The sequence below is a fragment of the Ruditapes philippinarum genome, unplaced genomic scaffold (assembly GCF_026571515.1).
Source record: "Ruditapes philippinarum isolate M1 unplaced genomic scaffold, ASM2657151v2 ctg5325_1_1_1_1, whole genome shotgun sequence".
In the NCBI taxonomy this organism is placed as follows: Eukaryota; Metazoa; Mollusca; class Bivalvia; order Venerida; family Veneridae; genus Ruditapes; species Ruditapes philippinarum.
Genome location: NW_026862198.1, coordinates 74,464 through 218,642, shown reverse-complemented (window position 1 = coordinate 218,642; position 144,179 = coordinate 74,464). Strand labels below are relative to the sequence as shown.

General features: G+C 32.6%; 6 protein-coding genes, 1 long non-coding RNA gene and 1 pseudogene across 8 annotated transcripts; 4 read left to right on the top strand and 4 right to left on the bottom strand.

The window, feature by feature from the left end:
• The first annotated feature begins 6,120 nt into the window (after positions 1 to 6,120).
• On the top strand, positions 6,121 to 11,288 carry LOC132718247 (uncharacterized). Its single transcript, XM_060701894.1, has 3 exons — positions 6,121 to 6,217; positions 7,947 to 8,168; positions 10,449 to 11,288. Exons 1-3 carry the CDS (start codon positions 6,121 to 6,123, stop codon positions 11,027 to 11,029), a joined length of 900 nt encoding a protein of 299 aa, XP_060557877.1. The 3' UTR covers positions 11,030 to 11,288.
• Positions 11,289 to 23,380: 12,092 nt separating this feature from the next.
• On the bottom strand, positions 23,381 to 41,713 carry LOC132718253 (neuronal acetylcholine receptor subunit alpha-3-like). Of its 2 annotated transcripts, none has more exons than XM_060701900.1 (9): positions 41,441 to 41,713; positions 38,721 to 38,863; positions 37,024 to 37,068; positions 34,849 to 34,958; positions 31,194 to 31,299; positions 28,777 to 28,901; positions 27,231 to 27,346; positions 26,169 to 26,369; positions 23,381 to 25,525 (listed from the first exon to the last, which is right to left on the bottom strand). In XM_060701900.1, the coding sequence occupies exons 1-9, from the start codon at positions 41,514 to 41,516 to the stop codon at positions 25,059 to 25,061; spliced, it is 1,389 nt and encodes a 462-aa protein (XP_060557883.1). In that variant the 5' UTR covers positions 41,517 to 41,713; the 3' UTR covers positions 23,381 to 25,058. The 2 variants fall into 2 exon arrangements, with proteins under 2 accessions (XP_060557883.1, XP_060557882.1); XM_060701899.1 differs by lacking the exon at positions 31,194 to 31,299 and adding an exon at positions 33,863 to 33,968 and having other exon boundaries at positions 23,382 to 25,525; positions 41,441 to 41,710.
• Positions 41,714 to 55,604: 13,891 nt separating this feature from the next.
• Positions 55,605 to 62,382, top strand: LOC132718246 (uncharacterized). Its single transcript, XM_060701893.1, has 3 exons — positions 55,605 to 55,701; positions 58,539 to 58,751; positions 61,466 to 62,382. The coding sequence occupies exons 1-3, from the start codon at positions 55,605 to 55,607 to the stop codon at positions 61,675 to 61,677; spliced, it is 522 nt and encodes a 173-aa protein (XP_060557876.1). The 3' UTR covers positions 61,678 to 62,382.
• Positions 62,383 to 67,972: 5,590 nt separating this feature from the next.
• LOC132718252 (heat shock 70 kDa protein 12A-like) lies at positions 67,973 to 81,911 on the bottom strand. Its single transcript, XM_060701898.1, has 4 exons — positions 80,989 to 81,911; positions 75,286 to 75,507; positions 72,889 to 73,021; positions 67,973 to 69,648 (listed from the first exon to the last, which is right to left on the bottom strand). The coding sequence occupies exons 1-4, from the start codon at positions 81,283 to 81,285 to the stop codon at positions 68,567 to 68,569; spliced, it is 1,734 nt and encodes a 577-aa protein (XP_060557881.1). The 5' UTR covers positions 81,286 to 81,911; the 3' UTR covers positions 67,973 to 68,566.
• Positions 81,912 to 84,400: 2,489 nt separating this feature from the next.
• Positions 84,401 to 87,919, bottom strand: LOC132718250 (complement C1q-like protein 3; annotated as a pseudogene).
• A 2,055-nt stretch (positions 87,920 to 89,974) lies between these two features.
• Positions 89,975 to 95,942, bottom strand: LOC132718249 (complement C1q-like protein 4). The gene is made up of 6 exons (XM_060701896.1): positions 95,861 to 95,942; positions 95,149 to 95,222; positions 92,594 to 92,713; positions 92,032 to 92,117; positions 91,640 to 91,757; positions 89,975 to 90,146 (listed from the first exon to the last, which is right to left on the bottom strand). The coding sequence occupies exons 2-6, from the start codon at positions 95,216 to 95,218 to the stop codon at positions 90,043 to 90,045; spliced, it is 498 nt and encodes a 165-aa protein (XP_060557879.1). The 5' UTR covers positions 95,219 to 95,222; positions 95,861 to 95,942; the 3' UTR covers positions 89,975 to 90,042.
• Positions 95,943 to 96,563: 621 nt separating this feature from the next.
• LOC132718251 (complement C1q tumor necrosis factor-related protein 4-like) lies at positions 96,564 to 105,325 on the top strand. Its single transcript, XM_060701897.1, has 10 exons — positions 96,564 to 96,647; positions 97,235 to 97,281; positions 97,658 to 97,827; positions 98,550 to 98,696; positions 99,425 to 99,531; positions 100,875 to 100,918; positions 101,461 to 101,627; positions 102,633 to 102,779; positions 104,718 to 104,818; positions 105,277 to 105,325. The coding sequence occupies exons 1-10, from the start codon at positions 96,637 to 96,639 to the stop codon at positions 105,278 to 105,280; spliced, it is 945 nt and encodes a 314-aa protein (XP_060557880.1). The 5' UTR covers positions 96,564 to 96,636; the 3' UTR covers positions 105,281 to 105,325.
• A 6,870-nt stretch (positions 105,326 to 112,195) lies between these two features.
• LOC132718248 (uncharacterized) lies at positions 112,196 to 114,575 on the top strand. Its single transcript, XR_009624062.1, has 3 exons — positions 112,196 to 112,360; positions 113,082 to 113,208; positions 114,205 to 114,575. It is a non-coding gene; the product is annotated as an uncharacterized LOC132718248 (long non-coding RNA).
• The last annotated feature ends 29,604 nt before the right edge of the window (positions 114,576 to 144,179 follow it).

Below are 144,179 nucleotides of genomic sequence, written 5' to 3'. Positions count from 1 at the left end.
CAAAATCGCGAGGAGAGTTAGAATTGTAAATAATGAACGTTGAGGAAAGTCTTAATGTAAGATGGAGATGGACTGTGTATTTAAAAAAAAGAAGAAAAAATAACGAAAAAAAAACGTCAATATTAATGTTTTACATGACCTTATCATTTCTAGATATAATTGTTTTAATAGTGTCATATTCTATAGATTATTGAAATAATTGATTTCGAAGCTCGTATTTCAAAAAAAGTGTTACTATTTGAAAATCATTTATTGTATAGAAGAGAAGAAGGACAAAACCGTTCCATAAAAGTATCAAACAAATTATCACGATATTAGTAATTGAATACTTTTTTTCCTGTGCTCACTTATTTAATTGGTTTAGTTCTTATTTAGTTTTCATTTTTTTATATTGATTATCTTTAAATGACGTCGTTTATTTCCTTTGAGCTGAGCCCAAAACAATTATTGGTAATTGAAAATAAATATCGCATGACCAGCTAGAATATCAAATAATTATTTTTAAATTATTAAAAATTAATAAATTTTTAAATTTAAAATTAAATAAAAAAAATAAAATAATAGGTTTGTGTGAGAGATTAAAAATGTAAAAAAAAATTTGCATGGTCCAATTAAAGAAATAAAAAACTAGGTTCCTTAACAGAAAAAAGTAAACAATCAAAGGAAATTTAAGTTACCAATCACATTGCCAGAACGGAATCATTTTTAAAAACAAATAAATTTTAAGAGGAAAAAAAACATTAAAAATTTTTTTTTATAGTATAAGAATGGAATCATTTATGCCAGGAGTTTAATTTAAAAAAATTGAAACAACCAAAAAAATCTGAAATACCGGAGAAATTTGAAAAAAAATTAAAATTTTCAGATTAAAAATAACAAATTTCCTTTATTCAATCTTTTTTTCAACAATAAAAACATTCGAAAGAAAAATTATTTGATGGCGTATGCTAAAGTTACATAAACTGAAATCCAATGTACAGGGCGGTTCTCGGATGAACGGAACGAGGCTGTTGGGGTTGACTGGTTTCAAGTCGACAATGTTTGATCTTTGAAAATTATGTCTTTATACGAGTTTTGTAATATTTCCGACATTCTCGGCGATATTTTGAATCGGGGTGTGTCTACTTGAATGACCCCCAGATGAACATATTGAATCATACGTTCAACAGACCTTAAGAACTCAACTATTTCCTCAAGAGAATCTAAAAGAAGAGTTCAAATTATTTAATAGTTTTATAATACATTGTGTATAAAATGCGATTAATATTTAACTTTTATGTTAGGCCATAACTTTGTACTCGTTTAATTTAAGCTGCAATCTATTTAATTATCACTTCAATGTAAACAACAATTAATTGTATGCTCCAATCATTTCGACGAATGAAAAATTTCATGTTTCAATATCGTCCAAATAACTTAAGCAAATAACGACGCATGAGCCGTTTCAGAGATTAATTCTAGTCAGCATACTATCAGAAGATAAACAGAAAACAAATGTGATGAGTTTGCTGTCGTATTTAATTTAAATTAATTCAAACTTCTGGTCCATTATTCAACAACATTTTTATCTCATTTAGATAAGACTATGAAAATTGTAGATTCTTCTTAATCTGGTTTTGTTCTATATTCAGACATTGACAGAAAACTTTGTAAAGTTAAAAGCTAAAAAACTAGATTTGTCAGCGCAATTTCATGAATGGAAAATATAAGAAACAACCGTTAATAATAATATCTTCTTTTGCAGATGACAGCAAATATATATTTTTTGTATGCAAAATTACAGAAATAATAACACTTACCGCCAATCATAATAAATATCTCAATAAATGCATGCAGATAGATATATCTGTTTACATCAAAGTGAATATTCATATTATGTTTATATATCCCAATTTCATTACAATCGATCAGAAAGCGGATTATCTGATTAATGTAAATGATATTAGTATGGCCATACTTATTGCACTTATACATGTACACTTGAATGAACGCGTATTGCATTTGTACACATTAAAGGAACTCCACTGATGTCCAAAAAGTATAAAAACATAGAATTTGATTTTCAGACAAAGATCAACTGGGGCACTTGAAACAGAATGAAATGCTTTTGATAATTAGGAAAGATACTCGAAAAATCGTATTTTTGTGCAAGGCGGTGCAACGCTTTTCAATTTTTGGCCTTTCTCTCAGTAAGAATAGATTAATTGGATGATCTAAAGTTTTGCACACGTGTTATTAGTCTAGACCTACATCAAATTGAACATTAATATCGAACAATTATTTCCAGTCCCGTGATGTCAAAAATAAATAAATAAATAAGTCAGTGAGGAACCTTTATAACGGTTATCGCACGATACCTCATTGTCAAAGTCGGTGGTCCATACTATAAGAACTACCTACATGTTACCTTTACCAGGACAATATTTAAATCCTGAAGATTTGTTTATACGACCATATCAGATCTGAACAGCCCATTTAAATCCCTTTATTTTACCCTAAAAACAAAAAATGTACGTTGGTAAATACGGACCCATTCCAAACCTAGATATAGGGCAAAAATGACCACAGATGGAAATCAGTCTAATGATCAATGACATTGTCAAATTAGTCGGAAGTTGTTGTATAATTATATAATATATATTATAGCATAAAATCGGCTATTTTTCCCTCTTTTGCCCATGTTATAACGGGGCCAAAACCATGCGTTAACATAGTCACGCGCTCTTGTTATAGCCCGGTTTTATCTATCCGCAATACATAGAGGGCCCATTAAACAAACAAAAAATAACGATTTGGCCTGTTTGCCAGAATCATGCGCTCTTATTATATTGAAATTATTAATTCGAGGGCCTCAGTCGCATAACGGCGAGCAGCATTCAAGTAATTATGCCGGCAATACGGCGTATAGACATCGCCGCTTATCTTGGTTGTCGCCCTTTCTTAGAAACGGACAGTTGTCAGTGTAAACAAACATAATCTGTCATTCAGTTTAAAATCCCCAGATTAACTTACAAAAATGGAAAGCACAAAATGAATATAAGAAAACGTTGTTTTATTGACGTTTATATTTATATATAAATGTTCTGTGTGTTTCTTTGAGAGAATAATGTTTTATGCCTGATTTTTTTTTAACTTGCGTGCTTAAAAAAAACCGATTCTGAAATTGAATCTGATGTCACTGATCTTTTTCCTACCGCCAATCTGTAATCATTCTAGGAATTTCTGAGGCGCCTGTTTTGTCTTGAGTAGAGTAAGGTTATGTTTTTCTTAAGTTATTATATCTCCAAAGTTAAACTTTGTTAAATCAATTAAAATTTGAAATTTCGTTCGGTTCTCAAGTTGTTGGCCCCGGAAAAAATAAAACGCATACGTAAAACATGTAGAGTTGGATAAATACCGTTCAAGCACACGGATTTAATGTTTGTGATTTATATATAATATACATAATGAATCTGTTTTAAAATTTTATGCTATAATAGCGTCAACGCACGTTTATTTCGTGTTATAAAGTCTGCAGAGTCCCTCGGAACTGTTGGAGCCCTCGCCCTCCCGGGCTCGGGCACCAACCGTACCTCGGGACTCTGCAGACGTTATAACACGGAAAAACGTGCGTTAACCCTATAGTGGTAATGAAACGTCACTGCAGTGTGCGTTGCCATGTGTAGTTAGGAATTGAAAGTGACTTCGTCCTAACTAAATTGTAGTCTATGCTCTTGTGGTAATGGTTTGCAAAGAAAATGAACACAAAAATAGACCTAAAAATTTAAATAATTAAATTAAAATAAATAAATAATAATAAATAATAATAAATTGACATCGTCATTAAAGCTGTTAAGGAACCAATGATATTGACATGACTTGAAATAGAACAACAACAATAACGTATTCTGTTATACGAATAGTCCAAGATCTCAAATTGTACTACGCATAAGCAGACAAGACTTTTTATAGTGTACAATTTCAACGGTTACACAACAGCTTGGAAATTTCGATTAAATGACGACTTACACTTTATACTTCGGACCTCATTAGAGATGATATAGTGCATGTGTATCTCATCCATCAGGGATTGTGAAATCGAGAATTTAGACTGAGATGTGACTTATTTATTACAAAATATAGGACGAAAACTCACTAGACCTTTCCAATGACCTTAACAAATATTTGTGTTTACCTATCATTATGTTATGTGCTAATTGGTATTACTTTCTACATAATAATTGATATAACTGATACCGCAGCTCGGATATCAAAAATGGAGAATAGAATTATACCAAAGAAAGGAAGGTCATGCCCTTTCCATAAATGTTTTAAATGAATCACGGATATAAAGGTTATAAACACGTGTTTTGTTTGCTAATTCGTTTTAATTACCTTAGTTCACATGATCAAAGGTAGGTGGATTTCTATACTTTAATTGATTCTTGGACAAATACTGATGGAATCTGATAGTAATAATGTGGAAACAACAGGGCTTTTTGTCATGTACACTAGACCAAATCCCTAGGGAATTTGTACTCTTGTTTATTTACTTTTTTTTAAAATATCCAAATTGTGTATAAATTATTTGATACTTGTATTTGTGATGCATGTAGCTTGACTCTATATAACTGTATTCATATATGTTTTTTGCCAAATTGGTCTAAGACTTTCTGGATGAATGATACATGAACTTGTAAACTTGTGTTTAACGACTTCCTTCAAGTTTTTTTCATTTTCACCAACAATGCAAACAAAATCTTTGGATTCTGAACCCGCTCATCGAAAACAATGTGTATAGAATAAATTCGTTTTCATTTAACCACATATTACTTTAAATTAATATCATCAAAACATTGTCTGGCAACCAGTGATAGTCGTAATAAATTACATTGTTAATTGGCAAAACTTTCAGTGGCATTGGTCAAAATAAAAGCTACAAAGCTAAATGATATTATGTCCATTCAAACAAAATATTAAATTCCCGTACTCTTTTAATTTACGCAATGTAATTGTACACCCAAATTGAATGTGGCAAAATTGAATGTGGCAACATAAATATTTAGTAAATTTATTACAACAGTTATTACATTTGTTACAACAGTTTTATCACTACATTCATCAACTCAAAATTACTGACTGTTTTTTAAACTATTTATTGAATACATTTATGATTTCGATAACTATCGCAAGAACTTGTTATATAACCCCGTGTTTTCTTTAGAAATATATAGCGCTGATTTTGAGATTTTTAAGTGAGTAATTTTATTCACAATCTAAAATTCAAAGACAACCAATATTCAATTTTTGTTGCAATCATTCAAAATATTGTAAACAAAAACTGTGGCAGTTATTTAAAGATTAAGATTTTAAAGCGGGCGCCGAGATTTCCTTTCCGAAATAATAATATTAATTCTTTTCCGGTAAATTATAATAAGGTATTTTTCCATTAAAAAACATCTTTTTTACTACACTTGAAGCTTATGATATATTATCCTTAACTTTCATTGTACAGCAAACCTTTGAAAATTAATTGATTAATAAAGTATCTAAAGAGTGCACTGTTTTTTACCGGATTTGAGAGTGTTTGACGGAGAAAATTGATAAGCTTTTAAGCAAATATTTTGCTACTTCTACTTATTTTTTATTTTATTTTTAAGGTATTATTAGAAATATTTAGAAGTAATCTTTCATTTGATATCAAAATTATTAAAATTGATTGTGAAAAAAGAGTGCACGTTTTTTTCCTTCAGTTTTATTGAGAAAAATGGGAGAGGCGCCGGGTTTTATACCTGTCCGCGTCTGCAACTTAGACCATACCGACAATATGGCGACTCCCATTGAATCTGAAAATGGCTCAACAACAAAAAAGGTGAAAACAAGAGACGAGAATGATGACATTTTTATATCGTTTCTTAAAAATCATTTGCAAACATTAGAACATGCATTAGCATATATTCAAAGTAGCCTGTCTGGTTATGGAGTTGGAATTTTAAAGATAAAAAATTGCGATGCTTTAAGTTCCAACATTTTTTCTAGAGCAACTTGTGACTATGAATATCAGCTGCGTAAACCCGGCGAAGAATATTCTTCTGCACCGAAGGCTTTAAGATACGTGGTATTTTTCAAAATGGATTTAAAATGTTGGAGGATTACATCAAATCTCCAGAAGGAAAACCACCATCGAGAGGCTCAAGATTGGCGTTGGCAAAGTTGCTGAAGTTTTTGTCAGATAAAGGTATGGTAAAAAGGGGCATTGTGTCGTGATGTATATCACATCTAAATTGATAATGATTCACTGCAAAATTATTCACCTGGCTAATATGAAATTAGGTGCTACCTATGGCATGGAAAGCTCTTGTGATGTATGATTCAAGCATTACATGTTTAGTGTTCAACTTCATATAAACCAGACCTTTCTTTTACTTCGTAAATAAGTAAATGCAGGCATTTTGTACCTGAGGTCTTCCTCCACCAGTAAAGCGGGAACGTCGCCATATGACGTTTAATGTGTCGGTGTGACGTTAACCCCTATTGAACAAACAAACAAACATTCACTTCATACATGTTGTCTAAGAGCGCTACTGCCCTCGCGGGGCCGGTGGCTGTAACTGTTAGTGGCTGTTCATTTGGGAAAATCTTAAGGGCACATAATGCCTCAGAAATCCATATACAGTCGAACTTCGTTCCCTCGAACTCAAGGGTTCTGTGCATATTAGTTAGAGAGATTGGTAGTTCGAGCCAACCGTGGTTGAACTATTAAGTATTATCATGTAGGACATAGGCTTAAACGTTCTCCAGCTTACACCAGCTGAATGATAAATACGTCCGTATAATTGTTTGTTAGCACATCAGTTCAACGAATACGTCATTTCTTTTAAATATTAAGAATTATTATCCCAGTGTTTTCAAATGAGTATTAACGGTACACTGTGTTTTAATCTATATTCATGCATATTGTAAATGGTTGAGTTGGATTGGGCAATTTCCAATCTTTTTGAACAATATTCAAAATATATTTATATGTGTATTATGGGATAAAATGAATTTTAAATAATGAATTAATTAGATATCAAAAAAAAACACATTTAACAGCAGCATTTATTTGTAGTCATTTAATAAAATAAACACACATACAAATATCATTCTATAGATATTCACGTAACATGCACCACGGCTGTTATTAAAGCCGTCCGGATAAACATGAACTTTTGATTGACATGCACATTTCACTGATTTCATCTAAAGACGGCAAATAAACAATATTATCATAACAAACAAATCTGTTACAACACCTCTAAATTTGTATCAAATAACCTTTATTGCCTTTTTCATGATCACAAGGTGTTTAAAACATGTGTCGCCGGCTGTCATTACCAACAATTTTTGTTGTCTTTTTGTGTTTGACCGAAAAGGTGTGATTTTATATATTTCTGCCCAAGGGACAAGCGATCAGGTTCGATAATATCAGTGTTGGAGCGATCCGAGGTAGAACAATATATACTATATAGGAATTTTGCCGGGACTGGGCGATGAGTTCTAGCAAAGGGAGGTATTCAACCAATCCAAGTTGGAGCGAACAAAGTTTAACTGTTGTTTAATTCTTTTGAAATGTTAAACATGTGTTGAATAATGTTTTATTAATGGATTGTGTTAGATGTTTATTAACTAAAATAAAAAAAGTTTTTGAGAAATAAAAATGATAACATGTCTGAGGCATAATAGACCTATTTCGGAAGTAAGAATATTTTGGTTTTTCCCGGCTTATCCGTAGGTACAAACAAGCTTTTACTGTTACAGCTTCGAAAATAAGTGCAACAGGTTGACTAATCTATTGTGACAGGTAGTGTATTGTGAAGCTATACTGGTAAAAGTTTATTTGTACCTACGGATAAGCTGGGAAAAACCCACATTTGCCAGTTCCAGACAACATTTATTAGCCTTTAATTGTTCATCTGTGTTTTCAGGCTCGTCAGAGAAGGCACTTTATCAGGGCAGAAAAGATACCAGTGGAGCTGAATGGACTACAATTGTGGCACATTATCTGCTTTCAAAGCTTGCAGTTTGTTCCAAGTATACATTAGACAGTCACAGTTTTAGCAAAGGGAGGATTAAAGAGTTATGCTGTGGTTGTGGCTGCAAGGAAAGATTATCAGGAGATTATATTATATATGGGGATACATCTATAGGTAACTGGCAATATACTAACTTTTGATTGTAGGTCATTTAGAGGTTCCCAAGGTTCTACATTTGCATGAGTGATACCTAGGGAGGACTTTCAGGACCTACTTATTGTCTGTCAGCCATCCTTTTCTCCATATTTATGACCAATGCATAACTATTAACATGCACTGATGAAGAACCTAAAGTCTATCTGGTACCATTCTTTAATTACATGTATTTCCCTTTATTTAATTTCTTGAATTTTTTCTTTTGTATTTTTTCCAGAGCATACCTCTAAAACCATGCAAGTGACTGACAAAAAGCTTTAAATTATACCCAGTATATGCAAATCGCATGTAAGAGAAGTACAGTGGCAAAGAACTATTACTCTGCCTTGTCAGTCCCTGACTGGTTTAACCAGAGGTGACTTTAGGTTTACCCCTTGTCCGTCTGTTCATCAGTCCACATTTAAATCCCGTGTTAACACAAAAAAAACTGAACATTTTTTTTACGAAACTTGAAATATGTGTAGATGGCAGTCTGGAGATTATGATTGTCTTTTTCTTTGTCTTCCTATGTTAAAAATTCTGTTGCTATGACAACAAATAGACTTAAAATATTGCAAATATAACACAAAAACTTGATCTGTTGATAACACAAAAAATACTGAAAATATTTTTATGCAACTTGAAATATGGATAGATGGTAGTCGAGAGATTATGTACATCTTTTTCTTCTTCCAATTCTGAAACATTTGGTTGCTAGCCTATGGCAACAAATAGACTTAAAATATAGCAAAAATAACAATATTTATGATAACTCAAAAAGAACTGAAAATATATATTTATAAAACTTGAAATATGGATAGATGGTACGCTGCATAAAGATTATGCGCATCGTTTTAGGCTGGACTCTAGGTAGTATATTGAGAGTTGTCCTACTCAACTTGTGTTGGCAACCGAGTCCAGTTTTCTGATAAAAGTTTTTATGCAGTAAATTTTTTTTTCTCTATAACTTCTTTATTAATTAAGGTATTTACTTCAAACCTGAAATATATGTTCCTGATCATCAACCATATCATGTGTGACAAGGTTCCTAACTCTAGCACCAAAATTATCAGAGTTACCCCCCTTGAACTTAGAATTTTCATGAAAAACATGTAATTTTGGTTTTTAAAATGTCTTTCTTCTATCTACTTCAAACTTCAAGTTTATGTTCCTTATTATCACTAAAATCATTTGTGAGAAGGTTCATTACTCTAGCTTGACTATTTTCAGAATTATGTCCCCCTTTAACTTAGATTTTTTTCTATAAATTAGTATCTTTTACCAAAACTTCAATTCTTTAAGGATTAACAACTTCAAATCTCACACTCCTGCATCATAATAATGTGATAAGATTTATAAATAGCATCCTTATTTCCAGAAATATCTTACACTTTAAATGATCCTTATTTTTTATAACTTTCTTATTTCTTCATTTCTTTATTTTTAAATTTCAAATATACATGTATTATTCATTATCAAGACCTTCATCGTTTGTGATAAAATTATTGTCTAGCACCTGGGTTTCCATGATTATTTTCATTTTGAACTTCAAATGTATTTGAAAATTGTTATTTTTCTCTTTTTCAATATTTTTTTCTTTGTTTCTATAAATGGTATCTACTTTAGACTTAATTTAATTGTACATGTACTTTGTCATCACTCACATCATGTATGACAATGTTCATAAGTCTGGCATCTTTATAGCAAGAGTTATCTCTTCTTTAGTTTAAGGATTTTGCTTTTAAAAATGTTATATTCTGGTTATAACCAGGAATATTTAAAGATTTAGCCTTTGTTAGTCTAAGATCACTTGTAAAGAACTTGGAAGTCTTCCAACAAAAAAGGAAAAGTTTAAAATATTAGTTATACATAATATTCATCCTGAGAAAACTGGGTTTTTTTTATTATCTGTTGTATAAACAGGATTTCATTATTAGGCGACAGGGAAACTTAACACATTACTATGAATGTGATACAGAAACAGACATTTACTAAGAACTCAAAATATTTAAGTTTGTTCATGTCTTCCACAGTGGTATAATTAAATGGCCATGGCGCTTCAGAATGTTGCTGGGGGACTTTTGTATTGCTTGTAATAATGTAAGGCTGGGGGGGGGGGGGGAGCGGGGCAGTCTACCCTGTCTGTATGAGTGTATGCATGCCTTAAACTTGTGAAATAAGAAAAGAGACTCCTTGGAAATATTTTTTGAGATTATTTAAAATGTTCCTTGTTTGTAAAAGTTTTATTTTATTCTTCAGGTGTTCCATCTTACTGGCATGGACGAGTTGACATTCGGATGGATGTTGCCGTGACTGTGGCCACTGAAGATCCTGACTCACAAGGTGCAGAAAATAGTTCTTTTTCTGTTGATGTGGAATCTCCATCTGAGAGGATGATGATGTGCAAGGAACAAATAAGGGCCAGAACAATAGTGTTTTCATTTTTGCAACAGAAGAACCAGCCTGATCTGAACAATTTTCTAATTCCCACCATTGCAATGTCTAAATCCAAGGTTGCAGTTTATTTATATGACTCTGAGAATGATATATTTCTTGAAACCCCTTGTCTTGATCTCTTCCTAGGAGATGAATTTTTAAAGGTAGAAACAATAATCACTCTTTGGTTGGTTTTGAACTTTAAATACTGCTGTTCGGGCGTTCCAGATGAGATCTTGGAACTTGGTTTTACGGCAGATTTCTTCAAGCACACTGGTCCTCATTTGGAAAAGTATATTGCTAATGTGAATGCGCCTTGTAATTATCAACCTGAAGACAAATGGCTTGCACTTAGTGTTCTAAAAGACGTCAAACATAAAGTGCAAGGCATTAACAACATATAAGCCTTCATAATAACAGAAAGTGGAAGATATGAATTGTAAATTTCCTTACTGATCTGGAGAAAAGTTACAAAAAGAATAATGCATTCCCATAATTATGTGAGCTAGAAAAACACGAAAAATGAATTACCGACACACTAAAAACTAAAAACTATAGAGTGACTTGATTGTATAAAAGTATTTAAATGTAAAAAGTTACATGAAATTAGCAAAATATAACAACTGATGAACAAAAGTTATAAGAAAAAGGAATGTGTATATAGTGGCGATGTTAATCTAGTCAATTTCCTCATTTGTTACTTCCCCAATATCAGGAATGCAAGTTTTTGATAGATAAACTGTTAAATTTATAGGAATTTTCTTCCACAAGCTTTTTAGCTCACCTGACCACGAAGTGATTATGGTGAGGTGTAGTGATGGGGTTATGTTCGGTGTCCGTCATCATGCTTTGTGCGTCATGTGTCATCAACATTTGGGTTGATAATACTCACCTATACTTAGCAATCACATTTTTGATTGGATCATGATCAAACTTTGTCAAGATGTTTGTCTCAATAAAAATATAGATCAAGTTCAAAAATGGGTAATTTTGAGTCAAAAACTAGGTCACAGTGGCTGCAGTTTTGATCCGAATATAATAGTTCTTCTGTGAACACCCAAAAAGTGACTGAATTTCAAGTTTACAAAAGATTCATCATGATAATTACTTCAGTAAATCATATGAGTAATGAAAATGAATTGTAAACATATTTCACTAGCTATATGTATAATAAAATAAAGTCAAATATGGCTGAAAACAAAATATGTTTTATAAAGCTTATTAATAAGCATATGAGTCAAAACCCAATTATAATAACCAGATCACAATGACTTTATTGTTACTCTATAATTTCCATCCGTTTTGAAACATTTTCCTCATGTTCTTCACATTGCTGCCTGGCATTTTCTGCAGTCATCTGATTTACAGCTGGCATAATCGTCTTTTCAGCTATATCAAACTGTGCTTTCTTCTCCTTTTTCTCAATCCTTCTCAATACAAGCTGCCTATTTCATTCCTTGCCTGCATTCCTCATGTATACCGTCATTCCCTTCCTTATCATGTTTAAATATCTTGTTTAAAATGAAGGTTGTTTAACTAATGTGATAATTTACATTTATTAGTCCCCTACCGGTTTACCGGAGGGGACTTTAGGTTTACCCTCCGTCCGTCCGTCTGTCTGTCTGTCTGTCTGTCTGTCTGTCTGTCTGTCTGTCTGTCTGTCTGTCTGTCTGTCCGTCTGTCTGTCAGTCCGTCAGTCCGTCAGTCCGTCCGTCCACAAAACTGGATCCCGCGATAACTTGAAAAGTACTGAAAATATTTTTATGAAACCTGATATATGGATAGATGGCAGTATGGAGATTATGCACGTCTTTTTCTTTTCTTCCTATGTTGAAAATTCTGGTTGCTATGGCAACAAATAGGCTTAAAATATGGCAGATTTTACACATAAACTGGATCCAGTGATAACACAAAAAGTACTGGAAATATTTTTATGAAACTTGAAATATGGGTAGATGGCAGTCTGGAGATTATGCACGTCTTTTTCTTTTCTTCCTATCTTGACAATTCTGGTTGCTATGGCAACAAATAGACTGAAAATATGGCAAATTTTATACATAAACTGGATCCTGTGTTAACGCAAAAAGTATTAGAAATATTTTTATGAAACTTGTAATATGGGTAGATGGCAGTCTGGAGATTATGCACGTCTTTTTCTTTTCTTCCTATCTTGAAAATTCTGGTTGCTATGGCAACACATAGACTGAAAATATGGCAAATTTTACACATACACTGAATCCAGTGATAACTCAAAAGTACTGGAAATATTTTTATGAAAATTGACATATGGGTAGATGGCAATCTTGAGATTATGCATGTCTTATCTGTTCTCCCTATTTTGAAAAAATATTGGTTGCCTTGGCAACAAATAGGCTTAAAACATGGCAAATATAACTTTATTTGTAATTAGTCAAAAAGAGCTGAAATTTTTTTATGAAATTGCATCTTTAATTCAAGAGTTATCTCCTCTTTAAGAATGTTGCTTTTAAAAATGTTATATTTTGGTAACAGGGATGTTTCAAATATTAACTTTAGAGTGTCCTTCAGTCCGCCTGTCTGTCTGTTCATAAAAACTGTTTCCTGTGATCACTTTTAAAGAACTTTTCCAACAAATTTACTTAAGATATAGAAAAATTGAAACATTAGTGAATGGCCAATGGCCCTTCAGAATGTTGATGGGGTTCTAACCGGTAGGGGACTTATGGATTGCTTGCAATACTATGATAATTGCTTGTTTATTATGGAATCATGCGACATTGAATAGCATGTTATTACATGCTAGTTAATTTTGTGTTTCAACATTGAAAACATGCGATTTGTAATGTTGGGGTTACTGATTCAATCACCGAGCAATACAAAATGTCACAGGCAAACCTTGAAAATTGATTGTAATGGTCATTTAGTAGCACTGATTCTTTTTGGTAAGTACACAGTTACTCAGCTGGGCCCCGTAACTCTTATCTCTAAATTCTAAAGTCAGGGCCGTTAATGAAAATCGTAATGAAAACACATGTATGCACAGGGTTTACCCTTGAAATAGCTTGTTAATATGCCAGACAGGTACAGTAATTAAATTTATTAGGATGATCGAGATTATATATTTAACAAAATGTTTTTCAAGACATGGCCAAATGTTTTAAAAGTAGCAAAAATTATATAGATAAAAAAACAAACAAATACAAAATAGTTAAAACAGTTGCTATTACACTGTCAAGTTGTATATTTCCTTGTTCCAGGACGGTAGTGTTCACATAGTAGAGAAAATAACGTTGACAAAAATACCTTAATATCATTTATGTAACATAAAGACAAGGGGCCAGAGCTGCAAATAATTGAAACTGTTTCATAGACTAAAATCTTGACATTTGTTGTGCTTTTGGAATCAACCAAATGACATTTCTATGCTAAAAGTCAATCATTTTGTGTGAAAAACAGATTCGCTTTCAAAGTTTCTGACACTAATGCATTTGTTTTGTCGCGTTTTAGAGTTTCGTTACATGTGTAATTGTAAACTTATATTCCTTATAATTAGAAAAATAAACCTATTAAGTTATGTACAGTATCGTCTTCATGTACAATGGGTGAATTCAATAATTGGACTAATAAGTTTGAATTTGAACTACATGGATTTTTTTTCGAAAAATTAATAGAAATAATAAATGTACTGTTACTCATTACTAGTAATTGCACTCAACTGTTCCCCGAGCTCGGCTTGATGGCCTTATGTTCCGATATGCCGCAACTAAGAAGATGTAGAACCTAATTCTCTCTTCTTTTTCTTTCAAAAGTCATGTTGCTGTACGTTTGTAACACCCGAGAAAAGTCAAATTATCTGTCCTGTTTTGCTGCTATATTGTGTTGGTGAGCCATACAAACCAAACAATTAACCTTTAGTTTATAAGCATCTTCCCTCTGTTTCCATGTTAAATCACTTTGAAAATACATGACATTACAAATTTCTTCATCAGAATTTTTAATATTTATACGGGCTCTTTTTAGAAATCAACTGATTTAATAGGTCATTTTCTTTGCCCATTTTTTCAGAACTAAACTGGCCAAGCCTACATGAGTTCTGGAATTTCAATATTTTGTAAATTCATAACATGGAGATACACGTATTTATTCTATTAATATCCTCGAATCTACGATCCTGTTGGATAGCGTTGCTGCTTCCTACAATCCGTACTAGGAAACATTTAATTATCTAACCTACCTTTCATTTTGCTCACTACTATACTCTGAAATAAGAGCTAAAAGTTTCACTCTCAAGGATCACTATTAATTGATTGGGACTTCTTATCGTAGAACTGAGATGTAACTTTCTGCTCATCAGGTTTTGTTCTAAGGCTGTAATTTTGTCAGTTCGTATTGATTTTTAGCTCACCTTGCACATAGTACAGGTGAGCTTTTAGGATGGCTAATCAAATGCGTCCGTCCACATTTTATTCAAACGACATCTTCTACAATACCACTTGGCCAATATTTATGAAATTTGGCAGGAATACTCTTTGTATGAAACTCTATCAAATTTGTTCAAAGAATGCCATTCCATACTAAACTCTGGTTGCTATGGCAACTAAAAGAAAAAGCCTAAAATTTCTTATACTTCAAAATGGAAAGGGCTACAGCTTAGATATTTCTCACAAGGCATTAGCTTGTTGGTTTCTACAAAGTATATTCAAATTATGGTCTAGAGTTGAAAATTGATCTCTGTTTTGGGGGTTAAAGGGTTTTTTTATTGCAAGGTTATATAGACTTTCTTTGTAGGGATAAATTGAGAAAGTGTATCTAGTATTTTTGTCTCAACATACATTGTTATGAAGATTTTTCTTTTAAAGCATTAGAAAAATGAAAAGGTTGTTGAATGTGAATGTTAATTCAAAACAGAGTCAATCAGAATAGCACAAATTTGAGAGCTACAGTGAAGTTGATTTCCCCAATTCAATAATGGATTCTTCCATTAATTTCGTAATATCATCAGAAAGGAGACTGTGTCATTTCCGAAATACAATGTAAAATATTTCGGTTGTTGACAATCAAGGGGCAGGACGTGAAGTGGTTGCACACTTGGTTCAAGCGAGCAAATTGGTTGCAAACTTGACAAAATGGGGAACACGGCGTGATTTTTTTAAACGGATGAACGAATTTTTGCCAGGCAAGTGGGTTTCTCTGTTAGTTTGAAGTTCATTAGTATGTATATTCAATTATGCAATATATATGCCACACTCGGTTAAAGGTTTCAGCATCCTAGATTCTGTTTTGACGAAGTTATTGAAGATATAAACTGATCATGTAGATATTTTGAAATTTGACATGTGACTGTTCTGGTCAGTTTTTCTACTAACTTATTCGAATTTGTAAGTTTTGAACTGCATTTAACAATAACAAAATATGTTTCTGTCAATTCTGTAGAAATGGTTTAGTTCGCAAGTACGAGGATAACGTTCAATACACAAAAATATCTTGTTCAAGCACATTTTCGTTGCAGACTTACTTCAAGCATTTTTGGTTATTCTTATTCTATTGAAATCCATAGTAAAACATTGCAAAAGGAGTGTAGAAGGTTATATTTATTAACCTATTTTCAATGGCAATTATTGACATTTGTGTTCTGTTACTTGTTTTTAAATGTTATTTATACTTTCTACTTTTACAACAATTATGTACTTTATGTTTCAAATTACATGGTTCTCAGTTCACTACTATAATCTGAACAAACAAAATAAAATACTAAGCATGCAAACAAAATAATAGCATATACAAAAATATTTATTGATACTTCAATTCTAAAATATGTCATCACATGTAAAATTCAAATGAAAAACTACATACTAAACAAACCTATGTGAGAGTACTGTTGTAAGTAAGTGAATTATTTTCATCATAAGCATAAGGACATGTGCACACATACGATGTTACTCAGCAAAATTTCTAAATTTATCAAAACCACAAGAAATGTTAATTTGTTTGTTTCGTATGTAAAGATCAGCAGTTGCTTTAGACATAAAGTATGTAAATGTACTTAAAATATTTTTACAAACCAAAGGTTAAAATGACATGCTTGTTTCCAATATTTCGGATTTGATGTACATCATATGTCAATTGGTATTCTAAAGATGATTTTGATTATTAGATCGTAATATAAATGATATACGATTGGTCATTTACATTGACTGATACGTGACAAAACTACTTAAAGTCATTGTTCGAGTTAGGGAATTTGGAAGATGTTTCGATTGGTCAATAATAAGGAACAATCTAAAGAAACATGTGAATAATGCCATTGTGTCAATGTTAATATACTTTTTATCTACTATATAATCAAATTTATTTGAAATTTCAAAAAAAGAGCAATACTGAAAGCTTATTGTTGCTATTTCCTTCTTCTTGTCCTTTACAGTTAGTCATGCCAAGATATAAAAAAAGTCCTAAGACTTTATAAAAAGGAAAGAAGTATATCGAGGAGAAAAATGATGGAGATAAACACAACTGAACTTCAATTTAACATATTGTGTTTTATATCTATTTAAAAGACCATGTGTCAGGATATATCTGCATGCATTCACAATTTGTATATATATTTCTTATTAGATTGTTGGTTTGTTTTTGTTTCATTTTACGCCCTTTCCCAACAGTATTTCAGTCATATAGGCGGGTAGTTTCCTAACCATCGTTCCTGGAGAGTTACTCCAGTACTAGACTACCTTCCTCCGCGCTAAACTAACAAAGCATCTGCCAGGGATCGAACCCACGCCAGAGAGGTAACTGGATTAGAAGTCATCGACTCTAACCAAACGACCAGGGAGAACGGGTATAATTGCCTTAATACTGCTAATTATTAAAAAAAATATTAGTTATTCCGCGCTAAAAATATGCATGCCACATTATTGACACAAAAGTTTGCAACCAAAAATGCTTGAAGTATAAGTCTACAACCAAAATGTGCTTGAACAAGATATTGAACGTTATGTTCAAAACCATTTGTACTGCATTGACAGAAACATCTTTTGTTATTGTTAAATGCAGTTCAAAATTTACAAATTTGAATAAATTAGGAGAAAAAACTTACCGGAACAGTCACATGTCAAATTTCAAAGTAACTACATGATCAGTTTATATCTTCAATAAATTCGTTCACCCGTTTCAAAAAATCACGCCGTGTTCGCCATTTTGTCAAGTTTGCAACTAATTCGCTCGCTTGAACCAAGTGTGCAACCACTTCACGTCCTGCCCATTGAGATATTGGACAAGGAAACGAAAGTGAACAAAAAATGTTGTACTTTTTCACAGAAAATAGCTGATTAAGATTAAAGTTTAATTTACATTACGGATATTACTTTTGCATTCTTCCGGTTTGCGGAAAAAATATGTACACCGGTCTTAGTGATGAACGAATTATGTCATAATATTTCATTTTGAGAACAAACATACAATTCAAATCATGAAATAATGCATATCAATCAGTACATTCAACAACTTTGCCTCAGAAAACATCTGTATCAATCTGACCTCGAGTTGAGATTATAAATAGAACTAAACCGGAAGTATAACAAAATCGACGCCATGTACAAGAAAATTGAGAAATTTTGTAACATAAACCCGTATTTCACAACAAAGAAGTGAAGATGAATACCATATCGGTGTGTTTTGTTGAAACAGGTATTTTGTTAACTATTTGTGAAGTATTAAGGCATGCTATTCAGTATTTATGTAAATATCACCTCCCGTGTTTAGCACAACAAATTTTGCGCTTTAGGGCTTTTTAGCTCACCTGTCACAAAGTGACAGGGTGAGCTTTTGTGATCGCTTTTCGTCCGGCGTCCGTCCGTCGTCCGTCCATAAACTTTTACTTTAAATGACATCTCCTCATAAACCACTAAGCCAATTTAATCCAAACTTCACAGGAATGTTCCTTTGGTGGTCGCCTTTAAAAATTGTTCAAAGAATTTAATTCCATGCAGAACTCTGGTTGCCAACCGAAAGAAAAAACTTTAGATATATTCTTAACATTTTCTAGTGAGTGTCTACCAAGTTTATTCAAATAAATGCCCTGGGGTCAAAAGTGGCCCGCCCCAGGGGGTCATTGATTTTCCCTGTATGCATATAGTAAAAACTTAAAAAAATTCTTTTAAAGAACCCAAAGAGCTAGAGCTAAGATATTTAGCATGGAATATCTTCTAATGAGTGTCTGCCAATTTGTTCAAATAAAAACCCTGGGGTCAAAATTAGCCCCGCCCTAGGGGATCATTGATTTTCCCTATATGCATATAGTAAAAACTTAAAAAAAAACATTCTTTTAAAGAAGTCAAAGAGTTAGAGCTAAGATATTTAGCATGAAACATGTTCTAATGGGTGCTTACCAAGTTTGTTCAAATAAAAACCCTGGGGTCAAAATTAGCCCCGCCTCAGGGGGTCATTGATTTTACCTTATATGTGTAAAGCAAAAACTTGAAAAATCTTTTTTGAAAAAAAAAAAAAAAAAAAAAAAAAAATAGCTAGAGGTTAGATATTAAGCATGAAACATCTTCTAGTAAGTGTCTACAAATTTTGTTCAGATAAAAGCCCTGGGGTCAAAATTTGCCCCGCCCCGAGGGTCATTGATTTTCCTGATATGTGTATAGCAAAAACTTAAAAATCTTCTTAAAAAAAACCAAAAAAGCTAGAGTTTAGATATTAAGCATGAAACATCATCTAGTAAGTGTCTACAAAGTCCGTTCAAATTGAAGCCCTGGGGTCAAAACTGGCCCCGCCCCAGGGGTGTCATTGTTTTTAACTATATGTGTACAGTAAAAACTTTAAAAACTTCTTTTTCAAAAACCTAATGAGCTAGAGCTTATATGTTTAGCATGAAACATCTTCTTATGGGTGTCTACAAAGTTTGATCAAATAAAAGCCATTGGGAAAAAATTTCGGAAGATTTCCGCGTGGCATCTCCATTTTTTGGACCAGCGACCTGTTTTCTCCGCTATCTAAAGTGCATATTAAATTTTCGTAAAAAACACCATATTCTATAGCCAATCGATTAAACACCATTTGTATCATTTCATTTAAAATTCGTTTTTGTACAAATATGGGACGTCTTCTTTGCACATAATGAAGATCAAAGCCCTTATCAGAACATTATATTCGGGAGGTTTCCGCATGGCATAGCCATTTTTTGGACCGTTGTTTCGTTGTATATAAAATCCATAAAAAACACCATATTCAAAAGACAACAATTAAGACACCCTTTATCTGATTCCGTTCCAGATTCGTTTTTTGTACAACTTTGGAGGGTCATCTTTGCACAAATTGAGAACCAAAGCTGTAACCCAACAACCTCGTCCGTTAGTTTTCCGCATGGCATGGTCATTTTTTGAACCAGAGTTTTGTTCTTTGTCTATATAAAGTGCGTAAACTTTCGTAAAAAACACCATATTCTACATCCAACCGTTTAAACATCATTTGTCTAATTCCGTTTAAAATTCGATTTTGTACAACTAGGGAACGTCTTCTTTGCACAAAATGAAGACCAAAGCCCTAACCCAAGCAATATGCCCGGGAGGTCTCCGCATACCTTGCTCGTTTTTGGACCGGATATTGGCTGTTTTCGATATTATCAACTTAAAATTTGCAAAGTCAAATCATGGAGACAAAATTTCACCTGAAATAGTGTTTAACAATATTTTTGATAGATAACAATTTGATAAAAATGAAATTCAGTGAGGAAAGACTGCATAGCTTGCCATTGTAAAATGAACGCTACGTAGTTAAAAAAAAACAAAACACAAATTTCTACCGCCTACCGCTTAAACACCATGTGTCTAAATCCGTTGAAGATTCGTTTTTGTACAACTTTGGAGGGTGTATAATGCACAAAATGAGGAGCAAAGCCGTAACCAAAGCGATATGTCCAGGAGATTTCCGCGTGGCATGTTCAATTTTGGGACCGGCGATTTGTTCTTTCCCTATATAAAATGCATAAAAAACACCATATTCTAGAGCGAACCGTTAAGACACCATTTGTTTGATTCCGTTGCAAATTCGTTTTTGTACAACTTTGGAGGGTCTTCTTTGTAACCCAAATAATATTTCCAGGAAATTTCCGCGTGGCATGTCCATTTTTTGGACTGGCGACCTGTTTTCTCAACTATGTAAAGTGCACATTAAATTTTCGTAAAAAACACCATATTCTATAGCCAATCGTTTAAACACCATTTGTCTGATTCCATTTAAAATTCGTTTTTGTACAAATATGGAACGTCTTCTTTGCACATAATTAAGATCAAAGCCCTAATCAGAACAATATGTCCGGGAGGTTTCCGCATGGCATGGCCATTTTTTGGACCGTCGTTTCGTTCTATATAAAATCCATAAAAAACACCATATTCAAAAGACAACAATTAAGGCACCATTCATCTGATTCCGTTCCAGATTCGTTTTTGTACAACTTTGGAGGGTCATCTTTGCACAAATTGAGAACTAAAGCTGTAATCCAACAACCTCGTCCGTGAGATTTCCGCATGGCATGGTCATTTTTTGAACCAGAGTTTTGTTCTTTGTCTATATAAAGTGCGTAAATTTTCGTAAAAAGCACCATATTCTACATCCAACCGTTTAAACATCATTTGTCTAATTCCGTTTGAAATTCGATTTTGTACAACTAGGGAACGTCTTCTTTGCACAAAATGTTTGTTTGTTTGTTTGTGGTAATTTTTAATGTTTTATGAACTTATGATAGATATCCTGATATTTGAACAACTTTATTGTAAAGAGTGTTAAGCATTTTCTTAAATTGTAACTTGTATCATTATAAATATAGTTTTCTGAGTTTAAGTTTACGAATTATAAGAAAACTATTTTCCCTTGTGTGTAATCGGGTCACGGATGGATGATTTCGCGCAATTTTCATAGCTCAGTATAGAAGTATTGAATGTGGTCATTCAGCTTTGCGAGGCGTAACTGAGCGGACAGTAAATTTATTCACAAATATTAGTAATATTTCTTATTGTTGAGTTTAGAATATATAAATGCTTATGTTCAATTAACTGCGCTGTTCTGTTATATATATTACTGAAAATCATTTGCACCGTTGTTTTTGATAGTTGTATTTATTCTGTATAAGCATGTATTATTGAGCGTAACAAAATTAATGTATAGGTGTTTGTCATATTCATGTATTCATGCATGTTGCCCCTCGCAAGTGCTTCCTGCTTAACGAAAATCAAATTATAATTTGAAATGTTATGTTTAGTTAGTGTTGTTTTTTAATCGATAATTTTTTCTAATAACGTCTAATAACAATATATGTACAATCTTTAATCACCATTTATCACTCTGTAGAAATCAATGAACCGACTTAGTATTTTAGTCAAAGGGTTCAGTATTACATTGTATATATTATATATCTAGAATTCAAGAATCGCTTATCGTGTGTAAGATTTTTAGACTGACTTTTGTATCACTGTTCATGTATGCCTTTTTTCATTACTGTTGAAAGTATTAAATGGATTCTACAAAAACTTATTAAAAATGTATTATTTTGAAGATGTCATGTACATGTTATTGTTTGTTTTGCATTTCAGATCGGTATATATATTTTTGTTAGTGAAGACACCGAATGATTTATTTTCACTCGTCGGTACGCCACAAGTGAAAATGTAAAAGCTTGTGTCCACGCAAGAAATTCCATTTGATCTTACAAATTATTGCTATTTATTGTATGCATTTTTAGTGATTTCAGTCATTTTTACATTTTTCTCGTAATAAAGCACATTGAACTCCAGTCAGAGTGTATTTTTCTACGATCTGTCCACTTAATTTATGATAAGGATACATTCTGTTCATCAGATTCATTCAAATAAAGTCCAACTACTTTAAAAATTATATATAATATTTTACTGTCAACTGAAAAACATGTAATTAAATCATGGTCGTTGTAACATTGCTATAGTAATATCATTGACTTTGCAAGGTTTCAGCTTTGACAGAGAAAGAAACAGTAACATTATTTGTAAATACGTTGTAGGCTTTGTTATGTAAGTTTTTAGTCAAATATAAAATGGAAACGAAATAAGTCGAAAGTTGCTTTTGTTTGGTTATATATGTTCATGAGATGCCATACAAATATGTGCATATAATTAATAAGCTACACCTCTCATATGCCCTAGCCAGGCACTGTCAAATTTTCGGGCCCTAAAACGCGAGTATTGTTCTTAAAAAGGCATTTTTAGTGCATTAGAGCATCAAAAAAATGTGAAATGTAGCAATAAGTGTTTTTTTTTCTTTCGGAGAATTGCTCCTCCTCAGAATAAAGAGGACATTGATTTTTTATGTCATTCATTTATAAAATCTAAAAAATATAATTAAATTGTTGTTAGATGGCTAAGTTTACTGATAAATAACAAAGACGTTAATCGAAATTGCGTGAATTATTTACTTTTTTGTGATTAAAAACAATTATATTGAAATATATTAAGTGATTTGGGATTTTTTTTTAGATTAATTTCTTTCATTTCATTGAACATAAGGTTTGAATAACCGCTTGATTTATTGCTTAACAGTTAAGGTATAAATAAATAAGGTTTAAATGATGGTGCATGATTAATTGTAATTGATAAAAGCGAGACAACTCGACTTGTTAAATTTAGTTTCTAAAAATGTTTATAAATATGTTAAAGGGCTATTTGCATTGTGTGTGTGTTTGTTTATCTCGTGCGCACGAGGTACTTTGCCCATAGCAAGTAGATGATCTTTATTCATGTTTGAGGTCAAAGGTCAAGGTAACCATGACACTTCATGTAAAATCTTTGTCGAGAAGGAATATGCTATGATTTATATCACCTATTATAAACATTGCACCTGATCCGTAAATGGCACCTATTTAACAAGAAGAAATAAAGAAATATTATACATTTTTATACTCCCCGAAGGGAGAGCATATAGTCCCCGCCTTGTCCGTCTGTACGTCTGTCTGTCCTTCTGTCTGACTGTCCGGCCATTGTCTTGTCCGGAGCATAACTTGAAAACCCTTTGAGATAATTTGTTTAACCTTCACACAGTGGTAAAAGGCATTGAAGCGGATTGCTGTGTCAAAGAACCATAACTCTATTTTACACCGTTTTTGAATTATCTCCCCTTTTAGAAAAATCTTTTCCGGGACATAACTCATAATTATATGTGATATCAACAAGAGACTTTGAAGGTATATAGATCTCAATGAGTAGCTGTGCAGTGCACAAGAACCGTAACTCTGCCTTGCCTTATTTTGGAGTTATTGCCCTTTGTTCATTTTAACACTTTGAACTTTGTCCAGAACATAACTCTAAAATTAAAAGAGATATCAACATGAAACTTTGCAGATAGATAGATCGGGTAGATGTGCAGTGCAAAAGAACCATAACTCTGTTCAGCCCATTTTTGAATTATCTCCCCTTTAAGAAAAATCTTGTCGGGACATAGCTCTAAAATTATAAGAGATATCAACATGAAACTTTGTAGGTAGATAGAATTTAATGAGTAAATGTGCAGTGCGTAAGAATTGTTAATCTGCTTTGCCTTTTTTGGAGTTATTGCCCTTTGTTTAATTTTACACTTTGAACGGAACATAACTTTAAGATTATAAGAGATATCAGCATGAAACTTTGTAGGTAGATAGATGTCATTAGGTAGAAGTGCAGTGCAAAAGATTCATAACCCTGTTTTGCCCAATTTTTGAATTATCTCACCTTTTAGAATAATCTTGTCCGGTACATAACTCTAAAATTATAAGAGATACCAACATGAAACTATGTACATGTAGGTAAATAGATCTCAATGGGTAGAAGTGCCGTGCATAAGAACCCTAAACTATTTTGCATAATTTTGGAGTTATTGCCCATTTTTCATTTTAACACTGAACTTTGTCAGGAACATAACTCTTAGATTATTAGAGATATCAACATGAAACTTTGTAGGTAGATAGATCTCATTGGGTAGAAGTACAAAAGAACCGTAACTCTTTTAAGCCCTTTTTTGAATTATCTACCCTTTAAGAAAAATCTTGTCCGGGACATAACTCTAAAACTATAAGAGATATCAACATGAAACTTTTTAGGTAGATAGATCTTTATATGTAAATGTGCAGTGCACAAGAAACATAACCCTGCCCTGGCTTGTTATGGAGTTATTGCCCTTTGTTAATTTTTACATTTTAAACTTTGTCTGGAACATAACTCGGAATGCATAAGAAGTATCAACAAGAATCTTTGTAGGTAGATAGATCTTATTTATTAGAAGTCCAGTCCAAAGAACAGTTGCCTAATTCTGGAACTATCGCACTTTGAACTTTGTCCTGGGACATAACTCTGAAACTACAAGAGGTGTACTTTCCTGTGTCAAAAATCTATTCGGAGGACATCACACGGTTCAGACCGGGCTCTAGTTAGAAATAGCTTTCAGAAGAATATTATCATTTTAGTGCCCGTTAGTACGTCCACCTGTAGCCAGTGTAACTACGAAAGAAAAGTTCATTATAACAGTTATAATCAAAAAGAAAAAGAAACAGAATCTGTCTAATATCTGTGCAATGATTTTCCAGGTGATTTCATTGGTTTCATCGGTACCATCGACAGAATTGTCATTGTTCTGAGCGCTTCTTTTCTTATCCGTGACGTCAAACATGACGTCATTGTTTGTATCACTTGACACCACGGTGCATACTTCCGCTGTTTTCACTGACGTTCTCATTGGTGAAACTTTGTCGTCTGATCTCGTGTTCAAAGCAGACGAGTTCCAGCAAATAATTTTTGCCGCGTTTCTTGTTAATGTGATGATGAAAGAATTTTCGTCGGGCTGACCTTCTCTATGGAACATGATAAGTATTAATATCGTTATCAATATACCAACCGCAGCCAGGATCAACACGATGCCGAGGTAAAGACCTGTCAAATACATCATTAAATATAATGTTAGATCATGTACCAATATGACAATTGTTTATTTCTTATTCCATGCATACAAAAGTGTACTTCAAAGGAACACCATCATTTGTACTCAAGTTATTGTAAACTATCAACATTTTGTTTGTAAACATGTTGGTTAATATACATGTGTCCTTCTGCTAGTGATTTTAAGTGTAACTATCTTTTATTTACCGTTTTAATGTACAGAAAACGTTCAAATCGGAACACCCTGGGTATAGTTAAATTAATACGGATTGAAAATATATATATTTCGATCACGTGGTTTCAGAAGAGAGTGTAATGTTTGATAATAGAAAACCAATGTATATTGTGTACATTAAGGTGGACATTAACTCGTTGTTTTTGGGGGAAAAACTTGTCAGCAACTCTCAGCATTAAATTACTATTTGTTTGCATGTTTAGTTTCATAGTGTATGTTAGACCGAAATACCTTATTCATACTATTGTGTTCGAGGTCCTTATCCGCAAACTGACAGAAAGGGCCGAAAAGTTGCGATTGCAAACGTTCAAGTAATTATTGGCCATCCCTAGTATATAAATGAAATTACTAAATATTGAGTAGATCTAGTTGAAAAAAGTAATGTTTTTGTAATGTAATTACCTAGCACCGACAAAGTAATCGAAGTTGGCGGCAATGAATCTGCGACAATGGTGAGAAGGACAGCCAGTGCCAGAAATACCGTGAGAACGTACGAAAGTTTCTCCCCGGAATCTACCGGAACTATAAACACCAAGGCAACCATCAGTGACGTCAGAATGATAGGCATCATCACATTTAGGTTGTAAAACTGAGTTCTCCGACCTAAATAAACATAAATATTTAAAAAAAAAATCACCCGATTTTTTTTAGGTCACACTCGGGGCACCTCGGGCGACTTCGTGGTCACAAAGTTGTCCGAGAAGGCCAAATTATGACGACCGATTTGTATCATAATGACTATACAAAGCACTCGAAACGGGAATATTGAGTAAACATTCTTTTTGCACTGGGAATAACATCTCATATCATTAATGCTTTCATAGTGAATTAAATTAATGTTTTTTATTTTTGTTTTGTTTTTTATTTAACAAGTGCTTTCTTTTTAAATACACCACCATTAGTATTTTAAAGTAATTTTCTTAATGAGATTATTTCATATAAAAAACAATGTGTACAAAACAATTCCCTTTTTGAATATTCTAAGATACACATTCGATACCAATGTTCATCAAATAGTTAAATGTTATGACTGATGCTATGTATGGATCAATCAATCAATCACTCAATCAATCAATCAATTAATCAATCAGGGATATCAAATCACATTTGAGCGATTTCTATAACTACAAGTACAATGTATTAAGTAAAGATGTTATCAGCAGACTCAATTGTTATAGTAATTTAGATAGAAGCATTTTTCAATCATCCAAAAGCCATTTTTATAATATCCATTGGGAATGCTTGCGCTTGTATATTTGTAATTTTTAAAATCATTCAAATATTTTGTTTGTCTCTTTATTACATGAAAACTAATTCTCTGGGAAGGGCTTAATCTAATGTTGCTAGAACTTGTTGCCCAGCTCATTTGCTTTTTTGTTATACACTCATCATTGGTATAATATTTGACATGCATTTGATGCTTTAAAATATGTTTAAACTATAGTACAGGAAAATTATACTTACGTAGGTAAATCCAGAAGTCTATTTGTGGGAAAACTCTGACCGTTCCGCCAGGCAGATGTTCTGTAAGGTTTTTATCTTCAATTTCTGTACGTGTTATCTCCCATTCTCCGTGAGTTCTAGAATGAATGAAAGATATAAATGATATCTCATTTTATAACAGAAATGTATTATATAGATATCACATTTTATAACAGGATTGTAACTGTATTAGACGTTGCTATCACTGTTATAAAATCATTATTTTCTAACCAGGACAAATAGAGTGTAATTATAATTTTGATAAATTAGATAAGAAAATGTTAGGGGAAAAAAACAATGCAATGATAGCTGGTCAAATGTGTGGTGAATTCAAATAGAGTGCAAATATAATTTAAAAGATCAGATTAGAATATGTTGCAAATAAGAGCGAGTCAAATGTGTTGTGATTTTTATAATCACTATTATACCAAAAGCCATAAGGTCGGTGCAATCCAGTCAATTTTTAGTATTTCAGTAATTTGTTTTTCGGGATAGAGCAACAAATACACATTTTTTGCACTTTTTCAACACTTGATGAAGCTTTTTTGTGGACATTGCGGGTATAACGCAGCAGTTTTACCAGTGGGCCAATCAGCCCGCCGCAATATTGAAGGAAACTAAAATTGGGTTTCCATACCCGACATGTGTTGTATATTTTAAGAATTGCGTCCTGCCAAATAGTGTACATGACACAAAATAAGTCACTATATCTAAATAATGGCGTAAAGTATGGCAATAATCCTGCGTGTGCAATCAAAACTTCGCCACTTTAATGAAGCGGTCTCGAGATTGGTAAAAAAAAATCTTTACAATTCTGATGAGATACATAATGTTTAAAGACTTAATAAGTTTACGTTCCCAAAGCTCAACCGTTATGTATCTTTAGGGTTTATATTAAAAATTCTGTTCAAGTCGTCCATGTTACTGTAATGCAATACAAAGTTGAAAATCATAGAGAGTTTGCTTTAAACGCAAAAAAAACAATTAAATTGTCTGCAATGGGTACATTTTCCATTAGTATTTTAAATATTGATAACAAAACAATAGAAATGTATCATTTGGATATACTTATAAATTGCTGCTACAACAACAAAATAATGTTGATGAAATTCTAAGTGGTTTAGAATGGCCATTTATCCGATGAATAATATTATTTTGTTCTAGAACATTTTATTATCTGCTTTATAAATACCATTATGTAATATCGAATAGTGCATCTAACACTTGCCAACAACTTCCATGCATAATTCATTCGTCGTTCGTTTGTTGTTATTTCTAATGCTCAATCAACATAAATATCAATTGTATTACAGACCTTCCATTATAGACCAATTCACTTTAATTTATTTTTTATGAATACATTTACTTGTGGATCTTTATTAAAATGAATCCGATGATATTTATAATAATCAACCATTTTGGATGTCTGAATTTTCTTATGGTAAGGAAGGTGACGTGGGGCGCAAGGTTTTTAGGTATTTTTTTCAGCTACTCCATTGTTAAATGTACGAGTCAAAATCACACTTACTCAAAATCTTCCAGATTTACTGTTTCAAACAAATGTTCGAGTTTCACCTCTTCTATAGTGTATGTCCAGCTGACTATTTCTATGGCACATTTTTGTTGGTCATACGGATAATATGTGATGTCAACCTGAATTTATAATGATATCATATCAAAATAATATTTCAGCATACTATTAAAACAGAGACATTCGTCCTGGATTTTGCAATAAATATTTAATGTCAACTTTGATTTAAAACATACTGGTAAATGATGTCAGGATTTAAATAAAACAGGCATATAGTGCCATCCTGGATTTAGAATATAAATTATATCAAAATTATTTAATAATCATATATTTGTATTAACAAATGACACATTTGAAAAAGTATAAATGAAATTACATTTAGGTTATATAGGTATATCAAGTTATATTTCAAATACTACCTAGTTTAAATATATAGAGGATATTGAATGAGTGTAAGTTCAATACTGAATTTATTGCACGAGTTGAATAAAATTATATTATGCGAGCCTCTGGCGAGCATAATATTATTTTATTCAACGAGTGCAATAAATTCAATAATGAACTTACACGAATTTGATATTCTATTTATCACATACCCAAAATAAAGACCGTTTAAAGTGAAATAAGAGTCATTTTTCATTGACGCGCCGATAGTATAACGCTAACATTTAGCGCGTCTTTACACTATGTTTGTATAACGCTAATGACGTCACGTCAAAATATATGCACGGCCGTGCAATACCATATTACGGAGTCGCAAAATCGGCACGGGTGTGTGATAAATGGAAAAAACTGATGAAACTATTTTATAGATACATCGTGAAGATATTAATTACATATAAACACATTACATTTTAACTAATGATGTATCAACACACGGAACGGATAAAATATAATAAAGCATTAAATGATGTAAAACAACGACTGCTCAAACAAATGAATGTAATAATAAAGCCCCCCCCCCAAAAAAAAAAAAAAAAAAAAAAAATGTTTGAAAAACATAGAAGAAAACAACAAAAGCAGTGATATAAAAGCCCAAAGGTAATGTGTGCCATGAAAAGACAACAGAAAATGAAAAAAAAAGATACCATGAGCTTTGACTGAAGATTATAAGTTTGTTGCAATTGCAAAATGCTTAGCGGGGGGAGGGGTGTGGCGGAGGATGGATATACATTAAAATGATCACATTTTCATTTAAAATTCCAATTTAGATAACTCCAGATAATTTTTTTTTTGGTTGAGCAATGAAGTTACTCGTTACGCATTATTTATGGCGATAGATTCCGAATAAAGCCGATTAAAACTGACGATTTGTACAAAATATACCCGACGGAAATTGACGATTTATACGGAATTTTTGTAATAAAAATTAATGATTTATTAAGGTTGAAATATATATAAAAAACAGGGAATATAAGATGCGATAACTACGAGAATAAACAGTGCACGATAATAGATGACAAATTACTTCAAGATATAGCGATACACTACACGAGATATCGCTGTTCTACAAGCAATAGCTGTGTAATACAAGACAAAGTGGTGAACTACAAGAAATAGCGGGTGCACTACAATTAAATAGCGGTGTTATACCAAAAATAACGGTGTAATACAAGAAATAGCAGTATATTACAAGAAACAGTGGTGTTCCAATGAGAGAAAGTGGTGTTCTACAAGTAAGTGCGGTGTCATACCAAAAATAGCTGTGCAATGAAGAAATAGCGGTGTATTACAAGAAATAGCGGTAGACACAAGAAATAGCGGTGTTATAACAAACATAGCGGTGTAATTCATGAAATAACGGTATATTACAAGAAATAATGGTGTTCTACAAGCAATAGCGGTGAACTACGAGAGAAAGCGGTGTTCTACAAGAAATTGCGGTATCATACCAAATATAGCGACGCAATCAAGAAAAAGCGGTGTATTACAAGAAATAGCGGTGCGATACAAGAAATAGCGGTGTTATACCAAAAATAATGGTAAAATACAAAAAATAGCTGTTTATTACAAGAATTAGTGGTTTTCTACAAGAAATAGCGGTAAACTACACTTGAAAGCGGTGCTCTACAAGAAATTGCTGTGTAATACCAAAAATAGCTGTGAAATCAAGAAATAGCGTTCTATTACAAGAAATAGCGGCGCGATACAATACATAGCAGTGTAATACAATAAATAGCGGTATATTAAAGAAAAAATGGTGTTCTACAAGCAAAGGCGGTGAACTACGAGAGAAATCCCGTGTTCTACTAGAAATTCCGGCGAAATACCAAAAATACCAGTGTAAAACAAAAAAAGTGATGTAATACAAAATTAGGGGTGTAATACAAAAAAAAAACAAACAGTTTTTCGTTAGAAGGTATTAACAAATGTTTTGGACAAGTTTGGAGACTAAAATCGTTAGCTGGACACACCTCACAGTGGGTAACAAACAACAGAGGCGGCTCCCAGTCCACTGTCCCATCATACTTTAGACGCAGAAGAAGATTATCATTGGCTAGTATATCAAGATCTTGAAGTCTGCAATTTGTAAAATTAATTTGAGCCGCGTCACGACAAAACCAACTTAATGGGTTTGCGACCAGCATGGATCCATTGTCTGACCAGCCTGATCAGGATCCATGTTGTTCGCTTTCAGTTTCTCCACTTGTATTAGAGTTGGTATGCGAACAGCATGGATCCTGATCAGACTGCGCGGATGCGCAGGCTGGTCTGGATCCATGCTGGTTGCAAACCTACTATGTTGGTTTTGTCATGACGCGGCTCATTTATACATTTTGTTATTTATGTTTCATTCTACCCATAACAACCTATGATAAGAAATTTGATTTGCATTTGTACTCAATTGGCTCTCGCTCGAAGGAGCCCTTCGGACGTCCAAGTTAATAAAAACATCACAGTTTAAATTCCTACATAGATTAACAGACGTACACGAACTGAAAAAAAAAATGGAGAAAAAAAGGAAAAACAGAGCGACAAATGATCTGAAATCGTGTACACAAGTTATTAGTTCTTGACAAGAAGTATTCTTAAAATAGATACTAGGTCGAAGTAAAACTGGTTAACTTGCATGTTATATACAAATAGAAATGTCGGCCATGCTTGCTTAACAATGACAATGGTTATTAATCTTGAAAAATAGAACAGTTAGTAAATGATCCTGTCGTCTGACGGTAAGGGAACTCAATTTCTTACACCAACAACGCAGTCGGATTAAAACGCACTGTAAAATGTTTTGTGGTAGGAACTTAGGTTAAACACAAATTATACATGTATATCTGACCAATTTAGCTAGAAAGTTAAAGGACTATCCTGTATATTCTATTTTAGAACTATCTTTTACATATTATTTTATTATGACAAGAACTATCCTTTACATTTTATTTTAGAATTGCCAATGAGATTACCAGATTTTAATTTGTAAATTCACAAAATGACCAATCACAATTCTTCTTATATTCAGTTATTCCCTGTTAATTTGACAGGAAGTCAAAATCAATCAGACGGTCTTCCACCAAGTCCCATCATGCGAAAAAACCTAACCAAACTAGAAATGTGTCCATAGGACACGGGTGCCCCCACCGCGGAACTGTTCTGTCAATCTTATGACTCTTGGTCAAATATTTTTTGAAAACTAAAAATCTTTTACTAAGTAAAGGGCAAGAACTTTACAAATACTGAATAAATCTACAAGCAAACCCCAAGGTGCATAAGTACACATGCTGACCATCATTCTTGTAAACTTTCAGGCTTACAAGTGAAATACTTTTTGAGCTATGCATGAACAAGTTGTAAATTGCAAATTTATACTACTGTAAGTCAAGTGCAATAACTCTAACAAAACTGAAAAAAAAATTCACATGCAAAGTCCCAGGTGCATAGCTTTACAGAGATGTGAATCATTATTTCTGAAATTTAGTGATGTTGATCATTATTCCTGTAAAGTTGGTTGATTCTAACTCAAGCACACAAGGAACAAATAACAACATCATAACATTACTAAGTCAAGGGCAATAACTCTAAAAATACTAAATAAATCCAGACGAAAATACCCAGGTGCACAACTACACATGCTGATCAACATTCCTGTAAAGTTTCATGACTCTAGGTCACATATTTTTTGAGTAACATGCGACACAAGTTGAAAATTGCAAAATTTTACTAAGTCAAGGGCAATAACTCTAAAAGTACGCAATAAATCCAAACGAATATACCCAGGTGCACAACTGCACATGCTGATCAACATTCCTGTTAAGTTTCATGACTCTAGGTCAAATACTTTTTGAGTTACCTGTGACTCAAAAGAGAATGGACGGACAAGGGTACATCTAAATGCCCGCCAGTAAAGTGGGGACACAATAAAACTGATACGCTTTCGATAAAGTTGTCGTTACATAACAGGTGGGTCAATGTCACGGCTGTGCGCTTCTGGGGAATTAGTCACGAATTAAATTTACAGTAGAAAGTATTTGGAATAGACTTAACTCATGATATCATGCTTAACAGGAAGATGGGAAAAAAGTAAAATTGGAAGAAAAAAAGACATTCTTAAGATGTATTCGAGTAAAAACGTTAGGCAACACGCAAATACGATACATGAATTCTCTTATTTACCCTGTGTTTTCATTATTTTGAAATTTTTTTCGTTAATTGTTGATAAGTTAAAACTACTAATCTATTTCTCAGACTCGTTATATTGTCATCTTTCACGCGAGGAAATGCGATGAAAAAAATGTTCCCATGGTAACATTTTACATAATGAAGATTATAACGAAATACACTGCATACACTGTCAAATATGTTCATCTTGGTGCATTTATAAGTTAAAAGCAAATAGCTGCAATTTTATTTATTTAAGCAAGTGAATTTAAAGACATATATAATTAATGTAAAAAAAACAGATATTGATATCAAATTATATATTAATAAGAGAAAAAACGTTCAATTACTTGGACAAAAGCTTTGCTTGAAATGTAAAAGGCTCGCAAAAAGTAAAATAAAGGACATAGATATGCATAAGGAATACTATAACGAAGAAGCACGTGAAAACCATGCAAGATACGTCTGTGAATGGCACGAGTACCTGGCAATGAGTGGCAAACACCAGTGGGGGTACCCATTCAACTTTGCCCGTGTACGCCATCCTAATTAAGAGATCGTCACTTTTTATAGCCCCCAGATTTGCAAGACTTGCACGGAAATGGAATGATAAGAAAAACGTCAAATGAATGATAAATATAAACTGATATTTAATCAGGAATTAATATAAACCGGTATTTTTAAAATCAGTAATAAATATAAGCCGATATTCAACTAGGAATAGATATAAATCGATATTTCATCAGGAATAAATATAAACCGATATTTACTCGGGAATAAATATAAACCGGTATTTAATCGGGAATAAATATAAAGCGGTATTTAATCTGTTCAGTAATGAATATATACCGATATTTAATCAGTAATAAATATATACAGATATTTAATCAGGAATGAATGAATGGAAGTAAATTCGGGAGTGTGTAGAATACGTTTTAAAAAAGCAGAGAGGCCTCTGTTTGCAAAGCAAATCCGTGTAAGAACAAATGTGTAGAGGATATTGAATGATTGAAGATTTAATACTAAATTTATAGAACGAGTTGAAAAATATCATATTATACATCTTTGTACCGGTGGCGTGAGCAAGTAAGGACTTTATTTAATGAGGCTTACGTATATTTTTTCTCGATCTTCCAGCATAAACATACAATTAACATGTTATACAATCAATATTTAAACAACATATATATACACAAATTAATTTCTTACAGCTATAAATTATATATTTATTAATAAAATTATCTTGGTGCCTTTTTTTTTCAAAGGGTAACTTTTTACCTGTTGATTAAATATAATTGACTTTGCCCTGATTTGAATTTATAAAGAGTTCATTCCAAATCTCGAGGGATTTTAATGTCAAAATGCAATAAAAGTTGAGCTACCAACAATATAGCGTCTTAAAAGCTGGCTGGCCGGGCTCTATACTGGTAGCAGGGCAAATGCTTAAACAATTATTGTTGGCGTACTTACGCATTGTCTACAACTAGTTCGGGCTTCCAGATATATTTTGGTTGAGTGAAGATATATTCAATATCATCTTTGGCGGCTTTATCCCAGACAGTCCTGTCATCCTCCCATTCCTACAAGAATATATAATTCATTTGTTTAAAGTGGATTGGCCTACAATGGTCAATTTTCGTTCAATCTATATTTCGTTTTAAATATGTCGATACTTTCAATCCGTAAAGAATATATAGTTCAGTTAAGTTTTGTTTAATAAATCAATAGACCAATTAATTAATTAATTTTTATTTTTGTTAATCTATATTTTGTTTATTAATTTGATAAATGTATAAATAAATAGAGAATATTCAAGTTTTTTTCTATAAATACAAGATTTATTTTCATCGAGTGGTATGAAAATAAATATTTCATGAGTGGCGATAGCCACGAGTGAAATATGATAATTTTCATGCCACAAGAAGAAAATAAATCATGGATTTATAGAAAAATCTTGAATTTTCTGTTTATTATATACATTTTTCTCTTTTTAGACATTACAATTTGACAGTATTTCCCTTTAATTTTGTGTACTGGCAGAATTTAAGAGAAAGTTGTACGGCAAGACACCAGTGAAAATACGGAAAATATGTTTCACTGCAGTGAAAAATAAATTTTTACAGTGAAAATACGGAAAATGAAAAAAAAAAACACAAGTCATTTTATTTCATCAATATTTCTCAATATTTAATTTATAATTAATTAATTACTTAATTAATGAAAATAATTAATTAATTAATTAATTAATCTATTATTTATAAATTTATTAAATTAAGAAACAAAATATATATAAACAAAAATAAATAGATAAATAATAAAAACGGCAACAAAAAACATACAGTATCGTAAACAGTACCACTATAGTGATGACAGAGAAGTGTTATTGACTAGTGAGTAATAGTGATACATGTAACCATTGAATGATTTTGAATAAAAGACAAAAATAAAAATGTTGTAGGTGTAATAGATACCAGCTTTATAAATAGTAAAGCGTGCGAAAAAACCATATAAAATGTAAATCTCATGTGTGGCATTATGAACGTGTGGGAGAAATAGCACTTTATTCATAAGCCAGAACAAGTTCACATTCAAATCCACCACCCGAGCGCAAACGCTTGATTGTACGTGTGAGAACAATAAGATATTCAACTGATCAATAACTCATTTTACATTTGAAAAGCAATCATCCTCTATTTCTATTTTTAAATACGCATGCTTTATTGCTTCTCGTAAAAATACACACTTGCTGTATCAATTTTATCGATCTTTCAATTTTACTATTTTCTGTAAAAAACTATTCGGACAAGACACAAAAATGCTATGATATGCCGATGCGCACTAAAGTCTATATATGCCGACTTATGTAGATGAATAATACATAAATAAAGTCTAATTGTGCCGACTCATGCCCACCTATGCCTAGGTATGTCAATGTATGCCTTGATGTGTCAATTTATGCCTAGATGTGTCAACTTATGCCTAGATATGTCGTCTTTCGCTTAGAATTTAGAAATGCGGACAAATGCCTTTATATGCATGCTTATGTCAGCCTATGCCTAGACTCGTCAGTTAATGCCTAAAATGTCGACTTTCGATTAGACTTGCAGACTTATATTTAGAAATGCGGAAAAAAGCCGACTTATGCTGTCTAAATATGCCGTTCCATGCTTATAAGTGCCGACTTTTGTCTAGATCATGATCAGTCAATTTATGCCTAGATGTAAAGACGAATGTATAGATATGGAATCTTATGTTTAGATATGCCGATTTTTGCCGATTTAAGTCGATTTTTTTTCATATGATATGCCTTATATGGATAAAGTATATGATTATCGGAGGCAATGGTAGGATACTACGTCATCGCGCACCTGCAAAATTTACACTTAAAATAAAACAACAACAAAAATCAAAAATTGTCTATACGGGAGAATTTTGCATGTACACAATGACGTAGTATCCTACCATTGGAAACTATTTACCTCTGTGTGTACTGCTACGCATGTACAACTTCACATATGATCGCCACGTATTATTTAAAACGGTTAAATATTGTTACAACAATGAATCAACAAATTAATATTCTAAATGAGTGGCATGCTGATATAAAAAACTATACTTGTACTATAGAAACAGACATGTACTTACAAATGTAAGCCAACCCGCCATTGTCAACTTTTGTCCTTTCAAATCCTGAAAAATTATTATGTTACATAAATTTTATTGCATATAATGATAGAAGCATTATGCCAATCCAAATGTAAAAAAGTGCATGAGCAGGTAAAGTAAAAATATAACTGTAACTGTAAAAAAACAATGAACAAATAGTCTTGAATATTTGAAAATATTGATTTTTTTATATTTGTAAACATGCTTTAATCAACGAAAACGATATTTATCACTTAGGAGTTACAAAGTAAAATTTATTTATTACATTTTAATTATCTAATTAGGAGTTACAAAGTCCTAAGTATGATTTTATTTGTCGTAATTATGCTTTTATTTATAAACTCCTAATTAGGTTTTTAAATTGTTTTTTTTATAGAACATAAGGATTTTGTACCAGGCCCCTTTAGTATGAGAATGAAAATGTGTTTTATTGTAGGTAAATTATTCATATCAAAATAAATGTTGTATTATAAGTAACCTTATTCAATTAAGTAAGGACAAAAAAAATGTTAGAATAGGGAACATTCTTATGATTGATCGTAATTAATGAGTTCAATCATCGATCATTTATATACTATGGTATTCTCCTATTCAAATAAAAAATAACCAATTAATGAAATAGAATCTGTATCAATTACATTTTAAATTGGATCCCTTCTTCGTCTTTTATTTGCCAATCTATTCATTTTCGGACTTAACAACGTACGTTTGTCCTTTATTTATGATAGAATTACAAAAACACATTTAGTAACCAATGAAATTAATTATAAGTTCCAATAAAAATCTTTATAATAGCTCGCGTATCAATACCACTAAAGAATTGAATTGTGATTTATTATTAGAATGGATTTGTCCAGTTAATGATGTTTTTCTATCGGGTGATTAACAATGTACGCAGGATTATAGGTCACGGAAAGTATAAAAGAACACAAAGATTTAGAACATTTCCTAGCAATTCAATTGTAACGGCCTTTTCAGACGGAAACGGTCAATTCTAGGATGATCTAAAAGTTCAATGGGGGCACATCCTACTTAAATCAATACCATATATCCTTGTATGAAAATGAATTAGCAAATGATTTTTTTTCGAATTTGATTGGTTTAAACTCTTTGTACACGATGCTACATAATTATACCGTGAAGAACAGATGCACACACGAATAACAAATGTTTCCATTGTATACGGTTAAATACGTGTGCGCATAAAATTTATTTATCGTTTTGTCTTTATGGCATATTTTCTTTTATTCAAATGTCATTACTTCACAAAAATTAGTTATATGATGAGTTTATTTGAATAACTTTTTATTGCACAGCTGTCGTGCAGCCGTTGAACGTCTGACGTCATCTAATTAACGTGCGCACTATCCTGCGCATCTTTGAAACAGTTTAAAGTTATAAACTTGTCGTCAATAATAATTTGCATCATTAATGTCGTTTAACAAATTGCTGACTCCAGATATACGGAGAATATAGCCTTGCTGACATTAATATATAACCCGAGGCCAGCGCCTAGGATTTATCTCATTCAGGCTATATTCTCCCAGCAACGAAATTAAAAGATTTACTCTTCCTAGACTTAAAAAAAGTATAGGAGTCAAAATCACTTTTGGAAATATTTCTCTTTTTGTATTTATGAATGCATTACGTTATCAAGATGATGCAAACAAACTTACCAACTCGTCAATTGCGAGGACATTGAGTCCGGCTTTCACGTGGGTTTGATCTTTAGGACGTGATACGGGATCATAAGAAGCTGCAAGCACTGTTTCGCTGCGAATTTCTGTCTCTTTTGCAGCACTGTAGGCTGTTTCTACAACTGAAACACAAAACTAAATAAGCTTAAAAATTGAAACACTGAAACCAACAAATAATAAGCAATGCGTGTGGAGTTTCGTGGTTAGGGAAGCAACGTCTTGTCTCTGATGGAGTTTTAACCCACGAGTCCATCATTTCATAAGTTACTTGTCTGAAGCGTTTACCATTCGGCCTTGGCGTCGCAATGAAGGAATGGGCTACATAACAAGGACTTAATTTATACAAAATGTATGTTATTGTCCTCACGAGAGCGTAAAACAAGATTGCGCTTGAATATTAAACAAAACCTGTGTCTATTATATTAAAGTATAACTTTACATGTTAGTAAGCAGCAATCTGTTTTAGGCAACAGTATAGTGTGTACAGAACAATTAAGAACAATAAAATGCGAGCTTCAATCACCGTGATTGATTGAGTTTTTTTCTGATATCATTATTATTCAAACAACTTTAGTGCTTAAATCACGACGCAAGAGTCGTTTGAGAGTGTAATTCAAGTCAGAATATAATGATAGGATAAACAGAAAACAATTATGTTGCTTTGGCAATCATGTTTACATATCATCAATCAAACTTCGGGTCCTTTTTCCATTAACATCTGATATTTCAGACTGGACAATGAAAATGTACATCATCATACTCTGGTATTCGTTTAAGGGACTGAACTGAAGTTGCAACGCTTTTCACTCAAACCGGGCTAAAATAGTGCAAAAATCAATTTTAAATTAAATTCAGGGTATATTTCTTTATTATCTTTTACAGATTTGGTTTTTCATTTTTCGCGCATCATTTGATCTATGCAAGAATTACATATTTTATTTTTTGGGCGTTCTGACCTCAGAAGAGCTTTTGTAATATTTAAAATACAGATTGAATTTGAATTTCTTACATTGATCGGCTGGGGCACTTATAACATAACGATTTGCAAAAGATTTTTTTCAGAAAAATACACAAACATATATTGAAAATCGTATTTTTGAGTTATTCTTGGTCCGATTTGAATTTCAGTTTTATGTTATTTTTCACAATGAGAATTATTATTCCGGAAAATCGGAGTGAGCTAATGATCTGATATTTTGCATACACGTTACTTATTGATCTAGATTTACGTCAAACGATACATAAATCTCGAAAAGAAAATTCCAGTCCCGTCATGTCAAAAAACCTCAGTGCAGTCCCTAAGCAACTATGTGTATTATATTACCTCGTCATGCTGTCTTGTTTTCGTTAAACATTACTACAATATTTTATTCTCTAACTATGTACAATATCTAAACATACATTTCTCATCATGCTGTGTTGTAAACGTTTCAATATTTAATTTATGTTTGTTGAACAGTTTCCGTTTCGTGATGGTAACAATGTTTTATCAATGATATCTCAACTCTCAAAACTGTCGCCCATTGTGTCAACAAATTTAACATTTAAATCATGCAAATTGTATCAGTTCAACAGATGATTTATTACAGTTATAAAATGGAAAAAGTAACTCTATTTTATGTTTTTATTTTTTTATTTTAATTTTAATTTAACATTTTATCAATGTATGATATAAGTAAATAATTACATGATTCTGAAAATGATACTGTTGGCTTTTGGCTTCAAACTTAACTATACTATTACAAAATTTTGATTTTAATGACTTTTGTTTCCTGTTTTCTTCTAAAAATTATTAGATATATAAACGTTTATTTCCTTATATTTTTTGCATAATTATGCCTCCGGGATATAATTGTAAATTATCGGTGACAAGATATATTCTCATTATACAAAGGAATCAATCTTTGACTATTTGACGAAGGTTTAAGATTAACTCTTCCTTAATTACGCAAGCCCTCTCAATAACTTTAAGTTAAAAATATACATAGAAATGTTAGGAAATGCCAGCTATGTCATTGTAATATATTGGAAATGAATTCCATTTTGTATTCATTTGTCTAGCTCATACTACATTAAGGACACAAGAGATTCTAAGATATATCTATACAAGCATATTAAAAATAATTGAGCTTAAAAATGTAAATATTTTGAATATAGTATCAAATAATTGTAAAAAGGTATACTTGATTTTCAGACAAAAATATATAATTACGTATGTCATCGATTTATAATAACACAAACAATCATCCATGTATGGTATTAATTTAGATACCTAATTTACATTATATTTACTAGATTGTAACTTAAAATTGAAACTGTAACATCTATATGATTTATTTATTTTTAATGTTATGTATTTCTTATCTAGCTTATATAGCATATAAAAGAAATGTTATAGGACAAAATATAAGTTTTGGTCACATAAATGCTCATACATAATTATACAAACACCATTACTATTCTATTTTTAAGATATATTCTATAAGAATACCCATTTATACATTTCTATTGTTTGTTGTTGTTTTATATCAATATTTGAAATACCCAACTATGAAAAATATGCTCATTTTAGACCGATTCACTTTAATGACAAAAACTTTAGTGTTCATATGTTCTATATATATTTTCCTTTTACTTTTATTTTAAACTCAAAAATGTTTCTTAAGTACTGTAATAGAAAAATAAAGGATAAAACTTACCACCAATCATAGCAAATATCTCTATAAGTAAGTAAACATATAATTGAACATATTTATTCCTGTACATTTTCATCATCAGTTATGTTTTAATATTCACAATTTTGTTACGACTGATCAGTGAGTCCATCAAATGAAGCAATGATTATCTGCTAAATCCAAAGGGAGTTCGCTAACTTAAAGCATGATTCGATATGCTTGAATAAATAATTATAATATCATCTACGTCACAGTTCCATTCACCACAGAGAACCTGTTGAAAGCTGATTTAAACCTGAAGATTAGTGTCACTGTTTTTCAATAGATATTACAAATCATTTTTTGTTGCCGTTCGGGGCATTCTTTGATCGGCGTTATGCTATGGTCATGTTATGTTTATGTAATGTTAATCTATATTTTTACGTTATATCACAGATCCGGTGCGTTACGTTACGTTATCACGTGATACATTATACTGACTGGCGTTGAATTATTTATTTATAGTTTCATATATCACACGACTTGATTGCTTTATTATAAAATTTAAATGTTTAGAGAATTAGAATTCCATTAATAAAACAGGTGATTTATTTGTGATGTAAGCCTACATAACAACATTAAAATACATTATTATGCAAGTTACGGTTGATAACCTCCGTATGAACACATTTGCGGAGGTTTCTCAATTCAAAATTCCACCATGTTGAATTCTGCTTAAGCCGGTGCTGAGGGCGTGGACGGCAGTCAATCATGCCGTGTAACACCGCACTTTGGGGTCAAACGCACTTTGGGGTCCGACCCCAAAGTGCGTTACGTACTTTGGGGTCCAACCTCAAAGTACGTTGGGGTCCAATTTCGACCCCAAAGTGCGTTAAAGAGGTACATATGCATTTTTTAACATCAGGCAAACGACCGCACTTTGGGGTCAGAGAAAATTTATGTTTATTATGTTTTAAATAATATAGTGTAGTCAAAACCAATGGTAAACAAAAATCAAGGTATTAAATAGACACAAAACATGTGCCTGAATCAAGAGGGATTTAAATGGTCTTGATTAGTAAGTGAAGAACTTTCACTAGATAAATCACCAAATAAAGAATTTCTATCAATAATTAAACTTAAAATATGTTTTTCTCAAATTTTCCATTTATTTTGAAAGAATGTACACCTTTCATTAACGTCATTGTCTTTAGCTAAATGCATCATTTTCCCGTCTGTTATTTACACGTTTTACAGAAATATGATAGTCTTAGCATAGAAAAAGGTATAAATTCTTGGTATTCTTAGTAAGACATTTCAGTAAAAAATTTGCCTGATAATATGCTAAAATAGCCATTTATTTAGCTAAATGTGACACATAAGAAACTTGACTAGGTGTAGATGCGGCTTTAAGTAGTAGTCCGTACAGGCAGTACTAAAATATCAACTATTTAAGTAGTCGCACATTAAGAGCGGAGCTTCAGAATAATGTAAAATTCTGAGGGTATAGAGGGGAGTGTGGGGTATCGATCCCCCCACGAGGGTTAAAAAATAACATTTTAAAGGCCCATTATGCTTTTTTGTTTTTCTTAAAAGCTTTTTTATTTTGATGCTCTTTTATATTATCAAAAAATACACATTGGTCAATTACCTGAACCATCCTTTTCATCTGTTGCTAGAGAATAAGTATTTTATATGGAAATACTACATTGTTTTGACTACTTTTTATGAAAAATAATTTCACAATTATCGCTACTTTATTCAGGTAACAAGCATCTTACATTTCTCTGATACCAATATTTTAACATAATAAAATTCATGTTTGCTCTTTCTAAAGAAGTATGTAAGATTCCCCATTAAAAAAAGCTTCTGGCGAACGGTTGAACATTACGTAGCTTACAAAAAACTTAAGTTTGTTGATAATCTTAATAATGTATTTGTAAAAATCACTATTTATAGTCCGATCGAAAAACTTGATGTTTCACCAGAATATTGCAATAGTGCATATTTATAGTTCTTTGGAAAAAAAATTAACTGCATTTTATTTCATTCCCAACATATTTAAAATGGGGCTCAACATGGCACCAAAAGTTATCAAGTAAATGACTGACAGAACGGGATATTTTTCGCAGCATCTTTTAACTTTAGGAATACACAATTTCTGTACTAGAGTATTTTGAACGGTGGCATAAAAGTGACATTTGCAACTTTTTTTTGTTTTTGCAACTTTTTTTTTTCGTACATATTTTTTGGGGTTTTTTTTTTGTTTGTCGTACCATGGATTTATAATATAAATTCGTGGTCGTACATATTTTTTTAAGTTTTGAATATATACTTTTTTAGTTTTGTATACATACTCTTTTTTAGTTTTGCATACATATTTTATTTGAGATCATTGTACATATTTTATTTTTGTTTTGTTTTTTACTTTTTTCGTACATATTTTTACATGACGCCATTTGCAAAGTAGAGGTTTGGATAATTACGCCATTTGTAAAACACCGTTTTCAAACACTTCACCATCTGTAAATTACAGTACCCCATTTGCAAACGTCATTTACAAATACCAACATTTTCATTTTTGGAGGTATCAAAAAGACTTTTTAGTATATATACACATGTATATACATGTATATATATATTTTTTTTTTCTAAATCAGTGGAATATAAGGACCTATTTAGATGTTTTATTGTGCATTATTGTAATACACCAGTCATTTGTAACCACCTCCCTTGTCCCAGAGGGAGTGCGAGTTAAAAAAGAATCGTGTTTTGATGTCTGCACTGTTCTGGGGCATAAGGCAGGAATGTTATTATCTGAATATCCCCCGCAGGGCGAAGATTTTACCAGTGGTCGGCTTGGTTTAAAGTCAATGCCCACCCCCGCTATTCTCATGGGGTGGGGTTGAGTGGTGCAGCATATTCATGGAATAATAACTGATCACCAATCAACAGCCCTTTCCAAATAGACACTACTATAATAGTATATAATAATAAAAAACACATGATTATATAAAATACATATGATTTAAAAAATGGGCCGAAAAAGGTCGGCCGAAACCAGACTTGCGCGGCCAAAAACGACTGGACCGATTCCAAAAATGGGCCGAAATGTGACCAAACCACTGTGCTAGTTTTATACTCAACTATGGGCTGTTATGAGATGTGAAGGCTGTTTTGTTGGCTAAAATATGTACGAAAAACAAAAATAAAATATGTACGAAAAACTACAATAAAATATGAATGCAAAACTCAAAAAAAAAAATGCAAAACTCAAAAAAAAATATGTATGCAAAACTTAAATAAAAATATGTATGCAAAACTTAAATAAAAAATGCAAATGTCACTTTTATGCCACCGTAATTGTGTTATATGAACACAATTTTTAGATATTTCAAGTGGTAAAATTAATGAAACTTTTATTACTTAAGCATCAAACAAGGTATAGACCGCCATCTTGAACTCCACCTCAAATATTTCAATGTCGCAGATCGAAAATAAGACAGTACTCAGTATTTAAGCAGAACTCAGATTACACCTTTAGACCTCTGGAACCCAAAGTGCGTTGATATGTAGCATATTAACGCACTTTGGGGTCAATTTCTCGATTTTAAACCCAAAGTGCGTTTGACCCCAAAGTGAGGTGCGAAGTTTAACGCACTTTGGGGTCGGACCCCAAAGTGCGTTTGACCCCAAAGTGCGGTGTTACAATGCCGAGCCTGCAACATTTCCAATTTTGCCGTTTTGGACTTTCTTTAGGGATTCATATTTTCTCTATTTTGCTTCTATCGTTGCTAAGAAATTAGTATAAAATGGATTAACTGTTTTTTCCTTATAATTGACAAACAAAAGATATTAAAATATTAAAATTCTTTTGCAACTAAGTTTGGAACGTTTTTCGTGTTCTCCGGTGATATGATCTAGAAATATGACAATATAATCATGTACAAGTATAATCATAATGATTTAGAAATAATATCGAATTCAGCGGTGTTTGTCGGCCATTTGTTTTGATGGGAAAGGAATGACCACGAAGGCGTTAATATTGTTGCCTTAAAAAGGTTTTCTAAACTATCTTATCGTAGGGAGAGAAAAAATAACAGCTCAATATAAATGTAGTCCCTAACCAGTGTATATTGGCAGTTTAACACCAGTTTTTTCTTCTTTGTGCATGTATAGTGACAAAATCGCGAAAATAGTTAGAATTGTAAATAATGAACGTTAAGGAAAGTCTTAATGTAAGATGGAAATGGACAGTGTATTTAAAAAGAAGAAGAAAAAATAACAACAAAAAACAATAATATAAATGTTTTACATGACCTTATCATTTCTAGATATAATTGTTTTATTTGGGTGCATTTATTAGTGTCATATTCTACAGATTATTGAAATAATTGATTTTGGAGCTCGTATATCAAAAATAATTGTTTATATTTCAAAATCATATATTGTATAAAAGAAAAGAAGGACAAAACCGTTCCATAAAAGTATCAAACAAATTATCAAGTGATCAGTAAATAAATACTTTTTTCTGTGTGCTCACGTTTTAATTACTTTAGTTCTTATTAAGTTTTCATTTTTTATATTGATTATTATTTAACGACGTCTTTTTTTTCCTTTGAGCTGAGCCCAAAACAATTATTGGTAATTGAAAATAAATATTGCCTGACCAGCTAGAATATCAGCGAACATTCGTTTATATTTTATAATTATCTTATAATTGTATCATAGTTTGGGGACCTTTCTGTTGACAATGTGTCAGAGTTAAATCGTATACATATACATGAACAGTGCGTAAACTGGAGTGCAGGTATTAGTTACCCGCACTCATGAGCATGCCCTTTAATTGTCTCATTTTTGCTGGGGTTTACTTATTGTGACGGAAGAGAAAGAGAAAGCGACAGAAATATCATATTCAGATGCTCGTTCATTGGTTACTTTTTCCCGGGGTTTCATATTGTGATAACAGGGAACGTGTTTTTATGTTTGACAATGATACAAAAGAGAAGAACATCAAAACACTCGGCAATCTGATTAATACTCGGGGACTACGCCCCCTCGTACAATTCAGATAGCCTCGTATTTCGATGCTCTTTCTATTATTACTTATTTAAGTACTGATCAACTAAAGTATTATCTAACTAGAATTTTAAGTGTCAATGCAATGCCATTGGCAATGGCAATAACAATAATAATAATAATAATGATGATGATGATGATGATGATGATATTACGAAATATTCTAGGCACTGGTGCTATTGAGAGAGTCTTAAAACAGTTACCAATGTCATGGTCAAGAAACAGTAAGTTTAACCAATCGAATGGAACATTCAAGTAACCAATCAAATTGTCCTAGAATTGAATCATTGAAACAACCAAATAAATTTTCAAGGAGAAAAAAAACATTCAAATTTCTAATCATATTGTATAGAATGGAATCATTTGATAGCCTATGAATTGTTCTTGAATTAAAACATTTGAATCAACAAAGAAATCAGAAATAAAGACTATTTGAATAACCAAATGACAATTCTCAGAAAGAAAATAAAAATATTACTTTTAGGTTATATTTTTTTTTCAAAATGAAAACATTCGAAAGACCAATCGACTTGATTTTAAAGTTACATGAACTGAAATCCAAAGTTCCTGGTGGTTCTCGGATGGACGGAACGACGCTGTTAGGGGTTGGTGGGTTTCAAATCGACAATGTTTTAACTTTGAAAATTATGTCCTTATACGAGTTTTGTAATATTTTCGATATTCTCGTCGATATGTTAAATCGGGGAGTGTCTACTTGAATGACCCCCAGATGAACATACGTTAAAAAAACCTTAAGAACTCAACTATTTCCTCAAGTGAATCTAAAAGAAGAGTTCAAATTATTTAATATAATTATTTAATACATTGTGTATAAAATGCGATTAATATTTATATTTTATGTTAGTCAATATCTGTGTTTTTAATTAAGCAATATTCTTTTTAAGCATCACTAAAGAGTAAACATTGATGTTAAGAACAATAAATTGTTCCAATTGTCATGCTATGAAAAATTAGCTATTTTCTTGTTATATTTTATATTGTGTATATTAAATAAGTGAGTGAAATATTTGTATTGAATTTCATTTTAAATTTTATTTTGTATTTTCTGATTTCAAAATTAGGCATAAATTTATAAATGATAAAACTAAATTATACCCTTTTTTCTTTGTTAAATCTCAAGTACATTTATGTGGTCAATTAGAATGTCTCAAACAGGTGACATGTTGTTACAGAGAAGCCAATGTGCTAAAAACCTTTTACACTAGACAAAGAATTGCAAAATGCTTGTTATATTAACATCTGTGATAAACTTTATTCTTTTAAAAACATAGACAATTAAATTTACAAATAGTGATTAGAAAATATGTAAGTTATTTCTCAAGTATTTTCAGACTTAAGCCAGATCTTGTAGTTCCGCCTCTCTAGAAATAATGTTTAATTATTGGTCAACTAAGTTAAACCAATGGACAGTGAGAGAACCCCTTAAAAGATCCATTTTCCAGCTGGCAGTATCATTCTGCCTGATTAAACTATATGTGTTAACAAATTAAATAAAAGCTGGAAAAGTGGATTAAACTTTCTTATATTTTTATATCTAGGTAAGTTGTATTTTATTCTATGTACATTTTGTAAATGTTTGATGTTAAACAACTAAAATTTAGTTAAGAACACTAGGCTGTTCTTATTTTGAATACTTGAAAATATAATTATGTTAAAAACTTTGTTAAAAACTTCAGGTAACAAGATGTTACTTAATATTTGAATAATATCTATTTTTTGTCTTATAAGCAATTCAAGTAAATGAATGTAAAACTTACTTTCATTGATATGTTAGAATTTATTATTATGTTTTGTATTTGATCATTCTGCCTGATTAAACTGTATGTGTTAAAAAATTAAATAAAAGCTGGAAAAGTGGATTAAACTTTCTTATATTTTTATATCTATATATTCCCCATTGTGAAAGATTCTGCCCCAATAAGCGAAGGCAGAACACGTGGTGGGTAGCGGAAAGATTCCACCTCTCACATAATCCAAGCGAGAAAAGGAATGGTACTGACTTCTAGACCGTCAAACTACAATTTACGGTCAGTGCCAGACCAAATCCAGCAGCCAAGCGAAAATCTACAGGCAATTGAAGAAAACGTAGGCCAGCTACAAACTGAACAAATTGAAGACCAACAACAACAAATTTTTCATACATCAACAATGGCTGGAGTGTTTAAGCTGGATCAATTTTATGACAATGGACACCAAGACATTGTATCATATTTGAAAAGGTTTGACCAATTTTGTTAAAGACAGGGCAGAAAGATGAAAAAGCCATGGCTACATGTGCATGGCATCGTGATGGTAATTCTAGGATATGGATGGATAATCTACAACACCACAAGCAAATCTGGACAATTTATAGGCATAATTAATAGATAGACAAATACAAAAATCAGTTCAGATAATTTCAAACATACGTTAACTGGAAAAACTAGGAAAAGACAGACAAAATATGAGAATTTTGAAAAGAAAATGATTTGTACACATATGATTTTAATGAACTATTATAACATATTACACAAATGTAGTGAAAGTAAAGTAACTAAAATATATATGCTATTAAGAAATAGCAAAATAAAAATGATTAATTTTATAGATAGACGTTTAATTATTTTAGTTTGTTGTTATAAACTCACAGATACTTTTTGTCATAATATAATATTCTATGCATTGTGCATTAATTTATTATAAGGCAGGTAGACATTGTTGCTTATAATTGATTAAATATTTTAATAAGATCACGAAGTAATATATATTGCTTTATTTTGGCATTGTCCTAACTTATTGATATATGCCAAACAGACATTTAATGTAAGAAAGTCAAATTTTAAGGTTCAGGTTTGATTATTATAAATGATGAGTGTATGATCTTGTATGTGAGTATATGAATGTTGTTCTGTCCTCTTAAACTATTCTTCTCTATCATTCCTGTTTCCTGATCAAAGTGCTAGATTGCAAAACTGAGACGTCAATTTTGTAACAATGACCGACTTGCATCCATTTTGTTTTGTTTTAGTTAAATGGGCAAACATAATGCTTAAAGTGATACTTATGGCACTCTGTACTAACTATGGTATCTGGAAATCTGTCTGAGTTGCAACAAATAAATTATAATGTAGTCGTTTTAAATTTTGTGCAAATTTTACTAAATTCTTACATTAATAACAACTCTAAATTGTATCCTTGGTGATTTTCAGGTTAATTAATATTTTTACTTTTATTTCCAACATGGTCAACTTCTTAGTATTACCTTTATCAAACCATTTGCTTGATATGAACTATAGATACAGCACCTAAATATTCTGCAAAATAGAAAAGTTTTATTGTATATTTTGTTTGAAGAGTTTTATTGTAATACTGATTTATAAAGTCTATGATACATGTACATATATATTTTTCACTAACTTTGTATTACATGATGTTGATAACAGGGAAAAAGATATTACTTATTTCCAATATGGAATTATTTTGGTTTTAATCTTTCTATCTTATATTACAACATTATTGTATACATTATTAGTACGTTTCACAATTTTGGTGTTTTTGCAGTCATGTTTATATTTGTATATTTTGTCGTTACTTACCTAGAACTCTCACTGTCCGACAAACAAACTTTTACACTTTATAGGAATAAAGTAATTTCAGGGGGGAGGTCGTGTCATGCTATGAAAAATTAGCTATTTTCTTGTTATATTTTATATTGTGTATATTAAATAAGTGAGTGAAATATTTGTATTGAATTTCATTTTAAATTTTATTTTGTATTTTCTGATTTCAAAATTAGGCATAAATTTATAAAGGATTAAACTAAATTATACCCTTTTTTCTTTGTTAAATCTCAAGTACATTTATGTGGTCAATTAGAATGTCTCAAACAGGTGACATGTTGTTACAGAGAAGCCAATGTGCTAAAAACCTTTTACACCAGACAAAGAATTGCAAAATGCTTGTTATATTAACATCTGTGATAAACTTTATTCTTTTAAAAACATAGACAATTAAATTTACTAATAGTGATTACAAAATATGTAAGTTATTTCTCAAGTATTTTCAGAATTAAGCCAGATCTTGTAGTTCCGCCTCTCTAGAAATAATGTTTAATTATTGGTCAACTAAGTTAAACCAATGGACAGTGAGAGAACCCCTTAAAAGATCCATTTTCCAGCTGGCAGTATCATTCTGCCTGATTAAAATATATGTGTTAACAAATTAAATAAAAGCTGGAAAAGTGGATTAAACTTTCTTATATTTTTATATCTAGGTAAGTTGTATTTTATTCTATGTACATTTTGTAAATGTTTGTTAAACAACTAAATTTAGTTAAGAACACTAGGCTGTTCTTATTTTGAATACTAGAAAATATAATTATGTTAAAAACTTTGTTAAAAACTTTAGGTAACAAGATGTTACTTAATATTTGAATAATATCTATTTTTTGTCTTATAAGCAATTCAAGTAAATGAATGTAAAACTTACTTTCATTGATATGTTAGAATTTATTATTATGTTTTGTATTTGATCATTCTGCCTGATTAAAATATATGTGTTAACAAATTAAATAAAAGCTGGAAAAGTGGATTAAACTTTCTTATATTTTTATATCTAGATATTCCCCATTGTGAAAGATTCTGCCCCAATAAGCGAAGGCAGAACACAATCACTGCGACAGATTCAAAATTTCTTGTATCAATATCGCCCAAATAACTTAAGCAAATAACGACGCATTAACCGTTTCAGAGATTAATTCTAGTCAGCATACTTTCAAAGATAAACATAAAACAAATGTGATGAGTTTGCTGTCGTATTTACTTAAGATTAATTCAAACTTCTGATTTATTTTCATCAACATTTTATCTCATTTAGAAAAGACTATGAAAATTGTAGATTCTTCCTAATCTGGTTTTGTTCTGTATTCAGACATTGAAAAGCTAAAAGCTAAAAACTAGATTTGTCAGCGCAATTTCATAAATGAAAAATATTGTTATGATTTAATGTATTTTGTAGTTTATAAGAAACAACCGTTAATAATAATATTTCCTTTTGCAGATGACAGCAAATATATATTTTTTTTGTATGCAAAATTACAGAAATAATAACACTTACCGGCAATCATAATAATTATCTCAATAAATACATACAGATAAATATATCTATTTTTATCAAAGTGAATATTCATATTATGTTTATATATATATCCCAATTTCATAACAATCGATCAGAAAGCGGATTATCTGATTAACGTAAATGATATTAGTATGGCTATACTTATTGCACTTATACACACGAATGAACGCGTATTGCATTTGTACACATTAAAGGAACTCCACTGATGTCCAAAATGTATTTTAAAAATCCCCATAAAATTTGATTCTCAGACATAGATCAACTGGGGTACTTGAAACATAATGTTATGCCCCATTTGAGTGAAAGGCGTTGCAACGTCAGTTTTGGGTCATTTTTCACAGTGAGAATAATTATCCTGAAAAGAAAATAATAGAACTAACGTATTCTGTTGTACGAATAGTCTAAGATCTAAAATTGTACTACGCATTAGCAGACAAGACTTTTTATAGTGTACAATTTCAACGGTTACACAACAGCTTGAAAATTTCTGATTAAATGACGACTAACATTTTATACTTCGGACCCAATTAGAGATGATGATAGTGTGTATCTCATCCATCAGGGATTGTGAAATCGAGAATTTAGGCTGAAATGTGACTAATTTATTACAAAATATAGGATGATCGAAATCTCACTAGACCGACACCTACAGCAGTTTCCAATGACCTTCACAAATTTGTATTTACCTATCATTAGGTTATGTACTAATTGGCATTACTTTCTACAGAATAATTGATATTGATGCCGCAGCTCGGATATCAAAAATGGAGAATAGAATTATAAACGCATACCAAAGAATGGAAGGTCATGCACTTTCCATAAATGTTTTAAATCGATCACGGATGTACTGCCTATAAACACGTGTTTTGTTTGCTAATTCGTTTTAATTACCCCATGATCAAAGGTAGATGGACTTGATCCTTGGACAAATACTGATGGAACCGGATAGTAAAAAAGCAGGGCTTTGTCAAGTATACTAGACCAATCCATAGGAAATTTTGTACTCTTGCTTATTTACTTAACTTAAAAGTTCCAAATTGTGTATAAATTTGATACTTGTATTTGTAGAGTGTAGGACAACCCCCTCCCCCGAACAAAAGCCCCCACTCCAATTTAAAAATGACAAGGTGGACAAAATCCTCCCATGAAATTTACACATTGGACGAAAGCCCCCCCCCCCTCAAAAATAAAGGTAGGACAAAAAAACCTCCAGTCCTTCAAACAAAAGCCCCCCCCCCCCTAAGGTTTATAGACCAGACTGATTACTTCAAATAAATCTAATCGAGTAAATTTAAATTTAAATCTAAATGTAAATTATCTTTTAAAACAATTGCATTTAATTGTTAAAATAAACATACCGATTTTGATTTGTCTCCATACATCAAGTTCCGAATTTAAACTGGCGAGATTCTCAATAACAATTGTTTGATGGACGGGGAGGGGGGCTTTTGTCCTACCTGTATTTTTGATGGGGGGCTTTTGTCCTACGTGTAAATTTCATGGGGAGGGGCTTTTCCACGGTGTCATTTTTAGATGGGGGGCTTTTGTCCCGGTGTGGGGGGGGGGGCTTTTGTCCTTAATGGGTGTAAGCCCTTCTAGATCAATAAGAAATAAACTTGTATTGACCTTACATTTCCATCAACAAATATCCATCAACAATACAAAACAATAGTTTTGAATTTTGAGTCGGTTTATCGAAAAAGAAAAGAAAAGAAAATGAATTAAAATCAAATTAAATTGAATAAAAATAGAATAAAAATAAAATGGTTTTCATTTAACCCTTGTACTTTGAATTATATATTCATTCAAAAATTGTCTAACCAATTATTGCCGTACTAAATTACACGGTTAATTGGCAAGATTTCAGTGGCATTGGTCAAAATAAAAGTTAAAAAGCTGTATAATATTAATTATGTCCATTCAAACAAAAAATATTTAAACACGCGTACTCTTTTAATTTACGCAATGTACATGTACACACAAATTAAATGAGGCAACATATATTACTTATTGCATTTGTTACAACACTTTTATCACTAGATACATCAACTGAAAATTACTAACTTTTTTTAACCATTTATTTGATCAATACAAAATGATTATGATAACTATTGCAAGAACTTGTTATTCAACCCCCTGTTTTCTTTAGAAATATATAGCGCTGAATTTGAGATTTTCTGGTAAGTAATTTTATTCACAACCTAAAATTCAAAGACAACCAATTTACAATTTTTGTTGCAATCACTGAAAAAATAATTTTCAAAAAAGATCATTGTAAACAAAAATAAATGTGTCAGTTACACATTATTTATAAGATTATAAGATCGAGATTTCCTGTCCGAAATCAATACTTTTCAGGTAAATTATAATTAGGTATTTTTCCATTTTAAATAAAAATCTTTTTTTACTACACTTGAAGCTTATATTCTTAACTTTGATTGTACAGGAAACCTTTGAAAATTAATTGATTAATTAATAAAGTATCTAAAGAGTGCGCTGGGTTTTTTTACCGGATTTGAGAGTGTTTGACGGAGAAAATTGATAAGCTTTAAAACAAATATTTTGCTACGTTTACCTATTTTTTTATTTTTAAAGCATTATTAGAAATCTTTTTAAGTAATCTTTCATTTGATATCAAAATTATTAAAATTGATTGAGAACAAAAATGTAACAAGAGTGCACGTTTTTTTTCCTTCAGTTTTATTGACAAAAATGGGAGAGGCGCCGCGGTTTTATACCTGTCCGCGTCTGCAACTTAGACCATACCGACAATATGGCGACTCCCATTGAATCTGAAAATGGTTCAACAACAAATAAAGTTTCCTTTTAAAATTGTTCTTTTTTGGGGGGTTTCAATTTATTATCACGGTATTTGTATATCATAAAGGGTTTATTTAGTTGGTTTTTTTTTGGAAAACCGAATATTTTTTTGTCAAAACGATTTAGATCTATTCTCTATTGTATAAAACTAATAAAGAAAATGATCAATCGTAAAAATATTAACGTGATACTGAAGGAAAACAAGTGTGCACATCTCATTTCCCCTTTTTCGCAGCGAAATCATTCCTTTGCTTTATAGACAAGTATATGCACTAAAATACTTCGTTACGTGGTACCAATTAATAAGCATGTATCAACTATGATACATAGATCAGCACGTGGCAAGGTTAATGATATGCATGGGCTATTTTTAGATTACCTCACCAAGAGGTTGAATTGCGTTCAGTAGATCTAAATATAACTCGATCATGCGTGATTTGGTAAGCAGGACCACCCTTTGAAGACGGAATAATACTACAGTCACCATTCTCTATTGTATAAAACTAATACAGACAAAAAAAAACAATTATAAAAGAAACTAACTTTGCGTCTTGAAAAACCAATGAAACGGAACAATTTCGTTTATACCGATAAAACAAGTAAAAATAGAAATCCTATTTATATACACAAACTGGGATTACCGAAGTAACTAAAATAGCTTAGATTTCCGTAATATTACTCCGCAGTATGACGGAATCGCCCGAATTGTCACGATTGCAATCGGAACTACTTCGGCTATTATCATTAATCCGAAGACTGACGGAAAAGGCCGAAAAGTTGCGATTGGCGCGATTGAAGCTGGTTTCCCGTTCAATCATGCACCAACAGATGTAAGCAGGAAACCACCTAACCGGAACAAGTTTTCCAGATGAAATGGCTTGCAGCCGTGGCTGCAAGCCAAAAAGGTGAAAACAAGAGACGAGCATGATGACATTTTATGTCGTTTCATAAAAATCATTTGCAAACATTAGAACATGCATAAGCATATCTTCAAAGTAGTCTGTCGGGTTATGGAGTTGGAATTTTAAAAGATAAAAATTTGCGATGCTCTAAGTTCCAAAAGTTTTCTAGAGCAACTTGTGACTGTGAATATCAGCTTCGTAAACCCGGTGAAGAATATTCTTCTGCACCGGAAGGATTTAAGATACGTGGTATATTTCAATATGGATTTAAAATGTTGGAGGATTACATCAAATCTCCAGAAAGAATACCTCGATCAAGAGGCGCAAGACTGGCGTTGGCAAAGTTGCTAAAGTTTTTGTCAGACAAAGGTATGGAAAAAAGGGGCCTTGTGTCATGATGTATATCACATCCAAATTGATAATGATTCACTGCAAAATTATTCACCTGGCTAATATGAAATTAGGTGCTACCTATGGCGCGGAAAGCTCTTGTGATTTATGATTCAAGCATTACATGTTTAGTGTTCAACTTGATGTAAACCAGACCAATCGACTTGATTTTAAAGTTACATGAACTGAAATCCAAAGTTCCTGGTGGTTCTCGGATGGACGGAACGACGCTGTTAGGGGTTGGTGGGTTTCAAATCGACAATGTTTTAACTTTGAAAATTATGTCCTTATACGAGTTTTGTAATATTTTCGATATTCTCGTCGATATGTTAAATCGGGGAGTGTCTACTTGAATGACCCCCAGATGAACATACGTTAAAAAAACCTTAAGAACTCAACTATTTCCTCAAGTGAATCTAAAAGAAGAGTTCAAATTATTTAATATAATTATTTAATACATTGTGTATAAAATGCGATTAATATTTATATTTTATGTTAGTCAATATCTGTGTTTCTTTGTAAATAAGTAAATGCACATATTTTCTAGTGTAAACAGAAACGAATAAATTGGCGGTGTTCAACCTATCATCGGAGTGCTCCAAATATTAATGAAAATCTCTGAACACCTCTCAGTCATTTGATTAGCTACGCTCTGGGTAGCGAGGCAAAGGGGAACCACTGCGTTGGCATTAGGAAAACCTGTCTGCCATTTCAGTTAATCTCAAATCACAGTTGTTGTTTTACTTGTTTATAACGTTATATTTTTAAAGTGTTGATTTATCAAAAAGGATATGTAAATGTAACCTTTTATATTTATCATCTTTATTTAATAGTTCTTATCAATGAAATATATACATGTATGTTTATTTTCTGATTTTGTACATCATTCTTTCACCGGAAATGTTTTTTGGCAGGCGCCTTCTAGCAAAAGTCACATTTATTCACTTACAGGGGCGTCCTTGGCCAAGTGGTTAAGGTCTTTGACTTCAAACTGCATGCCCCTAACCGCTTGGGTTAGAATCACAGCAGGAACTTTGGATTCTTTCATGTGAGGAAGCTATCCTGCTACTTTACGGAACATCAGTGGTTCTACTCAGGTGCCCATTCTTGCCTGAAATAATGTACGGAAAGGCGTCTGAGGTCTTCCTCCACTAGTAAAGCGGGAACGTCGCTATATGACCTATAATGTGTCGGTGTGACATTAACCCCAATTACACAAACAAACATTCACGTCATACATGTATCTAAGAGAGCTACTGCCCTCGCGGGGCCTGTGGCTGTAAGTGTAAGTGGCTGTTCATTTGGGGGAAATCTTAAAGGCACATTATGCCTCAGAAATCAATATACAGTCTAACTTTGTTCGCTCGAACTCAAAGGTTCTGTGCAAATTAGTTCAAGAGATCGGTAGTTCGAGCCAACCGAGGTTGCACTATTATCACGTAGGACATAGCCCTAAACGTTCTCCAGCTTACACCGGCTGAATGATAAATACGTCAGTATGATTGTTTGTTAGTACATCAGTTCATGGAATACATCATTTCTTTTAAATATTAAGAATTATTATCCCAGTGTTTTCAAATAAGTATTAACAATACACTGTGTTAATCTATATTCATGCATAATCATTGTAAATGGTGAGTTAGATTGGGCAATTTCCAATCTTGTTGAACAATATTCAAAATATATTTATAATATGTGTATTATGGGATAAAATGAATTTTAAACAATGAATTAATTAAATATTAAAAAAACACAACATTTAACAGCAGCATTTATTTGTAGTCATTTACTAAAATAAACACACAAACAAGTATGATGTATCATTCTATAGATATTCACGTAACACCACGGCTGTAATTAAAGCCTTCCGGATAAACGTGAACTATTTATTGACTTGCACATTTCACTTCCTTTATGAGTTATTTTCATTTTATAGTTACTAAAGACAGCAAATAAACAACATTATCATAACAAACAAATCGGTTACAACACCTCTAATTTTGTATCAATTAACCTTAATTGCCTTTATCTCCATCACAAGATGTCGAAGGCTGTCATTTAGAACATGTCGACCCGCAATTTTTGTTTTCTTTTTATGTTTGCCCGAAAAGGTGTGATTTTAACTATATTTCTGCCCAAGGGACAAGCGATCAGGTTTCGAGAGTTCGAGGGATCAGTGTTTGAGTGATCCGAGGTAGAACAATATATATTTAATAGGAATTTTGCCGGTACTTTGCGATGAATTCGAATGAAGGGAGGTATTCGAGTGATCCGAGTTTGAGCGAACAAAGTTTAACTGTAGTTTAATACTTTTGACATGCCAAACATATGTTGAATAATGTTTTAATAATAGATTGTGTTAGATGTTTTATTAACTGAAGAAAGAATGGCTGAACTTGCAGAAATGTGTCCTAAAGGTAGCAAAATGTAAACAAAAAAGTATACAAAATACTTAAATGTACCTGAAGGATCAAGAGACAATTCATGTATATGGCAAATGAGTGTTTTTTTGGAACCAAAAATAAAAAAAAATGTTTTTGAGAAATGAAAATGATAACATGTCTGAGGCATAATAGACCTATTTCGGAAGTAAGAATATTTTGGTTTTCCTGGCTTATCCATGGGTATAAACAAGCTTTTACTGTTACAGCTTCGAAAATAAGTGCAACAGGTTGACTTTATTGTTGTGACAGGTTGTACATTGTGAAGCTATAATGGTAGAAGTTTATTTGTAACTACGGATAAGCTGGGAAAACCCACATTTGCCAGTTACGGACAACATCTATTAGCCTTTAATTGTTCATCTGTGTTTTCAGGCTCGTCAGAGAAAGCACTTTCTAAAGGCAGAAAAGAAACCAGTGGAGCTGAATGGACTACAATTGTGGCACATCATCTACTTTCAAAGCTTGCTGTTTGTTCCAAGTATACATTAGACAGTCACAGTTTTAGCAAAGGGAGGATTAAAGAATTATGCTGTGGTTGTGGCTGCAAGGAAAGATTATCATGGGATTTTGGTGACACATCTATAGGTAACTGGCAAGATACTAACTTTTGATTGTGGCGTCATTAAGAGGTTCCCAAGGTTCTACAATAGCATAAGTGATACCCAGGGAGAACTTTCAGGACCTAATTATTGTCTGTCAGCCATCCTTTGCTTCATATTTATGTCCAATGCATAACTTTAAAACTATCAACATGTACTGATTAAGAACCTAAAGTCTATCTGGTACCATTCTTTAATTACATGTATTTCCCTTAAGTTAATTTCTTGAAAAGTTTCCCTCGTATTTTTTTCCAGAGCATACCTCTAAAACCATACAAGTGACTGACAAAAAGCTTAAAATTATACCCTGTATATGCAAATTGCATGTAAGAGAAGTACAGTGGCAAAGAACACTATTACTCTGCCTTGTCAGTCACTGACTGGTTTAATCAGAGGTGACTTTAGGTTTACCCCCTGTCCGTCTGTTCATCAGTCCACAAATTTACATCCCGTGTTAACACAAAAAGAACTGAATTTTTTTTATACTAAACTGAAATATGAGTAGATGGCAGTCTCACGGTGATAGGGCGTTTACCGCAACTTTTCCACGCAATGTCAAAATACCATACTTCTGCCCGAGACACCGTATCTATCTGGACAAAATAGTTATGGTGGGCTAATCAAATTGAAGGAAATAGCTTATAAAACATCTTACTGTTAGACATTGCAAACTTTTTTCAACGTTTTAATTATTTCATCAAGTTTTTGAATTATTTCATCGTTAATCTAGCACAACACAATTCACAGAACATCACATATTTTGAAGAAATAGTGTTTACAAAAGGTCATGTCGACCTCAACATGGCTTGTACTTATCACAAAAACCTGGGCTTTAAGGACGATGTGTTTTTGCTATGACAGGACCAGCCGTATATATGTAATGGTTAAGCATAAAATAAAGTTCCACACAAAAGGGTGTGTTTCTATTGTAAATTTTTGGCAATATGTGATGCAAAAAGTCTAACTGAGATGCATATTGGAGCACCGCACAACACTGAATTCTAACACGGCATTTTTATTCCGTTTGACTGATAATAACTAGCATTGTTTTCTGTTGCACCATACTTTTAAAGAAACTTACAATATGTTTTATTTGAAGGAAGACTGTTCACGTTCTCTTTTATTAATAAAATTTTATTTTATGGAAGACTTGAAGGTCGAAATCCAAATTACCAATAAGATAAGTGCAATGGTCTCAATAGATTAGAAAGTTGATATTTTATAAAAAAAAAATTCGAATTTCTTCAAATGTATAAACCCCATATGTAAATATCTCTCGTCTATAGACGTTACAGGAAAAAAAAGAAAAGAAAAGAAATGCAATGATTTAAGGACGATTAATGCAGTGTCCACAATTTACTATTGTTCAAGTTGTACGGTGCCTAGAGTATGCAAGTGGAAACATGAAATCATACCATTTATACAAAAAACAGGATATCAAAATGGTGTAACTTGTTCAAACGATAATTATGTACATATCTATATTGCATTTCGATGAGTCATATGAACTAAACGTACTAGAAAGTTTTAAATTTCGCAATCAAAGCAATATTTTTCACAGTATGCCCCAACTGTTTTCACTATCTTGACTTAGATAGTGAAGCATTTTGCATGTAGTAAAGAGCAATAAGCTTCAAATTAAGTGACACATTCGATGGAATGAAAAATTCGATGATTTTACATTGTTTTGGATAAATTATCATCTGTTTTCTTGTCGTATGCAGTCTTGACATCCATTTTGTATGACAGAAAGATACAGTGTCTCGGTCAGAAGTGTGGTATTTTGACGTTGCGCGGAAAAATTGTGGTAAACGCCTTATCACCCTGAGTCTGGAGATTATGATTGTCTTTTTCTTTGTATTTCTATGTTAAAAATTCTGTTGCTATGACAACAAATAGACTTAAAATATTGCAAAAATAAAACAAAAACTTGATCCGTTGATAACAGAAAAATACTGAAAATAGTTGAAATAGGGATAGATGGTAGTCCAGAGATTATGCACATCTTTTTCTTTTCTTCCAATTTTGAAATATTTGGTTGCTAGCCTATGGCAACAAATATACTTAAAATATAGCAAAAATAACAATATTTATGATTACTCGAAAAGAACTGAAAATATATATTTATAAAACTTGAAATAATGGATAGATGGTACGCTGCATCTTTAAAGATTATGCACATCATTTTAGGCTGGACTCTAGGTAGTTTATTGAGAGTTGTCCTACTCAACTTGTGTTGGCAACCGAGTCCAGTTTTCTGATTAAAGTTTGTTCGCAGTAAATTTCTTTTTTCACTATAACTTCTTTATTAATTAAGGTTTTAACTTCAAACTTGAAATATATGTTCCTGATCATCAACCATCATGTGTGATAAGGTTCCTAACTCTAGCACCAAAATTATCAGAATTACCCCCCTTGAAATTTTCATGAAATAATGTAAACAAAGTGATCCCTTGTAAGCATTAATCACAAAATTACATAAAAATTGCAGACTCGGTTTTAGTCTGTATATGAGGGATAATGAATACGTGCATCACGCCCCTAATATTGTACTTTACATAATGATTACATTTAATTAGATACTTTTACAGTAAAATACTTCTTATCTATACTTAATCATTTAGAATTATAAAAGACAGGTAGGGCAATATAGGGCTGTCATGTCTGCCTTGTTTGTAAAAGTTTTATTTTATTCTTCAGGTGGTCCATCTTACTGGCATGGACGAGTTGACATTCTGATGGATGTTGCCGTGACTGTGGCCACTGAAGATCCCAACTTACCAGATGCAGAAAATTGTTCTTCTTCTGTTGATGTGAAATCTCCATCTGAGAGGATGATGATGTGCAAGGAACAAATAAGGGCCAGAACAATAGTGTTTTCATTTTGCAACAGAAGAACCATCCTGATTTGAACAATTTCCTAATTCCAACCATTGCAATGTCTAAATCCCAGGTTGCAGTTTGTTTATATGACTCTGAGAATGATATATTTCTTGAAACCCCTTGTCTGGATCTCTTCCTAGGAGATGAATATTTAAAAATAGAAACAATAATCACTCTTTGGTTGGTTTTGAACTTTAAATACTGCAGTTCGGGTGTTCCAGATGAGATTATGGAACTTGGTTTTACGGCAGATTTCTTCAAGCACTCTGGACCTCATCTGGAAAAGTATATTGCTAATGTGAACGCACCTTGTAACTATCAACCTGAAGATAAATGGCTGGCACTAAGTTTTCTAAAAGACGTTAAACATAAAGTGAAAGACATTAACAACATATATCAGCCTTCATAAAAACAGAAAGTGAATATGAAATCGCAAATTTCCTTAGTGAGCTGGAGAAAACTGATCTGGAGAAAAGTTTAAAAAGGATAGTACATTCCCATATGTGAACTAGAAAAACATGAAAAATGAATTAATGACACACTAAAAACTAATAAGTGACTTGATTATATAAAAGCATTCAAAAAGTTACATGCAATAAGCAAAATATAAGAACTGATGAACAAAAGTTACAAGAAAAAGGAATGTGTATATAGTGGCGATGTTAATCTAGTCAATTTCCTCATTTGTTACTTCCCCAATATCAGGAATGCAAGAAATTGTATTAAATGTATTTATAGACAGTATAGTGGATTCAAAGTTTTTGATAGATAAACTGTTAAATTTATAGGAATTTTCTTCCACAAGCTTTTTTTACCTGACCACGAAGTGGTCATGGTGAGGTGTAGTGATGGGGTTATGTTCGGTGTCCGTCATCATGCTTTGTGCGTCATTTGTCATCAACATTTGGGTTGTTAATACTCACCCATTCTTAGCAATCACAGTTTTGATTGGATCATGATCAAACTTTGTCAAGATGTTTGTCTCAATGAAATATAGATCAAGTTCAAATAAGGGTAATTTTGAGTCAAAAACTAGGTCACAGTAGCTGCAGTTTTGATCCGAATATAATAGGTCTTCTGTGAACACTAAAAAAGTGACTGTATTTCAAGTTTACAAAAGATACATCATGATAATTACTTAAGTAAATCATGTCAGTAATGAAAATGAATTGTAAACATTTTTCACTAACTATATATTAGATAAAATAAAGTCAAATATGGCTGAAAAACAAAATATGTTTTATAAAGCTTAAGCATATTTTCCCAAAGATGAGTCAAAACCCAATTATAATAACTAGTTCACAATGGCTTTATTGTAAGTCTATAATTTCATCCTTTTTGAAACATTAACCTCATGTTCTTCACGTTGCTGCCTGGCATTTTCTGCAGTCATCTGATTTACAGCTGACATAATCGTCTTTTCAGCTATATCAAACTGTGCTTTCTTCTCCTTTTTACCTATTTCATTCCTTGTCTGCATTCCTCATGTATACAGCCCCCTCCTTATCATACTTAAATATCTTGTTTTAAATGAAGGTTGTTTAACTAATGTGATAATTTCCATGTATTAATTATGGAATCATGCGACATTGAATAGCATGTTATTACATGCTAGTTAATTTTGTGTTTCAACATTGAAAACATACGATTTGTAATGTTGGGGTTATTAAAAAATTGAGTATAATAGTCATTCAGTAGCACTGATTCTTTTTGGTAAGTACACAGTTACTCAGCTGGGCCCCGTAACTCTAACCTCTAAATTCTCACAAGTCAGGGCCGTTTATGAAAATCATAATGAAAACATAGGTATGCACAGGGTTTACCCTTGAAATAGCTTGTTAATATGTCAGACAGGTACAGTAAATAAATTAATTAGGATGATCGAGACAATATAATTTAACAAAATGTTTTCCAAGACATGGCCAAATGTTTTAAAAGTAGCTAAAAAATAAATAGATAAAAAACAAAAAAATACAAAATAGGTAAAACAATTGCTATTAAACTGTCAAACTTAATATTTCTTTGTTCAAGGACGGTAGTTTTCAGATAGTGGAGAAAAATAACGGTGACAAAAACACCTTAATATGTAACATAAAGACAATTAAAGGCCAGAGCTGCAAATAATTTAAACTGTTTCATAGACTAAAATCTTGACATTTGTTGGGCTTTTGGAATTAACCAAATGACATTTCTTTGCTAAAAGTCAATCATTTTGTGTGAAAAACAGATTCGCTTTCAAAGTTTCTGACAGTAATGCATTTGTCCTGTCGCGTTTTAGATTTTTCGTTACATGTGAAATTGTAAACTCATATTCCTTATAATTAGAAAAATAAACCTATTAATTTATGTACAGTATCGTCTTCATGTACAATGTGTGAATTCAATAATTGGACTAATAAGTTTGAATTTGAACTAGATGGATTTTTTTTCGAAAAATTAATAGAAATAATAAATGTACTGTTACTCATTATTAGTAATTGCACTCAACTGTTCCCCAAGCTCGGCTTGATGGCCTTATGTTCCGATATGCCGCAACTAAGAAGATGTAGAACCTAATTCTCTCTTCTTTCTCTTTCAAAGTTCATGTTGCTGTACGTTTGTAACACCCGAGAAAAGTCAAATTATCTGTCCTGTTTTGCTGCTATATTGTGTTGGTGCGCCATACAAACCAAACAATTAACCTTTAGTTTATAAGCATCTTCCCTCTGTTTCCATGTTAAATCACTTTGAAAATACATGACATAACAAATTTCTTCATCAGAATTTCTAATATTTATACGGGCTCTTTTTAGAAATCTATGTTTGAAATCAACTGATTTAATAGGTCATTTTTCTTGGCCCATTCTTTTCAGAACGAACTAAACTGGCCAAGCCTACATGAGTTCTGAATTTTAATATTTGGTAAATTCATAACATGGAGATACACCTTATTTATTCTATTAATATCCTCGGATCTACGATCCTCTTGGATACCGTTGCTGCTTCCTACAATCCATAGCAGGAAACATTTAATTATCTAACCTACTTTTCATTTTGCTCACTACTAGACTGAAATTAGAGCTAAAAGTTTCACTCAAGGGTCACTATTAATTGATTGGGACCTCTTATCGTAGAACTGAGATGTAACTTTCTGCTCATCAGGTCGAGTAATTTTTGTTCTAAGGTTGTAATTTTGTCAGTTCGTATTGATTTTTTTTCTAGTTTGGAATTGGTATTTTCTAATGACGGTAGATTTGCCATTACTCTTTTATACCCAGAAATACAATACAACATTGTTGGTCCATCTACATTATTTCATTTTCATTTTTAGCTCACCAGAACCGAAAGTTCAGGGTGAGCTATTATATCAAAGGGGGATACTCCGGCGTCCTTCTACCGGCGTCATGCGTCAACAATCATCTTCTTCTCTTAAACTGATGTGCAGATTACCTCAAATTGGTCTGAAGCATTCTTGTGACAGTCACACTTAAATTTGCTGCTCATGCCATTTCAATTGGGCCCTTTTATGGGTCAACAGAGCTAAAGATAGAAAAACCTTTAAACATCTTCTAATACTAAATTAAATGATGGATGATCACCAAAATTTGTCCGTAGTATTCTAAGGAAGTATTTGCTAATTCTAATTTGATTTACTTCTTTTAGGGGTCTCTAGAGCTAAAAATAGAAAAACCTTTAGACGTTTTCTTCTACAAAACTAACTGATGGATGATCACCAACTTTGTCTGTAGCATTCTTAGGTAGTATGCAATCAAGTTTGCTCATATTAATTTGATTGGCCCCTTTTAGGGGCCGCTGAAGCTAAAACTAGAAAAAAAAACTTTGAACATCATCTTTTACTGAAATAATTGATGGATAAACACCAAATTGTGTATGTAGCATTCTTAGGTAGTGTTTTATCAAGTTTGCTCATATTTATTTTATTGGCTCCTTTAAGGGGCCGCTTAAGCTAAAAATAGAAATATATTTAAACGTCTGCTTCTTCAGAACTAATTAATGGCTGATCACCAAACTTTGTCTGTAGCATTCTTAGGTAGTTTTTTTATCTTTGACTGAAAAGCAATTGTTTCTGGTGAGCGATTCAGGGCCATCGTGACCCTCTTGTTACTGTTGGTAAAAGCATTGAAAATATTGGAACTCATCTATGAGCAAGCAAAGCAGAACCAGCTTTTTTAGAAGTCACACAGAAGGGTCATATCATTGTAATTACCTGCCTTACCATTGTTATTACCTGCCAACATTCTTCACCAGAAGATCTTACTGAAGACCCTTATTTTTGGATTTTGAATTACGAGCCATGCCTTCTCACTTAATCAAGTCCTCGACAACAAATATCGACAGTAAACCCAAAAATATATCACCAAGTATAACACAGAACTCTAAAAGCCACAAGATGCGCTTTTTGTGCCCCCACTTTAGTGGCGGTCATTTAGATTTACCCTTTTCCGTCCGTCCTTCCGTGCGTCCGTTCTCTTTTGTGTCGCACGTAACTCAAAAAGAATTTGACATAGAGTCATGCAACTTAACAAGAATGTTGATCAGCATGTGCAGCTGTGCACCTGGGTATTTTTGTGTGGATTTATTCAGTATTTTTAGAGTTATTGCCCTTAACTTAGTTAAAATTTGCAATTTTCAACTTGTGTCGCATGCAACTCAAAAAGGATTTGACATAGAGTCATGAAACTTCATAGGAATGTTGATCAGCATGTGTAGTTGTGCACCTGGGTATTTTGTGTGGATTTATTTAGAATTTTTAGAGTTATTGCCTTTGACTTAGTAAAATTTTGCAATTTTCAAATTGTGTCGCATGTAACTCAAAAAGGATTTGACATAGAGTCATGAAACTTCTCAGGAATGTTGATCATCATGTGTAGTTGTGCACCTGGGTATTTTCGTGTGGATTTTTTTATTTAGTATATTTAGAGTTATTGCTCTTGACTTAGAATTTTTTTGCAATTTTCAACTTGTGTCGCATGTAATTCAAAACGGATTGGACATAGAGTCATTAAACCCCACGGGAAGGTTGCTCAGCATATGTAGTTGTGCACCTGGGGTTTTGCTTGTGGATTTATCCAGTATTTGAAGAGTTATATCCCTTGACTTAGTAAAAACCTTTTCATTATGTTGTTATTTGTTCCTTGAGTGCTTGAGTTAGAATCAACCAACTTTGTAGGAATAATGATCAAAATCACTAAATTAGAGGACTAATGATTCACATCACTGTGAAGCTATGCACCTGGGACTTTGCATGTGGATTTTTTTTCAGTTTTGTTAGAGTTATTGCCCTTGACTGACAGTAGTATAAATTTGCAATTTTCAACTTGTTCATGCATAGCTCAAAAAGTATTTCACTTGTAGGCTTGAAAGTTTACAAGAATGTTGGTCAGCAAGGTACTTATGCACCTTTGTGTTTGCTTGTGGATTTATTCATTATTTGTAAAGTTATTGCCGTTTACCTAGTAAAAGAAATTTAGTTTTCAAAAAATATTTGACCTAGAGTCATAAGATTGATAGAATAGTGGCGCGGTGGGGGCACCCGTGTCCTATGGACACATTTCTAGATTTCTGTTATACAAGGACGTTCGCTCTATGTCAACTACGGATGTCCAGAATTCATCTATATTACTGTGGAGTTGTTTTTGTTTGAATTTTATGGTATTTTTATACCAGTTTTTGCATCATAAAACTGAACTCGAAATGCTAGAACGACTACTTGTACCAATATATTTCACAGTGTTCCAATTGCTAAACTATCTCCTGTGTTTACATTCACTGTGAGATCATAAATAGTGTCAACAACTATTGTCAAACAGAAATGCAAGTTAGCAGTTTTACATTGATCAGTTTGTAAATTGGTGATACATGCAGCTAACTTGTAAAAAGTTATCGTAGGGGAAACAACACTATCATGACATGTGAAAACATTTCGTAGTCATACAATTATTAATATAACAAATGCATGAAATAGTGTTCGTCAAACAATGGGGATGCATTTATTTAGTATCTATTCATGCACATGTCAGTGGTAACTTTACCGACATGAATTTTGTTCTTATCTTTCCGAGTTAACAAAAGGAATCCAAGACTGTTGAAACGAAATCATATCTTTGGTTTAGGAAGACCTCAGCTATAGGTGCCCCTAGCCACCAAAATGCTTTAGTTTAAGTATCTTTGTATTATTACTTATTGTGAAAACTTTTTAAAAAATTACATAAAAATAAAAAAGAGTTTTTATACATAGTACATTATCTACACATGTACAAACATGAGTGTATTTATGTTATTATGTACGTACGTACGTACGTATTTGCTAATGTGAAAAATCATAATATAAAAAATAAGCCAAAAGTAGTTGTTCTTTTAATAAACTCTGATGACACGTCTTTGTGCTTAAGAAATTGATAAATTATTATATAATGATAAGTTTCTTTTTATTTTGCATGTATATAATAATGTTAGAATAATGGATTAAATACATATTATAGATGGTTCTCATCATAAATATATGTAGCAATGAATTAAAAATAATTTGAATTAAAATGAATACGTACAGAAGTTCTTTGTCTTCTATAGAATATACTAAATTACTATGACTGTACTAACTGCCAAAAAAAGAAGAGACTGTAGTTTATTCAATTACATGATTTTAATTACAAAATTGTTACAGGAAACAATGTTTTAAAAAAGAAATAAAAAACTTGAAAATGTGTTTGGGCTAAAAAAAAAGCCTTATAACAATACAAAGTTTACACGGCTGAAGAGATTAAACATGAGTTTGTATCGTTACATAAGTAAGAGAACAAAAACAGTTTGGATAAACAAATAGATATTGCAAAATAATAACATACACTTTTTGGTAGAAGGTTTGAAATTGTCTGTGATTGGATGAGTTAATCAACCGCAACCGGATACTACAATCTTCTATATACCACTTGCATCATTTTCACTATCCTGTAAACAATTGACTTCTGTATTAAATTCCCGGCCAGTCTTCTGAATTCTAGCTTTAACAATCAGTTCAGTTTCGCCAAAAATGAAAGTCAAATCGAATTTTTTATCTGCAAGTGTTTTACCTTCAGGATGAGAAACTTCTAGAGTGGCAAGTTTTTTGCAACCATCATCTGTAACATACATTACTTTATCCTTTTCGGAAGAGTACAACTCTACAATAGTACGATCTAACTTTCTTGGTTGCATGTTGCACATGATTGTACTATAGCCAACTTCTACACTTTCATCTGCCTTGTTTATTGCCCGAAAGACATATACTCTCTCTTCGCCGTTTAACATAAATGCTTTATCTTTATCATGTTTTCTTGCATTAAAGGGAAGATGAAGTTTAAATCCGTAGGTGTACTTCATCACCCTAGCCGAAATTATCCTAGGTTCGTGACCAAACACGACAGCGCCCTTCACTACAGCTAGGCCAGCATCGCGAGTAGATAGAACTCGTTTAGTTTTTAAATGTGTTTGCACCTTACTCTGTACTAATTTGCTTTCACCAAAACCACCAACCAGTAAAATTGTGCTCACATTTTTCATAATATTCCCCTTATGCAAAATGTTTTGTAAATGACTGACTAGACTATTGAGTGGAGTTTCAAAGAAACCGCATAATATAGCGTTGTCAATACGAAGTTTATCAGCTGTCACTCGCACTTGTTCACTGAGTCCCTTATCAGATATTTTGTCGGGTAGAGTAAGTTCATTCTCCTTTTCATATATTTCCATTAAAGATGAGGCTAGTTTAATGGTGCATTTCACTGAACTGTCAGTATCTACATTTCGCTTTTTCATTTCAAAATCTCTCAGCAGATCAAAGTAATCTGCGATATTTTCCGACTTGAATCTTTCAATGGTTTTAGAACCAAAAATATCCGTCATCCACTGTAAGAAGTTCTTGTCGACATATGTTCCGCCCCAAGGTCCCCCGCTCGATTTATGTAACTCTTTTAATGTAGCATCTCTGCCAACTTCGTGCACAGTAATATCTGCTGTACCTCCTACAATAAAATATGTAATATATATTTTACTTTGTAAATCCCATGAATAAAAATCATACATTTTCTTACACAGCATTAAAGTAGACTATTTTGTATTCTGAACGTGCAATATTCAAAAGCTGTATCATAGTAAAAGGTGCAACTTGTCTTTTGTTGTATTATTAAACTTTATAATACACGTACTGCACTGTAACAGTATATATGTCCGAATAAACTACAAAAGTGGAGCTCTATTTTGTGAATTGCGCGCCATTTTATAGTTTCGACTGGTGAAAAAAGCGATGTTTTAGCATTTAATCATTCACGCGCCTTGTATGGTATATACTGGAACACGGTATTTAGTGTGGTGCCCAAACAGTTCACGGTGAAAAGCCTGCGTATCGCCTAAAAAAGGTATTGTGATCAAAATGATGATACGTGTATACAAAGAATGACAAACGGAAACTGTTATTTACCATAAACATTTAAGTACAAGAAAAATAAGATGAAAACATTAATTGTGCTGTTTTCCCGCGGTCAGATTGTTCTCGGTAAGAACTTGGACAGGGGTTTATTTTTTAAACACCTTAGATGTCTTCATCAATCTCATTAAAATTAGCTCGTAACTAACGCTACGCATTAGGATATGAAGGGCACCAATAGGAGATCACCTTCTCGTAACCTTTCCAAACTGTCAATGATCACAATAAATGCGATGCAGTTTATAAATTTAACCTCTGAAAAACCAGTACTCAGTATGTTGTTTTCACGATTTCGAGATAAAACATGCGTAGTTCATAAAGATGGCAGGTAAAATTCAAAAATGATTGAGTCCATTTGTTACAAATTACTTGAAAACAGAAATCAGCATTTTTTTTGTAAAGGACGGTTTCATTAAGCTATCTCGGGAAATCCGGCAATGAAGGCGAAACAAATACGGTGGCTGACCATCAGATCTACATGCAAAAAATAACTTAAGTAGATCTGAACTTTAGTCAGAATGATGTCTTCCTGAGATATTTCAAACACTTATTATTTATTTTTTACATTAAAATACAGCACGATTTCCCTGCTGTTTTGACCCATAATGTCAATAATTTTCAAAGTAATTCCAAAAACTTTAGATTTTGAAACCCTTTTCGGTGGCAAGCGTCGAAAAGAGATCCCCGTGGGCTGCCCTCTTTCGACAGCATTTATATATGTTGTGAAACTGTCCGTTTGTGACATCGGTATTTGGACAAACATGATGTTTTCGACCTTTGCATACAAATGCCGTACTGTATATTTATATAATTATAAGGTTTATAATATTATCTATAATCGAAGAAAACAATTATGCAGTAATATGAACGTGTAATTAAGGCTTTTTGGCAGGTTAAATGACGTTGTTCGCTATAAATTTTTCACCTTTGGTAATAGCACTTACCTTTATATTGGGCCATATAACCGATCAAGTCATATACGAGGAATGATCATAAAGTTCTCGGCCTGATATACTTCTACCACTACACTGACATTTACACAGGATACGAAACCCGTTCTTTTGAAGATTACTGATAATGTTTGCACTGTCCGTTTTGAACGCAGTATTGAAAACATGAACACTTTGATCAAAGCGGGATATATTATATTTTATATCAAACGAAGAAAAAAATCAGAAGCGTTAATTAAGACTTCTTGGGAGGTTAAATGGATGTCCCCTAGAAAAAGATTTCATTGATACACTCCGTTAAGGAGTCCCTTCCATCAAGCACGATGGAAATCAAATTTCGGCTGCTAATTTACAGACTGAGTGAGGAGAGCATTGGAAGTCGATAAGCAGCCTGGGCGGCCAAAAGAAGCCACCAACGATGAAACTGCCGAAGCTTGTTCGTGCGACAGAAGGCGGACCCTGCGAAGCATTGCTAGGAAAGTGGGTTACAGGGTATAAGATATGGTTCAGTTCAGGCAACTGTGACTGATGTAAATGGCATGTCAAAGGTTTCCGCTAGGTGGGTCCCCAGACAGTTGACCACAGGAACTTGAAATTCTATCAATATTAATGGTAATATCCAAAATATACCCCCTTTACAGTATAAATAAACACAAGGAATGAAACGCCTTTTCCCCACCCCAACATAATTTATGCCGAAGAAATCTACAAAATAACGGATCAAAATAATCTATCGGGCCATTTCGATAAACAATACATAAATGCATCAAATACCACCGAAAACTTTTTTTAATCGCGTAGCTGTGTAGGAATAATTCAACATTTTCTGATTATTTCCCGCGATCTGAGTTTGTCGCCGAATCCATTCCGTGACGTCACTGGATTTTGATTCGAGGAGAATAATATTTATAAAAAATTTTTTTAATAAGTTCCAAAAAATAACAGGTGTGTATTAAACTTTTATACAAATTATTCTATGTACTAAATATATTTAAACATCTTTATGTAAAACCTTTTTAACAAATTACTTTTATAAATACATTTGAAAGGGAAACCCCAAACAAGACCGGTAAATCTTTGAAATAGTACTTTCGTTTTTGAAAAAAAATTGAGTACTCTATTGGATATGGCCCAGCAAATAAATTCAGCCATGTCATAAGAAACAAATTAGTCATTTGTTCTAGTTTGACAGTATTTAACTTGCAAACTTGTTATTTTTAGGGTGTATATTTTGGATATTATCATTAACATATTAATATTGATAGAATTTCAAGTTCCTTTGAGTTGACTGACGACCAGAAACGGACCAGGCTTGACATTTCAAGATATCTTTTGTCTCGCTACGAGGATGAACCTGACTTTATCTACCGGATCGTAACTCAGGATGAAACATCGGTCCATCACTTCAAACAGAATCCAAAAAACATAGCATGGAGTGGAAGCACCCTGGCTCACCCCCTCCGAAGAAGTTCAAGAGGGTGGCATCAACAGGGAAGATGATGGCTTCAATTTTTGTGAATAGTCAGGGGATAATGATGATTGACTATCTTGAGTAAAACCAAGCTTCGTGGTAGACGTTTTGGAAGCAACGAAGGTGTCATGGAGTCGGTCAATGAGTTCTTTGAGGACCAAATAGAGAGTTCTATTTTGAAGGGTTAAACAAGTTGGAGCACAGGTGGGCAAAGTGCATTGATGTAGAGGGCGATTGTATTGAAAAGTAAGACCATTAGTTGGGTTCTCTGACTATTGAAAGTACATCGGACCAAGAACTTTTTGATCAATTATCGTACATCGTATTAATAGTAACACGCCTGTATTTTTAAAGTTACCTCCTAGATCAACAACAATATATTTTGTGTCAAAGCCGGAAATAACAGTTTTTGTTTCCTTTTCAATTCTGCACCATATCGAGGCTGCTTCCGGTTCAAGGGCAATGTTTAATCTATTCGAATCAAAACCAGCCTGTAAAAATATAGAACAGTGATTTAGAAACTATAATCCGAGGACGATAAACAGAACTTTCTTCATATCTATTTATAGTAGGGAACAGTCCATGTAAATACTATATAGGTAAATGAAATGTTGCACATCCTTTTGATTGTGCGTTTGACTGATACTTGTATAAATAAGTATAAATGTCGCAATAGTTCAGTCGGTAGAACGCTAATTTCTGAAGGAACCTACTCCATGGCAGAAGGGTAGATAATCAATTCTGTACCGGCAGCCGGTGTAAGATTCTTATAGTCTGCGTCTGCTTTATATGTTCTCTTTACATTTTACTTTCTCACTCTATAAATATAATTATGCACGTTAAAAAGATTTCCTACGGGGGAAAGTTTTAATAATATAAATCGAGAATAAATTATCAAGAGAAAGTCTTTGGAGACCAGTGACCGTCGAAGACCGGAGACCGGAAAGAGCCGATTAGTATGGCATCCGTCTGTATCATCGAGCCGTCTGAGATTTCTCTTGCAAGCAGACTACAATACTATTTTCATGTTTACATTTTCTATATATAGATTTTATTAATTAAAAAACAACAACATTGCAACGTTGATTAACCGATTAAGTACGGTTTACAGATCACGTACTCGTCCATGTACCGAAAACAAGTCACATGCTCCTCCATGCCGCATACCAATACACTGCGGGCGTGGAAAACATATCATCTTATCATTGTGACTATTTGTTCCATGTTAATTCAAAATACCTTGATCTATGAAGAAGTTATGGACGGGACACAATATATACCATATGACAGACTCTGTTTACTTTTGACCTCTAAGTGTAACCTTGACCTTGGAGGTATGGTGCAGGTGTTGTACCTGACATATCGTCTTATTATTGTGACTATTTGTGCCAAGTTATTTCAAAATCCCTTGAACTATGAAGAAGTTCTAGATCGGACACAATATATACCCTTTAACAGACTATGTTAATTTTTGACCTCGAAATGTGACCTTGACCTTGGAGGTAGGGATGCAGGTGTTGCGCATGACACATCGTCTTATTATAGTGACTATTTGTGCCAAGTATTTTCAAAATCCTTTGATATATGAAAAAGTTATGGACCGGACACAAAATATACCCTATAACAGACTATGTTAATCTTTGACCTCCAAGTGTGACCTTGACCTTGGAGGTAGGTGACCGATTGTTGCGCATGACACATCATCTCATTATTGTGAACAATTGTGGCAAGTATTTACAAAATCCCTTCAAAGATAAGAAAGTTATAGACCGGACACGACATATACCCTCAAATAGACAATGTTGACATTGAATGAGCAAGTGCAACCTTGACCTTAGAGGTAGGGGATCTGGTTGTTGCGCATGACACATTGTCTTATTATAACAAACATTTGTGCCAAGTTATTTCAAATTCCATTGATAAATGACAAAGTTAGGGACCGGACACGAAATATACCCTGTAACAGACTATGTTAATCTTTGACCTCCAAGTGTGGCCTTGACCTTGGATGTAGGTGAATGGTTGTTGCGCATGACACATCTTCTCATTATTGTGAGCAATTGTGGCAAGTATTTACAAAATCCCTTAAAAGATAAGAAAGTTATGAACCGGACACTATATATACCCTCAAATAGACAATGTTGACCTTGAATGAGCAAGTGCCACCTTGACCTTGGTGGTAGGGGTCTGATTGTTGCGCATGACACATTGTCTTATTATAACAAACATTTGTGCCAAGTTATTTCAAATTCCTTTGATAATTGACAAAGTTATGGACCGGACACGAAAGTGTGACGGACGGACGGACGGATGGACAGACGTTCTTACCAGAGCTACATTATGGGGTTTTCTTTTGTTATTTATTTTGTTCTTTTTAACCCCACAATGCAGATAATAACCCCACAAGAGAAACGGAATGAATGACTTCAAAGACATCTATTGTTATGAGAACAATAGACCAAACCCCATAATGTAGCTCTGGTTTGTACGGACAGATTGACGGACGTTCTCACAGGACAGTAATTATGTGGCTACTCTATTGTTCTCTCTATTGTTCTTTTTAGCCACACAAAAGAAAATAGCCACATAAAAGCATTACGGAATGAATGACATCAAAGAGAAAGAACAGTTACCTATTGTCCCTCTAGCCACATAATTACTCTCCTGTGAGTGCGGATGAACAGACAGACGGACGGAGTCTATTTCTATATCCCCTTTTTTTCATCGAAAAGGCAGGGGACAATAAGCATCTAACCTCCTCAGCTGCTTCCCTCATGAACTGTTTGGCAGGATCACTCCAAATAGCAGGGACAGTTATCACATATTTGATGTCAGTCTCAACTATTTCATCTTTAAAACCTCTGATATCTTCCAACAGTTTCTCTTTTAGATATTTCAAACTCATGGCAAAAATTGTGAGTGCTGGCATAGATCTAGTACCATTAAAATCAACAACCTTCAATTCCTTTGAAAGATTCTGAAATATTTGTATAATGAGAAGTTTAAAATTGTAATATGATACTTGCTTGTAAGTGACAGTATATCTGGCTGAACACGGCTGAAAATATATCAAGAAGTTGGTACAATGGCTAAAAGTTGACAATGGCTAAAAAGGTAAGTATAAAATGTTGACATAGTAAATGGCTGAAAATTGCTAAAAAATTGATATTTCAGTCAATGGCTGAAAATATTAGTATAATTTTAATATTGACATAATAAATGGCTGACAATGTATCGAGTTGATATAATAGTCATTGACTGGAAATATAAGTATAGAATGTTGACATAGTAAATGGTTAAAAAAAGCTGAAAATTATATTTAGTTGATATTTTAGACAATGGCTGAAAATATTGGTAAATTGCTGGCATAATAAATGGCTGACAATGTATCGAGTTGATATGATAGTCATTGACTGGCAATATAGGTACATAATGTTGAAATAGTAAATGGTTAAAATGGCTGAAAATATATCAAGTTGATATTTTAGACAATGGCTGAAAATATTAGTATAATAATATTGTTGGCAAAGTAAATGGCTGACAATGTATCGAGTTGATATAAAAGTCAATTGCCGCCAATATAAGTATAAAATGTTGACATTCTAAATGGTTTAGAACATATTAAGTTGATATTATATTAAAATACTGACAATATAAGTAAAAATTAGTAAAGGACAACCTCCCTTCCAAATCTGAGGGTATTAAGCCAGTGCATTGCGAAGTTATGTATTCTTCATTTTTTGAGCGGCAAAGATCAAATTGTCCTCTACCTTTGACCTCAAAACTGACAATGCCACCGCATGACTCCACCCACCTCCCATTCATGCAGCTTTGCCTGGGGGTGTTTTATGATGAATGTATGAAAACATAATTATATGCTTCAAATGTGAAAATGCCGAAATCAATACACATCAATACACTGTGGACAGGAATTCTTAAGCATTTGAGCAGACAAGCTTATTGTTGTAAGCCCCTGTGACCTTGACCTTTGACGCAGTCATATATAAATCAATAGGGGTTATCTACTAGTTATAACCAAATTCAATACCAAATATGAAGACTGTTGACCAAAGTATTCTTAAGGGATTGGCTGACAATCCCTTTGAAGTCAAGGCCCCTGTGACCTTGACCTTTGACCCAGTGGCCTCAAAATCAATTGGGGTTACTTAATGGTCATGACCAACATCAATGCCAAATATGAAGAGAGTGGGTCAAAGGAATCTTAATTTTTTTGGCGAACAAGCTGTTTCTGTTCAAGGCCCCTATGACCTTGAGCTTTAAACCAGTGACATCAAAATCAATAGAGGTCGTCTAATTGTCATGACTAACCTCCATGCCAAATACGAAGACTGTGTTGTGGGTCAAATGATACTTAGATTATTGGGCGGACAAACTTTTGAAGACAAGACCCATGTTACCTTGACCTTTGACCTTGTGACCTGAAAATCATTAGGGGTCATCTTATTGTCATGCCTTACCTCAAAGCTAAATATGAAGACTGTTGGTCAAAGGATTCTTAAGCTATTGGGCGGACAAGCGTTTTTATGCTCCCCGAAAAATTTCGGGGAAGCATATAGTCGGCGCCTTGTCCGTCTGTCCGTCCGTCCGTCTGTCCGTCCGTTGTCTTGTCCGGAGCATAACTTGACAACCCTTAGAGATAATTTGTTGAAACTTCATACAGTGGTAGAGGGCATCGAGGGGGAGTGCAGTGTCAAAGAACCATAACTCTATTTTGCCCGGTTTTTGAATTATCTCCCCTTATAGAAAATTCTTGTCCGGGGCATAACTCTAAAACTATAAGAGATATCAACATGAAACTTTGTAGGTGAATAGATCTCAATTGGTAGATGTGCAGTGCAGAAGAACAATAACTCTTTTTGTCCTAATTTTGGAGTTATTGCCCTTTGTTAATTTTAATACTTTGAACTTTGTCCGGAACATAACTTGAAAACCCCTGGAGATAATTTGTTGAAACTTCATACAGTGGTAGAGGGCATCGAGGGGGAGTGCAGTGTCAAAGAACCATAACTCTATTTTGCCCGGTTTTTGAATTATCTCCCCTTATAGAAAAATCTTGTCCGGGGCATAACTCTAAAACTATAAGAGATATCAACATGAAACATTGTAGGTAGATAGATCTCATTGAGTAGAGGTGCAGTGCAAAAGAACCATAACTCTGTTAAGCCTCATTTTTGAATAATCTCCCCTTTTATAAAATCTTGTCCAGGACATAGCTGTAAAACTATAAGAGATATCAACATGAAACTTTGTATGTAGATATATCTCAATGGGTAGATGGGCAGTGCACAAGAATCATCTCTACCTTGCCTAACTCTGGAGTTATTGCCCTTTGTTTATTTTTACTTTTTGAATTGTCCAGGACATAACTCGGAAATCATAAGAGATATCATCAAGAAACTTTGTAGGTTGATAGATCACATTGATTAAAAGTGCAATGCAAAGAACTGTAACTCTGCCTTGCCTAATTTTGGAATTATTGCACTTTGAACTTTCTCCAGGGACATAACTCTGAAACTACAAGAGGTGTACTTTCCTGTGTCCAAAACCTTTTAGGGGAGCATCACCCGGCTCAAACCGGGCTCTTGTTTAGTCAAGGCCCTTCTGATCTTTACCTTTGACCTAGTGACCTAAAAGTCAATAGAGATCATCTACTAGTCATAACGAACCTCAATAACAAATAACAGGACTGTTGACCAAATTATTCTAAAGGGATTGAACAGAGAAGCTTTTGGAAGTCAAGGCCCCTGTGACCTTGACCTTTGACCCAGTTACCTCTTAAGCAATAGGGGTTACTAAATGGTCGTGACCAACGTCAATGTCAAATATGAAGACTGTGTGTAAAAAAAAAATCTTAATTTGTTGGGCGGACAAGCTGGTTACTTGATGGTCATGACCAACGTCAATGCCAAATATGAAGAATGTGGGTCATAGGAATCTTAAATGTTTTGCCGGACAAGCTGTTTTTAGTCAAGGCCCCATGTGACCTTGATCTTTAACCCAGTGACATCAAAATCAATAGAGATCATTTAATTGTTATGACTAACCCCCATGCCAAATATGAAGATGGTGCTGTGGGTCAAGTGATACTTAGGTTATTGAAGTCAAGGCCCCTGTGACCTTGACCTTTGACCTTGTGACCTCAAAATCACCTCTAAAGCAATAGGAGTTACTTAATGGTCATAACCAACGTCAATGTCAAATATGAATATTGTTGGTAAAAAAAATCTTAATTTATTTGGGCGGACAAGCTGTTTAAAGTCAAGGCCCCTGTGACCTTGGCCTTTGACCAAGATCCCTCACCTACTTGTCATGTCAAATATCAATACCAAATATTAAGACTATGGGTCAGAGGAATCTTAAGTCATTTGGCGGACACGGTTTTTTTTAAGTCACGGCCCTTTTGACCTTGACCTTTGAATCAGTGACCTTAAAATCAATAGGCGTCATCTGATAATAATGTCTGATCCCCTTGCCAAATATGAATACTGTAGATCAAAGGATTCTTAAGTTATTGCACAGATAAGCTTTCTTTAATCAAGAACCCTGTAACCTTGATCTTTGTTGACCCAGTGACCTCAAAAATAAAAGGAGTCATCCAAAAAATTATGTCTTACCTCCATGCCAAATATGAAGATTTTTGGTCAAAGGATTCTTAAGTAAATGGGCGGACAATGTTTTTTAGTCAAGGCCCCTGTGACCATGACCTTTGATCTGGTGACATCAAAATCAATAGGGATTATCTACTAACGATGACCAATCTTAATGCCAAATATGAAGACTGTTGGTCAAAGGAATCTTGAGTTAATAGGCACACAAGGAAAAACCTGCGAACGGCCGGACGGACATGCTGATGCCAGTATACCCCCCTCAAAACTTTGTTGTGCGGGGACGTAATTATGTTGACAAAATTATTGGCTGAAAATATGAGTATGTAATATTGACATAACTGGCAAGTACCATGTTGATGTAACAGTAAATGGCTGACAATATAACTACATGATATTGACATATTGAATGGCTGACAATGTATCGAGTTGATATAGTAAATGGCGAACTATTTGAGAATATAATGTTGACAAAGAAAATGCATGGCATTATAAGTAAGTTGATATAGTAAACGGTGGACATTTTTAGCATTTAATATTGAAATAGTAAATGGTTGACAATGTTTCAAGTTTATATAATAAATGGCTGACAATGTCATGTTTTGATATTGACGTAGTAAATGCCTGACAATGTTTCAAGTTGATAAAGTAAATGGCTGACAATAGCAGTTTTTGATATTGGCGTAGTAAATGGCTGACAATGTCAGTTTTTGATATTGACGTAGTAAATGGCTGACAATAGCAGTTTTTGATATTGACGTAGTAAATGGCTGACAATGTCAGTTTTTGATATTGACGTAGTAAATGGCTGACAATGTCAGTTTTTGATATTGACGTAGTAAATGGCTGACAATGTTTCAAGCTGATTTAGTAAATAGCTGAAAATGTCAGTGTTTGATATTGACGTACGTAGTACATGTAATTGGTTGAAAGTATTTAAGGCTGACAATATGAGTTTCTAAATTGACATACTAAATGCCTAACAATAAATAAAGTTGATATATATATCAAACGGCTGGCAATTTCAGTATTTAATACTGACTTAGTAATTGGCTGATAATATGTTACGTTTATAAAAATTATCTTGCACAAATCTACTACTACTCGATTCAAATTATGTTGAATAAGTTCTAAGTTCGTAATTTAGTATAAATGTACAGCTTTAAGTGATAAAGCATTTCTGAGTAAATATAATGGCTTGCATATGGCCTAATCATGTGAAATAACATATGATTCGGTATAGAATTTAGTATATTGGCCATAAGCTTCTGTGCAAAGGGTCACTCGTTATAGGGTTGGTGCCTCTTACTATCTATACACGTTTATTAAAATAGTTCACAGACACTTGGGGTTATGTGCGTGGCTCCTCTTCTTGATCCGCAAGTGTATATACCATGTCTATTTTTAGTTTGAAAACCGTACGCCGGAATATTTTTTGCATATTATTGCGACCTGGTCACATGCCTTGAACATAAAACTTGTTTCCACAATTTTGACAACATTAAAAAACACTCAAAAATATCATTTCAAATTGAAGCCGTTTTTTTAGCGTTATGAAAATCTGTTCAAACTTGTTCACGTGTAAAACACTTAACCGTCTCATATATATGTAAGCAAAAAATTAAAACTAGTTCTTGTAATAAATAATAGAAATCTACTTTTAGTTTTTAATATTCAGGGACGGCGAAGGGTGGGGGTCTACACGCTAATTAAGTATCTGTGAAATAGTTTACTAAGTGGTCAATCTGTGTTTATATTAAAAATAACTAGCAATATTGGCTTCATATTGATCAATTAACAAACAAAAAAACAACCAACAACAACTTAAATACCTTCTCATCATGTAGCAACATTTTAAACTGTCGAAACAGAAGCCAGTCCCCATGTTCGTTGTCTTCCGCCAGGTCAGCAAACTTGTTCTCAGCTTTAAAGCCAAACGAATGAAATTCTTCTTGTGAATTTAACAGCAAACATGTCGGTGTTTTCTGAGAAATTAATTTCTGCGTGCCAGCGTTCCAAGCTTGGTTAATATGAACTACTTCCTGGTTGTCGCGAAAAGAGTACGCGTACCCACTGTAAGTCGTTCCAAGGTCAATGGCTGCAACAAGCAGGTAGTCCACGGTCGCCATTTTGTCTTTCGCAAGTATTTAACAAAATGAGTGTCCATGAAGATGAAATTTTACAAGATTTTTCAGATGTCACATCAATATTTTACAGTACACGTATATTGATTGACTGTATAACACGCATATAATTATCCTGTCCTACTTTTTTTATTTCACTTTTATCTTTGTCCTGATTAACTTCAACTGATTGTTTGTGTTTAAGTAAAGGTTAATGTTCATTGGTTATCATTTAATCAAGAACAGAGGAGTGACAATGCTCAAATCCTGAAATGCCTGAAACTAGTGTTATTCCTGTTTCCATTAAAACAAATTAAAGTATGCTAGGGTAACATATACAAGCGTAGTGAAGACTACGTAATAGAATTTATCTTAACAACAGACACAGTTAAAGCGAGAAATACTTGACGTTCACTGACCTCATGTTTGAGTTTGAATACATTTTAATAATATGTAGTTTTTAATCTGCTATATATGTTACCCTAGGTATGCCTTTAAATGAACTGACATGACGTTAAATTCAATATCTGACAGATAACAAACCACTGATAATCGAAATACTGAAAAGATTTAAACACTGTCAATAAACTGTCTATTAATAGCACAATTATACCGTATACAAATTAAATACGTCAATAGCAAGATAAAAAATACAAATTGACTTCCGCTTTTTGTATTATATACAAATGTACAATGATTATTGATCTCTTATTTGCTTATTTCAACTTTTGAATATGCCAGGGTTTTTTTAAAGGACTGCACAATATTTGTACATTCATTCGCTGGATAATCGTGACGTTTATACGTATTTACACGGCTGTAGCTTTATTTTTTCTCTCTCTAGTTAAGGAAGTTTGCTTTATAAAGAATTCGTATTAAAGATTAGTCACAGGTTATACGGCCGTATTAAAACGGTGATTTACGATATAACCCTCGCCTAGCGGCAATATAACCTGTCATTATATATTATAAAATTATTAAAACAATCAATATTCTATCGTAAAACTTAACATATTAATAGAAATATAAATGATCAAGATAAGAACGAATCAATAACAAGTTTGTGCTTTAAGTAAGTTAAAAGGCCAAGCAAACTGAAAGTAGAACTATGTGTGTGACTGTAAAATCGTAGGCGAGGCTTAGTTAACACTGGGACGGGTTTAATTTAATGTTGCTAGAACTTTTTGTCCTACCCATTTCATTTCTGTTATACATTTATATCTATCATTTGTATAATGTTTTATATGTTTTTGATGCAATAAAATGTGTTTAAACTAAAATAGTGAATTTTAAAAAATATGCACCAGATTTTTTTTTTTAAAAAAATAATGGCAAAATAAAATCTAATTAAACAGATAAAAAGAACTAGTGAATTAAAAAAAATGCGCACCAGAAAGTTTTTAAAAAATGGCTAAATAAAATCTACTTCAACAGAAAACAAGAGCTATTACATGTATGTAGCATAGGAAACAATTGGTAACTAAAACTACTGAAAAGGCGAACTACTCTTATCTATTTAACCTGTAAGTATTAAATATACTTAAACAACACATGTTCAGTATCAAGTTTAAAGTTCTGAATGACTCCTTGTTAATAGTTATTTTTATCTTTATATAGTCACATTTAATATTTATGTATTTATTACATATAACCTGTTGTAGTTTAAAGCCAACGTTACAATAAAAGAGACTCTTATTTATAAATGATAGTAGTAGTAGTAGTAGTAGTAATAAAAAAAAATGAAATATTAATAATGATAATAATAATAATCACAAATATAATAATTAATAATTACAATGATACTCGTATTTAGGCATATACGCAATCTTTTAACAAGTATGTTCCAAAACGTCCATATCAAACACTTTTGTTGATTTATCCAATGTAAATGATTTTAGTTTTAGTATATGATATTTCAAATTGAAACAAATTTCATAACACCGTTTTAAATACAGTTTAACAAAACAGTTAAAAACACAGTTTAACAAGAGTGAAAATTTAAGCACAACATATTTGTGTCATGGACAGGTAGTTAATAATAAAGTTATTGTCAGATCCAATCAATATTGCGATAAAATTTCAACGGTTTAGATATGGTGTCCTATATGGGCCAGATGCGACATTTTAATGAATTAATCTTCACACTGCGCCTCCGCTAATTATCGTTTTTCGCCCCGCGCCCAACCGTTTTATTTTCTTTTAATCTCGCTCCTGGCACCACAAGGCGACGGTTTATTCATTAAATCGAGACCCCGCTATTAGCGTGTTTTCGCTCCGCGCCCGCCATTCTAACTTGTTAATTCTCGACCTTTCTTTTTGCGGGATTTCGGGGCAAAAACACGCTAATTAGCGGGGGTATGGGGCGAAGTTTTATTCATCAAACTTTGCCCAGCGTCCACGATAATGAGTGAGACTGAAAAAGGATTGGAAAACTGCACTAAATACCGTAATCCGGCATATACTGGACAAGTGGACAAGGCGCTTGAATGTTTAAATGCTAAAATCTTGCCTTATCACCCAAAGGAATGAACTGTAAAAGGTTTATTTATCTTTTCACACCGATTCATGTATGATAATGAATGAAAAATGTAAAAATCGTCGAAAAAAACGATGTTTGTCTATTTTGTGGTAATGATTTCTGCAAGCGTCTAGAAGTACTGTTCGAGTCCTGTAATGAGTTAAATTACCCGCTAATAAGCGTGTTTTCGCCACCGCCCCAAGCCCTTTTATTTCTTAAACTTCGCTCCTCGTTCCCGCTAAATAGCGTGTTTTCGCTCCGCGCCCGAGCATTATAACTTGTTAATTCTCGACTTTTCGCTTGGCGGGATCACGGGGTGAAAACACGAATGTTACAAATCAGCCACCATACACGAGGTATGTTTTTCTTAACATAAGTAACTTATTTGGCTGCTGAGAAACATTTTTAATATTCACTGTAACTATTTAAAGTATCAGAATTTTCAACGCTCGTATTCCCCTTAAACCAATAAGGCAATCAAGATTTACTTCTAAATAGGTACATGGAAGCACTTAAATCAAATAATCCTTTTACCCTTAAATGTGTTTTTTTTTAGAAATAAGAACGCAGCAAAATTGGTATATAAAAACAACATACACAACAGATTTCTTGTATCATATATTTTCCACAATATTAAAAATATGTCAAACAAAGTGTTCCAGTGTTTTAGTCGGCATGGACAAGATACCCGCTTAGAACACAGTATATTTCATCCTGACGTCCATATAAGTTTGTGTCCGACCCGAAACTATTGTCGACCCCTTTGATCGAAATCTGGAATTAAAACGTATGTAGGACTGTAATACAAATACAAGTTTATGGGGTTTTTATCTATCCACTTTTTCTACAAGAATTTATCACCTATAAAAGGCAAAAAAAAAGAATAAAAAAAATAAAAAACGCGAGTCACATCTTAAATTGTCCGCTTATCATTTAAATGTTTCTTTTTTTTCAAATGTTTGACAGACGTGTTGATATTAAAAAAGCATATTCCAATACAGTCAAACCTGTTAATTTAGGCCATCCAAGAGAGAGGCCGAACGAACATGTCCTTTATAGACAAGCGGTCTCTAATTTGAGTTAATTTGTTCATTATAGTCAATTTAGGCTTGTCTCAGAGTGGCCTTTATTATTTATCATGTGGCCTTTAAAAACAGGTTTGACTGAAGGTGTTGAAATATAATAAATCAGTATAAAGTCTAAACCGTGTCTCCTTGTGCGAGTTTGAGAATAACGGAGTTGCCGCCGCTGGCGTAGTCATCAGTGTTGTGACCATAAACCGACTCACTATAATCGGCATTCTTGTAAATAGTTCCAACCAAGCGGACCTGTAATTCTGTGCTAGCATATGGAACTGAAATGATAAACGAAAAGTACATTCTTACACGAAAATGTGTTTGAAAAGTGTTGTAGTTTCATTTCTTTTATTTGTGACTATATAAATAGTTACTTTAAAAATTTGTATGTCATCTGGTATATTTGGTTCAACACGAGTATAAACAAATGTTAGCCGAAAGGGTTATATGGCAACAAACTGTTTAGACACGGTCATATAACCCGACCGAATGCCATATAACGATTTTGTAATACGGCAGACTTTTTTCTTTGATTAAACTCGAAATAATTCACGAAATATGTAGAGTATATAAAGATAATATAATGCCGGAAAATGGACAAAGACATACGTGCAGGTACATTTATTGTAAGCAATATTAATTGCAAAACTGTTGACAATGTCATATTTCAACTATATACGAGGATGAATTATATTCATTCGGAAGGGCCACCTAAATTTCAAATCTAGTGGTCCAGCTTACCACCTGCTAAAACGTAAGTGTGAAGGAACAGCGATGACCGGAAAAGTGTCAGTTTGAATGTATGGAGACAATTATACTATGCCAGTCAGGTTATAACTTATTACACATAGAAACAGGCTTATGATATTTACCGTTAATAAGTAGAAACCAACTGCAGTGCTGAACACTGGCCTGAAATCATTGGAACCAGGAGTGACACCGGCAAAAATATAACAGAAATAACTTTAATCCGGATGTCAAGCAGACGACAACTTTTTCATGATACATTTAGCATGTGTGGCAGGTAGGAACCTTCAAAATGAAATTTGAACCAGATACGATAGTAAAAACTTAATTGCATGGAAATCGGATGTGAGGCGGTGTGAGGGGGGGGGGGTAAAAGCTTACCTGGAATACATAGTAGCCGGCTAATGGACAGGTGAATACACCAGTATTGTTATCATAGCCACTGCCTTTGTTTGAGAACACTTTGTTGAATATGACGTTTCCAGCATGTTGTATGGTTTGGTCGTGAGTAAGACCTGCTGAAAATGACACTTCTCCCTCCTCTTGTCCGGCCACTTATCATACAAATATAAAGATACAATCTCTTAATATGAATAAATATATACTATTTGAATATTTTGTTGTGTGTTTTTTTTTCTGAGCGTTTCGCAACCTTATTTTTAGTATTATCTACTTATTATTCTAGCATGCATGTTTCCAGAAATATATTAATTATGCCATTACATTGAAATTCTGACATATTAAGACCACACAAAGAACGAACAACAACAACAACAACAAACCAACGAAGAGGATAAATTGGCCTTTTTATATTGAAAATATAACTAAAGGCCCATTTTACCCAAGAAAGTTTTATTTCAATCAAGCTTTTCAATTTTGTAGTCCGACTTCAGTTTCCAAAAATTTCTTATTGGCCATATTATACCCGTGTCATCCTTTGCTTCGTTTGCATTTTTGCAATTAGTATAGTTATTGTAATTAAGTATTTTTGTATCGGAGTCATAATACGATTTTGTTTTACATTTTACTACTTTCATGGCACATTATTTCACATGAAGCTTTACTTTTATGTACGTGATAATCATCTAACATGCCCTAAAACCATTATTTAATTGTTGTTAAACTCATGTGTACCCATTCTAGAGAAGGAAAAGTGTATTCGTTTTTGAGACGTGCCTTTAAAGGCTTCATTTTTCTTCCTAAATCATTTACGAACAACTTGTTAAAACGGATGTGAATCACATTACCTAATCCGACTACAACACTAACGATTACGAGGATGATCATCTTGCTGAAACAGAAATAACAAAACGAATAATTTGAGACACGTCACAACAAAACCAACATAATGGGTTTGCGATCAGCATGGATCCAGATCAGCCTGCGCATCCGCGCAGTCTGATCAGGATCCATGCTGTTCGCTATCAGTTTCTTTACTTGTTTAGGTTGTAACAACCTGATCCGATCAGACTGACGCATCGAGGATGTTCATCATGCTGGGAAACAAATTAACAAAAAGATAATGTTGACGCTTCTTTAACATATTGTATTCAGACAAGTCTATCACTACAACTTAGCCCGATACAAAATTATTGTAAAAATGTGATCTAATAAGCAGGCAGAAGAGCGAAAATCTGTACAGGTGTCCATAAATGCTTTGTATATTTCATAATATAGTTCCTAGAATTCTTTTCCGAAGAATTTTTGGATAGAATGTTATCAAATATCATGTACTTAACAATACAACAGATGTAACAAACGTAGCAAAAGTGTCTCGAATGTAATACTTCCGTGAGCAATGGCAACAAAGGTAACAAACATAGCAAAAGTATCCCGAATGTGATACTTCCGTGAGTAAAGGCAACAAAAGTAACAAACATTGCAAGAGTTTACCGAACTTTCTTGAGCAATAGCAACAAAAGTAATAGCAGACTAGGTTTATTTAAGTCTGTTCATAAGTTATAAATGTGCAATGTCTCTCAAGACCCCCTAGCACCGGCTTAAATTGTATTCATTTATTATCGTTGTGTGTCTAATGAATTCAATGATTCCGAAAAACCAAAACATATTGCGACATTGGGATGAGGTACGGGGGCAACGTCTTCCAGCTTCTATGCCTACTGTTTGATAATACCCCCCCCCCCCCCTTACACACAAAAAAAATACTGTTGTATAGTTTTCAACTTACCTTGCAGAAATGTAGAATCGCACTGGTAAACCAACTGATAAGATTTAACACTCACTGATAACAATTTTTGACCTAAAATCTAAATTTAGAGTCTCCGGGGTTGCTTATATTGTTGTAGAACCCACAGTTTTTGATCTACGCAGATTAATTTGCATTGACGTAATATAACAATCGTTTGTAACATATTGAAATCGTATTAAAAAAAACTTGTCAATGGACAAGGAACATAAGATATCGATAATTTTCAACTATTAGTTATAATAAAGCAATTATGTGATTAAAGCAATTTGACATAAAACACGGAAAATACATAAATCTAGCCTTGAATCGTAACGGAATAGAATATTGAAATTAGTTTACGTCATATGACACTATGTGACTTTAATTGCAATTTATTACAATTGTACAAAAATGACATTTAAACTCTTTTTAGTATTGGAATTAAATATTAGTTATAACAGCGTTTTATTTGTGTTTAAATATGGTTACAATCGTAACTGACATATAATCTATCTAGACATCTTTGTAACCATAATTTAAACTACATAATTGCTCGGTTTGCTTGAAATAAATAAATGAATAAATAAATAAATTAAGGTTTGTAAATTTTAGCAGTCGTGTATGTAACTGTTACGATTATCCAACAAAAGTCGACATAAATAACATGCAGATTATTGGTCAAATAACTCAAAGAATGTTTGAAAGAACCATGATTGTAATTGCACTTTTGTAACGTCGCTTTTTATTGGATAATCGTGGTGTTTCTGTTAGCTATATACACGGCTGCTGCCAATTTATAAAACATTTTCTTTTTTCTTCTACTAACAAAGGAAAGTTGCCTTATAATAAATTTGTTATAAAGGTTCTTGGCAGGATATATAGTCCTATATTAACGGTTATATGCATATATAACACGAGCATCTGAACTTTCATACCAGAAAAATCCGTCAAGTTCCCTCTGAATTAACGTCTACGACGAATACATTTCCTCCTGGAAGTTTGCACCCAACTCGCACTACGTTTGCAATATGACCTAATTTTATCAGCAAAACGGATGTATTTGAGTTCAATATACAGTACACATATTAGCTCGAGTGTTTGAACCGATCTCGCCAATACTGGTGACAAATGAGAAAACATGGACGTGAAGAGCTCGAACCCTCGGCCCATGTATTAAGAGACAGACGCCTTAACCAATGCCAATTTTTACTTTTTTCGATACTGATAAATATATACTTATTATGTTAAAGTTGGTGTAAATTCGATTCTGAAAATATCTCATGCTGAAACTGAAAGATTTAAACCATATTTTCCAGTACGTAAAGGTTTACAAATCATTTTATCATGCCAGACCGACGTGGTTTCTAAGTGCTTGACATTTAGAATAAATGATACCGACAGTTAGCTGCTATATATAGATATGTTATATCTGACCATGTGTCTGGCACTAAGCAACAACATCCATGTATAATTCTAGATCTTTCGTGGCTTGTTGCTACGTATGATACTAAATACTGTCAAACATACTTATTTATGTCACTAAAATTCTTCAATTATAGACCAATTCACTTTTAGGGCATAACGCAATGGTTTCAGTTTTTTATAGTTACAAACTGACTTCAAATAAATCAAACGGTCGATTGAATATGACAACCCCCATTTTATATTCAGAAACGTAATTTTATAGTTTATATTCCTGACTTATTTCACTATTCATAACAACCCACCAGATAAGGCTATCGATTTGTAATCACTTGACTATTACTACAGCAACTATTCAAAAATTCGTCCAGTACCGTCTTTATTTTAGAAGGATATACAGTGAAAGTAGCTTTTGGAAGGTCGGTGGTTCTACATTAAAGGCAACTTAAGTTACAAATAATATTTGGAGAATGACCTTTGGCATCATCTCCGCTTGTTAAGATAATGTTCAACTGTTGACCCTTTCTTTACCTATAATACATAGACCCCTTGCGTGTCGTTCTTATTATCAGATTAGTGGATAAAATAAGAATTTCACCCTGACATATTTTGTTAATAAAAAAAGACACAATCATGTCAATGTTTGTGGTAAATCCACTGTTATTTAAATAAAAGGTTAGAGTAGGGATATATCAATCGGTAACAAACTAATAACTAACTTAAACAAACTAACAAACTCACATAAATTGCAATACAACTTATTGTATAATACAAATTACACTTTATTTCAAATTGGTTTATATGGTGTCTTATTATTCAGTTGGAAGAAGAAGAAACCCGGAGAAGGAGCTATACACCTCGTCTGTTCGTCCGTACAGTATACTGGACCCATGACCTTTGACATACACTCGATCACCTGAAATGATACATCATTTATTTTAGGTTTTATTTGATTGTATATTACTTAAAGGTAACACATCAATGAGACACAACTGTTAAGTTATGCAAATATAGGACACCTAAAGTGTATAAAACGATATATATGCTTTCTTAAGAATGTAAGATTAATTTCTATATTATACAGAATATTTAGAATGAATGAACGTGGTCAGTATATTTTATTGAAAGCAAATTTCACATGCGTGAAATTATCGCCAAACCTGCCAAAATGCAGCATAATATTTTTTTCTTGAACATATTATTCTGTTAACTTCATCATTCTTGTATATTAAATGATAAAGACATTCTATTTTAAAGATGGCTTATGATAAGACGGACCATGAGTTTACGAAAACAACTTATTTTTACAGTTTTTAAGTCTTTTACATGAATTATAGCTTTATTCCCTTTGAGATAATACAGCAATGCTACACAAATGTTTAGTTAAGCAAAATACAGACCTCTTAAGCTAAATGTTTGTAAATAAACATCATAAAGTCCATGCATTTAAAAACTACTATTTGTCTCAAACATGACAACACTTCCATGGTTATAGTTAAGCTTTTAAGGGACTCCACTGAGGTTTATTTTTTTACATGACAGTACTTGAAATAATGTTTCGAGACTATTGTTCCATTTGATGTAGGTCCAGACCAAATACCTGAGTACAAATTTCGGATCATTCGCTTGCCCCCTTTTTTCGCAGATTAATCAATATTCTAATTGTGAAAAATGACCTAAAATTGAAAACCCTGCAACGCTTTTTTCAAATACGATTTTTTTTCCTGAGCAATCTTGCATACCTTTCTGTTTTAATGCGCAAGCTGATCTGTGTAATTAATTCAAATTGTGTATTTTAGACCTTTGGACCTCAGTGGAGTTACTTCAGCGCTTTCGAACCTCCGTGGAATTCTTTTGCTCATGCAAATGAATTTGCATAAGATCTTCTTGATGTCAACTATTTTACCTTTTGAGATAAATGAATAGCAGCGGGGAGTGATTTTTGTGACGTAGTTTATACATATTTTTTAAAATACTTACTCTAGTTGCATTACTAAATGGTCATTACTAGTACAAAAATAACATTTTAGTAACACTACATTTTTACTCCTATTGTCAAAGATCTAGGTACAATTTTGTGCCCAGATATGTTTTTCAATGACATTTGTTCTAGTTTTCATGCCATTATTGTCCAACCTCATGTAAAGTCTTTATAACATTGTTTTTCACTGACATTTTTTTTCAGATTTTGTCATGTCATTGTTGTTCAATCTCATGTCAAGTCTTTGACTAAAGAAATTCATTGGCATTTTTTTCTTCAGATTGTGTCATGTCATTATTACTCAACCTCATGACAAGTATTTAATACATTGTTTTGCATTGACATTCTCATTTCCATGCCATTATTGCTCAACATCATGTCAAGTCTTTATTGCGATATCCCTGAACGTACGAAATCACTATCCTTACCTACAGCTAGTGATACAGTGAGAGCATTGCTGGCAGCGGCGTAATCTGCAGTGTTGTGAGCGTATGCACTTATCTGATAGTCGTTGTTCTTGTACACATCGAGGGACATAGTTCCAGCCTGTAACATGTAGTTCAATTTTACAGCATTAATTGTTACACGTGCGTTATTATGAATGATGGTCGTTGATTATGATGTCATTTAGACATACAGTTTTACTTTTATTGTGATGCCTGATAAATCTATGGGATGCCCGTAACAATTATAATACATGCATACTATTTTTCTTTTCTAGAACTTATTTTTCATCATTACATAATGGAGCATATAAAGGGGAAAAATGCAGAGCTTAAAGTAATTTTAATATACGAGATAGGTCAAAAAATATACTTACCGATTCCGAAAGGCCATGATACATAAAGGAATAAACACCAGCAACAGGACATGTGAATACTCCAGTCGTGTTGTCATAACCGTTTCCTTATTAAGAGTAAAACTAACTTTTTTATTTCATCATTATACAATAAAATTCTTACCAGAGAAGACTGCACATATAAGATTTGTTCATGTAATTTTGTAAGCCAAGACTTTGAAAATATGCTTATGTTTTTTTCTTTTTATCTTATCTGTTCACAACAACAAATGCACGGGGAGCATTTAAAGCATAAAATACATTAAAATATTTCTGTAAGTAAGCCGTTGGTTTGTCGGATTATATCCAGTGTACCGGTATGCTATGTTCCTATGCTACATTTATGCTGAATTAGATTTAAGACCTAATGCCTAAATATAATTCTCAAATATTAACATTCTAATAGAAATATCAGTCAAGAATTCGAAGCCCTGCTTAAAACCCGTTTTGAAACAATTTATTTTCAATCAGTTCATGCGGGCTAGTTATGTAAAAAATAAACATGTTTTAATTTATGCAAAGGAACGAAAATTGGTATAATTACCGGCATTTGACCAAACTTTATCATAAATTACCACATCGTCTTTGTTAAGGTTGAGATTTGTCGTTCGACCTGCTGAGAATGCTACAAAGTGACCAGTATCATGTCTTTTGTTGGGTATAACTGTAAATATAAATAAAATGATTTTAGAAGAAGAAGAAGAAGAAGAAAAGTAGAAGAAGAAGAGGAAGTAGAAGAAGAAGAAAAAGAAGAAGTAGAAGAAGAAGAAAAAGAAGTTGAAGGGAATGAACTTTGATAGGGGTGTAAAAATTTTGCACTTCTACAGAACATATTGTAACGTACTTTTGCCGCAGTGTCAGGATAGCTGATTCAAAAATACGCCACAAGTTCTACTGTATAAACATATATGCTAACTTAGCATCAGTTATATACAGCACCCGGTTTCAATGTTATATAAGTAGACTCTTTTCTTTAGGATTTCCGGAATAAATAATACAACGCTTTCATCAAGTTTCAATTCTTAGGTTTAATAGTGTATACATAGTTTTGTATACATAAACTGCATATATATTCTTATATATAACATTTAATACTATCTTATCATCAATATACAGAAATAAGTTTCGGCATCATTTCATAATGCGCTATGTTGTGATTTTATGATTTCCTAAAATATAAGTCAACAACGCTTTTATCAAGTTTGGATTCTTTGGTCTAATATCCGTTTAATTTAGGATTAAAAGTTATAACATGAAGTACGTCAGCTCTCATTCAGGAAAAGTTGCTTAATAAAAGTTTAATACATATTCCAATGTGATTTAGGAGTCCTTCCTAAATAGAAACTTACTAAAATTCAGTTTTGATGTTTTCTGCTCAGTTTTGAATTATCGCGCCTAAGCAACTTTAGTGGGCGTTGTTGTTCCAAAATGAGGACTGTCGCTCTATTTATAACCTTTGAGCCGTTTAGGAATTTAGGAAAGGATTCCCGACCAATCAGATTGCACTTAGGATTTATCTAAGCCAATCAGAATTGGTTAGGAATTCCCATCCTAAAATGAGTAAACAGCTCAAAAGATCATAATAACAAAATACAAAGAAAACATATAAAGTTGTAAGTAATCATTATGTTGAGAAATAACACTTACGCTATTTAATACATCTCAATTAAATACTTATGGTAATTTAGCAGGATTATTACAATTTAAAGAGAATTAGGATGATTCCACAACCCAACTTTACTAACGCGAATGACCGAACAAATAGTGCAGTCTTGTTTTACACAAATAAATTATTACAATAAATCTTTGAACAATTTGAGAAGCAAACATTATAATCACATAATACAAAATACATGTTACACAATAAAGTCAAATATGGTTCATTTCTAAACAAACTAACAGATATCGGTACTCGTGTACCTAAAACAAAGATGGCAGCCTCCATGAACATTTTGGGAAAGTTTTAGGAATTATTATTTAGACAAAAATAATTGAATTAGAGCATGTTTCATGAACAAATTACTGATTATAACATCAAAACATAATGGATACTACAAAATGTGGAGTAACAGACATGTTAATCCAGAAATAAAGAAATAATCGTGCTTCCTAAAATGTCAACAATCTAACATGAAATTCGGAGAAAGGTAACATTCAATTTTAGGAACGTTTATACATAGTGAATAATTAAAATGCTGAAAACAATATAATTACTTTACTGTCCTTATTTGAATAGGAATATTGCGTACTTAAATGCTAAAAGTGACAATAAGTAATTATTAATAAATAAATAATGATTCTAAAAATAGAATATTTCAGTAACAATAACAAGCTTACATGTCTTACAATATCATATATACACTCATCAATAGACTTAATCAAACCGAGTCTGCATTTTTCATATAATTTCGATGTTATTCATGTGTTTCCCTAGGAATTCTAAATTTTAATACTTTACAACAGCAGGTTTCAAGATCGGTGAGTCCAGATGTGAAATGTTGTCCCATACTTCATTGTTGTTATACTTTTCTTGTCTTTTGGGGCTATTAATTCCAGCACATTTAGTGCAGTCGATGTTAGTGGGCGTGAGAGATTTTGTACTTTAAACGAGCTCTGATGAACAGACACAATCAAACCGGGTCGGCAATTGATATTTAATTTTGTTCTTTGCACAGATTTTGAGTTATCTGCAATTTTTGAACTATGTAATCGTTTATATCGGGCGCTAAGAACACAATTGAAACTTTGCCTAATGTTTTATATGATTATAACATATTACTCAAAATTCAAATTTCACAATGTTTACGTCGAGAAGGACAACTACAAAATGTTATTATACATGTTTGACAGTTGATTTCAACATTAAAAGTTTTATTTGACAAGTTCCATCCAGTAATATGAATCATGTGTAGAAGAAAACTATTTGATAAACATTAAAAATGTACCAAATAAAAGCTTAAACTAAAACTTTTATGATAAAATATTACATTGATGTTTTTAACGCTAGTAATTAATTGCTAAATGTAAATTTTACTTGCTAGTAATTAATTTGGTTATAATCAGATGTAATTTATAGTTTGACACTATTTGGACACTCACCAACGTCCCCTATATTTGCTGCCGTTACCTCGGCTACCAGGAACAAACATGCTACTACTGCAATTGACATAATCCTGAAATAAAAGATAGAAGAGGTGTTGAAAAAATAATAAGAATACATAATATCCCTACAATCGTAGTAAAAAAACGAAGATAGAGTTGACCTGGTCTATTTTGATCATGCAATGGTTTTATCATAATGTAAGAGATTGGTTACAGAGAGAAAGGTAATTATGGCGGCTGATTTGTGCAATGTCGTTCTTTCGCTTCGCGGGGTACCAGGCGGAAACACTAAAATACAAAAACGTGACCACTTTATCGTCTTTCAAGATTACCAATCGAAATAGTTGACATAGAGGAGTTGTCACACAGCACGGTTTTTGCGCATTTAGTGACAGACAATTTTGCGAAATAACACGGAATATATGCATTAAATTCCCAAACACTCAAGTATGTTTTAATTATCATTAAACAGATTTTGCTTTCGTTAATTTTTGGAGCAAAATACTTGACATACTCGTAAAAGTATTTTTAGTTAAAGTCAAGCGGTACGGCAAAACAGTTGATATTAAGTTTGTGCTCAAACGTAACTAAGTATTATTTTGTCATTACTATTTTACATGTGGCCGTTTGACATATAATCATAACTAAAGAAATGGCGATTACTAGCAAAACTTGCTTCAATTTTAGAAGGAAAAAACAAACTTTTTACCTCTTTTCTGTAATTTGCTGATAACGTTCTGTTAAAATTGGTGTCAAATTAAATCGTCTACAAGACAAGGGACATTTTCTTATCTCTAAGGTTCACCTACTCGTGTCACGTGGTCTGCGGCCCATATTCGTGTCATTAAATATGACTTTAAATGAACACAAGTCATTAATTTGCAAACATACTGTACTTTGCAATGCCGTAAAATGATTCATTTCGCGTGTACATTGGTTCACGTTTTATTTTTGTGCCCATCAACGAATTCGAAGGAAGTAGCAAAGCCAACACAAAAGAATCATTTCAATACTATAGATTATTTGTTAAGTACTAAAGTTTAACATAAAGGCGTGGCTTTGTTAAAGAAATATTTTCTGAATTTGTTTTATTTGTTTCAGATGTGATTTTGATTTGCTTAGTTTTGCTTTCATTTTGTGCTTATGCCAATACACATTTTTGAATATTCAAATTAAGAGTAACGCGTTTTTACTTTATATAAGTATTTTTCTGTAATTTTGTTTTGCTTTTTTTGTTTTAGTTTTGTTTCTTATTTGTTTCGTTTTGCTTCCATTTTGTGCGTTTGTTGTTTTGTCTTTTATGTTTCTGACTCCTGTCAAAGTAACCATACATGTGATTATAAAAAAATTCGTACTTATATACATGTATTTATTTCCTCTAAGTTGGTATCTTAGACAATACTAATCAGTTTGCTATTGTTTATCATATAAATGTCTTATCATTGACCTACTGGCAGTTTTTGTTATTATTGAAAGAGAGTCAACATGTTTACAAGGTAATTATTTATTTATTTTTTCTGCTATTTACTGATGTATATGTATCTTACGATTTTGGGAGAATTGCTTAAGTCTTTACTAAGTCTTAATATAATACTGCATGTTTGTAACGTCGTTTTTCATTGGATAATCGTGACGGTTATATAATCTATATACACGACTGTAGTAAATTTATGAAGAAATTTCATACTTTTCTCTTATAAAGAAAGTTTTTAAGTATAATAATTATAAATTAGTAGTAAAGACTCTTGAAATGTTATATAGCTGTGTATATTTAACGGTTATTTGCAATACATGTATAACCGTTTATATAGCAATATATAAATAGAGCCATATATCCAGACAAAATCTTTAAAACTTGTACAAAACATTCAGAGCTTTTTTTGTCAATCTCATTTGTTGTTGATCGTGATAACAAGACATTTAAATTTATTTCGTTACTAAGCCCTTTTTTATGGGATGATTTAAAATTTTTAAGTTATAAAAAAGTTTATCTGCATTTCTGTAGAGTGTCTGAATTGTAACAATATTTGATGTAGCATGTTTTATAGTAAATAAGAAATGCATTATTTTTACTTTTTTACAGCAACATGTGTGTTATAGTTATAATTGCAAGCACCATCATAGGGATGGGTAAGAATACTATTTTACTGTTGTTGATACTGTAAAATTACATTTTATAAATATTAGCGAATTTAGACCACCTGATAAAGCTTGAATGAAAGATCCTTTAAAGGTTATAGCCATAAATGGCCATTTTACAAGTTTATGTAATTTTGGTAACTTTCATAGTAATATTGTATTATATGTTTTTCAATCATGTATTATTAAATGGCCATTTTACAATTTCATGTTATTTTGGTAACTTTTATTCCGTCATTTATTATTAAATGGCCAAGTTTTGTTTAACATTTTGCTTTTATTGTGTCTTAATCATTTGTTTATATTATATGCGAGTTCATCTATGCATTGACAGCCTAGAAGTGAAACGTAATCTTTGTTATTTTAGTGACAAGTCAGGGACAGGCAGTGGCGTTTTCGGCTGGAGTGTCAAGAGATCAAACTTTACTGCATGCTGAGACGATCGTGTATGATAAAATATTTACAAACATTGGTGCCGCCTATAATTCCAGCAGCGGCGTCTTCACTTGCCAAACACCCGGTTATTACGTTTTTCAGGTAAGTCGTTCTATTGACAATCCCCGGTTATTACGTATTTCAGGTTAGTCGTTTTATTGACATACCCCGGTTATTACGTATTTCAGGTCAGTCGTTTTATTGACATACCCCGGTTATTACGTATTTCAGGTCAGTCGTTTTATTGACATTCTCCGGTTATTACGTATTTCAGGTCAGTCGTTTTATTGACATTCCCCGGTTATTACGTATTTCAGTTTAGTCAATTAATTGGTTATTACTGTTTTAAGGTTAGTCGTTTTATTGGTTATTACGAGTACGTATTTACGGTTAGTGGTTTTATTGACATTTATTCCTTATTTAAAACAATCCTAAAACAAAATATTAGAGGCACAGTATATATCAGAAGTTAATATATTTTTACTTCTTTAGAAAGTGCAAGCATGAAATTTATATTGTTTAAATAATCGTTTAAGACTATGTCGGATGCTTGTTACCTGAAGAAAGTAGCACTATATGTGCAATAATGTGTTATAAAGGTAGCAAAATATAAACAAAAAAGGATTTTGACTTCTATACAAAATATTAAATTATTATAGCTGTACAAATTGCAAAAAAGCAACAGAAGCAAAAGATGGTTCAAGTACCTGGCCACAAGGAGCAAAAGAACATGATTATATAGCTTATAACATGTATATATGGTTTATAACATGTCTATATTGCTTATAAACATGACTATATAGAGTTATATTTTCACATTACAGTTTCACACCCTAGCACGTCAAGATAAGTCAGCGTGGCTGGAGCTGTACAAGAACACAGATTATATTTCCACAATCTTTGGTCATTCATCTAATGATTATGGTAGTGCTGGTAACACTGCAATTCTTCTACTAGCAACAGGAGATCAGGTTTGTCTTGAAAGGCTAATAACAATTTAGGATTACCAACTAAGAATTTCGAGCGAGTGGAAGGCGAAAACAATTGCGACTTTATGTCCAAATATTAAAGCATTACAAGTTTGACACAAGTCATGTTCATTCGACAAAGGATGGTAATAGGGTAACTGCAGTTTTCTTTATCACGGGGGCAACATATTATCTAAAATATCAATTTTAAAGTACTGTTTTTGGAGTTTTCTTGTTTTATGTGTTTATTTGAATGATAAAATATAAGTTATTACATATTGGTATCTTGAAAGAGAAAAGCTCGTATATCAAGTACTGTTCGTTTGTAGCGTAGCCTTTCATTGGATAATCGAGGTGTTTATATACAACATATACATGACTTCTATCAGTTTGTTGATTAATTTCTTCTTTTTTTACAAATAAAGTACGAAATTTGCTGTATTATGAATTCGTTATAAAGATTTTTGACAAGTTATATGGCCGTATGTAAGCTATTATTTGCAAAATAACCCTCGTCTAGCGACTCTGACTATATATTAAAACAGTCATTTATATCGGGTCATTAAACATGTCAAAAATCTTTACAACTGATAATATAAGCTGTGAAAATCTTTTTAACTAAAAGATAAACCATGCTTACTTTGTATGTGTACTTTCAAAAATATAATGATTTTATTTTAACTTTATAATTATTAATTACAATGTACTTTAACGAGTTGATTTTCCTACAGGTCTATGTAAAAGCCGTTGACAGTAGTTTTGGTGTGAACACGGATCTATACGGTCAGCCAGACGAGGTTTATACAATATTTAGTGGATATCTTGTGCATGCAGTATGAGAAAAGGATGGATTGTGATGTATACAAAATGATTTTACAGCACAATTAAATATATATTTTAAATATTGGAGTGTTTTAATTGCTTGCTTGTTTGTTTGGTTGGTTGGTTGGTTGGGTGGTTGGCTGCTGCCTGGTTGGTTGGTAGGTTGGTTGTTTTGTTGCTTGGTTGGTTGGTTAGGTGGGTGGGTTTTAAGTCGCAATAACGCTGTAAAGGTCATAATTATGGCGATTTTTCACCTTTACTGGTGAAGGAAGACATCCTGTGCCCCTCCGTGTATATAGTTTTCTCAACCGAGCGGCCACCTAAGAACCACCGACATTTCGTAAGTTTGGTGGATAGCTTCCTCAAGGTCCTACTAAAGTCTGTCAAAACTCAATAATGTTTAGTATTAACAATTGTTTCCTATATAACCGTTCACACTTGGTCATATCTTTCGTTAAAAAATCTTAATTTCTAATCATTGTACGTAAATACTGGATAATAACATTCGTTAACAATAGCAACGTTTCCGTTATCAACCTCTCTTTGACATGATCTATGTCTTGCCGTAATTACATTTGACGTTTCTTTTGCAAAAATAGTTAAGTTGGCCGAAGAAGTTATATTTGAAGAAATCATTGCGTTCAAGATGATGTTTGTTCTGTTCGATTCTATTCCGTATATTTAATGAAGACACCTTACACTTATTTGCCTACAAAATCCATATAACCTACTGTAGTATATTGTCTGTCTAAAATCATGCTTATCTAGCGTGTTACATGTACTTGAACTTCAAATGTCAAAGATAAGGTGAACAGAGAGACAGTTTTAGCGCCTGAAATATAGGTAGGCATCTTATCATTAACCTTGATTTTATTACAGACATTTTCAGTGCATTTATCTTTATACAAGGTAAGCTGTGTTTTTTCTGAATAAATTTATTGTCGAGTTGAGAGTTTGGTGGACGAATATTGTAAGAAAAAGTCATTTTAAAATATATTTAGCATACATTAAGTAAAGTTCTACTTCCTCTTAATTGTCTTAATATGTAATGCATAGCTTAGTCTTATTAGTAATTGCTGTATTTATTAGACAAAGATTCGATCTTGTGAAACAGAAAACGTTAAAAGAAAGACATATGAATGTAAAAATCAAGGCCGAAACAAATGCATTTAATGCTATCCAGTTATAAGCCGCACGAAATTTCAATTTGGACTAATTCACTTTAAAACTTCACGCACATATCATTAGAGAAGGCTCAACTCTTAGAAAGCCATTATTTCCCCCAAAGAATGTAAAGTGTAAGTAACTCTTTTTATTACATGTGTATATTTTCATACAAGATGTTTGTATTTTTTTCAGCAAAATGATTGCGTTATTTGTTGCTTGTGTGACTTTGGGATTAGGTATGCTTTATTTTTTATGTTTAGTTTTCATTCCCAAACGCACACCAAAACAAGCTCTGAATCTGACACATACATTGTATATTCTATATTTGAATTATAGCATTGTCTTATTTGATTTAAAGGAAATTGTTAATATGTTAAAATCATATTGGGAATATGATATTAAAAAAAAATCTTAAAAAGGTATGATCTCTCGGAAGCAAAGAAAATAACATTATTATATGAAAATTGCAGACTCGGTTTAAAGAGATAATGGAAAAGTGCAACATCTCTCATGCCACCTAGCATCGGCTAAATCTATATATTTGATCCTCAATACTTACGTGCTGGATTAATGATCCTGACGGACAAGGGACAACATAATTACACTGAAGTGTAGTACGGGGAAACTTTTTTACAGCTGCCACATTGCATTTAATGCATGCTGTTGTGAAGTATAAAAAATTGAAATGTTGTGATCCCTTTAAAGCAATGAAGAAAAATGTAATATGAAAATTGGAGACCCGGTTTGATTAAAACCCTTTTTGTTTTCCATTTTCTAGTGGCCGGACAGGGAGAAGTGGCCTTCTCAGCTGGACTGACACATGATCAGAATATATTGCACGCAGAAAATGTCGTTTTCGACAAAGTGTTCACGAACATTGGTAACGGCTATGACGCAACTACAGGGATATTTACGTGTCCAATGGCCGGAACTTACACATTTCAGGTATAAGCCTCTCTCTGAATAAAATTCGACCTTATTTCTAATAATAGATTACTTATTAATACTTTGAAAATTACAACACATAAAAGGTTGCTTTGAAAAAGATATCACCCGAAATATCATGGTAGTTGCAACAATCATTTCTAAGTCATCTGTAAGCGAAGCGAAACGAAAGGCACAAAAGTTAAAACACGGAAAATAAGAAACAAAAATTAATACACGGAACGTAAGGTACAGAAAATGGAAACAGAACTTTGAGAAGATTTTGCTCGTTCCGAACAAGGCCTGTATACCAAGGAAATTACTTGATATCAAATTGTAATTTAATTTTTGCCAATGAATTTAATTGATTTATCTCCAGTTACAAAGTACTTTACTCATGCTCACATACGACAACAAGGTTCACTATCATACAACACACACACCAATCGTATCTAGGGGTCTAACATTCTCGAAATTATGTGGATAGCTAATGCAACACCTTTTTTTGTAAATGTTAATCATTATTTTGATCATTACTACGGGCCTGGTAATCACCTATATATTGTTTTAGCTTGATAGTACTTGCATGTGTCGTGAATCAAATTACCATTTGCTGAAATTGGCCTCATGTTAATAAATTTCCCTATTCCACCTTAATGTCTTTTAAGGTTTTTTGATATGACAGGAATGGAAATAATTTTGCAAAATCAATGTTCTTTTTGCTGTAGATCTAGACAAATAACATGTTCAGATTATTCACTCACTCCGTTTTTCAAGAATGATTAATATTCTAATTGTGAAAAATGTTCCAAAATTGAAAAGCGTTGCAACGCTCTTTACTCAAATCGGACTAAATTAGTACAAAATACGATTTTCAATTTATTCTTACTCTATTTCTTTAATATCTTTTATATATTGTACTGTTTTAATTGCCCAAGTTGATCTGCATGTAGGAAATTCAAATTTTATATTTTAGGTTTTTTGACCTCAGTGTGGTCCTTTTAATGTGTGAATTTATTTTTGCAGTTTCATACACTAGCTCATCAAGATAAATCATCTTGGTTAAATCTGTACAAGAACAAGGTTTACATTGCCTCCATATATGGTCATACAGTTAACGATTTTGCCGGAGGTAGTAACTCCGTTGTCCTTCCATTGGCTTCTGGAGATACGGTATGAACAACAAAATTGAGCCGCGTCACGACAAAACCAACATAATGGCTTTGCGACCAGCATGGATCCACACCAGCCTGCTCATCCGCGCAGTCTGATCAGGATCTATGCTGTTCGCTTGCAAACCCTATAACAAGTAGAGAAACTGATAGCGAACAGCATTGATCCTGATCAGACTGCATGGATGCGCAGGCTGGTCTGGATCCATGCTGGTCGCAAACCCATTACGTTGGTCGTGACGCGGCTCAAATTATTTTATTTTCTTTATGTCCTATCGACATTGTATCGATAATGCATCAATATTTCAGCTTTCCAATGATGGAAGAACTAATATGACCACCGGTGTAAGAGATGGCACCTAAGAAGAACCCCTAACCTCCCGATCTGAAGACAACAACAATCTTATACACTCAGAAAAGAGTTACAACAGTATATGAATGTACCTATTCAGGTCTTGCGATTACTACAACCGACTCTCGTATTTTGATCACCTTGTCCTATTACAAAAATAAGGCGAATAAATCATTTTGTCATATTTTCATGTTTTCACCTTTTGCTCCGCGGGGTTCCAGATAAAAACACGAAAAAACGACAATGTGACCATTTTGTAGTTCTTTCACTCGGGTGGGGCGCCAGGTAAAAACACGGAAAAAAACGACAATTTGACCATTTTATAGTTTTTCACTCGGTCGGAGCGCCAGGTAAAACACGAAAAAACGACAATGTGACCATTTTGTAGTTCTTTCAATCGGGCGGGGCGCCAGGTAAAACACGAAAAAAACGACAATGTTACCATTTTATAGTTCTTTCACTCGGGTGGGGCGCCAGGTAAAAACACGAAAAAAACGACAATTTGACCATTTTATAGTTCTTTCACTCAGGTGGGGCACCAGGTAAAACACGAAAAAAACGACAATGTGACTATTTTGTAGTTCTTTCACTCGGTTGGGGCGCCAGGTAAAAACACGAAAAACGACAATGTGACCATTTTGTAATTCTTTCACTCGGGCGGGGCGCCAGGTAAAACACGAAAAAACGACAATGTGACCATTTTGTAGTTCTTTCACTCGGTTGGGGCGCCAGGTAAAAACACGAAAAACGACAATGTGACCATTTTGTAGTTCTTTCACTCGGGTGGGGCGCCAGGTAAAAAACACGAAAAAAAACGACAATTTGACCATTTTATAGTTCTTTCACTCAGGTGGGGCACCAGGTAAAACACGAAAAAAACGACAATGTGACTATTTTGTAGTTCTTTCAATCGGGCGGGGCACCAGGTAAAACACGAAAAAACGACAATGTGACCATTTTGTAGTTCTTTCAATCGGACGAGGCACCAGGTAAAACACGAAAAAAACGACAATGTGACCATTTTGTAGTTCTTTCAATCGGGCGGGGCGCCAGGTAAAAACACGACAAAACGACAATGTGACTATTTTGTAGGTCCTTCACTCGGGTGGGGCGCCAGGTAAAAACACGAAAAAACGACAATGATACCATTTTGTAGTTCTTTCACTCGGGTGCGGCGCCAGATAAAAACACGAAAAAAACGACAATGTGACCATTTTGTAGTTCTTTCACTCAGGTGGGGCACCAGGTAAAACACGAAAAAACGACAATGTGACCATTTTGTAGGTCCTTCACTCGGGTGGGGCGCCAGATAAAACACGAAAAACGACAATGTGACCATTTTGTAGCTCTTTCACTCGGGCGGGGCACCAGGTAAAACACGAAAAAACGACAATGTGATCATTTTGTATATCTTTCACTCGGGCTTGTTTAAAGAAAATATTAATAATCCGTGGAATTCATCATAATTCCCCTCATTAGTTGTGGCTATTTATTTCTCTTTTTTTGTTGTTAAAAATGTCCTACCTTCTGTACGATTTTTATGTTTTGATTTATGTATATCTACATTATGTCTAATTGAATTTCTAGGTAGAGATCAGGGCAGTGGATGGATCTTACGGTACTGACACCAACTTGTACGGTCAACCTGATGAGATCTACACAACATTTAGTGGCTATCGAATTTCATCTTAAATATGTTAATATAAGTTTGAATATAGAAATCAACTCCAGTTTCAATTTAAAAATGTAATTATTTTATTTGAAAAATATACAACGTTTCGACTCAAAAGTCTTCATCAGGTATACTTTGTTTACAGGAAATGACGTCAACGTCATATGACGTCAAGGACAACAACGTCAAAATGTAATATATAATTTGGCGTATTAATGCTATATGTAGGATCTTTATAAAAGATACAAAACACTGGTGGAGATGCAGTAAAAAGCAATGTAAAATAAGAAAACCAGCATAAACTACATATTGGCATGAAATTAGTTTTAAGTCATATTAAGCAAAAATTAGAAAATACAATTTTTTATATATATATAAAAAATATAAAATATTATATAATATATTATATATTATATTAAAATGAAGAATTATAATCTACAAAATTAATAAAGTATTTTGGAATTCATCTTCATCATAAATATGTAGCATTGAAACTGGACAATAAAAAATTCTTAACAAACCATTTTGCTGAATTCTAGGTTAATCAGTAATTATTCTGAAACAAGTGTTTTAATAAATCAATGGAATCATTGCGTTCCGCTTATTAATTGAAATACTTGTTATGATATGCTAACATTTTAAAATGTGTCAGTGATACCCTGCATTCTGTAAGAGTTTATAAAAAGATACGACACGTAACAGTCATTAATATATAGAATTTTCATTCATGTCACCGTGTATTCTAAACGCTATAGGCGCATTTTTTAAGATGATGATGTATTTAGAAAGGAATTGGTCAAAATCAGTAAATATTTTGAAGCCCGTTATTATCCTGCAAATATATATAATGATGCATTTAAAAGGGTGACCTCTTTCATCATAAAATATGTTTTTTTCAACTTTAAAAGATACGGATAAAATCATTCCTTTTGTATGCACTTTTCATGCCTAATATTAGTAATATATTTAAATCAAAACTGGAATATTTTTAAATATTCTGAACATGAGAGTGTTCACCGTAGGTTACATTTTTTCTTTAGCAGAAAAGTAATAGTTTGCCATTTTCCTTACTTTAAGTACTTATATTCAGATTGACACTTTTTGCAGAATAAGTAATGTCCTAAGTAAGGACTGTTTTCACGACAACAACAGTAACTTCTATCAAATTGTATAAAGAGAAGAAAGATTATAGCTTGAAGCCATTACACATTATAATAATGCCTATTAATAATAACATAAAGGAAAAAAATGTCCTTAAAGAAAGTCCAACATGGACAAATGAAAATGTTGCAGGCTCAGTTTGATTGAGCCTGTTCATGGACGATAGTGGTAAATGCAAACTACCTTCCACACATCCTAGCACCGGCTTAAGCATAATTCACATTAACATGAACTCGTAAACTCTAGATTTTTTAACATCTGTGGATGAGTTCATATGGCGGTTACCATGGAACCTTCAATGTGACACGTTATTGCCATTCCACGAAAAGCGGCATATTACCACCAGGTTAAAAAATTGCGTGGACCCTAAACGAGAATATAATGAGTCAAACTAAATAGAGGGGATCGGAGGTTATGAAGCCTGCATACCGCAGATAAACTGTCAAAAGACACAATTAAAAAGCGGACAACATTCCCTAAGGGTGATTAAACGGTATTCAAGCGAGAAATACTGCAACCTTAAAACTTATTTTAAGTTGGAATTTCCAGCTATAATTATGTACTTTGTAAGTATTTAAAAAGGGTTTGCTACTTTTCGTTTCCTTAGATTTTAAGTTTCACCGACACTGAGGTCATGTTTAAACATTCCTGCTTTAGTGTAAAGAAAGAACTCAGATACCCTTTGCTGAGGTTTCCATCGGGGCCGAAATTGCAATAAGAACCCCCAAAAAGGCCTATCACCGTAGATTTTGTGACCTTTACTTTGTTCCTTGAGGCTATCACCGTGGATTGTATTGCGATGAGGACCCCTTAAAACGTCTATCACCGTGAGTTGCGTGAGCTTGAATGTATTTCCTGATGTTTTCATCGGGGTCGAAATTGCAATTAGAACCCCAAAAAAGGCCTATCACCGTAGGTTGTGTGACCTTTACTTTGTTCCATGAGGCTATCGTCGTAGATTGTATTGCGATGAGGACCCCTTAAAAGGCCTATCATCGTGGGTTGCGAAAGCTTGAATGTATTTCCTGAGGTTTTCATCGGGCCGAAATTCGAATGAGAACCCCCTCCGTAGGTTGTGTGACCTTTACTTTGTTCCATGAGGCTATCACCGTGGATTGTATTGCAATGAGGACCCCTTAAAAGTCCTATCACCGTGGGTGGCGTGAGTTTGAATGTATTTTCTAAGGTTTTCATCGGGGCCGAAATTGCAACAAGAAACCCCTAACTTTGTGAAACATTTCAGACATGGGCGGGCACCTGACTAGAACCACCGACCTTCCGTAAACTAGCTTGATAGATTCCTCACATACAAAGAATCCAACGTCATGACGGGCGTTTAAGCTCACCAGTTGTGTTTCTAGAGATTTAAAAGTCCATGTATCATTCATACAGAAACAGAAATCTATGTATAAGCTTAAAAATCGCTAAGTCTGCTGTAATCCTGTACAATTCACCTCGCCCTGTACTGTAACATTGAACGCATATAACGAACAGGAAAATAAGTTCATCTGGTCATTTTACTTTTATAATCGTTTCTAAACACAAATGACTAACATTTTGTAGATTTACTTTTTCAAGGCATGATTAAATAATGTCGGAATGGGAGAAAAATTCGTTGGTTCTGTCGATTCAAATTCTCAAACAGTCAAATCTGCATATTTATGAGACAATATAGAGATAAATCTGCGGTGCAAGGTCTGAGGATACCGGATCCTGTTCCTTACTAGCAAAGCACAAAAACTAAACTACATGTAGTAGGGACCGAAATAAAATCACCTACCTTTCCTCCCCACAAATAATCCTCCATCTTGAAAACCTTCTGTAACCGGAAAACGCGATACTGTAACACGTTCCTTGCGGTGGTGTAAGACAACTGCATACCTATAGACATATCATTGAATATAAAATCAAAATACTTTAGTTCACTCTTAAATGAACAATGTTCCTTAAACTGGTTGGGTATCAAAATGCAACAGAGTCGCTGTACTCATTGTTCAAAAATAGATTAATCTAATTCGTACATGTACCATCAACACATGTACATCTTGTTATGATGTAAGGGATGATATGTCATGTAATTTATCTGATGTAAAATATTTGATTCCATGTAAAAATGTTAACAGTGCTCCACACATATGAATTGTAACAGATTTGATATAAAACATTATCATGAAAACAACTACAAATGTACATGTAAACCCAAGGACTTACTATACATAATTTCTCTTTTATGCCTATTGATAAAGTAACACATCACTGGAAAAGTACTTTATCACCAAATGGAATGAATTCTAAAGTTCTGTTTTAAATTATGTCTCACTCTTATGTCTACACAGTGCTTAAAAAGTATAAATACCCGAGTACTTTCGGCGTATTATGCCTTCATCAGGGGTGTATTACATGTATAATGTGCACACAATAGTGCACAAAATCTCTATATATGTGTGTTCTGTAGAGTATCAAAACTAAATTGAAATGGGTTCATACAATCGCAAAATACATTAAATTAAAGAAATATATCAGTTCAATTTTTGATACTATAAAGTACACACGTATAGAGATTTTGTGCTCTCTCTCTCTATATATATATATATATATACTAACACGATATTTCAGACATGGCACGTGCAAATGCTATTAACAATGGCCAGTACCTTATTGTGTATACGCATCTTTAAGACATTTTTTTTGACAAATTTTCATAGCTGCTGTAGAATAACGTGACCATAGATAAGTTGTCAAACAGGTCAATATATTTATATAAGCTGACAGAGATAACACATTAATTTATGGTGCATAGAATGGTTTACAGAAATAAGCGGAAAATGAGCATTTCTAGTAAGATTTATTTACAAATAACTAAGATATTTGACTAGTGTTAGGGCTGAATATTTAACTTCCGGATCCGGTGAGTAAGGATTTAATAACAACTAAACAAGCGAGGTGGCCTGTTGATCCCTTAACCATTTTCGGGGTGAAACAAAACATAAATTGCTGTCAATATGTCGAAATAACACGATTTAACTTACTTACTGTCTTAGTGGAGGGTTATTGTTGTGTCATTTTCTACTTGTCAGCCCATTTTATACCTAACAGTACCGGTTCATATTACAAAATACCTTCTTGTGCTCGAAATACTAAAAGGATAAAAAAAACACAACAACAACATATATACATCCACAGCATTTACAACTACACATCACGTATGCGATTTGTTGAAAGCTACACCGTGAAAATACCAAAATGTGCTGTTGGCAATTTTGCAAAGGAAAATATTATGTCATGATCATAAATCCATGGAAAGATACTACGGCATCGTGTACCTGCTGCAAAATGCTCCCAATCAGACTGGCTTTTTTTTCTTCTTCTTTTTTATTGTAATTATCGTGTCAACTCGAAGATAAACTAAAATCTATGTTTTTATTCTGAGAAATCGTTAAAATATCAAAAGATAGTTTAAAGCCTGAAAACGGCATATTTTTTTAGGAAAGACAAAAGATTTTACCAGCATTTTCACCATGTGATCAGATGACGTCATAAAGCAAAGTTTACGCCACAAGATCGGACAAAGTGTCCTTTGGTCCCCCATTTAATATTTCGTTTTTATGTTAAAATATTTTTCCATGATAGAAATGATATTTAGTTATCTTGTTACTCATTACTAATACAATATCTTTTTTCTCTAAACATTGCAGCTTTTTACCTATTTGTCACGTGTCTATGCCACGTGGTGACATCATTTGTGTATGGAAATAATGAACGTAAGTATTAATATACAACTAACATCGATGAGAAACATTGTGTTCTATTTGAGAAAAACAAAATAAAACCAAACAACAACGGAAAAATAATTTTTCGTTCATTTGTAATCTAAGGGAAATAACTTCGGCCGAATATGACATTGAATTGAAAGTAAATTTCCTTATTGTAGTTTAGCATGTCTAGCAAGCGGCCGGTACAAATATATATTAAATTGAATAATGGTTCGATTATCTATTTGTTGGCAATGTATATTTGTATGCATTTACATAAAATCTAAATTTCAATTATACATCATTAATATACAACTTACATGTATTCATCTATCTTTGACTGACTTTATTTTCAAAAAGGAGATAATTCAGTGAGCATTGGTATGATAGAACATTCGTAGTTACCTCCCTTAAGTAGTGAATATATTTGTTAAATTACTTGAATATTTTATAATTATTAATTATATAATCATTAAAAGTCAAGCGTATTGAACATGTTACGAATGCTTCAAAGTAGTCCTGGGTAATAGGTATAATCATAAAACATGAGGTTATTGAACATATATAGAAAAACTTCCATTAAACGAATTCTTCAGATCCCCAAACCAGAGGTAAAGATGACCCCTGCGTACCAAATCCGTGTCACCATCATGGAAAATGTCATCATTCCCATACAAGTCCTTTCTTCATATGCGATTGCGTTCATTATGCGACTGGAGATTTATGTGAAGGTAAAACGGAAAGAACATTGTTAAAGCATCGGATGTCAAAGTTTATAATGCACTTATGCTTATTGTAATACAAAAGAATTATCATTTACCTATACCTTACATACTCTGTGTCAAACAGAATGTTAGGGTTTCACTTTGGATGATGATGATGATATGAATTTAAGGATGGGTAGTTTACAAGACATTGCTTGCGCCGTCTCCTTGCTCCTTTTTTTATCTTTTTACTGGAGAGGAAACGTGTTAGTTCAAACGTATTTATCACACAACAGTGACAATACCAAATACATACGTGTAAGTGACTAAGAGTAAGGATAATAGTGATGAAAAAATGGAGAATATGACAATGTGACTTGCCGATACGTAAAAAGCAGTTAAATCAAGTTAAAGCTGACAAATTCATCACCTGTGAATCAGAAGTAAAATGGTGTCGAGTTCATCATATTATATTAAGATAAAAAAATCATGAAAAAAAGCAGAATATATAAGGATACGTATAATTACTACTTTCAGTAAAGCCTTGCTCATCTTCTCCTTGCCAAAACAACGGAGTGTGTGAAAATAGGAAAGACAGTTTCCATTGCGAATGCCCAAATGGTTACCATGGCAGCTTATGTCAGCGTAATTATATTTTTGTTCGGTATATTTTAGCACAGATGCAGGTGATTTTGAGCGAACAGTGTTTGGTTTAAAGTTCATTTGATCAAGAAAGATAAGTTATCCGCCCATGTATGAAAATATCAAATACGCAAAGAATGGGAACATTATGTCTCAGGAATGAATACATTTGAGCCGCGTCACGACAAAACCAACATAGTGGGTTTGCGACCAGCATGGATCCAGACCAGCCTGCGTATCCGCACAGTCCGATCAGGATCCATACTGTTTGCTTACAAACCCTATAACAAGTAGAGAAACTGATAGCGAACAGCATGGATCCTGATCAGTCTGCTCGGATGCGCAGGCTGGTCAGGATCAATGCTGGTCGCAAACCAATTATGTTGGTTTTGTCGTGACACGGCTCATTTCTTTTCTGCAAGAATGTTTTCATGCAAGATGATATCTAGGTTCTCGTGAAAGAAAATGTAGATTGTGGTTTTTAATTTTCAAAAATGTAGCAAAACGTTCACAAAAATGTGTTTCCAATACAAAATACTTAAACACACTTTACCTACTCTAATTTAAGGTTATACCGATAAGATCACTTTTTTTCATATTTCTTTTCATATATAATGTGCCTTGATCACATACTTTGTTAAACAGTTAAGTGACAAGCAACAAAGTGTTTTGTCAAACATTGTAGAGTTTCTTATATCTTTAATTGTTATATACAAACTGTCCCATATTGACAAAAATTGTTAAAAAATTAAAAATGAAATAGTTTATTTATAATTAATTTTATAATTTAGATGAATAAAGATAATCCAGCAAAGATATTAAAAAAAACCCAGTCCCCCAAAAATTTTAAGAGACTTATTACGTCATTCCTTCTGGTAATACATGTAAACAAAATATAAGCAAAAATTATTATCATATATCTAAATAAAGTACAAACCCTTCGACGAAAAATATTATATCTAAAGAGTTATTTTATGAATTATTTCTTCAAATTATGATAGAGTTCATATCAAATAATTTATTGTTTATGATTGCAATCAATATTTCTAAATAAACCATTTAAGTATTTAATACCATTCTTGTCATGACGTCATCATCTGTAATTCAGAATGGTGTTGCTTTTTTACAGCTTACCATACGTGTGATAAGTACAACTCTGTGTTTCGAGTCGCTGGAAATGTCACTGCAATTAATCAGAATGCATCCGAGTGTGCTTCCGGTAGACATTCGTCTCCTGAAGCTTACGTCCTTACATACTGTGACGTCAATAACACGTCATCGTGGAAACAAGGAATCAGGGTAAGTAAACACTCTACATACGACACATCCAAAAATAAAGCAATTTTATTCGGCATGTTACATTTCTTTTCGATATCATAAATTTCAGACGTTGCAATAAGAATCGATAACTAAATTGTTATGCTATTTTTATTTTCAAAGAAATATACTAACTCTGAATCTTTCGGCAATAGACTCTACCCATCGTCGTCTGATCATGTACACTGTCAGCTTTTGTGTCAGTACTTATTACTTGTTTTAAAAGATGAGGGCGACTATTTACAATATTTAGCTTGCTACGTGTCAATAAACAAGTTTTCATTGTTATATAAAAAGTAACGAAAACACAGAAAGAGCATCGAAACACGAGGTCTACTGATTTGTACGAGGGGACTAAGCCCCCGAGTATTGATTAGATTGCCGAGTGTTTTGATGTTTTTCTCTCTTGTATCATTGTCAAACATAAAAAACACGTTCCCTGTTGTCAAATTATGAACCCCAAGAAAAAGTAACCAATGAACGAGCATTTCGCTTTCCCTTTCTCTGCCGTCACAATAAGTAAACCCATGCAAAAAAGAGCCAGTCAATGGGCATGCTATGGAGTGCAGGTAACTTATATCTGCACTCAAATTAACGCACTGTGCATGTATATGTATAAGAGTTAACTATGATACATTTTCAACAGAAAGGTCTCCAAACTATGATATTACACTCTTAGGTTTATTAGCTATTATGTTTGTAGGTCATGAACGAATGTGACACCATACCGTCCTACACCCCAATAGCTGAATTCGACAATGGCGTTTTTAAACCAGTCATGTTTCAGCGGAATTTTCCTTGGATGCCTTAAAAACGAAACTGGAATAAAGGTAACAGCCATGAAGATCTTACAGCCATGAAAATCTTATCTTAATAAAAGAATAACAGATGCATAGAATCAGGTCACACGTTCTTTTGAAGTAGGGGCTTCAAAAGAGATTGACCATTATTGACCATCAATAGATAGCTTGGTCAGACAATACAGATAATTGAGCCGTGTCGCGACAAAACCAACATAATGGGTTTGCGACCAGCATGGATCCAGACCAGCCTGCGCATCCGCACAGTCTGATCAGGATCCATGCTGTTCGCTATCAGTTTCTCTACTTGTAATAGGGTCTGTAAGCGAACAGCACGGATCCTGATCAGACTGCGCGGATCCATGCTGGTCGCAAACCCATTATGTTGGTTTTGTCATGGCGCGGCTCATATGCAAGCTAACCTGGCTTAATACTCGTGGCAAAAGTCGATCACCTATGGAACCAGCAGGGTAATATTCTGAGACGGTGCCTAACAGCAAATATCAACTTTAGTAATTAATTATGCAAGACAAAAGAACAATTTTCAATTCGTTCTGTTCCAGAAAATCACGCAGTCAAACCAAATTTATGGAAATCTTTAGAACATTACGTGATTTCAAATTATACAAATATTAAGCGTTTTGAAAGTCTTTTAGCACTGGATGATGTATCAGATGGTTTAAAGATATATAAATTCGTTTAACTACATTTTACACGTTTCGGCCACATACTGCATTGACGTACATTAAATATTACGGAATTCCTGCTTCATTTTCACATTTATACCCAATTACTTGATATTCAAACTAAGGAATTTGATTCATTCTTTCATTCTTGGCGGTAAAAGATGGCCCGTCATTGCTCCTCGCTGTAACAGTGATGGAATTTCACAGCGATCAGAACATGTTTTATTCTGAGTTTGAACCAGGTTATGTTGACCTCCGGTATGAGAAAACTGTAATTGTCGGTTATTCATGAAATTAAGCTTTTGTTTTACTACAGAGATGTTTCTTTTCACTTTTGAAGATGATAATGCAGCGATGTGACGCAAATCCAACCATTGTACATATCACCGGCGGTCAGTCCAGCTTCGACCCATTTTCTTATTTTACTATTATATAGATTATATAGCTGTAGCTTTCACTAATATATTTTTTATTAACTTGTTGTTTTATAATCATTTTTATGATGCACCTGGCGCTAATCCTTTCATCAGTCGAAATTTGAATACGAGTCTGTGAATAAGAAGACATGAAACATTTCTAAAATGTGTTTGGTGTGACCTATAAGCATTTGACAATCTGTGTTTGTGATATGTTACTATGAACCAAATATGTGTACTTACCCGAGGTGGTGTTTAAAGTTCACAGAGAATACAATGGCAAAATTATAAAATGCACGTGACTCCTCTTTTGGATCGCGAGTTGATTTTTTTGTTTCTTTCAAGGCACATTATGCCTCAGAAATCCATAGTTTTTAAATGTCGAACATGTGATAAAAGGTATGCTTTTGAAAAAAAGACTACAGTTTAAGATGGATTATGTTGTACTTTTCATTATAACCCATGTGCAGACTCAATCAAACCGAGTGTGCAATTTTCATGTAATTTTGTTGTGATTAATGCTTCCGAAGATCACATCGTATCCAGATCTTTATATCATTGGAAAAATACTTGAAAAAGTGTAAGTAGTTTTCAGGATGTACACAAAAACACATTGTCGATCCAAAAGGCGATCATGCCACGCGGGCAAACTATTATGTGCAACATCCTTATTGTGGTAATATTAAAGGTGTAAAAGAAGGTATCAAAAGAGAAAATGTTAAAATTGATAACGTCTACTTGCTGTCTCAGCGTTTGCAGAAGCAATGCAGCACATTTTCTGGTGAGCAACAAATTACTAATATTCGTCATAGATTTATATGTACTTTACCGATAAACTGATCATAGCGAATCATGTTATATAACTAGTGTTTTCAAGATGAAATGATTTATGAGAATCAACATAGCAAATTCAATAATCATTTTAGAACATACTTAATGTCAATGTGTCTGAGATAATGAAATTATTTGTTTTCTTTTTCTTCTTTTCATTCAAAACTTAATACCAATTCTATATCAATTACCTTATTTGAGTGTGAATTTCAGGCTATTTGCAATAATAAATGTATAGTTTTCTCACAATTTTGAGAAATTGACACTTGCATTCAATTACATGTGAAAATCAGGAGAGTAAATAATCGTATAAATTTTGATAAACAAGAACAGATAAATGAATTTGAATTTGTATCATATCTCGATTTCAAAGTTTATTTTTCCATGTGTTAAGATCGATATGTGGAAAACGAGTGGTTCTGTGCAAGAGTATTTATGGCATTGAAAATAAATGTACAAATAATCTAAGACTAATTAGAGCCTGTATATTCCCACGGTGCCCCGTGAGTGCCATCGAGACACAGGCATAACTCGCACACAAAACCACGAACGTTCGACAAAAACTCGAAACCACGATGAAGAAAAGTTGAATTTGCGATGATGATATATGTCAAAAATACAATGGTTAAAAGTCGACAATATGATGGTGAAAAGTCGAACCAACGAAAGGACGATGGTGAAGGTCCGAAATTACGGTGGTGAAAACACTAAATTTAATCGTTCTTTCGACTTTTCGTGATTGTAATTAGTGATAAGTAATTATATCTCGGCAAATGCAAACACTGCTTTGAATTAACTGATACATGTACATGTAACAAATTTATCCGTAGTTTTATTATTGTTATAATTATTAATAATATTTGTTTTTGGCAAGGATAAATTGCTTTATCTTTTTAGTACCCTGACCTACGTACTATAAACAACAGAAAACATGATAAAACCATTTAATATCACTTTAGAATAAGGGGAAAATTACAAAATCAAAAGGTGAACAATAATGTATTGGATTTTTTTACGAGTACATTTTCAATACACACGTTGAATAATTTCACTCACTGTAAATACAATGTTAACTAAAGTCTTCTTACATGTTAAAATTGCCATGAAAATACCAAATCTTAAGTAATACATAATATACAGCCATGAATGACCAGATACCCCTTTATCACCAGCTATATTTGATCAGATTATCCAACCAATTTAAATCATGTTCATACTGTTGACATTGTTGATGAGCTCTATAATGATTTGATGCATTTGCAAACAATGAATGAAGTGGAGCACAGTGTGTAAATAATTGTTGATGACGTGAAATATAAACAAATTACTTTAAACTATTGATTACTTTACAACAGTAGAACACATATTAGATTGATAATTTATGATACAACTGTAACATGATTATCATCGAAATCGAAAATACAAAACACTATTTCCTCCACCAACATTATGAATCTTAAAATTTAGTTAATGAATACTTATTTATGAAGATAGTACGTATACGTAAGAAAGCAAGCACAAGTTGAAATGATATGTATACTTTAGTTTATATATTTAATGTTTTGTTACGATTTATATAAAATCTGTTAAGTAGTGATTACAGAGAGAGTTTCAAAAAAGGTTTCCAAGCTTCCTACTTAATCTATGTACATTATTATATTTTTACATAGCTTTCAAGTAGTCATGAAAATATCAGTGGTCTACCTGATATTCAAAATTCAATTCAAACATCTCAATGCCGTATTTCATGAACGTAATACATTCACTTTGTCAATTCTTAAAAATTGTTGGGCATCAATAATTCACGCCCTACTGTGCATTTAGCAGGTGGTTTTGAAATTGAAGAATATTTAATTGGTTTGTTTTTACTAGCTTGTTTTCATATTCTAAAATTGGAATGATATGAAAAATGCATGTTGCAAAGGTTCACTGAAAATCTTGTCACTGACACAAATTTAAGCAATAGATTCTGCTTCGACTTTGTAAAGTTTTTCTGATCATTCATCAATAAAATATTTTGAGATGTTTTAAATCCGTTGACTTTTCTCAGTGACAAACTTTATAAATGAGAAAGCTGATGCTAGTGAAATGTATTATACTTGTGCCATCTATGCTGAAGTCACAATGGCTTTTTCCCCTATTTCTTGACGTTTTTGATGTAAAAAAAGTATGGCATATCAATATGTGTTGTCATTTGTTGAAATTAATCGTGTTCAATACTCAAAATGTGGTTTTGGTCTGGCTTCTTGATATTATTTTCTTTATATGCCTTAGAAATATTTCAGTCTCTATTTTTACCCTCGACAATAATTGTTTGTTCTCCAATGGTTCACAAGTGTTATTATTGTGTTCAACAAAATAAAAATACTTAACCCAGCTTAACCAGAAACAATATATTTTTGAAACATATGTTCAATAGTAACCATGATATTGTTAAGGAAATAAATAAAACTAGTATACATAAAATATAAAAACCAACTTGAATAAACAGATATAATGTTTTATAAAGGTACACATGTTTTATTTGCCCTTTTTGCAACAAAACACTAATGCATAATGACAATATTTATCTGTTGCCATTGAGCATTTTATTTGGCAAGATTAACATTAAGAAATGATGAAAAGAATCTTGTCACTCTTGCAAAATTGTTTTAATTTCGCAATATGTTCTATTTCTAAAAATAAAAATGTAACAATTGTTTGAAACAACTGTTTAAGGACATCTGCTTAAAATTATACAAAATCTTGGGTGAATGTCAGTGAAGAACAAAACAGATGTTTATTTTAATCAAAGATTGAATTTGGAGAGTACACATGTAATCATTTCCTTTGTCCTACGAATCTGTTTCTAGCTTTGGTATGTAAGTTACTCGAAAACACACACATACGCACGCACGCAATACACACATAAATAAATCCTACATCATATGTCAATATAGTATTAACTTAATAATAGCAATGCTTTTATGATTTTGCTATGTTTGTCTGTATATATTTGAAGAAATTATGAAATTTATTACATCGCATAACAGAAAATAATTGGGTTGGATTTATAAAATTTGTTTCCAAAACGTAATGATTTTAATTTTGTAGACGAAAATTGGTTCGCGATGTCTTTAAAAATATTTAGACACTTGAAAGAATAATTAATATTATCCTCAGGCTTATCAATAATTCACGCTGATGCAATTCAATCGGCAGGTGCCATTTAAATAATATTGAACATTTTTTGTCTTCCATTTGTCCTAATTAATTTTACGACATTCCCTTCATGTTTTTGTTAAATTGTTGATGTGATTATTGCAGAGGAAAATGAGTGATGTCCGGAACTATCCACAGAGGTCCGGGTTTGCTTCGACTCCCTGATGTCCCTTATGGATGCATACTTTTTTTTCAAAATCACATAATCATAATAAATTACGCTAATGTTCAGCTTTAGTAGGAAACGTCAAGACATTTACTTATGACAATGTTTTACATGTTAACGTAAAAATGTTTTCATATTTTTAATATTCTTTAAACTTACATATTATCGAGATTTACTGAAATAGTTACTTTTTCATTACATTTTTAGTCAGCTAATTTCTATCATTTTCTTTATTATCACCTTGAAAAACAGTAAAACATAATTAAACTGAGGTATTTTAACCTGACAGAAATTGAAAAAAAAAAATGTTTCCGAGTTAAATGTTCTCTACACTAGAAACCTATATGCAAAATGTCAGTTCAGTCGCTCACTCCGTTTTTACCAGGATAATTACTCAAATTGCGAAAAAATGACACAATATTAAAGAACGTTAAGACGTGTTTTCACTCAAACCGGACTAACACAATAACAAAATACGATCTTTAATTTATTTCTGAGTATATAACTTAGTTATTTTTGAATATATTTCTTTTGTAAGTGCCCCAGTGGATCTATGTAGGAAATCTCTATTAATTTCATTGGATTTCCTTTAACATACAAAATCTAATTTCTTGAAAAAGAAAGTACACCCTAAGAGAATTCAAAACAATCAAACAGATATCAAAGAAAGGACATTTGATGAAAATGTATACGATACGTATTTGAGAGCATATGATACTACTTTGCTTAAAACAATGCCCTAGTCAGGGATAGTTGTTGGCATTTATTCTACACTTTACTAATGTCACATGACGTTGAGTTGGCATTTTATATATGTCATGCAATTCCGTTGTGAATATGGTGCGGCCAGACAACAGACAATTTTTTCCTGTCCATCATACTGTTAACACATAAATTGGCAATTTTCATGATGTACAAAGGAAATAATGAAGCACGAATATTCTATTGAGAATATGCTACAATCAGGTGCCAGAATATAAATCATTGCTGGGATTTTATTTTGTTCATATCATTATACAATCTAACCCCATTTTTTGACAACCCTTTATTCGAAAACACGGCATTTTCCGAAGTAGAAAGCACTTTTATTACTTTTATTTTCATGCATAGTAGATTACGTTTTAAAATATTATATAAATTAACACACAATCAAGATAAAAAGAGAGTAAAATATTACATTTAAAATAAAATGTAAATGATAACTTACGCACATTTAAATAATTAAAAAAAAAATCACTCAGTGTACCTCTCATTAGATAGCATCAATCTTTTATTGATTACAGCTAATACTCGTTAAATGTTGAGCAAATCTAGAATAAAGAATAATATGCTAAAGTCACCTATATTTTTAACAATAATATCCCTGATCCATACATAGACGATTCACCTCTTAATTTTAGATTAAGATAATAGTCAATGCATTGACTTTTATGTGAACATGCAAATATATAAAATTGCCATGAAATAATTGGTTGAGCATCACACAAACGTCAATGTTGAAATGATATAAGATGTTGTTGGTGTCTTCACAAAAAGGAATTGAAATTGAAGCCTAATTGATCGTTTATAACATTTTTGTCTTTGTTTGGAAGTTGCTAGAATATATTCTGACTTTCATGTAGCCAGTAAAATGATTAAGTAAAACAAAGGTCGCCATTGGTTTACTTAAAACTCTCAACTATAATATAAATACAGTTTCATAGTTTCTATGAAATTAAATACTAGTACTAGTAACCGACAAAGATATCATTTTTATTTTTTCTTTATCTAGTAACCCGATATTGCAAGACAAAACTAATTTTCCTTTTTTATTAGTATAACATTGTGCAATTAAAGTGTCATTTATTCTAGTTTGTGACTTTCAACTTAACAAAGAAGCATTCGTTTATTATGTAGGCGAATTATCAGACTATTCAAATATTCTACGATTTAGATGTAACTTATGTAATTAGTAGATAAAAAACAACATTTACATGAGCAAAACGTACTGAATGCCAAGGCATCAACATTATATAAAGTACATGATTGGATAACACATATAAAGGAAATATGTTATAGAAAATATTTGTTTGTTTTTGTGTAAGAAAACATCTTACACAAAAAACAAACAAAATTTCTTTTTATTTTATGCTTAAATACAAGTTAAAATGAAATTTACTCGAAATCAACTATACTATCAAACCTGTTTTCCCCACCGGTAGCCCTCAATTTCAAACCTATTTCTTATAAATACATGAAGTATTGAGCAAAAAAGTCACACAAATCAACGTTAAATGGTTATTTTTTATCTATTTTACATAAAAAATGACGATCGCTTATTTTATTAGTTAAAACATACAATTCTAGAAGAAGAAAAATGTTACATGACGATATATTTCTCGGAAGTTTTAGACTGGCATTGGAAATGAAAGCGACCGCCCTTTTAAAAGTTGTGTATTTCACGGGTTAAAAATATGTTTGGTGTTTCATTTGGATTTGTTAATTATACATGCATTTATAAGAAAGAAAACTTATTTGAGGATTGTAACAGACAATGAATAATTGTTGACATATGAGTAAACAATCTAGAAGCCACAAGGAGTTTGGAAAACATGGACTGTTTTAAAAGGCTGTCTTACAGCACGGGGTTGTTTACTTATCCTTCGGGCTTGTGTCTGTCATTGCTTTCACACATTACATTACTGTATTGCTCAAAGGATACTTAAATATGCCAAATATATCATCAACAGCAGTTTTGAGTGTGGAAGGAAGTGCATTGTTTTGACTTTTAAAATGAAATAATAGAGACGATGTTTGTGTGATTGTTAAACTGAATGAATTGAAATGCGTTTTTTATTACGTTTGAAATCTAAGTTGTTTATCAATTTCAGCTTTGGTACGCTCTAAACAGCCCTGACAATGTCGGAATTGCAAGCAAAAATAAAATTGAGGTACCATATGGGGAAAATCTTTAAAAAGTAGTCTCTTCATTGAAAAGTGTGAAATTATATTTTGATAATTTTTACTGTGATTTTCACTGATAAATCAGATATCAACTCAAAAGCATAAAATTGATTTATTAATTTTTATATTTCAATATTATAACATATTACTAATGATATATTACTATATTTATTTCCAAATTCAAACTTTTTGACTTCAGTGGAGTTCCTTGAATGAGTTCAAAACTGGATAGCTGTTTGATAAAGACTAATGTAAAAAGACAAAAAGGTAAATGCTACTACAAGATATTTTTATGAGTTTGTTAAAGTACCTCCAAAATAATAAAAAGAAAAAAAGATACAGAAATAAGTTCAGTATAGTATCACTAAGATAACATTTTAAACTATGCTTAAAACAACATATTTGTAAATATATTCCTACATGGATGATTAAGCCTCAAGAATGAATGCTGCTTATCAATAATGCACAGCAAGACGTGTATTCATGTTTTGTAAATTTGATAAAGATGTTAAAATAAAAGCCAACTGGTTCTACTTAAGTATCATTTTTTTGTTAAAAGCTTTGCAATGATGGAGCCATTAATACAAAGTAAAACGACTTTGTTACTGCAACTTTACAAAAATCCTACATCAGTTGACAAAAATACATGAAAAGCATGGAAACATGGACATGGAAACGTAAATTTGCAATTAAACTTATGAGAAAGTACAATTATTTTTCAAGGTAACAATGGGTTCATTAAACCCTGTTAGATGCGAGTCGTTCTTTTCTATTTCACACCATACTGGGGCAAAATTGGGATGTGGGAATGTACGGGAATGCTGCACCTCATGCGCAGCTTCACCTTAATTTTCTGGCATATGAATATTATTTAAACATTACACACAAAGTACGTTGGGAAACAAAGTTTATGTTTTTACAGATTTGAAAGAATAGAAACGCATAATACAACATTTCTTTCCCAGGGTGAGTATGAAGTTTGCTTGTTTATGCATAATGGAATAGAAATTAAAAAAACAGTCTAATCAATACATGTTGAGCAGTCGAAATTTGCTTCTAGATGTCTCTAAAGAAATGAAGTTGCTTGAATAAATAATAATAATTGAGCCGTGTCTTGACAAAACCAACATAGTGCGTTTGCGACCAGCATGGATCAAGACCAGCCTGCGCATCCGCGCAGTCTGATCAGGATCCATGCTGTTCGCTTACCAACTCTATTACAAGTAGAGAAACTGATAGCGAACAGCATGGATCCTGATCAGACTGCGCGGATGCACAGGCTGGTCTGGATCCATGGTTGTCGCAAACGCACTATGTTGGTTTTGTCGTGACACGGCTCATATTTCGTTCGAAAGAAAGAGGTCTGATCAATTATTCACGAGATGCAATGCAGTTGGCAGGTGCCTAAGAATTTAAAGAACATTATTTTTTTTGTTTTAATTCAATTTGTATCATAATACCATTGCACCATTGCGTTAATCCTTTAAAATAATTAATTTGATCAAAGCAAAGGAAAGGGTATAATGTTCAGCGCCTGTGACATGACTCTTCGTGTATAGACCTTTTTGCTTCGGCTTCATCATTTAATAGAGAAAAACGAAATCCCTAAAGAAAGCCCAACATTGCAAAATTGAGAGTGTTGCAGGTTCGGTTTATAGACCGTAGTGGTAATTTCAAGCTATCGTCCACGCCCTTAGGATTGTCTTAAGCAGAAGTCAACCTTTAACATGAACTGGTAAAATTTCGAATTTTGAAAATCCGCAGATGTGTTCATATAGCGATTATCATGAAACCTTCAAAGAGACACGTTAGCGTAATTCCATGAAAAGCCCCAAGTTAAAAAAATGTGTGGCCCTAAACGAGAAGAAAAGCCATTTGAACATATTCCGATGCAGGTGTTTCAAAATGTTCTATGTTGACAACGTATTTTGACTTTTTGAAATTACAGATCAATAAAGATTGTAATCTTTCAATTGAGAAAGTTAGCCCAACTAATAAAAAAAAAACTTGCAAATACGTTCAAATACAGGTAGAGACATACAGAATGTAATAAACGTGTAGCTATATTCAAAACGTCTTAACATTTGATGTTTGATTAAATCCGTCATTAAAAGGCCCATTTTTCCCCAGAAAAGGCGTTTTTTTATTCTCATATTTTATTGGCAGGACGACCAATTGCGCGAATGGAATTTAATCCTTTGCACCATTGGCTTCAACACAGAGTCCTTTTTCATTATCATTATACGAGATACACATTAGCCACATGCGACTAAAGGGGTAATAAATGAAAAACAATAGCTTTTTTATTTTTGGTGTAATTTGATAATTGTATAATCAACAATTGTCAAAACTGTTTCTGGATGGCGGAAGAAAAGATTGAAGTTATGTTGCCCTAGATTCTAATAATATATGTGAAGGGCAGTTAGTTTTTCCTTAATTGAAAATAACATAAAAAACTGCAAAATGAAGATTGATGCCATATAAAGGGTTATAATTTTGCTATATCTAATAGTGGTAATACGTCATTTTTGTATTCACAAAATAATGCGATGCGAAATACAAAGGCTTTAACGCGACACAATGACGTTTATTTAAACTTTATTCTATCTCTCCTGTATCTCGATTGGACTTCTCATTATGACACCTACGAGTAATTTTGGGAGATAAACAATCGCAATATCTTGACTAAAAAATATATTTCTAAGCGACGTGTGGCTCACACTGTTGTTTTGATTTTTCTGTAATTTCATTTATTTTAGTTTATGGGTTTCTTAATAGCCATCGAACATACTCAGTGAATTAAATAGACAACCGTAGGTTTATTTGAATTTATAAAATTATATATACTACTATTATAATATTTTTTACAAAGTATGTATAGCTTTTTACTTAAAATTCATGGACCCTTGGGTTTATGGTAACTCATCAAATCCAGTATTTGTTTTTTGTGTTTGTTTTTTTGTTTTGTTTTGTTGTTCAATTACTAGCCCGCCGTTCCTTTCGAAGTATTTGGGATGAGCATCCCCATCGATTATGGCTGGTACTAGTTTTTCTCTAATGGCATCGTTCAATTTCTAGTAAGAGAGATTTACACCAGAATAACAGAAGACTCACTCTCGCGCGTGCCTTAACTGAGCCAAAGCAATCCTCCGGAAGGACGACCCACAACAGAGAGGAAGACTAAGGTTATTATCACAGTCATTGGTTGCAGGTGTCGTGAAACGCCTTGAGGTGCCACGGAGGGCTGGTAAACTTAGTACTAAGACCTCCTAAGCGGGGTTTTTCATTAGACCACAAGTTCAAGTTCGTTAATGTTCTGAAAGCCTAGACACACCTCCCAACACAATACAAATCAGCAAGTATTTAATTTGAAGATGAAGTTAAATTCACACAAAATCTCGACGCCCATAATAACGTAATCAAATGGTATGCTAGGACCAAGAACTATGGAAATAGGAGATCTTTTCTAATATTGGTTAGAAAGAATGGTTCAAATGCGTTCATGATAAATGTTATAATACCCGTTTCTTCCTCAGTTGGAACAACATTTATCGATTGATCCAATAATTTACGGAATTAATCCATAGGTTGGTCACAATAGGGTATTATTCTAAAACCAAATATAGGACCAATTAATACAAAAATTCTTTAGATGTAGGACCTTATTCTGAAAAATCTTAAGCATTACTTGATCCCCATCTCTCATTATGCAACGCAAAACATTCATTCATCTCTTTCTCTATTGAACGAACAGAAGGTTTCAGCGACCGTGTGAATACGAGATTCTTATTCAGACGCAATATTAACCAGCCAAAAATTGCTTAGGAACTGTTCTTTATTGGGGGGCCTATACCATCATTACATGAGGTGTGTGGCGAATCCTTACCGCTGTTCTAAAGTACCGTAATTGTTCATGAAAACGTTCACCCGCGCGTGCAATTAATCCACATGATTATTAGCAGATACAATTTTGGCAACGAACTACTAAATAGCATCCAATAACATGCCATAGATTGGCGCCCTGTACATAGCCACAATAGGAGTTCCGTTAGACGAGCGGTAGCCCGAGAAAAGGCACGAACATGGATAGATCAGCGCTGGCCCATGGGTACTCTGAGAAATAGGACAGGTGGAGACAAATAGGTGGGCGCGCATCCCCGAATAGGCTAGGGGCCGCCCGAAGGTTGGCTTTAATTTTTTTAGTATTATTCTGGAATGGACAGATACGAGGTATTCTCCACACCTACAGAAATACCAAATAACTCTTACTACAAATTTATTTTTTATTTCCATAGCATCACTCTATTCTTATAAGAAGTATACGAATCTAAGGCAAGCAAAATTTACAGTGCAGCTCAAATCCAACTGTATTTGATTAGGATCTTTGGCTTGAATTAATTATTTATTATATGTCTAGTTCCTGCATATACTGCAAATTAAAGAGCAAAACACTCTCATAACTCACCTGGAAAAAAGAAATGTTCCGTTGTAGTATACAATTGTTTATCAACGGGCGATCAATTACAAACAGTTCCATCAGTTAAAATATTTACAATAATAACATGCATAAAGTTTTGGTAATTGAGATATACACTTAAACACAACATTAGTTTCAAACGTGCCTATTTGGGTAATTATCATTCCGAAGTCTTTTCTTTTTGGCTGAAAATCGGACTTTAGTACCAAGTACTTTTGGCATATTATAATGCCTAAGGGATTATTTCAGATTCAAATGTACAAACAAGCATACTATAACATACAGTTGAAATTAATACTCATAATATTATAATTTATTTTGGGACTTAGATTGTTTTGAAATTTAATATGACATGATATACTCTTTCATGAAAAAAACACAAAAAAAAAGTCAGACTGGAAAAAAACAAAAATGAAAAAAAAAAAAACAAATAATCGAACAACATCCACAAAATTAAAATCAAGCATTTATTTTACTTTATTGGGTATGTGGGTAGTTTTAAATCTATCAAATGAGCACTCTTGAAAAACAGGTAGTTGTTTTCTCTGCATATTTATAAACACTCGTAATATGCAATCTTCAGTCTCGTCTGTCAAATCTATATTGCTTGTACTTGGACCGACAAATGTATTGTTATTATGAGCTTCCTACAAAATCTAACTAAAAATAAAATTCTGAAAAAAAAAACAATATACTCGACTTGTATAAAGTGAGTATCCGCTTCTTCTCCGCGCACGGATTTTGAGAAAAGTAACAGACGCATTCAATACCTGAGTCTCAAATAAAATGTGCATTATCGCCAATTTCTAATCTCAACTCAGTCATATTCATTGTCGCAAACACTGTTTATGTCCTCCATGGTTAGAGTTTTATGAGAAAAACGAAAAAATGTTTGTCTAAGTTCCCGTTCAGGCAACATCTTTAATACACATAGGTAACTTTGCATAAGTCGATACCCACTTTCTGTTCTTACATTATTTTATAATAAACATAAATCTTATGAATAATAATCAAGTTACTCCTTTGAGAGAGCAGAAAACTGAGGTACTTATATATGCAACTCGTATAATTAATATATTTAAAATGCAATCTTATTAGTACAAGAGGACTGTCACAGTTCATTCTCATGGATCTAGAATCGAACCACACTACATAACATAATAATTAATGAATTATATTGTTGTAGGTAATGGTTGGTCGAAAGGATCATTGGTTAGAGTTCATTGTACATACTTTGATGTAATAGATAAAAACAAAAAAGTAAGAACGACGAGCCTAAAACAGATGTATTAAAACAATAACAAGACAATTATAAAATTAGCAACGAGTTTTACCAAACATGAACTACATCGGCGTCAGTGCATTAGGTCGACATCTAACTATATGATAAAAGGATGTTTGAACACACAGACATTTTCATTGCTCGTGCACCGTGGCTTTTAAATAAATTCGCATAGTAAGAAATCATATTTTCAGAGAGGTTTGTGTCATCGGAAGATAGTTGAATAGAAAAGATAGTTGATATATCTTAATGTAGGTTTTAAGATAGTAAAATCAAAAGAGGAAACTTGAATAATTTATGGGTATGCGCCGTTTTCTTTTCTATTTTGGAGGTACTTTATAACAACATAGTAAATAAATAACTTTGCTGATAAACTAGAGCATAATATTAAAAGACCAATACATTTTGTAATAGTAATATCTTGTTTAACTAAATTATTAATCGACATCAAAATAACAGCTGTATCCATTTTACTGAATAGCTACTAATTCAGGAAATCTCTCACTGAGAAGCAGACAAAAAAGATTATGAATATATTGTTTGATAATTGAAAATACTGGAATAAATGGACATTTAATTGAGATTAATTGTTGATATTGAAGTGTCCGCGCATATATAATACAATAGGTTGCTGATTTTTACATAGAGCGGGTGAATTAGTTATCAGTGTTGCCAGGTTTTACGTAGCTCTTCGTACCTTCACTTCCGTTCATGGTTACGTTGTCCCAAACGTTCTAAGAGCCTACTGCCTTTTTTTTCTTTACTACAGGGAAGTGGTCAACTTTTGCGTCAACCCGCGAGTAAAATCTGAATCTCATTTTACAATAACATTTGATTTTACAAGGGGGGGCCTTAACATAAAAAGCACGGCTTGAGGCGGGCAACTTACAGCAATCCATGAACAAGTGGTCTTGGGATATTTCCAGTAAAAATATGGCTACGACATTGTCTTGGGTATGAAATGAACAAAAAAGAACAACAATGTCTGAGTAGAATCTTCCAATATCCGGAACAATAACTCGACCATATTTATTTACTTAGGGCATATAACGCTGAATAATAGTTACATATATTATGTCAGGTAAATATTTACATTTAACAATCACACAAACAAAGTGAGAGACCTTGATTTTAAATTTTTATTTTGTTATTTCATTTTAATAATCAGCATATCATAAAAGTCAGAACAAAAGACATAATGGAAACATCGCATAATACCTATTTCCACACTCACAATTATTTCCGAGAGATGGATATGAGGTTTGCTTTGTTTATGCAAAAATGGAAATAAAATTTAAAAAAACAGTCTAAAAATCAACAATTCGAGCACTGTTGTATGAGTGACCGTGAAAAATTTTTGCTGTCTAGATCATACTATAATAAGATAATCACATAGAAAATGAGCTATGATCAATCTGTAATGAAGTAATGAATGTAATGTTGTTATTATAGAACTTATGTGAAAAGAGCAATCGTGTGAGACACTCAAAGCCTCCGAAGGATAATTATTAGTAAACAACCCCGTGCTGTAAGACTAGTAACTTTCAAATAAAGTTTCGATTCCGAATTAATTGTCTCCACCTCTCCAACGCATGGTGTCTAACGACTTGTATAAGATGGACCATTTCATCGATATATTGTTATTATCTTATGTTTCCATTAAAGTTTCCAATTTGAGTATCAATATTCACATATTTTTGACTCGTACATTGGCACCTTGCGTTAATCCTAAATAACTCTCTAAATTATAGAATCGTAAAGCTTATACATGGTAAATAGCGGATATTATGAATGTCCAAGTGGCTAGACCACTTAGACAAATGAAATGAAGCTCATTGAGTGACATATAGAACCTTTTGCTTCTTACATAATCAACATCATATCTTATATTGTAAGCACAAAACGAAATCCTGACAAATAGCACAAACGTTCTTAACAAAAAGCGGTCGCATTTGCGATCATTCCAAATGTCCAGAGAGCCTTAAACTGTTCCGTAGAAAATATATCTGGTCATGTAACATTTTTCTTACTGTCGTAGAATTGTATGTTTAACCTGAGATTTAATCATAGACGATCGTTATTTTTAGATGTAATAGGAATATATATATAATTCAAAAGCTTATTTTCAGTACGGCTTGATAGTTTCCCTTTAGTGGAATGTCTATTAGCGGAGACTGCATCTACTCATTCATCATTAATAAATAACATGAAGCTGAGATAATGAAATCTAACTCTCGGGGAATAATATTATAAGGATTCGAAGAAAATATCATCAACCTGCTGATATGTAGATCTGCAAATAAAGAAAGACGAATTTTTTGGTATAAATTTTCACCACAAAACAAACAAATGTTAGAACTCCTATAACTACAATATCATTGAGAGTAACCAGTCTCATTTAGTGTAATATTCCAACTCACCTGATGGTACCTAAGCTTAACTCTCTAATGAAGTTAAAGTATGTAAGAGTGTGTAGGCTGTTAATACGAGCTTGGACATTCAGATAACGTATAAATGTCTGCCTCTATAATGTTTTTGTTTGATACTATTATCTACTTCAACGCAATGATAGGATGATCTCTAAAAATACAATTATAATCTACGGGAAGAAAATTTAATAGACTCAAAATACCGGCGCTTACATATAAACGAATGCTATCTTGTTAAGATTTGAAATTGCCACAATATGATATGAATGTACTACTTTTCAAACTAAAATGTTATATATCTGTAAACTAACATTAGGAAAAAAGTAAAGTTTTATTACATGATTCTTTGCAACTATACGGGTTATCTACTCGATAAAAGAAAAAGTGGAGCAATAAATTATCAAATAATTCTTTGTCGGTATACATATTACTTCACGTATTTAATTTCATAGAAATCATGAAACTGTATTTATATTATAGTTGAAGTTTAAAGGTAACCAATGGCGACCTTGTTAACATCATTTACCGTACATAAATCCAGAAATTAGTTAGCAAACTCCAAACAGAAGCTGAGATAAGACTTAATAAAACGTATCAATAATTTCGGGCTTCAAGTGTTGTCCACTTATTTACTTTTAATGTATAGTGAAGAAAAACTACTCCCAAACAACAAACCATTTATATTCTTTAACAATTTGACGTGTGTCTTTTGCCATTTTTTGGATCGCCTTATATCCAATTATTCATGGACAATTTATTATTTCATGTTCACAATCTTAAACATATGCATTTGACTAAATAATCAAGAAATCTAAAACACAGAAGGTATGATTCCACATGTACTGGATAGGGATAGTCATTATGTTTGTTTTAAATAATATTGTGTGACTTGTTAATTCATAATTAAAATCTTTTATATTCTATAGATTATTGTCGTCAGACGATTTTAACGATATTGCTTGTACATCAATAAAAAGATGTTGATGCTAACTGTGTCCATAATTGAGAGGAATGAGTTAATGAAGATGTCCGGAGTTTACAACGAGTTTTTTTAAATTATTTGAAAATTAGCGAGTTATATTTTATCATCTTAATTCCTTAAAATCGAGTAATAAGGTCCTTGACTCTCGCTGTTTCAATTCTGATGCTTGTGTTATATCGGACTATCAACCTGAATATGTTCTCCTTTAAAAAGCGTAAAATTGCCACTACTTTTTTTTAAAAAACATATAAATCAATAAAATGTAAAATAATAATACGCTCTAATGTTCAACTTTTATGTCTAGTAAACGTCAATCGGGAACATTTCCGACTTGTTATTACCACGGGATAGATATATGTGGTTGTTCACACACACAAATGTTTAAGCGGGGAAAAAATAATGGTATATTCGAGTATATTTTAATATTACAATATAACATATAACATATTATCCAGCCAGAGAGGAATTTAACTGAGTATAAATCATGGCAGTCTACCTTATTCTATGTGAGCTATTCTTAGTACATGATTCTAACTCTAAATTCTGAAATCAATTTTTCGTTCCTTTATTATCACCGTTGATAATAACAGGGGTGAGATTAACATATTTATATATATACCTTGCAGTATTCTTATACTTCTGAACGTTAGGAATTACTAGAAACAAATTTAAGAAGATAGAGAGAGTTTTGCGCGACCAAAGATTTTATAAATGTTTTCTATACTACACAGAAACTTCATTAATTATGGCAACAGAAATATAAGAATTGTCTGTTTGTTTGGCAGCCTGCACATATTCACATAGGAACTTAGCTAAATGACATATATTACGCATCACCAACTCCACGGTCTGGACATTGGGGTTCACGTTGTATGATTATATGCTAATACACACCTATCCATGATACAGTACTCAATAGGACATTTTGGCTTAGAAAGTAGTAATACGAAAGCTGCTATACTCAAAACGATACGTAAAAGAAACGCTTAATAGTACGTGTTTTCTCAAATACTATCTTGCGAAATACTCCTGTGTGATATAGCACTTATTAGAAACATAATACTTTCCTATAGGGCGTAATCTTTCTTATCAATGATAATAGATCTCTTGTGTAGGTTAAAAGGAATATATCTTACGTTTTTTTTTTGAATATATTTCTTTTGTAAGTGCCCCAGTGGATCTCTATTAATTTCATTGGATTTCCTTTAACATACAAAATCTAATTTCTTGAAAAAGAAAGTACACCCTAGGAGAATTCAAAACAATCAAACAGATATCAAAGAAAGGACATTTGATGAAAATGTATACGATACGTATTTGAGAGCATATGATACTACTTTGCCTAAAACAATGCCCTAGTCAGGGATAGTTATTGGCATTTATTCTACACTTTACTAATGTCACATGACGTTGAGTTGGTATTTTATATATGTCATGCAATTCCGTTGCGAATAAGGTGCGGCCAGACAACAGACAATTTTTTCCTGTCCATCATACTGTTAACACATAAATTGGCAATTTTCATGATGTACAAAGGAAATAATGAAGCACGAATATTCTATTGAGAATATGCTACAATCAGGTGCCAGAATATAAATCATTGCTGGGATTTTATTTTGTTCATATCATTATACAGTCTAACCCCATTTTTTGACAACCCTTTATTCGAAAACACGGCATTTTCCGAAGTAGAAAGCACTTTTATTTTCATGCATAGTAGATTACGTTTTAAGATATTATATAATTATACACGCAATCAAGATAAAAAGAGCGTAAAATATTACATTTAAAATAAAATGTAAACTTACGCACATTTATTTAATCAAAAATAAATCACTCAGTGTACCTCTCATTAGAAAGCATCAATCTTTTATTGATTACAGCTGATACTCGTTAAATGTTGAGCAAATCTAGAATAAAGAATAATATGCTAAAGTCACCTATATTTTTAACAATAAAATCCCTGATCCATACATAGACGATTCACCTCTTAATTTTAGATTAAGATAATAGTCAATGCATTGACTTTTATGTGAACATGCAAATATATAAAATTGCCATGAAATAATTGGTTGAGCATCACACAAACGTCAATGTTGAAATGATATAAGATGTTGTTGGTGTCTTCACAAAAAGGAATTGAAATTGAAGCCTAATTGATCGTTTATAACAGTTTTGTCTTTGTTTGGAAGTTGCTAGAATATATTCTGACTTTCATGTAGCCAGTAAAATGATTAAGTAAAACAAAGGTCGCCATTGGTTTACTTAAAACTCTCAACTAAGATATAAATAAAGTTTCATAGTTTCTATGAAATTAAATACTAGTACTAGGAACCGACAAAGTTATCTTTTTTATTTTTTCTTTATCTAGTAACCTGACATTCCAAGACAAAACTAATTTTCCTTTTTTATTAGTATAACATTGTACAATAAAAATGAAGTGTCATTTATTCTAATTTGTGACTTTCAATTTAACAAAGAAGCATTCGTTTATTATGTAGGCGAATTGTCAGACTATTCAAATATTCTACGATTTAGATGTAACTTATGTAATAATAAGATAAAAAACAACATTCACATGAGCAAAACGTACCGAATGCCAAGGCATCAACATTATATAAAGTACATGTTTGGATAACACATATAAAGGAAATATGTTATAGAAAATATTTGTTTGTTTTTGTGTAAGTTAAAAGAACATCTTACACAAAAAAAAATTTCTTTTTATTTTATGCTTAAATACAAGTTAAAATGAAATTTACTCAAAATCAACTTTACTATCAAAACTGTTTTCCCCACTGGTAGCCCTCAATTTCAAACGTATTTCTTATTAATACATGAAGTATTGAGCAAAAAAAGTCACACAAATCAACGTTAAATGGTAATTTTTTTATCTATTTTACACAAAACATGACGATTGCTTTTTTTATTAGTTAAAACATACAATTCTAGAAGAAGAAAAATGTTACATGACGATATATTTCTCGGAAGTTTTAGACTGGCATTGGAAATGAAAGTGACCGCCCTTTTAAAAGTTGTATATTTCACGGGTTGAACATATGTTTGGAATTTCATTTGGATTTGTTAATTATACATGCATTTATAAGAAACAAAACTAATTTGAGGATTGTAACAGACAATGAATAATTGTTGACATATGAGTAAACAATCTAGAAGCCACAAGGAGTTTGGAAAACATGGACTGTTTTGAAAGGCTGTCTTACAGCACGGGGTTGTTTACTTATCCTTCGGGCTTGTGTCTGCCATTGCTTTCACACATTACATTACAGTTATTGCTCATAGAATACTTAAATATGCCAAATATATCATCAACAGCAGTTTTGAGTGTGGAAGGAAGTGCATTGTTTTGACTTTTAAAATGAAATAATAGAGACGATGTTTGTGTGATTGTTAAACTGAATGAATTGAAATGCGTTTTTATTACGTTTGAAATCTAAGTTGTTTATCAATTTCAACTTTGGTACACTCTAAACAAGCCCTGGCAATGTCGGAATTGCAAGCAAAAATAAATTTAGGTACCATATGGGGGAAAATCTTTAAAAAGTAGTTTCTTCATTGAAAAGTGTGAAATTATATTTTGATAATTTTTACTGTGATTTTCACTAATAAATCAGATATCAACTCAAAAGCATAAAATTGATTTATTAATTTTTATATTTCAATATTATAACATATTACTAATGATATATTACTATATTTATTTCCAAATTCAAACTTTTTGACTTCAGTGCAGTTCCTTGAATTAGTTCAAAACTGGATAGCTGTTTGATAAAGACTAATGTAAAAAGACAAAAAGGTTAATGCTACTACAAGATATTTTTATGAGTTTGTTAAAGTACCTCCAAAATAATAAAAAGAAAAAAAGATACAGAAATAAGTTCAGTATAGTATCACTAAGATAACATTTTAAACTATGCTTAAAACAACATATTTGTAAATATATTCCTATATGGATGATTAAGCCTCGAGAATGAATGCTGCTTATCAATAATGCACAGCAAGACGTGTATTCATAATATGTTTTGTAAATTTGATAAAGATGTTAAAATAAAAGCCAACTGGTTCTACTTAAGTATCATTTTTTTTAAAAGCTTTGCAATGATGGAGCCATTAATACAAAGTAAAACGACTTTCTTACTGCAACTTTACAAAAATCCTACATCAGTTGACAAAAATACATGAAAAGCAACAGGAAAAGGAAAATAGTTATATACAAGTTAAACAATTTCGTAAGCTAGTGAGGCATAAAGAATATATAGCCTTAGAACATTCAACCTACAATAGAATGATCAATAATTGCACGACATATGTAACTATAAATCACTGTGTCACCTGAAGATAATGGGCCATTAGATACACGTGAAGGACTGTATCCGGAAATTGAAATTTTCAATAATGTTTGAAAACAATTTTTTACTCAAACAAAAGGGGATTAAAGTTTATTTTTAAACAAAGTAATTATTATAATCAATATACAACTTGTGTATTGCACGCAAAAATGTAGTTTTTCGGTAATAATTATAAAAACAGCGTTTGTTGATGTATCGAAGTGTAATGAATACTGATACAGCATTTCCGTAACAGTAATATATAAAAATACCAGTAAGAAAGTGAAATACTTGAGAACACTGGATAGCATTATTTACAAAAACCAACTAAACAAGACTTCTGGAAAGGCACAACACAGGAACGGGAAAAATAGAAAATTAAGATGGATTTAGATACTGATTACGCTTGGATGATGCGAATTGAATCATGATTAAATCGAAGCAAATCAAAACCACACATTTTGAGTGCAATAATTTTATTAATAATTGATTAATTGTTGTGCATCAATTATTATCAACATACATGTTGTGCATTTAGCAAGTGGGTTTGGAAATTGAAGAATGATTAATTGTTTCTGATTTCAAACAGGCTTGTTTCCATATTTTATAGTTAAAAGTTAAAACCATGTGCAAAGGGAATTGAGAATTGAAAAATGCACGTTGCAATGGTGCACTGGAAACATTGTCAAAGCCTCTCGTTTGCACATTTTTTTCTGTTTCGATTTTGAAAAGCTTTTGATCAATGTCATATAAGAACTTCAATACATTAATTTATCCAGTTCCAAACTTTATGTGCAAAAACGAAAGCTGATGCTAGTCAGCTATGAGCGTGTTATCCATTATAAAAGAGTTTTGCTTATTAAGGGTAAATTAGTCATTAATATGTGTTTTATTTTGTGAACAAAAAAGCGACCAATTAGGCTTATAGACATTGTTAAAATTTTACCTCAGGTGTTAATGAGCAACAAAAATCAGCTTGAGTTATAATATACTCAACGACGTGTATACAGCTGAAGGACTTTTATATTTTCAGGATGTTAACATAACTATCTTAAATTATGATAACATGTGTGTACCATAATTATGTGTTGGTCTAGAAAAGGCTTAAGCCTCATGACATAGTTACGTTAAATGCTTGAAGACAAATAAAACACTTTAAATGAAGGATGAATATTTACCACATATCGAGCATGAAATACACTGTATAATACAATACAATACAATACGCAATACAAAATGTACTTGAAAATATGGATATCGTTGAAAGGAATGTAAAGTAGAGAGTGTTAAATAAAAATACATCACAATGAATATCTGATTCAAAGAAATCGATGCCAAATCCAAAGACAATGTGATTCAGAAAACATCCGGATTTTGATATCTTCATCGTTGTTTAATTTCAACATTCAAACATTCTTTTGACGCAGATAGCAACGCTTATAAGATTTATTTTGCAATATTTCGACACTGCTCAAAATTCAAATATACGCTAGTTATTTCCAAGCTGTCCGCTTGTGTTCCTTAGTTATCTTGAAACGTACATTTGCAATTAAACATATGAGAAAGTACAATTATTTTTAAGGTAACAATGGGTTCGTTAAACCCTGTTAGACGCGAGTCGTTCTTTTCTATTTCACTCATACTGGGACAAAAATTGGATTTGAGAATGTGTCTATAATCTTTAAGCTTCCTAAAAATTCGAACTAAAATCAGTATGACATAAAATAGACACATACTTGAATAAATTTGTTTCTATTCTTGTGCACATTTAAGAATTGAAGACGCAATGCATACACCTGACTATTAGTAAACGTGCATAGTTTATCTCAACAGCATTATTTATGTTCACACCTGAAGTCTTTTGTTTGCAATGTGTTTCAAGTTTTATCACATCTTACATAAACTTGCATGCTACCTTACATTGTTTATATAATAAACATAAACATTCAGTATCCTGAAACAGAAAATGAGGTACAACATGCAACGTATATAATATATTTTAAGAGGACTGTATGTTATCTTATTAACTGAGAACGAAAACAAAATAATAAAATGAAATATATTTTGTGTATTGAATGTATCTAGAGCATCGTACAAGAAAAACAAAACAAACGCACAAAACAATGAAAACAAAAACAAACAAAAATAAATCGTTCTACACATGCAGTATTAAGCAAATAAAAAGATATTTGAAACAATTTTGGCGCCTGCTTTAAATGACACAAACTTTCGAGTGCACGGCAATGAAGAATAATGAAAATGTTAAATGAAATCAAAGAATGAAATCGCGCCGTTTCCTCTGTATTCTGAAATGAAATAAGCAATAATTTGAAGTAAATTGTAATAAATTCTAATGCAGTTATGTTTTACTTATTGCATATATTAAATCAAAATAATAATGTTATGAAAACGAAGGACAACGAAAATGATGATATCGAGTGCCGGTTTATCAAGAGCTGTTTACAAAGCGTGACCATTTTATGTTGTATATATCCTTTGTCACCTTCACCGTTATGGTTGAGTACATACCTACTATATCATTATACCCCAGGCAACAAGTAAACTGATTATTTTACTCATTGTTTTAAGGCATGTGGCTTACACATATAAGCGGTTGACGCGAGTTACAGCAGTGTCGGGATCATTTTCAGTATAATTGCATCTTTTGGTTAAGAACAGAAAATGCTGAAACCTTCAATGCGACTTTCACCTTTAATTTCTGGCATATGAAATATTATAGTAAGAAATATTACAACAAAGTAACTTGAATTTTTTTTTATGTTATTTAACAGATTCATGACAAGAATAGAAACGCATAATACAACATTTCTTTCCCAGGATGGATATGAGGTTTGCTTGTTTATGCATAATGGAATAGAAATTTAAAAAACAGTCTAATCAATACATGTTGAGCAGTCGAAATTTGCTTCTAGATGTCTCTAAAGAAATAAAGTTGCTTGAATGAATAATGATCAATTGTTTGCAAGAAAGAGTTGTTATCAATTATTCACGTTGATGCAATGCAGTTGGCAGGTGTCTAAGAAAAGAACATTAAATTATTTTTGTTTTAATTCAATTTGTATCATAATACCATTGCACCATTGCATTAATCCTTTAAAATAATTAATTTGATCAAAAGAAAGGAAAGGGCATACTGTTCAGCGCGTGTGACATTGCTCTTCGTGTAAAGACCTTTTTGCTTCGGCTTCATCATTTAATAGTGAAAACCGGAATCCCTAAAGAAAGCCCAACATGGCAAAATTGAAAGTGTTGCAAGTTCTGTTTAATTGAGCTTGTTAATAGATGATAGTGGTAATTGCAAGCTATCGTCCACGCCCCTAGCACTGGCTTAAGCATAATTCAACTTTTAACATGATCTGGTAAAATTTTGAATTTTGAAACTCATATGGCGGTTATCATGGAACCTTCAAAGTGACACGTTAGTGTAATTCCACGAGAAGCGGCATTTAGTCCCCAAGTTAAAAAAATGTGTGGCCCTAAACGAGAAAAAGCTATTTGAACATATTCTATGTTGACAACATATTTTGACTATTTCAAATTTACAGATCAATAAAGATTGTAAATTTCAATGAAGAAAGTTAGCCCAACTAATAAACAAAACTTGCAATACAGGTAGAGACATACAGAATGTAATAAACGTGTTCAAAATGATTCCTTAATAATCATATATTTATGTTTATTAAATCCGTCATTTAAAGGCCCATTTTTCCCAAGAAAAGACGTTATTTTTATCCCTCAATAGCTTTTTTATTTTTGGTGTCCTGTTTTAGTTCCGTAAAATTACTCGACGACCAATTACCTTCATATGTTCCGTTCTTTGGCAATTAGCACAGTTATTATTATTGAATACGTTATATATATATATGAAAGTCAAAATACTACTTTATTTGCATATTGCTATTTTATGACAATTGATTTCACATTCAGTGTTACCTTCTTCAGGTTCTAGGCACCTGCCATGCTCTATTTTCTTTAATTAAACTCATGTTTTTTTTCTTCTTTCCACGACAGAAAACTTGTGTTAATTTCCTAGTTTTAATCAGCGTATCTCTCTATTACTTGTTATTACTAGTACTTATTATCACCTATTCTATAAATTTCTATTGTTTTACGAGAACAACGCTCTATATCAATTTACATTGATACACACATAAAGAAAGCATATTTCTTTGTTGAACATGTATACAATATAAGAGTATAAAATACGGATGATGTTATTACTATCAATTAAAATTAATGATTAACTCCTTCTAGATCATTTTGAACTTCTGTTTTATTATTGGTATTTATTCCATAGTATACTAATGTAACTTGTCGTAGAGTTGATGCGTTTTATATGTCATGTTATTCCATTGTGAATATTATATAATTAGACGTGTCTAAAACAACAGAAATTGCTTCCTATCGGTACATTCTGTTGACATATTAATTGCAGTTCTCATGATGTACTGAAGAAGTAATGGTGCACGAATATTCTATTGATAATATAGTTTAATCACGTGTCTAAAGATAATTCTTCTTGGGTATGATTTCTTGCCTATCATTAAATACGTTTTATAAAATGATTTTATATAATAATAAGTATCAGGAGCACCGCAAGTGTTAGCACTCGTCTGTTATAATGACCATTTTTTTACAAACATTCTTTATGCCTAGGTCACAAATAAAACGGCCGCCGCCCGATTTAACGAATTTTTTTTACAAAATCGGCGGTATTAAAGTTTTCGCAGACGCCGGGCGATTCTAAATTTGATACCTTGCGAAGTAATGAATGAAACTGTCGCCGGGCGATTTTTTAGACAGCATTTTAAGACCGGGCGGTCTCCGCTCGATGTCCGGACAGCGTCTGTGCGTTTTATAAATGGATCGGACGGTAAAAGCTTGGCATTTTATGATAGTCTTTGAAAAATCATTCAGTGATAAATATGCCAGCAAAGAAGGCAGTTGATAGAGACAATATGAAGACCAAGCAAAAAATGCAAGACTTATAATTTGCCTTTACCTTAAATCCGCGTAGACGTTCTTACTCGACCAAGTTCATGTTCAATCCGAAAGAATTCATACTAGATACATTAATAGACAACTACAAAAATCTGAAGCCGTAATTATAACAAACTCAAGCCGCACGATCGCCGTACGACAAAACGATAACCTCCCGGTGCCTCTGCATGAATCGTTCGCGAACCGGGGGATACTCGTTCGCCAACTAGTGTCTTTTCGGGCGTCGGTCGATTTCCGGGCGGAGCCCGGGCGATATCCGTCCGGGTGCCTATAAAATCGGAAGGAGTTTTTGTATAAGAAACAATAGTCCAAAAAACACTGCCCCAGCGCTGGCCGGTGACATGGCGATCACTGCGATATGAGTTTTACTCGGCGACAGTTTGTCATTTGTGACTTGTGCATTAGTCACGGTCTTATTCTATGTTTATGATTTGTAGATATCATCACTTGCTTAAAGAATAAAAGAAAAAGAAAACTTCTGAAGTAGGCCTAAAGTACACTTAAAACTTAAAAGGTAAGGACAGTTTAGTTATTGCTTCTCTTGGTTTATTTTTGCTACAGTTAGATTTAGTTGACAAATTCAGATCATCACAGTATTTGTTCGAGGTAATAAAAAAATGTGTGTTTTATATGGACTGTGGATGATTCTGTTTGTCATTATATGTTGTTTACATGTATATTGTAATCATAATGTTAATTAGAGTACATGTATGCATGGTCACAAATATGTTCTGTTATGTTTTATTATATTTCATAATGATTATCTTAAGGTGTTGATAGTTAAAGTGTCTAAAGCTATATATCCACTGCAAAACATATTGTTAGAATGTAAAAAGAGAGAATTTTTCCTCTTTTTTGGTATGAAATAAATATGGTTGTGAACTGCCTCAAAACGGAATGGCGCACGCACGAGATAATTGCTAAACTTAAAATAGCAGAATATTTTGTTCAGGAACATTTTATTCTCTTTACGTGCAATATTCACGTGTGTTAATAATAGAGATATCCTATGTAACCCTGCTTTTTAAAATCGACCTTATGATAATGGAAGCAATATAATTTTACTTTTGACAAATTTTATAAAAAATATTTCGTAAGATATAGCATTATAATAGGAAAATTACGACACAAACAAATGATTTGCAACTTCAATTTTTTAATTTATTTGTAATTAAAAAATGATAAGACTGTTTCATGATTAGATAATAATTTAATATTTTAAGAAGAATTTCCTGGGAAATGGTGTTAAATCTATTATACTTTTTATAAACATTAAGACTTTAAATTGTGACCGAACTGGCTAAATATACGAGTATACCAGTAAATGTACTGTAGATAATAGCTTTCACACCTTTAAGGTCCACTTGATGGTATTATACACTGCTTAATCCAAATTTTCACCAAATTGATTTGTTATCATCATTGGCTTAAATTTATGTTAGTACATCATGACTATGTACAGTTACATTCAATCAGCGACATACGACAGTAGTGTATGAAAATTGAACTTAAAATGTCAACAACATGACAAATCTTGGAAATGTATGATACTACCAAATCCTCAATACAATGTAAGTTTTATACTTTATATCATATGAGTTTACATTAATTCTAAATATGAACAAAACTATCATCTTTCAACACAAGTTTTGCAATAGAATATTTAATTTAACACTCTTTAAATGTTAATATTTTACTGATATTAAAAGACTTTGCAGACTTAAATGCCCTGTTATTGTTATTGTTACTGTTCTGTTAACTGTTATTATATAAATAACACATGGGTTTGTGGGTAACAGTAGAAATGTCATCCCGAGGAAAATACTGTTACCCGAGGCGTAGCCCAAACAAAAATACTTCATATGTATATTGTTTAACTAATCAGAGGTAATAACTCTTGGTTTAATGATCGAACCCGGTAACCTCAACGATATTCTTATCTCCTCTTGATAAAGAAGTTTCATTGTAATCAAGCCATTAATTCAAGAGCTAGCACGGAAACGAAAGTCGAACGCACAGATGGACGCACACACGGACAGCGCCAAAACATTACCCCCTTCCGATTTTTTTCGGCGGGGATAACAATCTCCTAGCGATATTAACTGTGAATGTGTGAACATTTCGTTTGACAATATCTTACCACATCGCTTTTTATTCTTCTTTTACGTGTGGCGAATTCGTTTCTGCTTCCGGGGTAGTGTAAAGGTGTTGAACGAATAATTAGTCCCCTATCGGTTTACCGGAGGGGACTTTAGGTTAACCCTCCGTCCGTCTGTCTGTCTGTCAGTCCGTCAGTCCGTCCGTCCACAAAACTGGATCCCGCGATAACTTGAAAAGTACTGAAAATATTTTTATGAAACTTGATATATGGATAGATGGCATTATGGAGATTATGCACATCTTTTGCGTTTCTTCCTATGTTGAAAATTATGGTTGCTATGGCAACAAATAGGCTGAAAATATGGCAAATTGTACACATAAACTGGATCCAGTGATAACGCAAAAAGTACTGAAAATATTTTTATGAAACTTGAAATATGAGTAGATGGCAGTCTGGAGATTATGGATGTCTTATCTTTTCTTCCTATTTTGAAAACATATTGGTTGCCTTGGCAACAAATAGGCTTAAAACATGGCAAATATAACAATATTTGTGATAAGTCAAAAAGAGCTGAAAACATTTATGAAATTTAATCTTTAATCCAAGAGTTAACTCCTCTTTTAGATTTTGCTTTTAAAATTGTTATATTTTGGTAACAGTGATGTTTCAAATATTAACTTTAGAGTGTCAGTCCGTCTGTCTGTCTGTTCATAAAAACTGTTTCCTGTGATCACTTTTAAAGAACTTTTCCAACAAATTTACTTAAAATAGAGAAAAATTGAAACATTAGTGAATGGCCAATGGCTCTTCACAATGTTGATGGAGTTCTAACCGGTAGGGGACTTATGGATTGCTTGCAATACTATGATAATTGCGTGTTCACAAATGTGTGCCAAATTTTTACGAACTTGTCACACACGTGTGAGGAATTCGAGCGAAATTTTCACACGTGTGACGAATTCGTTTTTGTGAATATTAAGGTGCAACAAAGCCTACATATCACAGATAAGACGTCAAAAGACAAATTTAAAATGCAGGCAACGTTTCCTTAGGGTGATTATACAGTATCCAAATAGGAATACTGGAACAACCTAAGATGAAAAATGCCAAACTAGAAAAAAACTAAAATTACCACATTAAAAATAATGTCGTGCTGAAAGACCTTCAAGGATTGAAAATATAACATCTTGGATTAAATGTACGAGGGGACCTTTTACAGCCGCCAAACGGCACAAATAACACTGATGTGGCAATAAAATAGAGAAAAACAGAATCCCTGAAGAAAGCCCAACACAAGTTTCTTTATAAATTCTACCACAGCCTTTGCAAAAGTGAGCTGGCATTTACTTGTTAATATTAAAAGTTTCTTGGTGTAACTGAATAAACTTAAAAATCGTAAGCAAACGTTAACAGGTTTAAAATATAATAAGCATCTGTACAGCACAATCCTAGTATGATTGCCCAGTGTCTGTACCTAAGGCCAATTAAAAGAGCTGTTTGTACATTTTTAATTTCCTGTAATGTTTTGTAACTTTGCACTTGATGCTTTGCGTTTTAAACGTAAAATTTGTATACGCGACTTGTCTCCAAATAGTTATTCATAGTGTCCTGTAAGTGAGAGCAGTATACACCCCGGTGAACGAACATTATTGTCTCTGCATATTATAAATTGAAAAATCCGTTACATTTTTCCGCAATGCGTGAGCTATCTTCTTTTACAAGGACGTCATTTCCAATATTTGACTGAAACGTAGGCACAATTCGATCACACTTTATTTTGGTTTGGATTCTATATCCTTTTTTTTCGGAAGTGAAAATAATTTATCGACTGAGTTTTCAACTGGCATATTCATTTTCCTGCATTTCATGTAATTCAATGTAAAATAAAAGTTTCGATGTCAGTATGGTGTTAACGTTAATGCCGTTTACTATTTACTACACATTTAACTTGGGTAGAGTAGTTTGAATCTGTTTCAAAACAGATAAAAATCCTAAGCGGTCTAACTATGTACTAGTTCTAAGTGAAGCGCACGCATCATTAAACAGGTGGACAAACCAACCCAAGTTTGACAGATTTCTGTTGTTAATGTTGTTACATAAAGGACCAAAGTAGTCG

Coding starts and splice junctions, on each gene's coding strand:
- LOC132718247 (XM_060701894.1), top strand. CDS start 6,121: ATGTTGGAGGATTACATCAAATCTCCAGAAGGAAAACCACCATCGAGA. Junction 6,218..7,946: donor GAAGTTTTTGTCAGATAAAG/GTATGGTAAAAA, acceptor CTGTGTTTTCAG/GCTCGTCAGAGAAGGCACTT. Junction 8,169..10,448: donor ATATGGGGATACATCTATAG/GTAACTGGCAAT, acceptor TTTATTCTTCAG/GTGTTCCATCTTACTGGCAT.
- LOC132718253 (XM_060701900.1), bottom strand. CDS start 41,516: ATGATGAAAATGTACAGGAATAAATATGTTCAATTATATGTTTACTTA. Junction 34,959..37,023: donor TGGCGGGTTGGCTTACATTT/GTAAGTACATGT, acceptor ATATTCTTGTAG/GAATGGGAGGATGACAGGAC. Junction 26,370..27,230: donor AGACTTCTGGATTTACCTAC/GTAAGTATAATT, acceptor ATGTTTATTTAG/GTCGGAGAACTCAGTTTTAC.
- LOC132718246 (XM_060701893.1), top strand. CDS start 55,605: ATGTTGGAGGATTACATCAAATCTCCAGAAAGAATACCTCGATCAAGA. Junction 55,702..58,538: donor AAAGTTTTTGTCAGACAAAG/GTATGGAAAAAA, acceptor CTGTGTTTTCAG/GCTCGTCAGAGAAAGCACTT. Junction 58,752..61,465: donor TTTTGGTGACACATCTATAG/GTAACTGGCAAG, acceptor TTTATTCTTCAG/GTGGTCCATCTTACTGGCAT.
- LOC132718252 (XM_060701898.1), bottom strand. CDS start 81,285: ATGGCGACCGTGGACTACCTGCTTGTTGCAGCCATTGACCTTGGAACG. Junction 75,508..80,988: donor TGTTGCTACATGATGAGAAG/GTATTTAAGTTG, acceptor CAAATATTTCAG/AATCTTTCAAAGGAATTGAA. Junction 69,649..72,888: donor TATTGTTGTTGATCTAGGAG/GTAACTTTAAAA, acceptor ATTTTATTGTAG/GAGGTACAGCAGATATTACT.
- LOC132718249 (XM_060701896.1), bottom strand. CDS start 95,218: ATGTCAATTGCAGTAGTAGCATGTTTGTTCCTGGTAGCCGAGGTAACG. Junction 92,118..92,593: donor TAAAGTTTGGTCAAATGCCG/GTAATTATACCA, acceptor ACTCTTAATAAG/GAAACGGTTATGACAACACG. Junction 90,147..91,639: donor CACTGTATCACTAGCTGTAG/GTAAGGATAGTG, acceptor GTATCATTTCAG/GTGATCGAGTGTATGTCAAA.
- LOC132718251 (XM_060701897.1), top strand. Junction 99,532..100,874: donor TATCTTGTGCATGCAGTATG/AGAAAAGGATGG, acceptor TATTTTTTTCAG/CAAAATGATTGCGTTATTTG. Junction 102,780..104,717: donor CATTGGCTTCTGGAGATACG/GTATGAACAACA, acceptor TTGAATTTCTAG/GTAGAGATCAGGGCAGTGGA.